We start from the raw sequence: 106,100 nt of genomic DNA, 5'->3' as shown, positions 1-106,100 counted from the left end.
GGTATGTTTCTTTTTCAGAACTGGGAAAACACGAGCATGACAGCATTAAAACCTGTAATCTTCAGATCCGAATTCCGACGCCTTATCCATTAGGCCACACGGTCACTGAGGACCAACTATAACATGTATACGACTCATCTCTAAACGCTCACACCCCTGAGGATTTGTGTTTTCGTTCTACACAGCCGTTGCCCCTTGCTCTTTCCCACCCATTCGTTACATTCAACCTCTTACGAGACCGACCAAATATAGACTGAGAAACAAGACCACACACTATGTGCATTCGGAATCGAAAAAATGGCCTCCCTCGCCGCATTTGCTACGATGGCCATTTGCTACTTCTGCAGAAGCGGCGGCGGCGGCGGAGACGACGACGACAGGGAGAGGCTCTGAGATATGTGAGAAATACATCTATAAAATGTAATTCAGACTGCCTCGTCCCATATTATGCTGTACCGCTTTGGCAAATGCTTTATCTGCGCCATTCGCCTTAATCACATCTGAGAGTAATTCTTAAAAAAACGCCTGTCGCTAATTGTTCGTCATCACAGATACTGTTTGCTATACGGCCACGACGCGCAACTGATTTCCAAAATCCATCTTTCTCCTGTGAGGATGGAACGTACGACGCCTGGTTTATTAGAGCAGAGCTCTACCACTGAGCTAAAGAGGCGCAGCCTAGCGGTACTCTTGGCTACTTCGTCCTTACGGTCGTCTGCATCATCAGACTTCAGCTGACAACACTTCATATTACCGGCTAATATTTGCAGCTATGGCGACCCATTACTGCTTGGCTACACATCTGACACGTAACCGATGTGCTCTCCAAACAACAACACTTGCATTTCAGAACATGTCTTTCACACATGTCTACAAAATCACCTTCACCTTCAAATACAGTTTCCTTGCGACTGACAGAGACGTAGGCAAAGTTTAAAGTTGCTATTTCCATTACATCTCGTTAATCAGAAAAACGGTACTTTACATCAGCAGCGGAACAAAATTCCGTTCCGCCCAGCGTGTGGCTGGAAGCCACAACCCTGAGATTAAGAGTCTGACGCTCTACCGACTTTTTTTTTTTTTTTTTTTTTTTTTTTTTTTTTTTGTTGTCTTCTTCGCCATGTGAGGATTCTCCTCCGTAGAACTGAAAATTGAAAAATTAAGGCTTCTTGGGAATTAATAAATTGTCACTCTTGCTTCATACTGAAAAAAAATTAAACAAAAATAGAAAGATTGTAACTGAGGAACACGTGCAAGAAGCTTCCACTGCATTGTGTGCAACGAAGCCACCTTCCGATATTTCCGAGATCCTGGAAAATCATCATAGATGAAAGTAGTTGCTGGAGATATGGGGTTCATCCAGCAGTAAGTGTGAAGCCGCAGTGCCGTTTCGGGGTTCTGTCCGAGGCCTTCACGGCTACCGTAGCGGCCCTGGGGCACACGAAGTCCCCACCGTACTTCACCCTCAACAGCGATCCCCTACTTTGGCCTGTGACTACATTTTTCGTAGACGAGGGCTATTAAGATGTTTATCCAATCCCTTGTCTCTGAAACAGAATGTGTAACATGTTACCAAAAGTTTTTTTGTGGTCCCTGCGCGTACATATCTGATAATATTTTGCTCGTTCGTATAATTCGTATTCTAAAACACGGTCATTGCCGTGTTCAGATATAACGTAATGTACATAATTGCCAAACAACCACAACACAGCATTGGTTTTCTGGACAGGGAAGAAAACACCATCGGGGAAGAGTAATTTTTCAACATTGATCTCAGTACTAACAGTTCTGGTTATAAAGGCTACCCGCCGTTGGAGTCCCCTCCATATTTCGGCGTATCCGCCACAGAGAAAGCGGTGGATCAATGTGTCAACTGCGTCACATCGGGTGCACACAATCGTGTCACTAAGACCAATGGAGTGCAACTTTTCGTTAGTGGAAACTACGTTATTAACAACTCGGTACCAGGTTGCCTGAATGTCGGAAGACAGTTCACGATTACTAATATTTTTCCAAATTCTTTTCCAGTCTTTGTCGGGATATCTGCACTCCATTTTGTTGACATGTTCTTTCGTTGTTAAGAGTTCCATTAATTTCCTGCAATTCCTTGATTGTGGATTCGTGACAATACTGTCCATGTAGCTAATCTCTAAAAAGAACTGGCGAATATATTTCAATTTATAATTAATTCCGCCTATATTTATGGGTGGACGTAAATTTTCTGGCTGTAGGAGTCGATACAGCCTGGCTGTAATACTATGTGGATGTTTTTCTATAATTTGTAGGGTCCTCTTTATATATAACGCCGTAGTCTTCCGCCATATATCTGTTAAACCTAGGCCACCTTCAGCGGAAGGTAACGTAACTGTACCGACTGCTACTCTAAAAATATTCCCTGTCCATATAAATCGGCAAATGATACTCATTATACGTTTGGCAATGGGTTTCGAAACTGGCAATATTTGACCTATATATATAGCTTTTGATAAAATGGACCAATTAATTATTCTGATTCGTTGTTTAATGTTCAGATGTCTGGTCTGATTGAGTATTGTGGCTCCTCTGATTGTATCCAGTACTTTCTTCCAATTGTAGGTCATGGTCTGAAGCGGACATCGGTAAAAGGTGACACCCAGAGCGGTGTGACGATCGACGGAGCGTGCCCATTCCAAACGGACATCTTGAAGACCTTTAAGATTTAAAAACGAACTCTTCACCTCGTTAACCCTAGCGCCTGTAGCTTCACAAAAGATCTGAATATTCGTAGTTAATTTCTCTAAATCTTCTTTACTACGAATAACCACTCCAACGTCATCAGCATATGCATTGGTGACGTTGTTAACGCCAGATATCGTGATGCCCTCAAGATCGACATCGAGTCTCCTTAGTAAAGGCTCCAGTGCAACAACATACAGGAGCATTGACAAAGGACTTCCCTGCGGGACGCCGTTGCGAATTTCAATGGGTGGAGTGAAATGCCCATTTACAGACACTTGTGTTTGGATGCCTTCAACAATGTTAATTAAAACTTGCACAAAATGTTGACTAAAACCCACATAGGTCAACGTTCTGAACAAAAATAAGTGGTTGACCCTGTCAAAAGCCTTTGAGAAGTCGATAAAGGCAAGGCCTCCTGGTGAGGATGACGTTGCAAAAATTGCAGAGACATCCCTATATTCACAAACAGTTTTAAAAATATTCCGCCCCGAGAGACAGGTTTGGTGGTCACCTATGATCTTCTCCATTAGAGGTCTCAGTCTTTCCTTCAGTACACGTGCAATTATTTTATAATCCGAGTTCATCAAACATATTGGTCTCAATTGATTGAGATCTTTAACTGTCGCGTTCCTTCCCTTTGGTATTAGCACAGTTACGCTTTCTTTGAACTCGCGTGGAACAGTAACACCTTGCAACACTTCATTTATCACTTCTGTGAATTGATTACCGATGAGAGGCCAAAATGTACAATAAAACTCTACAGGCAAGCCATCAGGCCCTGGGGACTTACGGGTAGGCGAATATTTAAGTATATCAAACACCTCCTCACATGTGATCGCAGTGGTAAGGGACACATTGTCCTCGTCATTGATAACGTTGTCGATACCTGTAGTTCGTAGCAAATCGTTCGCACAGTCTAGATTATACCGGGTATCAGTATATAACGTACGATAAAATCCATAAACTGCATTTAAAATGTCAGAGTGTTCCGTCAGCACCCGGTTATCGCCCACTCTAAGACAAGCAATAAACGCTCGTCTTCTATTTCTTTCATGTTCGAGTAAGTGGTACAGCGATGCGTTTTCGTCCTCCACCGTTGTCGGGACACGAGATTTAATTTTTAAACCCTCCAGCTGTTGTCGCTTGAGACTTATGAGGTGAGCCTTGATCTTCTTTATTTCAATGAAAACCTCATCAGTCATCTGCTGAGCTGATAGTTCCCTTAAGCATGTATAGTAAAATTCAACGGTATTGCGAGACCACATCGCTCGCTCCCTCCCGTAAGCTATTAGGGATGATCTCAATTTCTTTTTAGCACATGAGGTCCACCACGCAAGGCGAGAGCTGTATTTATGGCGCATACGTAGAGCAGCCTGCCATACCTCCGCTACTGTTCTTGATAGGGCACCCTCGAACAACATATGGGTATTCAGCTTCCATAAGGGGCGACCCCAATACGTTCCTTGCTTCTGAAACCGAATGCTGCATTTCACTGCGAGATGGTCCGAAAAGGTAGTGGGAATTACTTCGATACTACTGATTTTATTTTCCAGGTTTGCTGTGACGTATATTCTGTCTATTCTGCTTTGCGAGCGACTACTGATGTACGTAAATTTGACTAACGTGGGGTATTTGCTTTCCCACACGTCTGTCCACTTCATGTTTGTCACCAAAGCCGCCAGTTCCCTGGAGAAGTTAAAATTTGGTCGCTGATCCTTTTTGTGAAGTACACAATTAAAGTCACCACCGATTAAAGCTTCCGCCGGATTCCCCTTAAGTAAATAGACCATATCGTTCTTAAAAAAATTAGCCCTATCATCTCTAGCGTTGTTACCAGAGGGGACATATACATTTAAAACAGTAGTAGTAAAAATTTTACAACTGATGCCCCTCCCATTTTCTAACAGACAGATATCCTTCACATCAATACCATCTTTGACAAGGATCGCAGTCCCACATGTGGCTTCCGGTGCAATATTTAAAATCTCTTGAAAACCTGGGACATAAAAGTTGTGGACATTAAATTCCTGTAGGAGGGCTATATCAGTATCCGACTGGTAAAGGAAATCTTTTAAAGAAGCGACTTTCGTTTCACTGCGAATCCGATTTATATTGATCGTGGTCACATTATATGTCAGTTCCGTTGGCATAGGTGCAGGTAAAAGAAATTGGCTAATGAAGTATACCCCATGCAGAGTCACGTCTGTACCATTCCATTCTGTCTGTCAGAAAGAAAAATAGACATTAAAAAAAAAAAAATTAAATGCCACTAGCATGTGTCAGGTCCATCTCCATTCCGTGGTCGGTGCGATCTTCTTGGGCATCGGCCCAATCAAGTCCTTTGCCTGAGACAGTTCGGTCTAAATCCATAGTAGTGCCGGTCTGCAAACCTGCGACGCCAAGCGGTGCGCGAGGTTGTTGTTGAAGATCATCTGCATCGGCACGACTCATCTCCGCTTCAGTACACTCGTTAACTCGTGCTACTGGGCATTGTTCTCGTAGTCGTTCATTATCCCTTAAATGTTTTAACTTTTCCCGCAATGCAGGAGCTAAACTCTCTGCTGCTTTGTGTGCCAATCTCCTCTTCTTGCCTTTCTTCGAAGATCTCTTCGGCGATCTAGCAGGAGATGAAGTTTGCGACCTGTCAGGAGAAGTACCGGATGATACGTCTGACGGCGCCTGTTCCTTTTTTCGGACAAAATGCCGCGTATCGCATTCCACAACGGCAGAAGGAGGCGCATCTTTTTCCATGGCTCCCACTGGTAGCAACCCAGTCTCCAATTCTACACTATCGCTCGTTGTGGTTTCCTTGACGCAAGTGTCTTCTGTGGGCGCCAACGTGAAACCAATGTCCAGATTGCTATCTTCGTTCATAGTTCCCGGAGAGTGGATGCCTGGAGCGTCCACTCCTCGGAAGCTAGTGGCAATATCCTCACGTTGGTGGGAATCCTGACGACGCAAGGAAACCTCCGTTGCGGGTATTTGGGGATCTTCGGCCGAGTCCGCGGAAGAACGAGCAACCACAGTGGGAGAGTTGGAAAAAGTTGGCGTCGGCATAGATTCGAGGGGCGCGGAGCTGATCGGCAGACCATCCGCAAATCTAGAGCTTGAAGCCGGAGTATCATCGACAACCGCCCGCGAGGCAGCAGGCTCCCCGCGCACAGGCGGCACCGACTCGCCTCGGCTGCGGAAGTCAGCAGCGGCAGCGTATGACAACTTCATACCAACAACAGGGCCGGAACTCGGCATCTCGTCACGCGGTAACTGCGGGACACGCCTCCGTGAACATTCTGCACGAATGTGTTCCGTGGAATTGCATAAAGCGCAAGTCCGCGGTTGCCCATCATAGATAATCAAAGCACGATACCCACAAATATTAAGATAAGAGGGGACATGCTTCTGTAATTCAATCTTAATTTGCCTTACGCCGTTCAAGACAGGAAACATATGAGCTTCAGACCACCTTTCTGCCACATTGGAAATAATTCTGCCATAAGGCCGAAGGGCAACATTAAGTTCTTCGGGCGGAATTTCAAAAGGGAGCTCAAACACTCTGATCGTACGAATCCCGTACCCAGCATGACTAACAGCAACGTCACTCACATTCCCATCAGAATGATTAAACTTCACGCTACCTCCGCAACGATCCACAATGGAACTACATAATTCTGGACTTTTCATCTTCAGATACACAGCATTTGTCACAAACGAGAGATAAACTCCGACAACATCATCACCGTTAATCAATACTTTTTCGATAAACCATGCTTTAATTTCAAATGCTTTAGGTCGAACGAAATTTCGATCGAAAGTAAACTTGATTGTGTCTTTCCTCAAATAATTCGACCTATTCATTCTAGAACTTCATGAATACAAGTGCAACACGAATAGCGGCTTAGCAGCACCACTAACCTCAAACGCAGCGACTCAGCCTGTGTTTACTACAGCCAGACGTCCAGCAACGCCACACGTCCGTCCCGCTCGGCGGCTGACTCGCAACTGACTGAGCTAGCCGGCTCCCTCGGTGAATACCTGCCGGGTAGCACGTCACACAGTACTCGTTTGGGTTGGGTGGTCCCATACAGAATCTCTCCATGCTGCCTAATGTTTTCCTAACGACACACTCGTCACGTACTTCACTTTTATGTCATAATCATTTCTGAGAGGTAAAGAAATTGCATGACAACATGCAGAGCTAGTGGCGTCAAAATTAACACACGTTGTTTTAGATGTGCAAGTGCCAGTCAAAACTCACGGTGTCGGCACTCTGCCGACCATTTCGCTAGTTAACACCGGTCTTGTTGTGTGTGTTTCAAGCTCAAGAGCATCTCCAAGCAAAAAATGGTCAACAGCAACATTCAGACGGGTTCGTACTGCTCAATTGCTACATTAAAACGGTATGTTTCTTTTTCAGAACTGGAAAAACGCGAGCGTGACAGCATTCGAAACTGTAATGTTCAGATCCGAAGTCCGACGCCTTATCCATTAGGCCACACGGTCACTGACGACTAACTATAACATTTATACGACTCATCTCGAAACGCTCACACCCCTGAGGATTTGTGTTTTCCTTCTACACAGCCGCTGCCCCTTGCTCTTTCCCACCCATTCGTTACATTCAACCTCTTACGAGACCGACCAAATATAGACTGAGAAACAAGACCACACACTTTGTGCATTCGGAATCGAAGGCAGGGCGTCCCTCGCCGCATTTGCTACGATGGCCATTTGCTACTTTTGCAGAAGCGGCGGCGGCAACGACGACGACCGCGAGAGGCTCTGAGTTATGTGAGAAATACATCTATAAAATGTAATTCAGACTGCCTCGTCCCACCTTATGATGTACCGCTTTGGCAAATGCTTTATCTGCGCCATTCGCCTTAATCACATCTGGGAGTAAATCTTAAAAAAACCCCTCTTGCTAATTGTTCGTCATCACAGATTCTGTTTGCTATACGGCCACGACGCGCAACTGATTTCCAAAATTCATATTTCTCCTGTGAGGATGGAACTTACCACGCCTGGTTTATTAGAGCAGTGCTCTAACACTGAGCTAAAGAGGCGCGGCCTAGCGGTACTCTTAGGTACATCGTCCTTACGGTCGTCTGCATCATCAGACTTCAGCTGACAACACTTCATATTACCGGCTAATATTTGCAGCTACGGCGACCCATTGCTGCTTGGCTACACATCTGACACGTAACCGATGTGCTCTCCAAACAACAACACTTGCATTTCAGAACATGTCTTTCACACATGTCTACAAAATCACCTTCACCTTCAAATACAGTTTCCTTGCGACTGACAGAGATGTAGGCAAAGTTTCAAGTTGCTATTTCCATTACATCTCGTTAATCAGAAAAACGGTAATTTACATCTGCAGCGGAACAAAGTTACATTCCGCCCAGCGTGTGGCTCGAACCCACGACCCTGAGATTAAGAGTCTGACGCTCTACCGACTGAGCTAGACGGCTACCTCGGTGAATATCTGACGTGTAGCACGTCACACAGTACTCGTTTGGGTTGGGTGGTCCCATACAGAATCTCTCCATGCTGCCTAATGTTTTCCTAACGTCACACTCGTCACGTACTTCAACATTATGTCATAATCATTTCTGAGAGGTAAAGAAATTGCATGACAACATGCAGAGCTAGTGGCGTCAAAATTAACACACATACTTTACGTGACCCAAAAGCCGAACGAGTTACTTTCCGACGTTGTTTTAGATGTGCAAGTGCCAGTCAATACTCGCGGTGTCGGCACTCTGCAGAACATTTCGCTAGTTAACACCGGTCTTGTTGTGTGTGTTTCAAGCTCAAGAGCATCTCCAAGCAAAAAATGGTCAACAGCAACATTCAGACGGTTTCGTACTGCTCAATTGCTACATTAAAACGGTATGTTTCTTTTTCAGAACTGGAAAAACACGAGCGCTGACAGCATTCGAACCTGTAATCTTCAGATCCGAAGTCCGACGCCTTATCCATTAGGCCACACGGTCACTGACGACCAACTATAACATGTATACGACTCATGTCGAAACGCTCACACCCCTGAGGATTTGTGTTTACGTTCTACACAGCCGCTGCCCCTTGCTCTTTCCCACCCATTCGTTACATTCAACCTCTTACGAGACCGACCAAATATAGACTGAGAAACAAGACCACACACTTTGTGCATTCGGAATCGAAGGCAGGGCGTCCCTCGCCGCATTTGCTATGATGTCCATTCGCTACTTCTGCAGAAGCGGCGACGGCGACGGCGACGACGACGACGACGACGACGACGACGACATACTTTACGTGACTCAAAAGCCGAACGAGTTACTTTCCGACGTTGTTTTAGATGTAAAAGTGCCAGTCAAAACTCGCGGTGTCGGCACTCTGCCGACCATTTGGCTAGTTAACACTGGTCTTGTTGTGTGTGTTTCAAGCTCAAGAGCATCTCCAAGCAAAAAATGGTCAAAGCAACATTCAGACGGTTTCGTACTGCTCAATTGCTACATTAAAACGGTATGTTTCTTTTTCAGAACTGGAAAAACGCGAGCGTGACAGCATTCGAATCTGTAATCTTCAGACCCGAAGTCCGACGCCTTATCCATTAGGCCACACGGTCACTGACGACTAACTATAACATGTATACGACTCCTCTCGAAACGCTCACACCCCTGAGGATTTGTGTTTTCCTTCTACACAGCCGCTGCCCCTTGCTCTTTCCCACCCATTCGTTACATTCAACATCTTACGAGACCGACCAAATACAGACTGAGAAACAAGACCACACACTTTGTGCATTCGGAATCGAAGGCAGGGCGTCCCTCGCCGCATTTGCTACGATGGCCATTTGCTACTTCTGCAGAAGCGTCAACGGCAACGACGACGACGACGACGACGACGACGACCGCGAGAGGCTCTGAGTTATGTGAGAAATACATCTATAAAATGTAATTCAGGCTTCCTCGTCCCACTTTATGCTGTACCGCTTTGGCAAAGGCTTTATCTGCGCCATTCGCCTTAATCACATCTGAGAGTAATTCTTAAAAAAACGCCTGTCGCTAATTGTTCGTCATCACAGATACTGTTTGCTATACGGCCACGACGCGCAACTGATTTCCAAAATTCATCTTTCTCCTGTGAGCATGGAACTTCCGATGCCTGGTTTATTAGAGCAGTGCTGTACCACTGAGCTAAAGAGGAGCGGCCTAGTGGCATTCTTGGGTACTTCGTCCTTACGGTCGTCTGCATCATCAGACTTCAGCTGACAACACTTCATATTACCGGCTAATATTTGCAGCTATGGCGACCCTTTACTCCTTGGCTACACATCTGACACGTAACCGATGTGCTCTCCAAACTACAACACTTGCATTTCAGAACATGTCTTCCACACATGTCTACAAAATCACCCTCACATTCAAATACAGTTTCCTTGTGACTGACAGAGACGTAGGCAAAGTTTAAAGTTGCTATTTCCATTACATCTCGTTAATCAGAAAAACGGTAATTTACATCTGCAGCGGAACAAAATTCCGTTCATCCCAGCGTGTGGCTCGAACCCACGACCCTAGGATTAAGAGTCTGACGCTCTACCGACTGAGCTAGCCGGCTACTTCGGTTAGTACCTGCCAGATAGCACGTCACACAGTACTCGTTTGGGTTGGGTGGTCCCATACAGAATCTCTCCATGCTACCTAATGTTTTCCTAACGTCACACTCGTCACGTACTTCACTTTTATGTCATAATCATTTCTGAGAGGTAAAGAAATTGCATGACAGCATGCAGAGCTAGTGGCGTCAAAATTAACACACATTCTTTATGTGACTCAAAAGCCGAACGAGTTACTTTCCGTCGTTGTTTTAGATGTGCAAGTGCCAGTCAAAACTCGCGGTGTCGGCACTCTGCTGACCATTTCGCTAGTTAACACCGGTCTTGTTGTGTGTGTTTCAAGCTCAAGAGCATTTCCAAGCAAAAAATGGTCAACAGCAACATTCAGACCGTTTCGTACTGCTCAATTGCTACATTAAAACGATAAGTTTCTTTTTCAGAACTGGAAAAAAACGAGCGTGACAACATTCGAACCTGTAATCATCAGATCCGAAGTCAGACGCCTTATCCATTACGCCACATGGTCACTGACGACCAACTATGTCATGTATACGACTCACCTCGAAACGCTCACACCCCTGAGGATTTGTGTTTTCGTTCTACACAGCCGCTGCCCCTTGCTCTTTCCCACCCATTCGTTACATTCAACCTCTTACGAGACCGACCAAATATAGACTGAGAAACAAGACCACACACTTTGTGCATTCGGAATCGAAGGCAGGGCGTCCCTCGCCGCATTTGCTACGACAGCCATTTGCTACTTCTGCAGAAGCGGCGGCGACGACGACGACGACGACGACGACGACGACGACGACCGCGAGAGGCTCTGAGATATGTGAGAAATACATCTATAAAATGTAAATCAGACTGCCTGGTCCCACTTTATGCTGTACCGCTTTGGCAAATGCTTTATATGCTCCATTCGCCTTAATCACATCTGAGAGTAATTCTTAAAAAAACGCCTGTCGCTAATTGTTCGTCATCACAGATGCTGTTTGCTATACGGCCACGACGCGCAACTGATTTCCAAAATTCATCTTTCTCCTGTGAGCATGGAACTTCCGATGCCTGGTTTATTAGAGCAGTGCTCTACCACTGAGCAAAGAGGCGCGGCCTAGTGGTACTCTTGGGTACTTCGTCCTTACGGTCGTCTGCATCATCAGACTTCAGCTGACAACACTTCATATTACCGGCTTATATTTGCAGCTATGGCGACCCATTACTGCTTGGCTACACATCTGACACGTAACCGATGTGCTCTCCAAACAACAACACTTGCATTTCAGAACATGTCTTCCACACATGTCTACAAAATCACCTTCACATTCAAATACAATATCCTTGTGACTGACAGAGACGTAGGCAAAGTTTAAAGTTGCTATTTCCATTACATCTCGTTAATCAGAAACACGGTAATTTACATCTGCAGCGGAACAAAATTCCGTTCCGCCCAGTGTGTGGCTCGATCCGACGTCCCTAGGATTAAGAGTCTGACGCTCTACCGACTGAGCTAGCCGGCTACCGCGGTGAGTACCTGCCGGATAGCACGTCACACCGTACTCGTTTGGGTTGGGTGGTCCCATACAGAATCTCTCCATGCTGCCTAATGTTTTCCTAACCTCACACTCGTCACGTACTTCACTTTTATGTCATAATCATTTCTGAGAGGTAAAGAAATTGCATGACAGCATGCAGAGCTAGTGGCGTCAAAATTAACACACATACTTTATGTGACTCAAAAGCCGAACAAGTTACTTTCCGTCGTTGTTTTAGATGTGCAAGTGCCAGTCAAAACTCGCGGTGTCGGCACTCTGCTGACCATTTCGCTAGTTGACACCGGTCTTGTTGTGTGTGTTTCAAGCTCAAGAGCATTTCCAAGCAAAAAATGGTCAACAGCAACATTCAGACCGTTTCGTACTTTCTCAATTGCTACATTAAAACTGTATGTTTCTTTTTCAGAACTGGAAAAAAACGAGGGTGACAATATTCGAATCTGTAATCATCAGATCCGAAGTCCGACGCCTTATCCATTAGGCCACATGGTCACTGACGACCAACTATGTCATATATACGACTCATCTCGAAACGCTCACACCCCTGAGGATTTGTGTTTTCGTTCTACACAGCCGCTGCCCCTTGCTCTTTCCCACCCATTCGTTACATTCATCCTCTTACGAGACCGACCAAATATAGACTGAGAAACAAGACCACACACTTTGTGCATTCGGAATCGAAGGCAGGGCGTCCCTCGCCGCATTTGCTACGATAGCCATTTGCTACTTCTGCAGAAGCGGCGGCGGGGGCGGCGACGACGACGACGACGACGACGACGACGACGACCGCGAGATGCTCTGAGATATGTGAGAAATACATCTATAAAATGTAATTCAGACTGCCTCGTCCCACGTTATGCTGTACCGCTTTGGCAAATGCTTTATCTGCGCCATTCGCCTTAATCACATCTGAGAGTAATTCTCAAAAAAACGCCTGTCGCTAATTGTTCGTCATCACAGATACTGTTTGCTATACGGCCACGACGCGCAACTGATTTCCAAAATTCATCTTTCTCCTGTGAGGATGGAACTTCCGATGCCTGGTTTATTAGAGCAGTGCTCTACCACTGAGCAAAGAGGCGTGACTAGTGGTACTCTTGGGTACTTCGTCCTTACGGTCGTCTGCATCATCAGACTTCAGCTGACAACACTTCATATTACCGGCTAATATTTGCAGCTGTGGCGACCCATTACTGCTTGGCTACACATCTGACACGTAACCGATGTTCTCTCCAAACAACAACACTTGCATTTCAGAACATGTCTTCCACACATGTCTACAAAATCACCTTCACATTCAAATACAGTTTCCTTGTGACTGACAGATACGTAGGCAAAGTTTAAAGTTGCTATTTCCATTACATCTCGTCAATCAGAAAAACGGTAATTTACATCTGCAGCGGAACAAAATTCCGTTCCGCCCAGCGTGTGGCTCGAACCCACGATCCTAGGATTAAGAGTCTGACGCTCTACCGACTGAGCTAGCCGGCTACCTCGTTGAATACCTGCCGGATAGCACGTCACAGAGTACTCGTTTGGTTGGTTGGTCCCATACAGAATCACTCCATGCTGCCTAATGTTTTCCTAACGTCACACTCGTCACGTACTTCACTTTTATGTCATAATCATTTCTGAGAGGTAAAGAAATTGCATGACAGCATGCAGAGCTAGTGGCGTACAAATTAACACATATACTATATGTGACTCAAAAGCCGAACGAGTTACTTTCTCGTCGTTGTTTTAGATGTGCAAGTGCCAGTCAAAACTCGCGGTGTCGGCACTCTGCTGACCATTTCGCTAGTTAACACCGGTCTTGTTGTGTGTTTCAAGCTCAAGAGCATTTCCAAGCAAAAAATGGTCAACAGCAACATTCAGACGGTTTCGTACTGCTCAATTGCTACATTAAAACGGTATGTTTCTTTTTCAGAACTGGAAAAAAACGAGCGTGACAACATTCGAACCTGTAATCATCAGATCCGAAGTCCGACGCCTTATCCGTTAGGCCACATGGTCACTGACTACAAACTATGTCATGTATACGACTCATCTCGAAACGCTCACACCCCTGAGGATTTGTGTTTTCGTTCTACACAGCCGCTGCCCCTTGCTCTTTCCCACCCATTCGTTACATTCAACCTCTTACGAGACCGACCAAATATAGACTGAGAAACAAGACCACACACTTTGTGCATTCGGAATCGAAGGCAGGGCGTCCCTCGCCGCATTTGCTACGATAGCCATTTGCTACTTCTGCAGAAGCGGCGACGACGACGACGACGACGACGACGACGACGACGACGACCGCGAGAGGCTCTGAGATATGTGAGAAATACATCTATAAAATGTAATTCAGACTGCCTCGTCCCCTTTTATGCTACACCGCTTTGGCAAATGCTTTATCTGCGCCATTCGCCTTAATCACATCTGCGAGTATTTCTTAAAAAAACGCCTGTCGCTAATTGTTCGTCATCACAGATACTGTTTGCTATACGGCCACGACGCGCAACTGATTTCCAAAATTCATCTTTCTCCTGTGAGGATGGAACTTCCGATGCCTGGTTTATTAGAGCAGTGCTCTACCACTGAGCTAAAGAGGCGCGGCCTAGTGGTACTTTTGGGTACTTCGTCCTTACGGTCGTCTGCATCATCAGACTTCAGCTGACAACACTTCATATTACCGGCTAATATTTGCAGATATGGCGACCCATTACTGCTTGGCTACACATCTGACACGTAACCGATGTGCTCTCCAAACAACAACACTTGCATTTCAGAACATGTCTTCCACACATGTCTACAAAATCACCTTCACATTCAAATACAGTTTCCTTGTGACTGACAGAGACGTAGGCAAAGTTTAAAGTTGCTATTTCCATTACATCTCGTTAATCAGAAACACGGTAATTTACATCTGCAGCGGAACAAAATTCCGTTCCGCCCAGTGTGTGGCTCGATCCGACGTCCCTAGGATTAAGAGTCTGACGCTCTACCGACAGAGCTAGCCGGCTACCTCGTTGAATACCTGCCGGATAGCACGTCACACAGTACTCGTTTGGGTTGGGTGGTCCCATACAGAATCTCTCCATGCTGCCTAATGTTTTCCTAACGTCACACTCGTCACGTACTTCACTTTTATGTCATAATCATTTCTGAGAGGTGAAGAAATTGCATGACAGCATGCAGAGCTAGTGGCGTCAAAATTAACACACATACTTTATGTGACTCAAAAGCCGAACGAGTTACTTTCTCGTCGTTGTTTTAGATGTGCAAGTGCCAGTCAAAACTCGCGGTGTCGGCACTCTGCTGACCATTTCGCTAGTTAACACCGGTCTTGTTGTGTGTGTTTCAAGCTCAAGAGCATTTCCAAGCAAAAAATGGTCAACAGCAACATTCAGACGGTTTCGTACTGCTCAATTGCTACATTAAAACGGTATGTTTCTTTTTCAGAACTGGAAAAAAAAGGGCCGTGACAACATTGGAACCTGTATTCATCAGATCCGAAGTCCGACGCCTTATCCATTAGGCCACATGGTCACTGACGACCAGCTATGTCATGTATACGACTCATCTCGAAACGCTCACACCCCTGAGGATTTGTGTTTTCGTTCTACACAGCCGCTGCCCCTTGCTCTTTCCCATCCATTCGTTACATTCAACCTCTTACAAGACCGACCAAATATAAACTGAGAAACAAGACCACACACTTTGTGCATTCGGAATCCAAGGCAGGGCGTCCCTCGCCGCATTTGCTACGATGGCCATTTGCTACTTCTGCAGAAGCGGCGGTGGCGACGACGACGACGACGACGACGACGACGACGACGACAACCGCGAGAGGCTCTGAGATATGTGAGAAATACATCTATAAAATGTAATTCAGACTGCCTCGTCCCACTTTATGCTGTACCGCTTTGGCAAATGCTTTATCTGCGCCATTCGCCTTAATCACATCTGAGAGTAATTCTTAAAAAAACGCCTGTCGCTAATTGTTCGTCATCACAGATACTGTTTGCTATACGGCCACGACGCGCAACTGATTTCCAAAATTCATCTTTCTCCTGTGAGGATGGAACTTCCGATGCCTGGTTTATTAGAGCAGTGCTCTACCACTGAGCTAAAGAGGCGCGGCCTAGTGGTACTTTTGGGTACTTCGTCCTTACGGTCGTCTGCATCATCAGACTTCAGCTGACAACACTTCATATTACCGGCTAATATTTGCAGCTATGGCGACCCATTACTGCTTGGCTACACATCTGACGCGTAACCGATGTGCTTTCCAAACAACAACACTTGCATTTCAGAACATGTCTTCCACACATGTCTACAAAATCATCTTCACATTCAAATACAGTTTCCTTGTGACTGACAGAGACGTAGGCAAAGTTTAAAGTTGCTATTTCCATTACATCTCGTTAATCTGAAAAACGGTAATTTACATCTGCAGCGGAACAAAATTCCGTTCGCCCAGCGTGTGGCTCGAACCCACGATCCTAGGATTAAGAGTCTGACGCTCTACCGACTGAGCTAGCCGGCTACCTGGTTGAATACCTGCCGGATAGAACGTCACACAGTACTCGTTTGGTTGGGTGGTCCCATACAGAAACTCTCCATGCTGCCTAATGTTTTCCTAACGTCACACTCGTCACGTACTTCACTTTTATGTCATAATCATTTCTGAGAGGTAAAGAAATTGCATGACAGCATGCAGAGCTAGTGGCGTACAAATTAACACACATACTTTATGTGACTCAAAAGCCGAACGAGTTACTTTCTCGTCGTTGTTTTAGATGTGCAAGTGCCAGTCAAAACTCGCGGTGTCGGCACTCTGCTGACCATTTCGCTAGTTAACACCGGTCTTAATGTGTGTTTCAAGCTCAAGAGCATTTCCAAGCAAAAAATGGTCAACAGCAACATTCAGACGGTTTCGTACTGCTCAATTGCTACATTAAAACTGTATGTTTCTTTTTCAGAACTGGAAAAAAACGAGCGTGACAACATTCGAACCTGTAATCATCAGATCCGAAGTCCGACGCCTTATCCGTTAGGCCACATGGTCACTGACTACAAACTATGTCATGTATACGACTCATCTCGAAACGCTCACACCCCTGAGGATTTGTGTTTTCGTTCTACACAGCCGCTGCCCCTTGCTCTTTCCCACCCATTCGTTACATTCAACCTCTTACGAGACCGACCAAATATAGACTGAGAAACAAGACCACACACTTTGTGCATTCGGAATCCAAGGCAGGGCGTCCCTCGCCGCATTTGCTACGATAGCCATTTGCCACTTCTGCAGAAGCGGCGACGACGACGACGACGACGACGACGACGACCGCGAGAGGCTCTGAGATATGTGAGAAATACATCTATAAAATGTAATTCAGACTGCCTCGTCCCACTTTATGCTGTACCGCTTTGGCAAATGCTTTATCTGCGCCATTCGCCTTAATCACATCTGAGAGTATTTCTTAAAAAAACGCCTGTCGCTAATTGTTCGTCATCACAGATACTGTTTGCTATACGGCCACGACGCGCAACTGATTTCCAAAATTCATCTTTCTCCTGTGAGGATGGAACTTCCGATGCCTGGTTTATTAGAGCAGTGCTCTACCACTGAGCTAAAGAGGCGCGGCCTAGTGGTAGTTTTGGGTACTTCGTCCTTACGGTCGTCTGCATCATCAGACTTCAGCTGACAACACTTCATATTACCGGCTAATATTTGCAGCTATGGCGACCCATTACTGCTTGGCTACACATCTGACACGTAACCGATGTGCTTTCCAAACAACAACACTTGCATTTCAGAACATGTCTTCCACACATGTCTACAAAATCACCTTCACATTCAAATACAGTTTCCTTGTGACTGACAGAGACGTAGGCAAAGTTTAAAGTTGCTATTTCCATTACATCTCGTTAATCTGAAAAACGGTAATTTACATCTGCAGCGGAACAAAATTCCGTTCCGCCCAGGGTGTGGCTCGAACCCACGATCCTAGGATTAAGAGTCTGACGCTCTACCGACTGAGCTAGCCGGCTACCTCGTTGAATACCTGCCGGATAGAACGTCACACAGTACTCGTTTGGTTGGGTGGTCCCATACAGAATCTCTCCATGCTGCCTAATGTTTTCCTAACGTCACACTCGTCACGTACTTCACTTTTATGTCATAATCATTTCTGAGTGGTAAAGAAATTGCATGACAGCATGCAGAGCTAGTGGCGCCAAAATTAACACACATACTTTATGTGACTCAAAAGCCGAACGAGTTACTTTCCGTCGTTGTTTTAGATGTGCAAGTGCCAGTCAAAACTCGCGGTGTCGGCACTCTGCTGACCATTTCGCTAGTTAACACCGGTCTTGTTGTGTGTGTTTCAAGCTCAAGAGCATTTCCAAGCAAAAAATGGTCAACAGCAACATTCAGACGGTTTCGTACTGCTCAATTGCTACATTAAAACGGTATGTTTCTTTTTCAGAACTGGAAAAAAAAGGGCCGTGACAACATTCGAACCTGTAATCATCAGATCCGAAGTCCAACGCCTTATCCATTAGGCCACATGGTCACTGACAACCAACTATGTCATGTATACGACTCATCTCGAAACGCTCACACCCCTGAGGATTTGTGTTTTCGTTCTACACAGCCGCTGCCCCTTGCTCTTTCCCACCCATTCGTTACATTCAACCTCTTACGAGACCGACCAAATATAGACTGAGAAACAAGACCACACTCTTTGTGCATTCGGAATCGAAGGCAGGGCGTCCCTCGCCGCATTTGCTACGATAGCCATTTGCTACTTCTGCAGAAGCGGCGGCGGGGGCGGCGACGACGACGACGACGACGACGACGACGACGACGACGACCGCGAGAGGCTCTGAGATATGTGAGAAATACATCTATAAAATGTAATTCAGACTGCCTCGTCCCACTTTATGCTGTACCGCTTTGGCAAATGCTTTATCTGCGCCATTCGCCTTAATCACATCTGAGAGTAATTCTTAAAAAAACGCCTGTCGCTAATTGTTCGTCATCACAGATACTGTTTGCTATACGGCCACGACGCGCAACTGATTTCCAAAATTCATCTTTCTCCTGTGAGGATGGAACTTCCGATGCCTGGTTTACTAGAGCAGTGCTCTACCACTGAGCTAAAGAGGCGCGGCCTAGGGGTACTCTTGGATACTTCGTCCTTACGGTCGTCTGCATCATCAGACTCCAGCTGACAACACTTCATATTACCGGCTAATATTTGCAGCTATGGCGACCCTTTACTGCTTGGCTACACATCTGACACGTAACCGATGTGCTCTCCAAACAACAACACTTGCATTTCAGAACATGTCTTCCACACATGTCTACAAAATCACCTTCACATTCAAATACAGTTTCCTTGTGACTGACAGAGACGTAGGCAAAGTTTAAAGTTGCTATTTCCATTACATCTCGTTAATCAGAAAAACGGTAATTTACATCTGCAGCGGAACAAAATTACGTTCCGCCCAGCGTGTGGCTCGAACCCACGATCCTAGGATTAAGAGTCTGACGCTCTACCGACTGAGCTAGCCGGCTACCTCGTTGAATACCTGCCGAATAGCACGTCACACAGTACTCGTTTGGTTGGGTGGTCCCATACAGAATCTCTCCATGCTGCCTAATGTTTTCCTAACGTCACACTCGTCACGTACTTCACTTTTATGTCATAATCATTTCTGAGTGGTAAAGAAATTGCATGACAGCATGCAGAGCTAGTGGCGTCAAAATTAACACACATACTTTATGTGACTCAAAAGCCGAACGAGTTACTTTCCGTCGTTGTTTTAGATGTGCAAGTGCCAGTCAAAACTCGCGGTGTCGGCACTCTGCTGACCATTTCGCTAGTTAACACCGGTCTTGTTGTGTGTGTTTCAAGCTCAAGAGCATTTCCAAGCAAAAAATGGTCAACAGCAACATTCAGACGGTTTCGTACTGCTCAATTGCTACATTAAAACGGTATGTTTCTTTTTCAGAACTGGAAAAAAACGAGCGTGACAACATTCGAACCTGTAATCATCAGATCCGAAGTCCAACGCCTTATCCATTAGGCCACATGGTCACTGACAACCAACTATGTCATGTATACGACTCATCTCGAAACGCTCACACCCCTGAGGATTTGTGTTTTCGTTCTACACAGCCGCTGCCCCTTGCTCTTTCCCACCCATTCGTTACATTCAACCTCTTACGAGACCGACCAAATATAGACTGAGAAACAAGACCACACTCTTTGTGCATTCGGACTCGAAGGCAGGGCGTCCCTCGCCGCATTTGCTACGATAGCCATTTGCTACTTCTGCAGAAGCGGCGGCGGGGGCGGCGGCGACGCCGACGACGACGACGACGACGACGACGAGCGCGAGAGGCTCTGAGATATGTGAGAAATACATCTATAAAATGTAATTCAGACTGCCTCGTCCCACTTTATGCTGTACCGCTTTGGCAAATGCTTTATCTGCGCCATTCGCCTTAATCACATCTGAGAGTAATTCTTAAAAAAACGCCTGTCGCTAATTGTTCGTCATCACAGATACTGTTTGCTATACGGCCACGACGCGCAACTGATTTCCAAAATTCATCTATCTCCTGTGAGGATGGAACTTCCGATGCCTGGTTTATTAGAGCAGTGCTCTACCACTGAGCTAAAGAGGCGCGGCCTAGGGGTACTCTTGGATACTTCGTCCTTACGGTCGTCTGCATCATCAGACTCCAGCTGACAACACTTCATATTACCGGCTAATATTTGCAGCTATGGCGACCCTTTACTGCTTGGCTACACATCTGACACGTAACCGATGTGCTCTCCAAACAACAACACTTGCATTTCAGAACATGTCTTCCACACATGTCTACAAAATCACCTTCACATTCAAATACAGTTTCCTTGTGACTGACAGAGACGTAGGCAAAGTTTAAAGTTGCTATTTCCATTACATCTCGTTAATCAGAAAAACGGTAATTTACATCTGCAGCGGAACAAAATTACGTTCCGCCCAGCGTGTGGCTCGAACCCACGATCCTAGGATTAAGAGTCTGACGCTCTACCGACTGAGCTAGCCGGCTACCTCGTTGAATACCTGCCGAATAGCACGTCACACAGTACTCGTTTGGTTGGGTGGTCCCATACAGAATCTCTCCATGCTGCCTAATGTTTTCCTAACGTCACACTCGTCACGTACTTCACTTTTATGTCATAATCATTTCTGAGTGGTAAAGAAATTGCATGACAGCATGCAGAGCTAGTGGCGTCAAAATTAACACACATACTTTATGTGACTCAAAAGCCGAACGAGTTACTTTCCGTCGTTGTTTTAGATGTGCAAGTGCCAGTCAAAACTCGCGGTGTCGGCACTCTGCTGACCATTTCGCTAGTTAACACCGGTCTTGTTGTGTGTGTTTCAAGCTCAAGAGCATTTCCAAGCAAAAAATGGTCAACAGCAACATTCAGACGGTTTCGTACTGCTCAATTGCTACATTAAAACGGTATGTTTCTTTTTCAGAACTGGAAAAAAAAGGGCCGTGACAACATTCGAACCTGTAATCATCAGATCCGAAGTCCAACGCCTTATCCATTAGGCCACATGGTCACTGACAACCAACTATGTCATGTATACGACTCATCTCGAAACGCTCACACCCCTGAGGATTTGTGTTTTCGTTCTACACAGCCGCTGCCCCTTGCTCTTTCCCACCCATTCGTTACATTCAACCTCTTACGAGACCGACCAAATATAGACTGAGAAACAAGACCACACTCTTTGTGCATTCGGAATCGAAGGCAGGGCGTCCCTCGCCGCATTTGCTACGATAGCCATTTGCTACTTCTGCAGAAGCGGCGGCGGGGGCGGCGACGACGACGACGACGACGACGACGACGACCGCGAGAGGCTCTGAGATATGTGAGAAATACATCTATAAAATGTAATTCAGACTGCCTCGTCCCACTTTATGCTGTACCGCTTTGGCAAATGCTTTATCTGCGCCATTCGCCTTAATCACATCTGAGAGTAATTCTTAAAAAAACGCCTGTCGCTAATTGTTCGTCATCACAGATACTGTTTGCTATACGGCCACGACGCGCAACTGATTTCCAAAATTCATCTATCTCCTGTGAGGATGGAACTTCCGATGCCTGGTTTATTAGAGCAGTGCTCTACCACTGAGCTAAAGAGGCGCGGCCTAGGGGTACTCTTGGATACTTCGTCCTTACGGTCGTCTGCATCATCAGACTCCAGCTGACAACACTTCATATTACCGGCTAATATTTGCAGCTATGGCGACCCTTTACTGCTTGGCTACACATCTGACACGTAACCGATGTGCTCTCCAAACAACAACACTTGCATTTCAGAACATGTCTTCCACACATGTCTACAAAATCACCTTCACATTCAAATACAGTTTCCTTGTGACTGACAGAGACGTAGGCAAAGTTTAAAGTTGCTATTTCCATTACATCTCGTTAATCAGAAAAACGGTAATTTACATCTGCAGCGGAACAAAATTACGTTCCGCCCAGCGTGTGGCTCGAACCCACGATCCTAGGATTAAGAGTCTGACGCTCTACCGACTGAGCTAGCCGGCTACCTCGTTGAATACCTGCCGAATAGCACGTCACACAGTACTCGTTTGGTTGGGTGGTCCCATACAGAATCTCTCCATGCTGCCTAATGTTTTCCTAACGTCACACTCGTCACGTACTTCACTTTTATGTCATAATCATTTCTGAGTGGTAAAGAAATTGCATGACAGCATGCAGAGCTAGTGGCGTCAAAATTAACACACATACTTTATGTGACTCAAAAGCCGAACGAGTTACTTTCCGTCGTTGTTTTAGATGTGCAAGTGCCAGTCAAAACTCGCGGTGTCGGCACTCTGCTGACCATTTCGCTAGTTAACACCGGTCTTGTTGTGTGTGTTTCAAGCTCAAGAGCATTTCCAAGCAAAAAATGGTCAACAGCAACATTCAGACGGTTTCGTACTGCTCAATTGCTACATTAAAACGGTATGTTTCTTTTTCAGAACTGGAAAAAAACGAGCGTGACAACATTCGAACCTGTAATCATCAGATCCGAAGTCCAACGCCTTATCCATTAGGCCACATGGTCACTGACAACCAACTATGTCATGTATAAGACTCATCTCGAAACGCTCACACCCCTGAGGATTTGTGTTTTCGTTCTACACAGCCGCTGCCCCTTGCTCTTTCCCACCCATTCGTTACATTCAACCTCTTACGAGACCGACCAAATATAGACTGAGAAACAAGACCACACTCTTTGTGCATTCGGACTCGAAGGCAGGGCGTCCCTCGCCGCATTTGCTACGATAGCCATTTGCTACTTCTGCAGAAGCGGCGGCGGGGGCGGCGGCGACGACGACGACGACGACGACGACGACGACGAGCGCGAGAGGCTCTGAGATATGTGAGAAATACATCTATAAAATGTAATTCAGACTGCCTCGTCCCACTTTATGCTGTACCGCTTTGGCAAATGCTTTATCTGCGCCATTCGCCTTAATCACATCTGAGAGTAATTCTTAAAAAAACGCCTGTCGCTAATTGTTCGTCATCACAGATACTGTTTGCTATACGGCCACGACGCGCAACTGATTTCCAAAATTCATCTATCTCCTGTGAGGATGGAACTTCCGATGCCTGGTTTATTAGAGCAGTGCTCTACCACTGAGCTGAAGAGGCGCGGCCTAGGGGTACTCTTGGATACTTCGTCCTTACGGTCGTCTGCATCATCAGACTCCAGCTGACAACACTTCATATTACCGGCTAATATTTGCAGCTATGGCGACCCTTTACTGCTTGGCTACACATCTGACACGTAACCGATGTGCTCTCCAAACAACAACACTTGCATTTCAGAACATGTCTTCCACACATGTCTACAAAATCACCTTCACATTCAAATACAGTTTCCTTGTGAGTGACAGAGACGTAGGCAAAGTTTAAAGTTGCTATTTCCATTACATCTCGTTAATCAGAAAAACGGTAATTTACATCTGCAGCGGAACAAAATTCCGTTCCGCCCAGGGTGTGGCTCGAACCCACGACCCTAGTATTAATAGTCTGACGGTCTACCGTCTGAGCTAGCCGGCTACCTCGTCGAATACCTGCCGGATAGCACGTCACACAGTAGTCGTTTGGGTTGGGTGGTCCCATACAGAATCTCTCCATGCTGCCTAATGTTTTCCTAACGTCACACTCGTCACGTACTTCACTTTTATGTCATAATCATTTCTGAGAGGTAAAGAAATTGCATGACAGCATGCAGAGCTAGTGGCGTCAAAATTAACACACATACTTTATGTGACTCAAAAGCCGAACGAGTTACTTTCCGACGTTGTTTTAGATGTGCAAGTGCCAGTCAAAACTCGCGGTGTCGGCACTCTGCCGACCATTTCGCTAGTTAACACCGGTCTTGTTGTGTGTGTTTCAAGCTCAAGAGCATTTCCAAGCAAAAAATGGTCAACAGCAACCTTCAGACGGTTTCGTACTGCTCAATTGCTACATTAAAACGGTATGTTTCTTTTTCAGAACTGGAAAAAAAAGGGCCGTGACAACATTTGAACCTGTAATCACCAGATCCGAAGCCCGACGCCTTATCCATTAGGCCACATGGTCACTGACGACCAGCTATGTCATGTATACGACTCATCTCGAAACGCTCACACCCCTGAGGATTTGTGTTTTCGTTCTACACAGCCGCTGCCCATTGCTCTTTCCCACCCATTCGTTACATTCAACCTCTTACGAGACCGACCAAATATAAACTGAGAAACAAGACCACACACTTTGTGCATTCGGAATCCAAGGCAGGGCGTCCCTCGCCGCATTTGCTACGATGGCCATTTGCTTTTTCTGCAGAAGCGGCGGTGGCGACGACGACGACGACGACGACGACGACGACGACGACGACGACGACCGCGAGAGGCTCTGAGATATGTGAGAAATACATCTATAAAATGTAATTCAGACTGCCTCGTCCCACTTTATGCTGTACCGCTTTGGCAAATGCTTTATCTGCGCCATTCGCCTTAATCACATCTGAGAGTAATTCTTAAAAAAACGCCTGTCGCTAATTGTTCGTCATCACAGATACTGTTTGCTATACGGCCACGACGCGCAACTGATTTCCAAAATTCATCTTTCTCCTGTGAAGATGGAACTTCCGATGCCTGGTTTATTAGAGCAGTGCTCTACCACTGAGCTAAAGAGGCGCGGCCTAGTGGTACTTTTGGGTACTTCGTCCTTACGGTCGTCTGCATCATCAGACTTCAGCTGACAACACTTCATATTACCGGCTAATATTTGCAGCTATGGCGACCCATTACTGCTTGGCTACACATCTGACACGTAACCGATGTGCTCTCCAAACAACAACACTTGCATTTCAGAACATGTCTTCCACACATGTCTACAAAATCACCTTCACATTCAAATACAGTTTCCTTGTGACTGACAGAGACGTAGGCAAAGTTTAAAGTTGCTATTTCCATTACATCTCGTTAATCAGAACAACGGTAATTTACATCTGCAGCGGAACAAAATTACGTTCCGCCCAGCGTGTGGCTCGAACCCACGATCCTAGGATTAAGAGTCTGACGCTCTACCGACTGAGCTAGCCGGCTACCTCGTTGAATACCTGCCGGATAGCACGTCACACAGTACTCGTTTGGTTGGGTGGTCCCATACAGAATCTCTCCATGCTGCCTAATGTTTTCCTAACGTCACACTCGTCACGTACTTCACTTTTATGTCATAATCATTTCTGAGTGGTAAAGAAATTGCATGACAGCATGCAGAGCTAGTGGCGTCAAAATTAACACACATACTTTATGTGACTCAAAAGCCGAACGAGTTACTTTCCGTCGTTGTTTTAGATGTGCAAGTGCCAGTCAAAACTCGCGGTGTCGGCACTCTGCTGACCATTTCGCTAGTTAACACCGGTCTTGTTGTGTGTGTTTCAAGCTCAAGAGCATTTCCAAGCAAAAAATGGTCAACAGCAACATTCAGACGGTTTCGTACTGCTCAATTGCTACATTAAAACGGTATGTTTCTTTTTCAGAACTGGAAAAAAACGAGCGTGACAACACTCGAACCTGTAATCATCAGATCCGAAGTCCAACGCCTTATCCATTAGGCCACATAGTCACTGACAACCAACTATGTCATGTATACGACTCATCTCGAAACGCTCACACCCCTGAGGATTTGTGTTTTCGTTCTACACAGCCGCTGCCCCTTGCTCTTTCCCACCCATTCGTTACATTCAACCTCTTACGAGACCGACCAAATATAGACTGAGAAACAAGACCACACTCTTTGTGCATTCGGACTCGAAGGCAGGGCGTCCCTCGCCGCATTTGCTACGATAGCCATTTGCTACTTCTGCAGAAGCGGCGGCGGGGGCGGCGGCGACGACGACGACGACGACGACGACGACGACGAGGACGACGACCGCGAGAGGCTCTGAGATATGTGAGAAATACATCTATAAAATGTAATTCAGACTGCCTCGTCCCACTTTATGCTGTACCGCTTTGGCAAATGCTTTATCTGCGCCATTCGCCTTAATCACATCTGAGAGTAATTCTTAAAAAAACGCCTGTCGCTAATTGTTCGTCATCACAGATACTGTTTGCTATACAGCCACGACGCGCAACTGATTTCCAAAATTCATCTTTCTCCTGTGAGGATGGACCTTCCGATGCCTGGTTTATTAGAGCAGTGCTCTACCACTGAGCTAAAGAGGCGCGGCCTAGTGGTAATTTTGGGTACTTCGTCCTTACGGTCGTCTGCATCATCAGACTTCAGCTGACAACACTTCATATTACCGGCTAATATTTGCAGCAATGGCGACCCATTACTGCTTGGCTACACATCTGACACGTAACCGATGTGCTCTCCAAACAACAACACTTGCATTTCAGAACATGTCTTCCACACATGTCTACAAAATCACCTTCACATTCAAATACAGTTTCCTTGTGACTGACAGAGACGTAGGCAAAGTTTAAAATTGCTATTTCCATTACATCTCGTTAATCAGAAAAACGGTAATTTACATCTGCAGCGGAACAAAATACCGTTCCGCCCAGCGTGTGGCTCGAACCCACGACCCTAGGATTAAGAGCCTGCCGCTCTACCGACTGAGCTAGCCGGCTACCTCGTTGAATACCTGCCGGATAGCACGTCACACAGTACTCGTTTGGTTGGGTGGTCCCATACAGAAACTCTCCATGCTGCCTAATGTTTTCCTAACGTCACATTCGTCACGTACTTCACTTTTATGTCATAATCATTTCTGAGAGGTAAAGAAATTGCATGACAGCATGCAGAGCTAGTGGCGTCAAAATTAACACACATACTTTATGTGACTCAAAAGCCGAACGAGTTACTTTCCGACGTTGTTTTAGATGTGCAAGTGCCAGTCAAAACTCGCGGTGTCGGCACTCTGCCGACCATTTCGCTAGTTAACACCGGTCTTGTTGTGTGTGTTTCAAGCTCAAGAGCATTTCCAAGCAAAAAATGGTCAACAGCAACCTTCAGACGGTTTCGTACTGCTCAATTGCTACATTAAAACGGTATGTTTCTTTTTCAGAACTGGAAAAAAAAGGGCCGTGACAACATTTGAACCTGTAATCAGCAGATCCGAAGTCCGACGCCTTATCCATTAGGCCACATGGTCACTGACGACCAGTTATGTCATGTATACGACTCATCTCGAAACGCTCACACCCCTGAGGATTTGTGTTTTCGTTCTACACAGCCGCTGCCCATTGCTCTTTCCCACCCATTCGTTACATTCAACCTCTTACGAGACCGACCAAATATAAACTGAGAAACAAGACCACACACTTTGTGCATTCGGAATCCAAGGCAGGGCGTCCCTCGCCGCATTTGCTACGATGGCCATTTGCTACTTCTGCAGAAGCGGCGGTGGCGACGACGACGACGACGACGACGACCGCGAGAGGCTCTGAGATATGTGAGAAATACATCTATAAAATGTAATTCAGACTGCCTCATCCCACTTTATGCTGTACCGCTTTGGCAAATGCTTTATCTGCGCCATTCGCCTTAATCACATCTGAGAGTAATTCTTAAAAAAACGCCTGTCGCTAATTGTTCGTCATCACAGATACTGTTTGCTATACGGCCACGACGCGCAACTGATTTCCAAAATTCATCTTTCTCCTGTGAGGATGGAACTTCCGATGCCTGGTTTATTAGAGCAGTGCTCTACCACTGAGCTAAAGAGGCGCGGCCTAGCGGTACTCTTGGATACTTCGTCCTTACGGTCGTCTGCATCATCAGACTTCAGCTGACAACACTTCATATTACCGGCTAATATTTGCAGCTATGTCGACCCTTTACTGCTTGGTTACACATCTGACACGTAACCGATGTGCTCTCCAAACAACAACACTTGCATTTCAGAACATGTCTTCCACACATGTCTACAAAATCACCTTCACATTCAAATACAGTTTCCTTGTGAGTGACAGAGACGTAGGCAAAGTTTAAAGTTGCTATTTCCATTACATCTCGTTAATCAGAAAAACGGTAATTTACATCTGCAGCGGAACAAAATTACGTTCCGCCCAGCGTGTGGCTCGAACCCACGACCCTAGGATTAAGAGTCTGACGGTCTACCGTCTGAGCTAGCCGGCTACCTCGTCGAATACCTGCCGGATAGCACGTTACACAGTACTCGTTTGGGTTGGGTGGTCCCATACAGAATCTCTCCATGCTGCCTAATGTTTTCCTAACGTCACACTCGTCACGTACTTCACTTTTATGTCATAATCATTTCTGAGAGGTAAAGAAATTGCATGACAGCATGCAGAGCTAGTGGCGTACAAATTAACACACATACTTTATGTGACTCAAAAGCCGAACGAGTTACTTTCCGACGTTGTTTTAGATGTGCAAGTGCCAGTCAAAACTCGCGGTGTCGGCACTCTGCCGACCATTTCGCTAGTTAACACCGGTCTTGTTGTATGTGTTTCAAGCTCAATAGCATTTCCAAGCAAAAAATGGTCAACAGCAACCTTCTGACGGTTTCGTACTGCTCAATTGCTACATTAAAACGGTATGTTTCTTTTTCAGAACTGGAAATAAAAGGGCCGTGATAACATTCGAACCTGTAATCATCAGATCCGAAGTCCGACGCCTTATCCATTAGGCCACATGGTCACTGACGACCAGCAATGTCATGTATGCGACTCATCTCGAAACGCTCACACCCCTGAGGATTTGTGTTTTCGTTCTACACAGCCGCTGCCCCTTGCTCTTTCCCACCCATTCGTTACATTCAACCTCTTACGAGACCGACCAAATATAAACTGAGAAACAAGACCACACACTTTGTGCATTCGGAATCCAAGGCAGGGCGTCCCTCGCCGCATTTGCTACGATGGCCATTTGCTACTTCTGCAGAAGCGGCGGCGGGGGCGGCGGCGACGACGACGACGACGACCGCGAGAGGCTCTGAGATATGTGAGAAATACATCTATAAAATGTAATTCAGACTGCCTCGTCCCACTTTATGCTGTACCGCTTTGGCAAATGCTTTATCTGCGCCATTCGCCTTAATCACATCTGAGAGTAAATCTTAAAAAAACGCCTGTCGCTAATTGTTCGTCATCACAGATACTGTTTGCTATACGGCCACGACGCGCAACTGATTTCCAAAATTCATCTTTCTCCTGTGAGGATGGAACTTCCGATGCCTGGTTTATTAGAGCAGTGCTCTACCACTGAGCTAAAGAGGCGCGGCCTAGTGGTACTTTTGGGTACTTCGTCCTTACGGTCGTCTGCATCATCAGACTTCAGCTGACAACACTTCATATTACCGGCTAATATTTGCAGCTATGGCGACCCATTACTGCTTGGCTACACATCTGACACGTAACCGATGTGCTTTCCAAACAACAACACTTGCATTTCAGAACATGTCTTCCACACATGTCTACAAAATCACCTTCACATTCAAATACAGTTTCCTTGTGACTGACAGAGACGTAGGCAAAGTTTAAAGTTGCTATTTCCATTACATCTCGTTAATCAGAAAAACGGTAATTTACATCTGCAGCGGAACAAAATCCCGTTCCGCCCAGCGTGTGGCTCGAACCCACGACCCTAGTATTAAGAGCCTGACGCTCTACCGACTGAGCTAGCCGGCTACCTCGTTGAATACCTGCCGGATAGCACGTCACACAGTACTCGTTTCTTTGGGTGGTCCCATACAGAAACTCTCCATGCTGCCTAATGTTTTCCTAACGTCACATTCGTCACGTACTTCACTTTTATGTCATAATCATTTCTGAGAGGTAAAGAAATTGCATCACAGCATGCAGAGCTAGTGGCGTACAAATTAACACACATACTTTATGTGACTCAAAAGCCGAACGAGTTACTTTCTCGTCGTTGTTTTAGATGTGCAAGTGCCAGTCAAAACTCGCGGTGTTGGCACTCTGCTGACCATTTCGCTAGTTAACACCGGTCTTATTATGTGTGTTTCAAGCTCAAGAGCATTTCCAAGCAAAAAATGGTCAACAGCAACATTCAGACGGTTTCGTACTGCTCAATTGCTACATTAAAACGGTATGTTTCTTTTTCAGAACTGGAAAAAAAAGGGCCGTGACAACATTCGAACCTGTAATCATCAGATCCGAAGTCCGACGCCTTATCCATTAGGCCACATGGTCACTGACGACCAGCTATGTCATGTATACGACTCATCTCGAAACGCTCACACCCCTGAGGATTTGTGTTTTCGTTCTACACAGCCGCTGCCCCTTGCTCTTTCCCACCCATTCGTTACATTCAACCTCTTACGAGACCGACCAAATATAAACTGAGAAACAAGACCACACACTTTGTGCATTCGGAATCCAAGGCAGGGCGTCCCTCGCCGCATTTGCTACGATGGCCATTTGCTACTTCTGCAGAAGCGGCGGCGGCGACGACGACGACGACGACGACGACGACGACGACCGCGAGAGGCTCTGAGATATGTGGGAAATACATCTATAAAATGTAATTCAGACTGCCTCGTCCCACTTTATGCTGTACCGCTTTGGCAAATGCTTTATCTGCGCCATTCGCCTTAATCACATCTGAGAGTAATTCTTAAAAAAACGCCTGTCGCTAATTGTTCGTCATCACAGATACTGTTTGCTATACGGCCACGACGCGCAACTGATTTACAAAATTCATCTTTCTCCTGTGAGGATGGAACTTCCGATGCCTGGTTTATTAGAGCAGTGCTCTACCACTGAGCTAAAGAGGCGCGGCCTAGTGGTACTTTTGGGTACTTCGTCCTTACGGTCGTCTGCATCATCAAACTTCAGCTGACAACACTTCATATTACCGGCTAATATTTGCAGCTATGGCGACCCATTACTGCTTGGCTACACATCTGACACGTAACCGATGTGCTCTCCAAACAACAACACTTGCATTTCAGAACATGTCTTCCACACATGTCTACAAAATCACCTTCACATTCAAATACAGTTTCCTTGTGACTGACAGAGACGTAGGCAAAGTTTAAAGTTGCTATTTCCATTACATCTCGTTAAGCAGAAAAACGGTAATTTACATCTGCAGCGGAACAAAATTACGTTCCGCCCAGCGTGTGGCTCGAACCCACGACCCTAGGATTAAGAGTCTGACGCTTTACCGACTGAGCTAGCCAGCTACCTCGTTGAATACCTGCCGGATAGCACGTCACACAGTACTCGATTGGTTGGGTGGTCCCATACAGAATCTCTCCATGCTGCCTAATGTTTTCCTAACGTCACACTCGTCACGTACTTCACTTTTATGTCATAATCATTTCTGAGAGGTAAAGAAATTGCATGACAGCATGCAGAGCTAGTGGCGTACAAATTAACACACGTACTTTATGTGACTCAAAAGCCGAACGAGTTACTTTCTCGTCGTTGTTTTAGATGTGCAAGTGCCAGTCAAAATTCGCGGTGTCGGCACTCTGCTGACCATTTCGCTAGTTAACACCGGTCTTGTTGTGTGTGTTTCAAGCTCAAGAGCATTTCCAAGCAAAAAATGGTCAACAGCAACATTCAGACGGTTTCGTACTGCTCAATTGCTACATTAAAACGGTATGTTTCTTTTTCAGAACTGGAAAAAAACGAGCGTGACAACATTCGAACCTGTAATCATCAGATCTAAAGTCCGACGCCTTATCCGTTCGGCCACATGGTCACTGACTACAAACTATGACATGTATACGACTCATCTCGAAACGCTCACAATCCTGAGGATTTGTGTTTTCGTTCTACACAGCCGCTGCCCCTTGCTCTTTCCCACCCATTCGTTACATTCAACCTCTTACGAGACCGACCAAATATAGACTGAGTAACAAGACCACACACTTTGTGCATTCGGAATCGAAGGCAGGGCGTCCCTCGCCGCATTTGCTACGATAGCCATTTGCTACTTCTGCAGAAGCGGCGGCGGCGACGACGACGACGACGACGACGACGACGACGACGAAGACGACGACCGCGAGAGGCTCTGAGATATGTGAGAAATACATCTATAAAATGTAATTCAGACTGTCTCGTCCCACTTTATGCTGTACCGCTTTGGCAAATGCTTTATCTGCGCCATTGGCCTTAATCACATCTGAGAGTAATTCTTAAAAAAACGCCTGTCGCTAATTGTTCGTCATCACAGATACTGTTTGCTATACGGCCACGACGCGCAACTGATTTCCAAAATTCATCTTTCTTCTGTGAGGATGGAACTTCCGATGCCTGGTTTGTTAGAGCAGTGCTCTACCACTGAGCTAAAGAGGCGCGGCTCAGCGGTACCCTTGGATACTTCGTCCTTACGGTCGTCTGCATCATCAGACTTCAGCTGACAACACTTCATATTACCGGCTAATATTTGCAGCTATGGCGACCCATTAATGCTTGGCTACACATCTGACACGTAACCGATGTGCTCTCCAAACAACAACACTTGCATTTCAGAACATGTCTTCCACACATGTCTATAAAATCACCTTCACATTCAAATACAGTTTCCTTGTGACTGACAGAGACGTAGGCAAAGTTTAAAGTTGCTATTTCCTTTACATCTCGTTAATCAGAAAAACGGTAATTTACATCTGCAGCGGAACAAAATTCCGTTCCGCCCAGCGTGTGGCTCGAACCCACGACCCTAGGATTAAGAGTCTGACGCTCTACCGACTGAGCTAGCCGGCTACCTCGTTGAATACCTGCCGGATAGCACGTCACACAGTACTCGTTTGGTTGGGTGGTCCCATACAGAATCTCTCCATGCTGCCTAATGTTTTCCTAACGTCACACTCGTCACGTACTTCACTTTTATGTCATAATCATTTCTGAGAGGTAAAGAAATTGCATGACAGCATGCAGAGCTAGCGGCGTACAAATTAACACACATACTTTATGTGACTCAAAAGCCGAACGAGTTACTTTCTCGTCGTTGTTTTAGATGTGCAAGTGCCAGTCAAAACTCGCGGTGTCGGCACTCTGCTGACCATTTCGCTAGTTAACAACGGTCTTAATGTGTGTTTCAAGCTCAAGAGCATTTCCAAGCAAAAAATGGTCAACAGCAACATTCAGACGGTTTCGTACTGCTCAATTGCTACATTAAAACGGTATGTTTCTTGTTCAGAACTGAAAAAAAACGAGCGTGACAACATTCGAACCTGTAATCATCAGATCCGAAGTCCGACGCCTTATCCGTTAGGCCACATGGTCACTGACTAAAAACTATGTCATGTATACGACTCATCTCGAAACGCTCACACCCCTGAGGATTTGTGTTTTCGTTCTACACAGCCGCTGCCCCTTGCTCTTTCCCACCCATTCGTTACATTCAACCTCTTACGAGACCGACCAAATATAGACTGAGAAACAAGACCACACACTTTGTGCATTCGGAATCGAAGGCAGGGCGTCCCTCGCCGCATTTGCTACGATAGCCATTTGCTACTTCTGCAGAAGCGGCGGCGGGGGCGGCGGCGACGACGACGACGACGACGACGACGACCGCGAGAGGCTCTGAGATATGTGAGAAATACATCTATAAAATGTAATTCAGACTGCCTCGACCCACTTTATGCTGTACCGCTTTGGCAAATGCTTTATCTGCGCCATTCGCCTTAATCACATCTGAGAGTAATTCTTAAAAAAACGCCTGTCGCTAATTGTTCGTCATCACAGATACTGTTTGCTATACAGCCACGACGCGCAACTGATTTCCAAAATTCATCTTTCTCCTGTGAGGATGGAACTTCCGATGCCTGGTTTATTAGAGCAGTGCTCTACCACTGAGCTAAAGAGGCGCGGCCTAGTGGTACCTTTGGGTACTTCGTCCTTACGGTCGTCTGCATCATCAGACTTCAGCTGACAACACTTCATATTACCGGCTAATATTTGCAGCTATGGCGACCCATTACTGCTTGGCTACACATCTGACACGTAACCGATGTGCTCTCCAAACAACAACACTTGCATTTCAGAACATGTCTTCCACACATGTCTACAAAATCACCTTCACATTCAAATACAGTTTCCTTGTGACTGACAGAGACGTAGGCAAAGTTTAAAGTTGCTATTTCCATTACATCTCGTTAATCAGAAAAACGGTAATTTACATCTGCAGCGGAACAAAATCCCGTTCCGCCCAGCGTGTGGCTCGAACCCACGACCCTAGTATTAAGAGCCTGACGCTCTACCGACTGAGCTAGCCGGCTACCTCGTTGAATACCTGCCGGATAGCACGTCACACAGTACTCGTTTCTTTGGGTGGTCCCATACAGAAACTCTCCATGCTGCCTAATGTTTTCCTAACGTCACATTCGTCACGTACTTCACTTTTATGTCATAATCATTTCTGAGAGGTAAAGAAATTGCATCACAGCATGCAGAGCTAGTGGCGTACAGATTAACACACATACTTTATGTGACTCAAAAGCCGAACGAGTTACTTTCTCGTCGTTGTTTTAGATGTGCAAGTGCCAGTCAAAACTCGCGGTGTCGGCACTCTGCTGACCATTTCGCTAGTTAACACCGGTCTTATTATGTGTGTTTCAAGCTCAAGAGCATTTCCAAGCAAAAAATGGTCAACAGCAACATTCAGACGGTTTAGTACTGCTCAATTGCTACATTAAAACGGTATGTTTCTTTTTCAGAACTGGAAAAAAAAGGGCCGTGACAACATTCGAACCTGTAATCATCGGATCCGAAGTCCGACGCCTTATCCATTAGGCCACATGGTCACTGACGACCAGCTATGTCATGTATACGACTCATCTCGAAACGCTCACACCCCTGAGGATTTGTGTTTTCGTTCTACACAGCCGCTGCCCCTTGCTCTTTCCCACCCATTCGTTACATTCAACCTCTTACGAGACCGACCAAATATAAACTGAGAAACAAGACCACACACTTTGTGCATTCGGAATCCAAGGCAGGGCGTCCCTCGCCGCATTTGCTACGATGGCCATTTGCTACTTCTGCAGAAGCGGCGACGACGACGACGACGACGACGACGACGACGACGACGACCGCGAGAGGCTCTGAGATATGTGGGAAATACATCTATAAAATGTAATTCAGACTGCCTCGTCCCACTTTATGCTGTACCGCTTTGGCAAATGCTTTATCTGCGCCATTCGCCTTAATCACATCTGAGAGTAATTCTTAAAAAAACGCCTGTCGCTAATTGTTCGTCATCACAGATACTGTTTGCTATACGGCCACGACGCGCAACTGATTTACAAAATTCATCTTTCTCCTGTGAGGATGGAACTTCCGATGCCTGGTTTATTAGAGCAGTGCTCTACCACTGAGCTAAAGAGGCGCGGCCTAGTGGTACTTTTGGGTACTTCGTCCTTACGGTCGTCTGCATCATCAAACTTCAGCTGACAACACTTCATATTACCGGCTAATATTTGCAGCTATGGCGACCCATTACTGCTTGGCTACACATCTGACACGTAACCGATGTGCTCTCCAAACAACAACACTTGCATTTCAGAACATGTCTTCCACACATGTCTACAAAATCACCTTCACATTCAAATACAGTTTCCTTGTGACTGACAGAGACGTAGGCAAAGTTTAAAGTTGCTATTTCCATTACATCTCGTTAATCAGAAAAACGGTAATTTGCATCTGCAGCGGAACAAAATCCCGTTCCGCCCAGCCTGTGGCTCGAACCCACGACCCTAGGATTAAGAGCCTGCGCTCTACCGACTGAGCTAGCCGGCTACCTCGCTGAATACCTGCCGGATAGCACGTCACACAGTACTCGTTTGGTTGGGTGGTCCCATACAGAATCTCTCCATGCTGCCTAATGTTTTCCTAACGTCACACTCGTCACGTACTTCACTTTTATGTCATAATCATTTCTGAGAGGTAAAGAAATTGCATGACAGCATGCAGAGCTAGTGGCGTACAAATTAACACACATACTTTATGTGACTCAAAAGCCGAACGAGTTACTTTCTCGTCGTTGTTTTAGATGTGCAAGTGCCAGTCAAAACTCGCGGTGTCGGCACTCTGCTGACCATTTCGCTAGTTAACACCGGTCTTGTTGTGTGTTTCAAGCTCAAGAGCATTTCCAAGCAAAAAATGGTCAACAGCAACATTCAGACGGTTTCGTACTGCTCAATTGCTACATTAAAACGGTATGTTTCTTTTTCAGAACTGGAAAAAAAAACGGCCGTGACAACATTCGAACCTGTAATCATCAGATCCGAAGTCCGACGCCTTATCCATTAGGCCACATTGTCACTGACGACCAGCTATGTCATGTATACGACTCATCTCGAAACGCTCACACCCATGAGGATTTGTGTTTTCGTTCTACACAGCCGCTGCCCCTTGCTCTTTCCCATCCATTCGTTACATTCAACCTCTTACGAGACCGACCAAATATAAACTGAGAAACAAGACCACACACTTTTTGCATTCTGAATCGAAGGCAGGGCGTCCCTCGCCGCATTTGCTACGATAGCCATTTGCTACTTCTGCAGAAGCGGCGGCGGCGGCGACGACGACGTCGACGACGACCGCGAGATTCTCTGAGATATGTGAGAAATACATCTATAAAATGTAATTCAGACTGCCTCGTCCCACTTTATGCTGTACCCCTTGGGCAAATGCTTTATCTGCGCCATTCGCCTTAATCACATCTGAGAGTAATTCTTAAAAAAACGCCTGTCGCTAATTGTTCGTCATCACAGATACTGTTTGCTATACGGCCACGACGCGCAACTGATTTCCAAAATTCATCTCTCTCCTGTGAGGATGGAACTTCCGATGCCTGGTTTATTAGAGCAGTGCTCTACCACTGAGCTAAAGAGGCGCGGCCTAGTGGTACTTTTGGGTACTTCGTCCTTACGGTCGTCTGCATCATCAGACTTCAGCTGACACCACTTCATATTACCGGCTAATATTTGCAGCTATGGCGACCCATTACTGCTTGGCTACACATCTGACACGTAACCGATGTGCTTTCCAAACAACAACACTTGCATTTCAGAACATGTCTTCCACACATGTCTACAAAATCACCTTCACATTCAAATACAGTTTCCTTGTGACTGACAGAGACGTAGGCAAAGTTTAAAGTTGCTATTTCCATTACATCTCGTTAATCTGAAAAACGGTAATTTACATCTGCAGCGGAACAAAATTCCATTCCGCCCGGCGTGTCGCTCGAACCCACGACCCTAGGATTAAGAGTCTGACGCTCTTCCGACTGAGCTAGCCAGCTACCTCGTTGAATACCTGCCGGATAGCAGGTCACACAGTACTCGTTTGGTTGGGTGGTCCCATACAGAAACTCTCCATGCTGCCTAATGTTTTCCTAACGTCACACTCGTCACGTACTTCACTTTTATGTCATAATCATTTCTGAGAGGTAAAGAAATTGCATGACAGCATGCAGAGCTAGTGGCGTACAAATTAACACACATACTTTATGTGACTCAAAAGCCGAACGAGTTACTTTCTCGTCGTTGTTTTAGATGTGCAAGTGCCAGTCAAAACTCGCGGTGTCGGCACTCTGCTGACCATTTCGCTAGTTAACACCGGCCTTGTTGTGTGTGTTTCAAGCTCAAGAGCATTTCGAAGCAAAAAATGGTCAACAGCAACATTCAGACGGTTTCGTACTGCTCAATTGCTACATTAAAACGGTATGTTTCTTTTTCAGAACTGGAAAAAAAAGGACCGTGACAACATTCGAACCTATAATCATCAGATCCGAAGTCCGACGCCTTATCCATTAGGCCACATGGTCACTGACGACCAGCTATGTCAGGTATACGACTCATCTCGAAACGCTCACACCCCTGAGGATTTGTGTTTTCGTTCTACACAGCCGCTGCCCCTTGCTCTTTCCCACCCATTCGTTACATTCAACCTCTTACGAGACCGACCAAATATAGACTAAGAAACAAGACCACACACTTTGTGCATTCGGAATCCAAGGCAGGGCGTCCCTCGCCGCATTTGCTACGATGGCCATTTGCTACTTCTGCAGAAGCGGCGGCGGCGACGACGACGACGACGACGACGACGACCGCGAGATTCTCTGAGATATGCGAGAAATGCATCTATAAAATGTAATTCAGACTGCCTCGTCCCACTTTATGCTGTACCGCTTTGGCAAATGCTTTATCTGTGCCATTCGCCTTAATCACATCTGAGAGTAATTCTCAAAAAAACGCCTGTCGCTAATTGTTCGTCATCACAGATACTGTTTGCTATACGGCCACGACGCGCAACTGATTTCCAAAATTCATCATTCTTCTGTGAGGATGGAACTTCCGATGCCTGGTTTATTAGAGCAGTGCTCTACCACTGAGCTAAGGAGGCGCGGCCTAGCGGTACTCTTGGATACTTCGTCCTTACGGTCGTCTGCATCATCAGACTTCAGCTGACAACACTTCATATTACCGGCTAATATTTGCAGCTATGGCGACCCATTACTGCTTGGCTACACATCTGACACGTAACCGATGTGCTCTCCAAACAACAACACTTGCATTTCAGAACATGTCTTCCACACATGTCTACAAAATCACCTTCACATTCAAATACAGTTTCCTTGTGACTGACAGAGACGTAGGCAAAGTTTAAAGTTGCTATTTCCATTACATCTCGTTAATCTGAAAAACGGTAATTTACATCTGCAGCGGAACAAAATTCCATTCCGCCCAGCGTGTCGCTCGAACCCACGACCCTAGGATTAAGAGTCTGACGCTCTTCCGACTTTTTTTTTTTTTTTTTTTTTTTTTTTTTATTAAAGTATTTTTGGTTGAAGTCTTCAGTAGGTAGAAACAGAAGTTATGTTCAGTTTGTTTCCTTCTTCATCGCTGTTTTTTGTTGTCACACTTAAAGCAAATAGGCTTCCTTGACAAAGAAACGTCAGAGGGCATTCCGAAACTGCCTCTTCTCTCTAAAAATGCTTAAAAAAAACCATATTCGGTGAGAAGCAACTATTTATAATGGCTTCTTGAAAAATAAATTAATAAACGTTGAACTCAAAGAACGGCAATTCCGGTAAAAATTAAATTTTTTTTTTTTTTTTTTTTTTTTTTTTTTTTTTTTTTTTTTCCCACGATTGTAAAGTAAGTTAGTAGTGGTGAACACTCTCTTACGTTTGTCTTCTGTGTCCGCAGATATTTCTTGTTAATTCTTTTACATCAAGGTCTTGATTAAAAAATTTGCGTATGTTTCTTTATATTTACTAGTCTTCAGTAACATGTGATGCTCAGTTAGCAGATAGATCCAAAAATCCTCTTGGCTTTTCTCTTCCTTCGTGAAGAGGTAATGTACCGTTGCCGCTTTCAGCCAATTGACTGCGTTTCGTTTCGTTTTAGGAAAGGGTACATCATCCGGTGTCAAAAAGTCCGCAGGCGTTATAGCGTTAGGTGACGTTCGAAGGATGAGTGCCAGCTTTCGTCGGACATTCAGCCAGATATCTTTAACCTTGTCACACACGAAACGATGTTCTTCGTTATCAATTAAACTACACGTTGCACACAAAGGCGAATCCGCTAAGTGGATCGTATGAAGTTTCGAGTTTGTTGCAACTTTCCTATTTACAACAAAGTACCATGTTGCTTTTAGATGAGTAGCTAAGTTACGGTTATGAATATTTCCCCATATCACTTTCCAGTTAGAACATGGATAGTTTTGTTCTATTTTGTTGTTCTTCTTTTCTCCCATCAATTTGCCATATATTTCTTTTACGTTTGTCATGTCTTTTTCCGGAATTCTTGAATGTAGGTAGCTATATTCTATTAAAAACCATCGTAAATGGTAAAGTCCGCTCGGTATGTGCTGCACATTAATGGGCGGAGAGAGGTCATCTGGAGCTATTTCAGATAGCAAGTGCGCGGCGATACAGCTGCCGGATTGTCTCCATTGTTGAAACGTATTGGAGATGTACAGAGCCTGCGACTTTGTAGTAACAGTCGTTAAGTTTAAGCCGCCATTATTAGTGGCGAGCGTCAGAGTGTCATACTGGATTTTAAATATGTGGCCACGGCTCACAAAATAGCCTATTGCTGACATAATTTGTTTGGCGATGCCGGCGGGTATTGGCAGTATCTGGGCGACATAATTGACTTTGGAAGTAATAGAGACGTTCGCTAAAGACACTCTCTGAATTTCATTTAACTGTCGAATACTATGTGTCCGTACACTAGCTCGTATGGTAGTTAGTATTTGTCTATAGTTGGCCGCAATAGTTTGACGTATATTTTTTCGGAAATCAATGCCGAGACACTTCAAGGCTGTTAGCTCACGTAACTGACCGTGTGTGCGCATGCCAATGCCACGTCCGATATTGAATATGCCGGACTTGGTTTTGTTTAACCTCGCGGCTGACGCTCGTTCGTATTTTTCTATTATGTGCATTGCCGTCTCGACTTCCGCTACATTCATAACGAGAAACCCAACATCGTCCGCATAAGCTTTACATATTATTTTGTTTCCTCGTATTTGCAATCCTTGTAACCGCTGAGTCAAGGTAGCGAGCAAAGGTTCGATGGCCATGGCAAAAAGTGCCATGGACAACGGACAACCTTGCCTGACGGAACATGCGATCTCGACTGGCCGGCTAGGCTGTCCATTTATGATGATTCTGGAGGAGTTATTCGTTACCAAACGTCGTATGAGGTCAACGAATCTCGGCGGAAAACCCATTGCGCCTATCGTTTTCAGGAGGTAGGAGTGGCTGATCCTGTCGAAGGCTTTATCGAAATCTAACGACACGATGGCACATTTTAGTCGACATACTTCTGCTATTGAAATTATGTCGCGGTAGTCGGACAGCGTCTGCTGAATTTTCCTACCCTTGCCCACGCTAGACTGATATGGGCCGGTGACGCTGGCCATTACATTTTTAAGTCTGTGGGCTAAGAGCCGCGAAAAAATTTTATAGTCACTGTTCAGCAGAGTGATTGGTCTCAAATTTCCAATCTTCTTGCCAGCCGATTTTTTTGCGATTAACACTATCATACCTTCGCGAAAATCTTTCGGTATCTCCTTATTGAGGTTCAGAAGTTCATTACAGATGCATGTTATTCTATGTTTTATATGTTCCCAGAAGACTTGATAAAATTCTGCTGGTATGCCGTCAGATCCAGGGGATTTATTTTTTGCACTTTGATAGACAGCATAGTGTACATCGTCTTCGGTCGCCTCCGCTATTAGAGCTTCCGCGTACGCGTTACCAACGCGTCCTTGCAGGTGGGTCAGTAAATCGTCCTGTGCTTTTTCGTCTACCTCTTTATGTGAAAACAAGTTGTCGAAATGGGTTAGTATTTCTGCTTTTATGTCGTTGTGCATTGTCAAGGTGGTTCCATTATCAGTTTTAAGCTCCGTCAGTATTTTGCGTAATCCTCGTTTAGTTTCACGAATCACATGATATACCGAAGTGGCTTCTTTTTGCGCCACAGTCTCTGCTCTTGACCTTATTTGGTATCCTTCAAGCTGTTGTCGCCTTAATGTCAGTATTTTTGCCTGGATTTTTTTAATTCTCCCATGGTTCCCAATAGCTGTAGCACCTTGCAGGTAGAGTTCTCGGAGACAATGAAAGTAAAATTCTATCGTTCTTTTCCGCCAAAAGCTCTTCTCCCGGGAGTAGTTGATGAAACATCTCCGGATCTGAGGTTTGGCGCATTTGAGCCACCAATCCAAAGTCGAGTGGTAAGAGACGAGTTTGGTCTCGCAGGCTCTCCAAATGGTGAGAAAGGCTTCTCGACAGGCAGGATCTTTTAAGTGTGAAACATTAAGTTTCCATGGCCCTTTATATCGACAGGTTCCTTGTCGTTCCAAATTTAATGTGCATATATATGCAGCGTGGTCCGAAAAAACGGTTGGCCAAACTTCAGACTGCAGGATGCGGTGTTTCAGATTGGGCGAGACATATATTCGATCCAACCGGCTCGCTGAATGATTAGTGAGGTGGGTAAAGCCGGGTGCCGCGCCGTGCGTTTGCTCCCACGAATCAGTTAAACGGAGGTCGGTGACGATACGTTCCAGGTCCGGCGACTTGTTGTAGTTCGGAGTTTGGTCTTTGGCATGTATGATACTGTTAAAGTCGCCTCCAAGGATGGTATGGGTGCAGTGTACACCAAACAAAGGAACAATTCCCTCCTTAAAAAACTGTGCTCGTTGGCACCGATTGGTAGAACCAGATGGGGCATAGACATTAATAATCCTGGTGTTATAAAGCGTGCCGGCAATGCCTCTGCCGTTAGGCAGTTTTGTTACGTCTGTAATGACGACGCCCTCTTTGAAAAGAAATGCGGTACCCAAATCACATCCAATTCCAGGATTGACTATAGCATTATACCCCTGTATGAAGTCAAGTTCGATGTTTGTTACTTCTTGTAAAAACAAAATGTCCACATCAGCTGCATACAGGAAATCTTTTAAATTTTGTAAATTAACTGGGCTACAAATTTTATTGATGTTCAGCGTAGCGATCTTATAGGCCTGCAACGGAACTACGTTAGCCAAGACGGGAGTGTAATTAGGAAAAACTCTGGCAACATATCATTTCGAAAAAACATTAAGAAATCTGACACGAGAGACATGTGGACACAAGTCAGTAAAACCGTTCAGACTAGAAATATTCATGACTTGGGAAGGGATCAGTCGGCTTCTCCGTGTCTGGGACAGTATCCGTCGCGGCGATGACATTCAAGACGACGTCATCTCGTGGTGTGGCCATCGTGGTGACTGTAACGGTTCCTGTGGTGTCCATAATTTCGTCCTCCTTTGTAGTGTCGTCGACATCGTCCGCCCACGGATTCGACAGCCCTGTCATCGGTTCGTCATTAAGTGGTGCACTATATTCAGGTGTTTGCTGGTGATTTTTATCTTCGGTTCGGGTAATTGCTACGTCATCGGAGGGCAAACTGGCAGAACCTGAGGTACTATCCAAGGACACAGGGTCTTCGTTAGATGACTGCTGATTGCACTGCAAGTTCTCAGATGCAGATTGACGTATTTTGCCCCCTATTTGCTTCGCCTGTTCACGCAGTTGTGGTGCAGTCTGCTCTGCACCTTGACGCGCGATCCTCCGTTTTTTAGATTTCTTGGGAGATGCGTCTCGTGGTGGACTTTGGACGGTACCTGAAGAAGCCTCAGGTTGCAAAGTAGCACTACTCGAAGTGATTGACGCCTGGTCTGATTTCAGTGCACTTGACGGGCTGTGGTCAGTGCCTAAGGCAGCTGCAGGATTCGGAGGAGCACCACTAGAAACGGCTGGTGGCGAGTCCGTTTTCTGTGCACCTGATACGCTTTTGATACCTCCTAAAGAAGCTCCTGAATGCAGAGGAGCATTACCCGAAGCGACTGAGGTCGCGTCCGTATCCATTGCCTCATTGGGCGATTCCACGGCGACAAGGGCAGGAGCAGATATGTCTTCGCAGGAGGGTTGAGTGTCTACAGATGCTACACCTGAGTCGGTCGGTTGGTCGGTCGCTTGTGGGTCGGTATTCGTAGTAACTTCGGGGGGCGCAGTGGCACTTGCAAAACCGCGCGCTACGGCGACATATGTCACGGGCAGCGTTGACATAGCAGGGGGTCTGACGGCATCGCCGGCAGGCAGTTGCGCCACTCGCCTTTGAACACATTCTGCACGAACGTGGCCTGGTAAATTGCAGACAGCACACGTTTTCGGTTGGTCATCGTACATCACAACAGCTCTATATCCGCAGACGTTTATAAACGACGGAATGTGCTTCTGCAATTCGACTTTTAATTGGCGCACACCATTCAAAACAGGGAATTTGTGTGCAGCAGACCACCGTTCGGCAATATTACTCAAAACTTTCCCGTATGGAGCAATAACAGCATTTATCTGGTCACTTGTAATTTCAAAGGGAAGTTCAAAGACTCGCACGGTCCGAATACCTAGACCAGCATGGGCAACGGTAACCTCCCCAACATTTCCGTCAGCATGTTTAAATTTCAGAATGCCACCACAAGATCGAACTATCCTTTCACACAATTCTGGACTGGCAAGTTTCACGAAAACCACACTGTTCATAATCGAGAAATGTATGCCGATAATATCATCAAGTCCTATTTTAACATCATCCTCTAACCACTGTTCAACATCAAATGACCTCGGTCGGACAAAGTTGCGATCAAACGTGAATTTCAAAGTATCTTTTCGTTGCGGTTGCGACATCTCTTAATTCTTTTTCATGTCTACACAAATACTATAGACAGCGACGCGTTGCAGCAAGAGCAGAGACTTACCACGCGGAGTTAACGCAGCACAGCACACATCACGGCACGTCCGACCTCCAGCGCAGCCGCTGGCTTGACTGAGCTAGCCAGCTACCTCGTTGAATACCTGCCGGATAGCACGTCACACAGTACTCGTTTGGTTGGGTGGTCCCATACAGAAACTCTCCATGCTGCCTAATGTTTTCCTAACGTCACACTCGTCACGTACTTCACTTTTATGTCATAATCATTTCTGAGAGGTAAAGAAATTGCATGACAGCATGCAGAGCTAGTGGCGTACAAATTAACACACATACTTTATGTGACTCAAAAGCCGAACGAGTTACTTTCTCGTCGTTGTTTTAGATGTGCAAGTGCCAGTCAAAACTCGCGGTGTCGGCACTCTGCTGACCATTTCGCTAGTTAACAACGGTCTTGTTGTGTGTGTTTCAAGCTCAAGAGCATTTCGAAGCAAAAAATGGTCAACAGCAACATTCAGACGGTTTCGTACTGCTCAATTGCTACATTAAAACGGTATGTTTCTTTTTCAGAACTGGAAAAAAAAGGACCGTGACAACATTCGAACCTATAATCATCAGATCCGAAGTCCGACGCCTTATCCATTAGGCCACATGGTCACTGACGACCAGCTATGTCAGGTATACGACTCATCTCGAAACGCTCACACCCCTGAGGATTTGTGTTTTCGTTCTACACAGCCGCTGCCCCTTGCTCTTTCCCACCCATTCGTTACATTCAACCTCTTACGAGACCGACCAAATATAGACTAAGAAACAAGACCACACACTTTGTGCATTCGGAATCCAAGGCAGGGCGTCCCTCGCCGCATTTGCTACGATGGCCATTTGCTACTTCTGCAGAAGCGGCGGCGGCGACGACGACGACGACGACGACGACGACCGCGAGATTCTCTGAGATATGCGAGAAATACATCTATAAAATGTAATTCAGACTGCCTCGTCCCACTTTATGCTGTACCGCTTTGGCAAATGCTTTATCTGTGCCATTCGCCTTAATCACATCTGAGAGTAATTCTCAAAAAAACGCCTGTCGCTAATTGTTCGTCATCACAGATACTGTTTGCTATACGGCCACGACGCGCAACTGATTTCCAAAATTCATCATTCTCCTGTGAGGATGGAACTTCCGATGCCTGGTTTATTAGAGCAGTGCTCTACCACTGAGCTAAGGAGGCGCGGCCTAGCGGTACTCTTGGATACTTCGTCCTTACGGTCGTCTGCATCATCAGACTTCAGCTGACAACACTTCATATTACCGGCTAATATTTGCAGCTATGGCGACCCATTACTGCTTGGCTACACATCTGACACGTAACCGATGTGCTCTCCAAACAACAACACTTGCATTTCAGAACATGTCTTCCACACATGTCTACAAAATCACCTTCACATTCAAATACAGTTTCCTTGTGACTGACAGAGACGTAGGCAAAGTTTAAAGTTGCTATTTCCATTACATCTCGTTAAGCAGAAAAACGGTAATTTACATCTGCAGCGGAACAAAATTCCGTTCCGCCCAGCGTGTGGCTCGAACCCACGACCCTAGGATTAAGAGTCTGACGCTCTACCGACTGAGCTAGCCAGCTACCTCGTTGAATACCTGCCGGATAGCACGTCACACAGTACTCGATTGGTTGGGTGGTCCCATACAGAATCTCTCCATGCTGCCTAATGTTTTCCTAACGTCACACTCGTCACGTACTTCACTTTTATGTCATAATCATTTCTGAGAGGTAAAGAAATTGCATGACAGCATGCAGAGCTAGTGGCGTACAAATTAACACACGTACTTTATGTGACTCAAAAGCCGAACGAGTTACTTTCTCGTCGTTGTTTTAGATGTGCAAGTGCCAGTCAAAACTCGCGGTGTCGGCACTCTGCTGACCATTTCGCTAGTTAACACCGGTCTTGTTGTGTGTGTTTCAAGCTCAAGAGCATTTCCAAGCAAAAAATGGTCAACAGCAACATTCAGACGGTTTCGTACTGCTCAATTGCTACATTAAAACGGTATGTTTCTTTTTCAGAACTGGAAAAAAACGAGCGTGACAACATTCGAACCTGTAATCATCAGATCCAAAGTCCGACGCCTTATCCGTTCGGCCACATGGTCACTGACTACAAACTATGTCATGTATACGACTCATCTCGAAACGCTCACACCCCTGAGGATTTGTGTTTTCGTTCTACACAGCCGCTGCCCCTTGCTCTTTCCCAACCATTCGTTACATTCAACCTCTTACGAGACCGACCAAATATAGACTGAGAAACAAGACCACACACTTTGTGCATTCGGAATCGAAGGCAGGGCGTCCCTCGCCGCATTTGCTACGATGGCCATTTGCTACTTCTGCAGAAGCGGCGGCGGCGACGACGACGACGACGACGACGACGACGACGACGACGACGACCGCGAGAGGCTCTGAGATATGTGAGAAATACATCTATAAAATGTAATTCAGACTGCCTCGTCCCACTTTATGCTGTACCGCTTTGGCAAATGCTTTATCTGCGCCATTCGCCTTAATCACATCTGAGAGTAATTCTTAAAAAAACGCCTGTCGCTAATTGTTCGTCATCACAGATACTGTTTGCTATACGGCCACGACGCGCAACTGATTTCCAAAATTCATCTTTCTCCTGTGAGGATGGAACTTCCGATGCCTGGTTTATTAGAGCAGTGCTCTACCACTGAGCTAAAGAGGCGCGGCCTAGTGGTACTTTTGGGTACTTCGTCCTTACGGTCGTCTGCATCATCAGACTTCAGCTGACAACACTTCATATTACCGGCTAATATTTGCAGCTATGGCGACCCATTACTGCTTGGCTACACATCTGACACGTAACCGATGTGCTCTCCAAACAACAACACTTGCATTTCAGAACATGTCTTCCACACATGTCTACAAAATCACCTTCACATTCAAATACAGTTTCCTTGTGAGTGACAGAGACGTAGGCAAAGTTTAAAGTTGCTATTTCCATTACATCTCGTTAATCAGAAAAACGGTAATTTACATCTGCAGCGGAACAAAATTCCGTTCCGTTCCGCCCAGCGTGTGGCTCGAACCCACGACCCGAGGATTAAGAGTCTGACGCTCTACCGACTGAGCTAGCCAGCTACCTCGTTGAATACCTGCCGGATAGCACGTCACACAGTACTCGTTTGGTTGGGTGGTCCCATACAGAATCTCTCCATGCTGCCTAATGTTTTCCTAACGTCACACTCGTCACGTACTTCACTTTTATGTCATAATCATTTCTGAGAGGTAAAGAAATTGCATGACAGCATGCAGAGCTAGTGGCGTCAAAATTAACACACATACTTTATGTGACTCAAAAGCCGAACGAGTTACTTTCTCGTCGTTGTTTTAGATGTGCAAGTGCCAGTCAAAACTCGCGGTGTCGGCACTCTGCTGACCATTTCGCTAGTTAACACCGGTCTTGTTGTGTGTGTTTCAAGCTCAAGAGCATTTCCAAGCAAAAAATGGTCAACAGCAACATTCAGACGGTTTCGTACTGCTCAATTGCTACATTAAAACGGTATGTTTCTTTTTCAGAACTGGAAAAAAAAGGGCCGTGACAACATTCGAACCTGTAATCATCAGATCCGAAGTCCGACGCCTTATCAATTAGGCCACATGGTCACTGACGACCAGCTATGTCATGTATACGACTCATCTCGAAACGCTCACACCCCTGAGGATTTGTGTTTCGTTCAACACAGCCGCTGCCCCTTGCTCTTTCCCACCCATTCGTTACATTCAACCTCTTACGAGACCGACCAAATATAGACTGAGAAACAAGACCACACACTTTGTGCATTCGGAATCCAAGGCAGGGCGTCCCTCGCCGCATTTGCTACGATGGCCATTTGCTACTTCTGCAGAAGCGGCGGCGGCGACGACGACGACGACGACGAAGACGACGACGACGACGACGACGACGACGACCGCGAGAGGCTCTGACATATGTGAGAAATACATCTATAAAATGTAATTCAGACTGCCTCGTCCCATTTTATGCTGTACCGCTTTGGCAAATGCTTTATCTGCGCCATTCGCCTTAATCACATCTGAGAGTAATTCTTAAAAAAACGCCTGTCGCTAATTGTTCGTCATCACAGATACTGTTTGCTATACGGCCACGACGCGCAACTGATTTCCAAAATTCATCTTTCTCCTGTGAGGATGGAACCTCCGATGCCTGGTTTATTAGAGCAGTGCTCTATCACTGATCTAAAGAGGCGCGGCCTAGTGGTACTTTTGGGTACTTCGTCCTTACGGTCGTCTGCATCATCAGACTTCAGCTGACAACACTTCATATTACCGGCTAATATTTGCAGCTATGGCGACCCATTACTGCTTGGCTACACATCTGACACGTAACCGATGTGCTCTCCAAACAACAACACTTGCATTTCAGAACATGTCTTCCACACATGTCTACAAAATCACCTTCACATTCAAATACAGTTTCCTTGTGACTGACAGAGACGTAGGCAAAGTTTAAAGTTGCTATTTCCATTACATCTCGTTAATCTGAAAAACGGTAATTTACATCTGCAGCGGAACAAAATTCCGTTCCGCCCAGCGTGTGGCTCGAACCCACGACCTTAGGAATAAGAGTCTGACGCTCTACCGACTGAGCTAGCCGGCTACCTCGTTGAATACCAGCCGGATAGCACGTCACACAGTACTCGTTTGGTTGGGTGGTCCCATACAGAATCTCTCCATGCTGCCTAATGTTTTCCTAACGTCACACTCGTCACGTACTTCACTTTTATGTCATAATCATTTCTGAGAGGTAAAGAAATTGCATGACAGCATGCAGAGCTAGTGGCGTACAAATTAACACACATACTTTATGTGACTCAAAAGCCGAACGAGTTACTTTCTCGTCGTTGTTTTAGATGTGCAAGTGCCAGTCAAAACTCGCGGTGTCGGCACTCTGCTGACCATTTCGCTAGTTAACACCGGTCTTGTTGTGTGTTTCAAGCTCAAGAGCATTTCCAAGCAAAAAATGGTCAACAGCAACATTCAGACGGTTTCGTACTGCTCAATTGCTACATTAAAACAGTATGTTTCTTTTTCAGAACTGGAAAAAAACGAGCGTGACAACATTCGAACCTGTAATCATCAGATCCGAAGTCCGACGCCTTATCCATTAGGCCACATGGTCACTGACGACCAGCTATGTCAGGTATACGACTCATCTCGAAACGCTCACACCCCTGAGGATTTGTGTTTTCGTTCTACACAGCCGCTGCCCCTTGCTCTTTCCCACCCATTCGTTACATTCAACCTCTTACGAGACCGAACAAATATAGACTAAGAAACAAGACCACACACTTTGTGCATTCGGAATCCAAGGCAGGGCGTCCCTCGCCGCATTTGCTACGATGGCCATTTGCTACTTCTGCAGAAGCGGCGGCGGCGACGACGACGACGACGACGACGACGACGACGACGACGGCGACGACCGCGAGAGGCTCTGAGATATGTGAGAAATACATCTATAAAATGTAATTCAGACTGCCTCGTCCCACTTTATGCTGTACCGCTTTGGCAAATGCTTTATCTGTGCCATTCGCCTTAATCACATCTGAGAGTAATTCTCAAAAAAACGCCTGTCGCTAATTGTTCGTCATCACAGATACTGTTTGCTATACGGCCATGACGCGCAACTGATTTCCAAAATTCATCATTCTCCTGTGAGGATGGAACTTCCGATGCCTGGTTTATTAGAGCAGTGGTCTACCACTGAGCTAAGGAGGCGCGGCCTAGCGGTACTCTTGGATACTTCGTCCTTACGGTCGTCTGCATCATCAGACTTCAGCTGACAACACTTCATATTACCGGCTAATATTTGCAGCTATGGCGACCCATTACTGCTTGGCTACACATCTGACACGTAACCGATGTGCTCTCCAAACAACAACACTTGCATTTCAGAACATGTCTTCCACACATGTCTACAAAATCACCTTCACATTCAAATACAGTTTCCTTGTGACTGACAGAGACGTAGGCAAAGTTTAAAGTTGCTATTTCCATTACATCTCGTTAAGCAGAAAAACGGTAATTTACATCTGCAGCGGAACAAAATTCCGTTCCGCCCAGCGTGTGGCTCGAACCCACGACCCTAGGATTAAGAGTCTGACGCTCTACCGACTGAACTAGCCAGCTACCTCGTTGAATACTTGCCGGATAGCACGTCACACAGTACTCGATTGGTTGGGTGGTCCCATACAGAATCTCTCCATGCTGCCTAATGTTTTCCTAACGTCACACTCGTCACGTACTTCACTTTTATGTCATAATCATTTCTGAGAGGTAAAGAAATTGCATGACAGCATGCAGAGCTAGTGGCGTACAAATTAACACACGTACTTTATGTGACTCAAAAGCCGAACGAGTTACTTTCTCGTCGTTGTTTTAGATGTGCAAGTGCCAGTCAAAACTCGCGGTGTCGGCACTCTGCTGACCATTTCGCTAGTTAACACCGGTCTTGTTGTGTGTGTTTCAAGCTCAAGAGCATTTCCAAGCAAAAAATGGTCAACAGCAACATTCAGACGGTTTCGTACTGCTCAATTGCTACATTAAAACGGTATGTTTCTTTTTCAGAACTGGAAAAAAACGAGCGTGACAACATTCGAACCTGTAATCATCAGATCCATAGTCCGACGCCTTATCCGTTCGGCCACATGGTCACTGACTACAAACTATGTCATGTATACGACTCATCTCGAAACGCTCACAATCCTGAGGATTTGTGTTTTCGTTCTACACAGCCGCTGCCCCTTGCTCTTTCCCACCCATTCGTTACATTCAACCTCTTACGAGACCGACCAAATATAGACTGAGTAACAAGACCACACACTTTGTGCATTCGGAATCGAAGGCAGGGCGTCCCTCGCCGCATTTGCTACGATAGCCATTTGCTACTTCTGCAGAAGCGGCGGCGGCGACGACGACGACGACGACGACGACGACGACGAAGACGACGACCGCGAGAGGCTCTGAGATATGTGAGAAATGCATCTATAAAATGTAATTCAGACTGTCTCGTCCCACTTTATGCTGTACCGCTTTGGCAAATGCTTTATCTGCGCCATTCGCCTTAATCACATCTGAGAGTAATTCTTAAAAAAACGCCTGTCGCTAATTGTTCGTCATCACAGATACTGTTTGCTATACGGCCACGACGCGCAACTGATTTCCAAAATTCATCTTTCTTCTGTGAGGATGGAACTTCCGATGCCTGGTTTGTTAGAGCAGTGCTCTACCACTGAGCTAAAGAGGCGCGGCTCGGCGGTACCCTTGGATACTTCGTCCTTACGGTCGTCTGCATCATCAGACTTCAGCTGACAACACTTCATATTACCGGCTAATATTTGCAGCTATGGCGACCCATTAATGCTTGGCTACACATCTGACACGTAACCGATGTGCTCTCCAAACAACAACACTTGCATTTCAGAACATGTCTTCCACACATGTCTACAAAATCACCTTCACATTCAAATACAGTTTCCTTGTGAGTGACAGAGACGTAGGCAAAGTTTAAAGTTGCTATTTCCATTACATCTCGTTAATCAGAAAAACGGTAATTTACATCTGCAGCGGAACAAAATTCCGTTCCGTTCCGCCCAGCGTGTGGCTCGAACCCACGACCCGAGGATTAAGAGTCTGACGTTCTACCGACTGAGCTAGCCAGCTACCTCGTTGAATACCTGCCGGATAGCACGTCACACAGTACTCGTTTGGTTGGGTGGTCCCATACAGAATCTCTCCATGCTGCCTAATGTTTTCCTAACGTCACACTCGTCACGTACTTCACTTTTATGTCATAATCATTTCTGAGAGGTAAAGAAATTGCATGACAGCATGCAGAGCTAGTGGCGTCAAAATTAACACACATACTTTATGTGACTCAAAAGCCGAACGAGTTACTTTCTCGTCGTTGTTTTAGATGTGCAAGTGCCAGTCAAAACTCGCGGTGTCGGCACTCTGCTGACCATTTCGCTAGTTAACACCGGTCTTGTTGTGTGTGTTTCAAGCTCAAGAGCATTTCCAAGCAAAAAATGGTCAACAGCAACATTCAGACGGTTTCGTACTGCTCAATTGCTACATTAAAACGGTATGTTTCTTTTTCAGAACTGGAAAAAAAAGGGCCGTGACAACATTCGAACCTGTAATCATCAGATCCGAAGTCCGACGCCTTATCAATTAGGCCACATGGTCACTGACGACCAACTATGTCATGTATACGACTCATCTCGAAACGCTCACACCCCTGAGGATTTGTGTTTTCGTTCAACACAGCCGCTGCCCCTTGCTCTTTCCCACCCATTCGTTACATTCAACCTCTTACGAGACCGACCAAATATAGACTGAGAAACAAGACCACACACTTTGTGCATTCGGAATCCAAGGCAGGGCGTCCCTCGCCGCATTTGCTACGATGGCCATTTGCTACTTCTGCAGAAGCGGTGGCGGCGACGACGACGACGACGACGACGACGACCGCGAGAGGCTCTGAGATATGTGAGAAATACATCTATAAAATGTAATTCAGACTGCCTCGTCCCATTTTATGCTGTACCGCTTTGGCAAATGCTTTATCTGCGCCATTCGCCTTAATCACATCTGAGAGTAATTCTTAAAAAAACGCCTGTCGCTAATTGTTCGTCATCACAGATACTGTTTGCTATACGGCCACGACGCGCAACTGATTTCCAAAATTCATCTTTCTCCTGTGAGGATGGAACCTCCGATGCCTGGTTTATTAGAGCAGTGCTCTACCACTGATCTAAAGAGGCGCGGCCTAGTGGTACTTTTGGGTACTTCGTCCTTACGGTCGTCTGCATCATCAGACTTCAGCTGACAACACTTCATATTACCGGCTAATATTTGCAGCTATGGCGACCCATTACTGCTTGGCTACACATCTGACACGTAACCGATGTGCTCTCCAAACAACAACACTTGCATTTCAGAACATGTCTTCCACACATGTCTACAAAATCACCTTCACATTCAAATACAGTTTCCTTGTGACTGACAGAGACGTAGGCAAAGTTTAAAGTTGCTATTTCCATTACATCTCGTTAATCTGAAAAACGGTAATTTACATCTGCAGCGGAACAAAATTCCGTTCCGCCCAGCGTGTGGCTCGAACCCACGATCCTAGGATTAAGAGTCTGACGCTCTACCGACTGAGCTAGCCGGCTACCTCGTTGAATACCTGCCGGATAGCACGTCACACAGTACTCGTTTGGTTGGGTGGTCCCATACAGAATCTCTCCATGCTGCCTAATGTTTTCCTAACGTCACACTCGTCACGTACTTCACTTTTATGTCATAATCATTTCTGAGAGGTAAAGAAATTGCATGACAGCATGCAGAGCTAGTGGCGTACAAATTAACACACATACTTTATGTGACTCAAAAGCCGAACGAGTTACTTTCTCGTCGTTGTTTTAGATGTGCAAGTGCCAGTCAAAACTCGCGGTGTCGGCACTCTGCTGACCATTTCGCTAGTTAACACCGGTCTTGTTGTGTGTTTCAAGCTCAAGAGCATTTCCAAGCAAAAAATGGTCAACAGCAACATTCAGACGGTTTCGTACTGCTCAATTGCTACATTAAAACGGTATGTTTCTTTTTCAGAAGTGAAAAAAAACGAGCGTGACAACATTCGAACCTGTAATCATCAGATCCATAGTCCGACGCCTTATCCGTTCGGCCACATGGTCACTGACTACAAACTATGTCATGTATACGACTCATCTCGAAACGCTCACAATCCTGAGGATTTGTGTTTTCGTTCTACACAGCCGCTGCCCCTTGCTCTTTCCCACCCATTCGTTACATTCAACCTCTTACGAGACCGACCAAATATAGACTGAGTAACAAGACCACACACTTTGTGCATTCGGAATCGAAGGCAGGGCGTCCCTCGCCGCATTTGCTACGATAGCCATTTGCTACTTCTGCAGAAGCGGCGGCGGCGACGACGACGACGACGACGACGACGACGACGACGAAGACGACGACCGCGAGAGGCTCTGAGATATGTGAGAAATGCATCTATAAAATGTAATTCAGACTGTCTCGTCCCACTTTATGCTGTACCGCTTTGGCAAATGCTTTATCTGCGCCATTCGCCTTAATCACATCTGAGAGTAATTCTTAAAAAAACGCCTGTCGCTAATTGTTCGTCATCACAGATACTGTTTGCTATACGGCCACGACGCGCAACTGATTTCCAAAATTCATCTTTCTTCTGTGAGGATGGAACTTCCGATGCCTGGTTTGTTAGAGCAGTGCTCTACCACTTTTTTTTTTTTTTTTTTTTTTTAAAATCTGATTTTCTTCATTTTATCGGTTCTAGGCGGACAGACACCTGTTCCTGTTCATCGTTGATCCATTAACTCATCTTTTTTTTTAATTACAGGGATCAGCTGGCCCTCTTCTTTTTCCTCTTTATTTTTTTTCTCATTTTGTTCGATATTGTTCGTTAGTTTCGGTCTGGGCGGACGTCACAAGACATGCGTTGAAGTTGATCGTTGATTCTTTGACTCAGTTTTTTTTATTGCAGAGAGCACGCAGCTCTCTGACCGAACACGCTGAGCTACCGTGCCGGCCACTGAGCTAAAGAGGCGCGGCTCGGCGGTACCCTTGGATACTTCGTCCTTACGGTCGTCTGCATCATCAGACTTCAGCTGACAACACTTCATATTACCGGCTAATATTTGCAGCTATGGCGACCCATTAATGCTTGGCTACACATCTGACACGTAACCGATGTGCTCTCCAAACAACAACACTTGCATTTCAGAACATGTCTTCCACACATGTCTACAAAATCACCTTCACATTCAAATACAGTTTCCTTGTGACTGACAGAGACGTAGGCAAAGTTTAAAGTTGCTATTTCCTTTACATCTCGTTAAGCAGAAAAACGGTAATTTACATCTGCAGCGGAACAAAATTCCGTTCCGCCCAACGTGTGGCTCGAACCCACGACCCTAGGATTAAGAGTCTGACGCTCTACCGACTGAGCTAGCCGGCTACCTCGTTGAATACCTGCCGGATAGCACGTCACACAGTACTCGTTTGGTTGGGTGGTCCCATACAGAATCTCTCCATGCTGCCTAATGTTTTCCTAACGTCACACTCGTCACGTACTTCACTTTTATGTCATAATCATTTCTGAGAGGTAAAGAAATTGCATGACAGCATGCAGAGCTAGTGGCGTACAAATTAACACACATACTTTATGTGACTCAAAAGCCGAACGAGTTACTTTCTCGTCGTTGTTTTAGATGTGCAAGTGCCAGTCAAAACTCGCGGTGTCGGCACTCTGCTGACCATTTAGCTAGTTAACACCGGTCTTGTTGTGTGTGTTTCAAGCTCAAGAGCATTTCCAAGCAAAAAATGGTCAACAGCAACCTTCTGACGGTTTCGTACTGCTCAATTGCTACATTAAAACGGTATGTTTCTTTTTCAGAACTGGAAAAAAAAGGGCCGTGACAACATTCGAACCTGTAATCATCAGATCCGAAGTCCGACGCCTTATCTGTTAGGCCACATGGTCACTGACTACAAACTATATCATGTATACGACTCATCTCGAAACGCTCACACCCCTGAGGATTTGTGTTTTCGTTCTACACAGCCGCTGCCCCTTGCTCTTTCCCACCCATTCGTTACATTCAACCTCTTACGAGACCGACCAAATATAGACTGAGAAACAAGACCACACACTTTGTGCATTCGGAATCGAAGGCAGGGCGTCCCTCGCCGCATATGCTACGATGGCCATTTGCTACTTCTGCAGAAGCGGCGGCGGCGACGACGACGACGACGACGACGACGACGACGACGACGACCGCGAGAGGCTCTGAGATATGTGAGAAATACATCTATAAAATGTAATTCAGACTGCCTCGTCCCACTTCATGCTGTACCGCTTCCGCAAATGCTTTATCTGCGCCATTCGCCTTAATCACATCTGAGAGTAATTCTTAAAAAAACGCCTGTCGCTAATTGTTCGTCATCACAGATACTGTTTGCTATACGGCCACGACGCGCAACTGATTTCCAAAATTCATCTTTCTCCTGTGAGGATGGAACTTCCGATGCCTGGTTTATTAGAGCAGTGCTCTACCACTGAGCTAAAGAGGCGCGGCCTAGTGGTACTTTTGGGTACTTCGTCCTTACGGTCGTCTGCATCATCAGACTTCAGCTGACAACACTTCATATTACCGGCTAATATTTGCAGCTATGGCGACACATTACTGCTTGGCTACACATCTGACACGTAACCGATGTGCTCTCCAAACAACAACACTTGCATTTCAGAACATGTCTTCCACACATGTCTACAAAATCACCTTCACATTCAAATACAGTTTCCTTGTGAGTGACAGAGACGTAGGCAAAGTTTAAAGTTGCTATTTCCATTACATCTCGTTAATCAGAAAAACGGTAATTTACATCTGCAGCGGAACAAAATTCCGTTCCGTTCCGCCCAGCGTGTGGCTCGAACCCACGACCCGAGGATTAAGAGTCTGACGTTCTACCGACTGAGCTAGCCAGCTACCTCATTGAATACCTGCCGGATAGCACGTCACACAGTACTCGTTTGGTTGGGTGGTCCCATACAGAATCTCTCCATGCTGCCTAATGTTTTCCTAACGTCACACTCGTCACGTACTTCACTTTTATGTCATAATCATTTCTGAGAGGTAAAGAAATTGCATGACAGCATGCAGAGCTAGTGGCGTCAAAATTAACACACATACTTTATGTGACTCAAAAGCCGAACGAGTTACTTTCTCGTCGTTGTTTTAGATGTGCAAGTGCCAGTCAAAACTCGCGGTGTCGGCACTCTGCTGACCATTTCGCTAGTTAACACCGGTCTTGTTGTGTGTGTTTCAAGCTCAAGAGCATTTCCAAGCAAAAAATGGTCAACAGCAACATTCAGACGGTTTCGTACTGCTCAATTGCTACATTAAAACGGTATGTTTCTTTTTCAGAACTGGAAAAAAAAGGGCCGTGACAACATTCGAACCTGTAATCATCAGATCCGAAGTCCGACGCCTTATCAATTAGGCCACATGGTCACTGACGACCAACTATGTCATGTATACGACTCATCTCGAAACGCTCACACCCCTGAGGATTTGTGTTTTCGTTCAACACAGCCGCTGCCCCTTGCTCTTTCCCACCCATTCGTTACATTCAACCTCTTACGAGACCGACCAAATATAGACTGAGAAACAAGACCACACACTTTGTGCATTCGGAATCCAAGGCAGGGCGTCCCTCGCCGCATTTGCTACGATGGCCATTTGCTACTTCTGCAGAAGCGGTGGCGGCGACGACGACGACGACGACGACGACGACCGCGAGAGGCTCTGAGATATGTGAGAAATACATCTATAAAATGTAATTCAGACTGCCTCGTCCCATTTTATGCTGTACCGCTTTGGCAAATGCTTTATCTGCGCCATTCGCCTTAATCACATCTGAGAGTAATTCTTAAAAAAACGCCTGTCGCTAATTGTTCGTCATCACAGATACTGTTTGCTATACGGCCACGACGCGCAACTGATTTCCAAAATTCATCTTTCTCCTGTGAGGATGGAACCTCCGATGCCTGGTTTATTAGAGCAGTGCTCTACCACTGATCTAAAGAGGCGCGGCCTAGTGGTACTTTTGGGTACTTCGTCCTTACGGTCGTCTGCATCATCAGACTTCAGCTGACAACACTTCATATTACCGGCTAATATTTGCAGCTATGGCGACCCATTACTGCTTGGCTACACATCTGACACGTAACCGATGTGCTCTCCAAACAACAACACTTGCATTTCAGAACATGTCTTCCACACATGTCTACAAAATCACCTTCACATTCAAATACAGTTTCCTTGTGACTGACAGAGACGTAGGCAAAGTTTAAAGTTGCTATTTCCATTACATCTCGTTAATCTGAAAATCGGTAATTTACATCTGCAGCGGAACAAAATTCCGTTCCGCCCAGCGTGTGGCTCGAACCCACGATCCTAGGATTAAGAGTCTGACGCTCTACCGACTGAGCTAGCCGGCTACCTCGTTGAATACCTGCCGGATAGCACGTCACACAGTACTCGTTTGGTTGGGTGGTCCCATACAGAATCTCTCCATGCTGCCTAATGTTTTCCTAACGTCACACTCGTCACGTACTTCACTTTTATGTCATAATCATTTCTGAGAGGTAAAGAAATTGCATGACAGCATGCAGAGCTAGTGGCGTACAAATTAACACACATACTTTATGTGACTCAAAAGCCGAACGAGTTACTTTCTCGTCGTTGTTTTAGATGTGCAAGTGCCAGTCAAAACTCGCGGTGTCGGCACTCTGCTGACCATTTCGCTAGTTAACACCGGTCTTGTTGTGTGTTTCAAGCTCAAGAGCATTTCCAAGCAAAAAATGGTCAACAGCAACATTCAGACGGTTTCGTACTGCTCAATTGCTACATTAAAACGGTATGTTTCTTTTTCAGAAGTGAAAAAAAACGAGCGTGACAACATTCGAACCTGTAATCATCAGATCCGAAGTCCGACGCCTTATCCGTTAGGCCACATGGTCACTTACTACAAGCTATGTCATGTATACGATTCATCTCGAAACGCTCACACCCCTGAGGATTTGTGTTTTCGTTCTACACAGCCGCTGCCCCTTGCTCTTTCCCACCAATTCGTTACATTCAACCTCTTACGAGACCGACCAAATATAGACTGAGAAACAAGACCACACACTTTGTGCATTCGGAATCGAAGGCAGGGCGTCCCTCGCCGCATTTGCTACGATAGCCATTTGCTACTTCTGCAGAAGCGGCGGCGGCGACGACGACGACGACGACCGCGAGAGGCTCTGAGATATGTGAGAAATACATCTATAAAATGTAATTCAGACTGCCTCGTCCCACTTTATGCTGTACCGCTTGTCAAATGCTTTATCTGCGCCATTCGCCTTAATCACATCTGAGAGTAATTCTTAAAAAAACGCCTGTCGCTAATTGTTCGTCATCACAGATACTGTTTGCTATACGGCCACGACGCGCAACTGATTTCCAAAATTCATCTTTCTCCTGTGAGGATGGAACTTCCGATGCCTGGTTTATTAGAGCAGTGCTCTACCACTGAGCTAAAGAGGCGCGGCCTAGTGGTACTTTTGGGTACTTCGTCCTTACGGTCGTCTGCATCATCAGACTTCAGCTGACAACACTTCATATTACCGGCTAATATTTGCAGCTATGGCGACCCATTACTGCTTGGCTACACATCTGACACGTAACCGATGTGCTCTCCAAACAACAACACTTGCATTTCAGAACATGTCTTCCACACATGTCTACAAAATCACCTTCACATTCAAATACAGTTTCCTTGTGACTGACAGAGACGTAGGCAAAGTTTAAAGTTGCTATTTCCATTACATCTCGTTAATCTGAAAAACGGTAATTTACATCTGCAGCGGAACAAAATTCCGTTCCGCCCAGCGTGTGGCTCGAACCCAAAACCCTAGGATTGAGAGTCTGACGCTCTACCGACTGAGCTAGCCGGCTACCTCGTTGAATACCTGCCGGATAGCACGTCACACAGTACTCGTTTGGTTGGGTGGTCCCATACAGAATCTCTCCATGCTGCCTAATGTTTTCCTAACGTCACACTCGTCACGTACTTCACTTTTATGTCATAATCATTTCTGAGAGGTAAAGAAATTGCATGACAGCATGCAGAGCTAGTGGCGTACAAATTAACACACATACTTTATGTGACTCAAAAGCCGAACGAGTTACTTTCTCGTCGTTGTTTTAGATGTGCAAGTGCCAGTCAAAACTCGCGGTGTCGGCACTCTGCTGACCATTTCGCTAGTTAACACCGGTCTTGTTGTGTGTTTCAAGCTCAAGAGCATTTCCAAGCAAAAAATGGTCAACAGCAACATTCAGACCGTTTCGTACTGCTCGATTGCTACATTAAAACGGTATGTTTCTTTTTCAGAACTGGAAAAAAAACGAGCGTGACAACATTCGAAACTGTAATCATCAGATCCGAAGTCCGACGCCTTATCCATTTTTTTTTTTTTCTTTTGGGCCTCCCATCACCCCTTTTAGCCCATCCTTGCGCTCTCCATAATTCGCCTTCATCGGCGTCGGCTTCTCACGCCATGTACATTACCATAAACTGATGAGACGAAGTTAATCCCTTTATCGTGGAGAAACTAATGTACCCCTTCTTTGGGCTTATTGATAATGTGAAAAAAGAATGAAGTCTTCAGTAGGTAGAAACAGAAGTTATGTTCAGTTTGTTTCCTTCTTCATCGCTGTTTTTTGTTGTCACACTTAAAGCAAATAGTCTTCCTTGACAAAGAAACGTCAGAGGGCATTTCGAAACTGCTTCTTCTCTCTGAAAATGCTTAAAAAACAAACCATATTCGGTGAGAAGCAACTATTTATAATGGCTTCTTGAAAAATAAATTAATAACCGTTGAACTCAAAGAACGGCAATTCCGGTAAAAACTAAAATTTTTTTTTTTTTTTTTTTTTCACGATTGTTAAGTAAGTTAGTAGTGGTGAACACTCTCTTACGTTTGTCTTCTGTGTCCGCAGATATTTCTTGTTAATTCTTTTACATCAAGGTCTTGATTAAAAAATTTGCGTATGTTTCTTTATATTTACTAGTCTTCAGTAACATGTGATGCTCAGTTAGCAGAGAGATACAAAAATCCTCTTGGCTTTTCTCTTCCTTCGTGAAGAGGTAATGGACCGTTGCCGCTTTCAGCCAATTGACTGCGTTGCGTTTCGTGTTAGGAAAGGGTACATCATCCGGTGTCAAAAAGTCCGCAGGCGTTATAGCGTTAGGTGACGTTCGAAGGATGAGTGCCAGCTTTCGTCGGACATTCAGCCAGATATCTTTAACCTTGTCGCACACGAAACGATGTTCTTCGTTATCAATTAAACTACACGTTGCACACAAAGGCGAATCCGCTAAGTGGATCGAATGAAGTTTCGAGTTTGTTGCAACTTTCCTATTTACAACAAAGTACCATGTTGCTTTCAGATGAGTAGCTAAGTTACGGTTATGAATATTTGCCCATATCACTTTCCAGTTAGAACATGGATAGTTTTGTTCTATTTTGTTGTTCTTCTTTTCTCCCATCAATTTGCCATATATTTCTTTTACGTTTGTCATGTCTTTTTCCGGAATTCTTGAACGTAGGTAGCTATATTCTATTAAAAACCATCGTAAATGGTAAAGTCCGCTCGGTATGTGCTGCACATTAATGGGTGGAGAGAGGTCATCTGGAGCTATTTCAGATAGCAAGTGCGCGGCGATACAGCTGCCGGATTGTCTCCATTGTTGAAATGTATTGGAGATGTACAGAGCCTGTGAAGCAAAGCAAGCGCTGTATCATGTGTAAGATACAGGGGCGAGCGAGTGCACGGGACTTACCCTAGTTCACTGCTAGTAGCGTCACGTCATCGTAACGCGCCTGCATATAGTATTGCACCACATTTAACATAAAAGTAAAAATTAAGATTTGTGTGTAAAACTTTGTTAATGTATAGTTCTATGTAATAATGTTTCAGGTAACAAATCTTAATGTTATAAAATTAGTAGTTTACGTAAAATTCACGTTTTGAAAGAAAAATAGGAGGCGCTAAATAATGACGCTAGGAAGCCAAAATTTGGTGAGAAGGTGCAGTAAGAAGTCATTAATGAGTGGTGCTGGTTTCCAAAACCATAAAACTAAAATTGACTCCAGAATCCGCGTTTTTCGGAAAAATCAGAGGCGCGAAATAATAGAGCTACAATATTGAAAATTGGTAGGATGCTTCAGTTCACCCTAATAATAATAATGGAAATACTTTGTTAATGTATAGTTCTATGTAATAATGTTTCAGGTAACAAATCTTAATGTTATAAAATTAGTAGTTTACGTAAAATTCACGTTTTGAAAGAAAAATAGGAGGCGCTAAATAATGACGCTAGGAAGCCAAAATTTGGTGAGAAGGTGCAGTAAGAAGTCGTTAATGAGTGGTGCTGGTTTCCAAAACCATAAAACTAAAATTGACTGCAGAATCCGCGTTTTTCGGAAAAATCAGAGGCGCGAAATAATAGAGCGACAATATTGAAAATTGGTAGGATGCTTCAGTTCACCCTAATAATAATAATGGAAATACCACAATCAGTTACCTCTTCTAGTTTTTTAGTAATTTAGTAAAAACTACTTTTGTGAGTAAAATGTACATAAGCATTATAGATTAAGTACTTTAAATTTTAATGATAAAACAAATTCTTTAAGACCAATGATCAGATAGGACAATTAACAAAGCTACACCAAGTTTTAGTCTTGTAGCATAATTAACAGCTGATACAAGTCTTGATAAAGCTATGGTTCAGAGGTAACAATCTACCGTTAGTTCCATTGTAAAAATTCTAGAGAGTAAAGTTTTAATTTTAGCGGGCTGAGATTTTCTACGTGCTTCTGTACTGCTCAGATGTATGTATACAAAAATTGAGAAGTTTGTAAAGCTATTATTAAATGTGATATTTAAGATTATGTGCCTGAGATAGCGGTCATTTGGAGGCCGCAGGCATCTGCATATGAACGGAAAGAACAGATGCTCTCTTGGCGGTACGCGCCGGAGCTATTAGACCAACGCCTAGTCCACGCGAGCTTAACGTCCGATCGCGCCTCGCCTCGGGTGACGTCATCGCGGGCTGTGACATGCGCGTACTTAGCAATGTAAACGGACATTGAAAATCGCGAGGACTGTACACCGTCCTGGATCGTTTAGACTTCGGTAACAAACTGTTATTGTGCCGTCCGTGTGAAGTATAATTCCGCGTGGCAAGTGGTGACTAACTCCACTTTTAAGGCGAGCATTAATTTTTTTTTAACATTATTGCGAACTATTAATAGAGCACCGTTAGTTAGAGTAATGAACTATTCGGGAGGAACTTGCTGTAGAAGTCGCCTCTGAACTATTAAACGATTGGCTGAATTAACAATATTTAATGTCTTTAGCATTTTCAGAAGTTTCGAGTAATTTGTGTGAGCCTTTAAGATAATAAAATCTTGTTTGGAACTTTAAATTTTATTGAAGCAGCCCTAATCCCGTGGAGAACTATGGATATTTTTCGTTTAGCAGGGCTGTACAGGAATGTGGCCGTGCAGACTGGGAACTAAGGTCAGTAAGTTTCCCTTCGCTTTCTGACTGGCCACCAAATTAGTTGCCAGGCTCGCGTGATTTAAGGTGGCAATGTTCAACTTTCATTCAACATTAAACAACGACTTCTTCGCCGTCCCACATATGTTGCATCGGCAATAGTCTGTTACGTGAAATGAACATTCAAACAACTCATTCGACGACTTCTTCGCCGCCCCACATATGGTGCATCGGCCGGGAAAACTGAATTAAAAGCAAATAAAAGTGCTCGATGTGTGAAAGCGATTGGTATAAATTAACGAACTCGGTAGGCAATAACAGGACACTGAATTGAACTAGTGTGGGAACAGTGTTACCAGTAAAGGCAGGTGTAGTGTATAAACAATAAGTGTCTACCGCTGTACGTTGGTTAGTGACGATGGTGAGGAAGGCGACGATGCTGGATCGCGGCTGCCGACGGCGCTGAGACTAAAGGAAGACGGTGCGTCATCGCGGAGCTGCGCTGATCTGCGAGACAGCTGCCGGCTGCGCCGAGCGGTCAACGGTGCCTTGCTGCCCCCCCCCCCCCCCCCCCCTGGAGCTATTGCAGTAGGCGATTCCTGTGGCGGTACAGCTGCTGCTGCTGCCTTCAATACGTCGCGACGCGTCGCATCACGATTGCTGGTACACCGCGACGACATCATTCGTCGAAATCAAGCATTTAAGTTAAGTCAAAGACTTTTAAAATATTTATTAACTGCTGCTAACAAACTAAAAGATATGGAAAGTAGTGTACATTTCAGAAGGGAACCGGTCTCTGACCAAGAATCCTCAGGATCAGGAATTGAGTTTAATGAGGATGGTTCCATTAATCCCTCAAATATTGAACTAGAACGTAATTTGTCACCAGTAAATTATGACTTTAATTTAAATGAGAGTGCAGGGATGCAATCAATAAGTGAAATAGAAGTCAAAAGGGAGACAGTAGAGTTGCTAACTTTGTCAGGTAGTGAAACTGAGCTCAATATATCTCCAGCTCAGTCAAGTCAAGAGATACAAAGTATCAAGGTAGAAGCTCCGGATTGGATGCAAATACTGTTTGCCAAACTCGAATCAAACCAAAATAAAATTGAGGCTAAAATTGAAAATAGTAATAAAGAGTTGGAAAATAAAATTGAAAATAGTAATAAAAAGTTGGAGAATAAAATTGAGGTTAGTAATAAAGAACTAAAAGAAGAACTGCAATCAAAATGGAATAGTTTGAATTATAAGATAGATGCTATTCATCATGACATTCAAGTAAAAGTAGGGCAACAGTTAACTAAAATGCATAGTACTTTCAAATGTGAAATAGAGCAAATTCAAAAAAATTATCAAGAGGCAGATGAACTTTTGGAAGTGAGGTTGTCCGAAAGATTGAGCAACGAGTCCAAACTTTGCTCTGACAAAGTTAAAGAGGTACAAATTAAAGTAGATACTTGTCAGAAAAACATTGAGAAAGTAAAAGAAACCTGTACCGAAATTCGTGGTGCAGTGGAACAAAGATGTTCTGCCAGGATAGAAGCAGTAGAGTCACAAGTAGAGGAATTAAATACTAACATTGCTAACCTAGAAAATAGAGTAACCTCTGTTAATTCTAGTCATTCTACTGTACAGCATGTGACTTCAGTTGACGCCGCTTTTATAGGGTGTCGACAGTTTTTGCGCTTTGATCCTGATAAGTACATTCACCCTCTTGAATTTTGGAATGACTTTGAGGATGTTCTCCCCAACACTTGGTCAGAAAGAGAAAAAATTTCATTTATAAGAAGTCATTTGTCAGGTGATGCTTTGCGATGGTCAGCGGATGTAATAATCAAATGTAAAACTTTATCTGAATTTAAGTCTGCATTTCTCAACGAATACTGGTCACATAACAAACAAAATGATGTGTTAAGGGAATTCTGGAGTGGTAAGAAGTTTTTCCCAGGGCGTGAATCAGTAAAGGATTTCGCTAGGAAGTGGGTTTCAAGACTGTCACATTTGACAGAAAAGATGAAGCCAGATATGATCATTATGGGTTTAGAAGGTAAGTTGCCGTGGTACTGGCAGAAGAGGATCATTTCCGCCCCTAGAGATAATATAGACAAATTTATTGAATATCTGGAAAGAGTGGAAAGAGTAGCTGCTGCTGAGGAGCAGGTGCAGCAGAATAACAAATCTTCTAACAATCACGTACAAAAAAATGGAAACGTGAACATTAGAAATATGAAAGTTAGGCACACCAAAACAAACTATCGAAACCAAAGCCGTGGCAGAGGAAGAGGGGGTAGATACTCACCACGCTTTCGTAACAACTACTATGACGAAAGTGGAGAAGTAAATCCTATGCCATTAAGACAAGAAGGGAGTCATGATGCTACTATATCTAGTGGTGTCACAGATGAACACAACAGGCCGCGTGTGGGAAACTAAATCCCGTCTATGAGGAAACTGGCGCTCACCAGGCGGTAACAGTAACACAGCCAGTAACGGAAACACAGACAATCAGCCAACATACACAGACAGACAACATGGATGACGAAATAAATACAGATAATACCAGTGATGTGTTAAGCCACTCTCACAAAATAGTGGATAGTATTTTGGATACACTAGAAAAATGGGTCAAGGAAGAACAGGAACTCAAGGTAGATAATGGGGAAGAAATAGATAATGGGTTTGAGTCTGATGGGAATAATGATGAAGTAAAAGCTTACATCTTCGATGAAAATGGCAATCTAAAAGCTGAAGTAGAAGTAGCAGAAGTAGAATCAGTACTGCAAAACTTTAGAGAGGAGGAAATGATGAATGAAGGGGGTAGAAATAGTAACGAGGTGAAAGAATCTAGTAGCTGTGTAAACGTGCCACAAATGGTTGAAGGTGACGACATTCTTATGAACAGCAATATTGCGCAGGGACGCAGTTGCTCAGAGGTAGAGGATAGTTTGGCTGATGTGCAGCAAACAAAAGTAGAAAAAGTCGTCAGATGCTTCGATTTAAAGTTAGTGGACAGATTAGAGAAAGCAGCTAAGATTATAGAGCATGATGAGCCCCAGGATGTAAATGTAAATGTAATTGCAACTGATCAGAATTACTTTAGCTGGAAGAACATAGAACGAGATTTATTAGACGAGGTGTGTGAGCAACCTGTTCAATGTAAAATAACTCACCCTGTTATCAAAGTAAACATATCAGGAGTCACTGTGCGTTGTCTGCTTGACAGTGGCAGTGAAGCAAGTGCTTTATCACAAACATTTTTTGACACCATACCCAATAAAGAGAAGTTAACAGTTATGAAAGTAAGTGGCTTAAAGATTATAGGTGCTACTGGAAAAGTCTCTAGACCAGTTCAACACGAAGCTTTGATACCCATTGGTATAAATGACGTAGTAATAGATCATCCTTGTTTGATTGTGCTAGGCTTAAGTGTTGATATGTTGATTGGTACTGATTTCTTATCAAAGTACCAGGGAAAGATCAATTTTGATCAGAACAACTTAATTTTAACTTTACCTGACTCTAAAGTGATAAGAGAGTCTTTTATAGGAAGTCATATAGGCGGTAGCAATGAAACTTGGGAACTGCCTATTAGAGTAATAAAGAATAAAGGATACTTGCAAGAAAAATCAAAGAAAATTTCTGCAGAAACTAAAAAGTTTATGCATGTATATCATGGACCATTTAGAATAGTAAGTAAACTTCATGCAAATGCCTATCGTTTGGAATATCCAAAGAGTAAGAGAGAACTAGGTCTAAGAAATATTGTGGATCTAAAGGAATTTAAAATTAACAGTAATTAATTACTGTAGGGAGTCTGCCACTCTTTGGCGGATACACGGTTTGGCGTACCGTGCAGTCCCAGCTGGGTGAAACTTTATTTCCTTTTCAAGTTTCATTCCCTTCTTCTGGTCTATCATAACAGGTAAGAATCACATATGTCTTCATGTTGTATATATGCTATTAGGTTTTAAGTATTCTTAGTAAGGATCTACCTAGTGAATGGCAAAACAAAAGTCTGAGTACCAATAAGAGGCAAACATGGCTAAAATAAATAAAGTAAAATATTTCATGTAATTGTAAAGGGTTAGAAACTACAATTAAGAGAGACACTTTGCAGTATACGAAGTACGGTATGAATATGAATAATCCATGAGATTATGCAGAAGGTAGTATGTTGCTAGAAATAAGGTTGTCTGAAGGAAAACAGCGTAAGAAGGTAATGCTCATAGAGGCAAGCAATGGCGTTTTAGAATTAAATAAATGGAGATGTGTGGAAGTGGTGTGAGGATCGCACCAAATATATAGAAACAGGACGTCAATAGGCTGACAAAAGGAAAAGGGAGAAAGAAGTGGAGAAATGAAGTATTTTGAATCTGGAAGAAAAGGGAGAAAATGAATAAGGTGAAGAAGTGAAGTAAGTAAATTGAAGTAAATGATGTAGGATTAAAGAATAATTCCCTCACGTCTCGTGAAATGGTGAAAAACGCTAAATCTTGCTTGAGGCAAATAAATAGTTAAACAGACAACAGAAACACACAAATATTGGAAAATGCAGAAATTTGGAATCGGTATACTGAAAATAACTAATTTCTTTAGTAATTCATACAATAAAGCAAAGTGCTGGTCAGCAAATGACTTCTTTGATGAACTAATCCATACGATAATTAAGCCAGAGTACATTAAAACTAAAAGGTTACTCAATTTTCTAAGTTGAAGCAAGATCTTAATATATTAATTTGCTAAAAGAATTTTCACTATTTAGGAACCTAAAAGATTATTTATGAAAGAAGAAAGTAGGAGCTATTGTATCAGGTACGACTTAGAGCTAAATGTCTTTCTGACAACTTCACAATTAGTAAAATAGTGCCAGAATATAAACTATAAAATGTACTTTGTCCTACCTTAGATATAAGTTGAAAACAGAAACTTAGACTGTATTGTCTGTTTCTCAGGGACATGCAGGCTGCATGAATGACTGACAACAAGCGGTAGGGAGATTGGAAGTAGAGACGCAAACCACAGTGAATACAATTTCCTCCCACAATTTTGTCAATCAGTGAAATTAAATGAGTGTTACAATAGGACACCCACCACAGTGCCGAGTATTATAGTAAAAGAAAAATGTGAGTGCGTTGCAGTGATAAAAGTCGTGTGTATTTTCTTTTTCAGGAAGAGACTGATTTTAAAGAAAAAAAAATAACTATTTTGTAACCATTGAAAAATTTATATTTCCATGTAAATGTATGTAAATAATTTGTGAATGTCTTCTGTACTAGGTTTTCTATGTGTATATGAGTATGGTTATTTTGTGTATGTAGTAATAAGGAATTTCCTAAGAAGAAGCAACTTAAGTTGAAAGAGGTATACTAAAGTAATCCATCGCTTGTTTGTTCTTTTAGAAATTTAATTTTGTTCAAAAATAGATTTTCACGAAAATTAAAAAGGGGGTGATGAAGCAAAGCAAGCGCTGTATCATGTATAAGATACAGAGGCGAGCGAGTGCACGGGACTTACCCTAGTTCACTGCTAGTAGCGTCACGTCATCGAAACGCGCCTGCATATAGTATTGCACCACATTTAACATAAAAGTAAAAATTAAGATTTGTGTGTAAAACTTTGTTAATGTATAGTTCTATGTAATAATGTTTCAGGTAACAAATCTTAATGTTATAAAATTAGTAGTTTACGTAAAATTCACGTTTTGAAAGAAAAATAGGAGGCGCTAAATAATGACGCTAGGAAGCCAAAATTTGGTGAGAAGGTGCAGTAAGAAGTCGTTAATGAGTGGTGCTGGTTTCCAAAACCATAAAACTAAAATTGACTCCAGAATCCGCGTTTTTCGGAAAAATCAGAGGCGCGAAATAATAGAGCGACAATATTGAAAATTGGTAGGATGCTTCAGTTCACCCTAATAATAATAATGGAAATACCACAATCAGTTACCTCTTCTAGTTTTTTAGTAATTTAGTAAAAACTACTTTTGTGAGTAAAATGTACATAAGCATTATAGATTAAGTACTTTAAATTTTAATGATAAAACAAATTCTTTAAGACCAATGATCAGATAGGACAATTAACAAAGCTACACCAAGTTTTAGTCTTGTAGCATAATTAACAGCTGATACAAGTCTTGATAAAGCTATGGTTCAGAGGTAACAATCTACCGTTAGTTCCATTGTAAAAATTCTAGAGAGTAAAGTTTTAATTTTAGCGGGCTGAGATTTTCTACGTGCTTCTGTACTGCTCAGATGTATGTATACAAAAATTGAGAAGTTTGTAAAGCTATTATTAAATGTGATATTTAAGATTATGTGCCTGAGATAGCGGTCATTTGGAGGCCGCAGGCATCTGCAAATGAACGGAAAGAACAGATGCTCTCTTGGCGGTACGCGCCGGAGCTATATAAAAAAGAGCGGCAGAGGCAGTAGGAAGCTCACTCCGCATTAGACCAACGCCTAGTCCACGCGAGCTTAACGTCCGATCGCGCCTCGCCTCGGGTGACGTCATCGCGGGCTGTGACATGCGCGTACTTAGCAATGTAAACGGACATTGAAAATCGCGAGGACTGTACACCGTCCTGGATCGTTTAGACTTCGGTAACAAACTGTTATTGTGCCGTCCGTGTGAAGTATAATTCCGCGTGGCAAGTGGTGACTAACTCCACTTTTAAGGCGAGCATTAATTTTTTTTTTAACATTATTGCGAACTATTAATAGAGCACCGTTAGTTAGAGTAATGAACTATTCGGGAGGAACTTGCTGTAGAAGTCGCCTCTGAACTATTAAACGATTGGCTGAATTAACAATATTTAATGTCTTTAGCATTTTCAGAAGTTTCGAGTAATTTGTGTGAGCCTTTAAGATAATAAAATCTTGTTTGGAACTTTAAATTTTATTGAAGCAGCCCTAATCCCGTGGAGAACTATGGATATTTTTCGTTTAGCTGGGCTGTACAGGAATGTGGCCGTGCAGACTGGGAACTAAGGTCAGTAAGTTTCCCTTCGCTTTCTGACTGGCCACCAAATTAGTTGCCAGGCTCGCGTGATTTAAGGTGGCAATGTTCAACTTTCATTCAACATTAAACAACGACTTCTTCGCCGTCCCACATATGTTGCATCGGCAATAGTCTGTTACGTGAAATGAACATTCAAACAACTCATTCGACGACTTCTTCGCCGCCCCACACCTGCGACTTTGTAGTAACAGTCGTTAAGTTTAAGCCGCCATTATTAGTGGCGAGCGTCAGAGTGTCATACTGGATTTTAAATATGTGGCCACGGCTCACAAAATAGCCTATTGCTGACATAATTTGTTTGGCGATGCCGGCGGGTATTGGCAGTATCTGGGCGACATAACTGACTTTGGAAGTAATAGAGACGTTCGCTAAAGACACTCTCTGAATTTCATTTAATTGTCGAATACTATGTGTCCGTACGCTAGCTCGTATGGTAGTTAGTACTTGTCTATAGTTGGCCGCAATAGTTTGACGTATATTTTTTCGGAAATCAATGCCGAGACACTTCAAGGCTGTTAGCTCACGTAACTGACCGTGTGTGCGCATGCCAATGCCACATCCGATATTGAATATGCCGGACTTGGTTTTGTTTAACCTCGCGGCTGACGCTCGTTCGTATTTTTCTATTATGTGCATTGCCGTCTCGACTTCCGCTACATTCATAACGAGAAACCCAACATCGTCCGCATAAGCTTTACATATTATTTTGTTTCCTCGTATTTGCAATCCTTGTAACCGCTGAGTCTAGGTAGCGAGCAAAGGTTCGATGGCCATGGCAAAAAGTGCCATGGACAACGGACAACCTTGCCTGACGGAACATGCGATCTCGACTGGCCGGCTAGGCTGTCCATTTATGATGATTCTGGAGGAGTTATTCGTTACCAAACGTCGTATGAGGTCGACGAATCTCGGCGGAAAACCCATTGCGCCCATCGTTTTCAGGAGGTAGGAGTGGCTGATCCTGTCGAAGGCTTTATCGAAATCTAACGACACGATGGCACATTTTAGTCGACATACTTCTGCTATTGAAATTATGTCGCGGTAGTCGGACAGCGTCTGCTGAATTTTCCTATCTTTGCCGCGCCGTGCTTTTGCTCCCACGAATCAGTTAAACGGAGGTCGGTGACGATACGTTCCAGGTCCGGCGATTTGTTGTAGTTCGGAGTTTGGTCTTTGGCATGTATGACACTGTTAAAGTCGCCTCCAAGGATGGTATGGGTGCAGTGTACACCAAACAAAGGAACAATTCCCTCCTTAAAAAACTGTGCTCGTTGGCACCGATTGGTAGAACCAGATGGGGCATAGACATTAATAATCCTGGTGTTATAAAGCGTGCCGGCAATGCCTCTGCCGTTAGGCAGTTTTGTTACGTCTGTAATGACGACGCCCTCTTTGAAAAGAAATGCGGTACCCAAATCACATCCAATTCCAGGATTGACTATAGCATTATACCCCTGTATGAAGTCAAGTTCGATGTTTGTTACTTCTTGTAAAAACAAAATGTCCACATCAGCTGCATACAGGAAATCTTTTAAATTTTGTAAATTAAATGGGCTACAAATTTTATTGATGTTCAGCGTAGCGATCTTATAGGCCAAGACGGGAGTGTAATTAGGAAAAACTCTGGCAACATATCATTTCGAAAAAACATTAAGAAATCTGACCCGAGAGACATGTGGACACAAGTCAGTAAAACCGTTCAGACTAGAAATATTCATGACTTGGGAAGGGATCAGTCGGCTTCTCCGTGTCTGGGACAGTATCCGTCGCGGCGATGACATTCAAGACGACGTCATCGCGTGGTGTGGCCATCGTGGTGACTGTAACGGTTCCTGTGGTGTCCATAATTTCGTCCTCCTTTGTAGTGTCGTCGACATCGTCTGCCCACGGATTCGACAGCCCTGTCATCGGTTCGTCATTAAGTGGTGCACTATATTCAGGTGTTTGCTGGTGATTTTTATCTTCGGTTCGGGTAATTGCTACGTCATCGGAGAGCAAACTGGCAGAACCGGAGGTACTATCCAAGGACACCGGGTCTTCGTTAGATGACTGCTGATTGCACTGCAAGTTCTCAGATGCAGATTGACGTATTTTGCCCCCTATTTGCTTCGCCTGTTCACGCAGTTGTGGTGCAGTCTGCTCTGCACCTTGACGCGCGATCCTCCGTTTTTTAGATTTCTTGGGAGATGCGTCTCGTGGTGGACTTTGGACGGTACCTGAAGAAGCCTCAGGTTGCAAAGTAGCACTACTCGAAGTGACTGACGCCAGGTCTGATTTCATTGCACTTGACGGGCTGTGGTCAGTGCCTAAGGCAGCTGCAGGATTCGGAAGAGCACCACTAGAAACGGCTGGTTGCGAGTCCGTTTTCTGTGCACCTGATACGCTTTTGATACCTCCTAAAGAAGCTCCAGGATGCAGAGGAGCACTACCCGAAGCGACTGAGGTCGCGTCCGTATCCATTGCCTCATTGGGCGATTCCACGGCGACAAGGGCAGGAGCAGATATGTCTTCGCAGGAGGGTTGAGTGTCTACAGATGCTACACCTGAGTCGGTCGGTTGGTCGGTCGCTTGTGGGTCGGTATTCGTAGTAACTTCGGGGGCGCAGTGGCACTTGCAAAACCGCGCGCTACGGCGACATATGTCACGGGCAGCGTTGACATAGCAGGGGGCCTGACGGCATCGCCGGCAGGCAGTTGCGCCACTCGCCTTTGAACACAGTCTGCACGAACGTGGCCTGGTAAATTGCAGACAGCACACGTTTTCGGTTGGTCATCGTACATCACAACAGCTCTATATCCGCAGACGTTTATAAACGACGGAATGTGCTTCTGCAATTCGACTTTTAATTGGCGCACACCATTCAAAACAGGGAATTTGTGTGCAGCAGACCACCGTTCGGCAATATTACTCAAAACTTTCCCGTATGGAGCAATAACAGCATTTATCTGGTCACTTGTAATTTCAAAGGGAAGTTCAAAGACTCGCACGGTCCGAATACCTAGACCAGCATGGGCAACGGTAACCTTCCCAACATTTCCGTCAGCATGTTTAAATTTCAGAATGCCACCACAAGATCGAACTATCCTTTCACACAATTCTGGACTGGCAAGTTTCACGAAAACCACACTGTTCATAATCGAGAAATGTATGCCGATAATATCATCAAGTCCTATTTTAACATCATCCTCTAACCACTGTTCAACATCAAATGACCTCGGTCGGACAAAGTTGCGATCAAACGTGAATTTCAAAGTATCTTTTCGTTGCGGTTGCGACATCTCTTAATTCTTTTTCATGTCTACACAAATACTATAGACAGCGACGCGTTGCAGCAAGAGCAGAGACTTACCACGCGGAGCTAACGCAGCACAGCACACAGCACGGCACGTCCGACCTCCAGCGCAGCCGCTGGCTGACTGTCCAGTAGGCCACATGGTCACTGACGACCAACTATGTCATGTATACGACTCATCTCGAAACGCTCACACCCCTGAGGATTTGTGTTTTCGTTCTACACAGCCGCTGCCCCTTGCTCTTTCCCACCCATTCGTTACATTCAACCTCTTACGAGACCGACCAAATATAGACTGAGAAACAAGACCACACACTTTGTGCATTCGGAATCGAAGGCAGGGCGTCCCTCGCCGCATTTGCTACGATGGCCATTTGCTACTTCTGCAGAAGCGGCGGCGGCGACGACGACGACGACGACGACGACGACGACGACGACGACGACGACGACGACCGCGAGAGGCTCTGAGATATGTGAGAAATACATCTATAAAATGTAATTCAGACTGCCTCGTCCCACTTTATGCTGTACCGCTTTGGCAAATGCTTTATCTGCGCCATTCGCCTTAATCACATCTGAGTGTAATTCTTAAAAAAACGCCTGTCGCTAATTGTTCGTCATCACAGATACTGTTTGCTATACGGCCACGACGCGCAACTGATTTCCAAAATTCATCTTTCTCCTGTGAGGATGGAACTTCCGATGCCTGGTTTATTAGAGCAGTGCTCTACCACTGAGCTAAAGAGGCGCGGCCTAGCGGTACTCTTGGATACTTCGTCCTTACGGTCGTCTGCATCATCAGACTTCAGCTGACAACACTTCATATTACCGGCTAATATTTGCAGCTGTGGCGACCCATTACTGCTTGGCTACACATCTGACACGTAACCGATGTGCTCTCCAAAACACAACACTTGCATTTCAGAACATGTCTTCCACACATGTCTACAAAATCACCTTCACATTCAAATACAGTTTCCTTGTGAGTGACAGAGACGTAGGCAAAGTTTAAAGTTGCTATTTCCATTACATCTCGTTAATCAGAAAAACGGTAATTTACATCTGCAGCGGAACAAAATTCCGTTCCGCCCAGCGTGTGGCTCGAACCCAAGACCCTAGGATTAAGAGTCTGATGCTCTACCGACTGAGCTAGCCGGCTACCTCGTTCAATACCTGCCGGATAGCACGTCACACAGTACTCGTTTGGGTTGGGTGGTCCCATACAGAATCTCTCCATGCTGCCTAATGTTTTCCTAACGTCACACTCGTCACGTACTTCACTTTTATGTCATAATCATTTCTGAGAGGTAAAGAAATTGCATGACAGCATGCAGAGCTACTGGCATACAAATTAACACACATACTTTATGTGACTCAAAAGCCGAACGAGTTACTTTCTCGTCGTTGTTTTAGATGTGCAAGTGCCAGTCAAAACTCGCGGTGTCGGCACTCTGCTGACCATTTCGCTAGTTAACACCGGTCTTGTTGTGTGTTTCAAGCTCAAGAGCATTTCCAAGCAAAAAATGGTCAACAGCAACATTCAGACCGTTTCGTACTGCTCAATTGCTACATTAAAACAGTATGTTTCTTTTTCAGAACTGGAAAAAAAAACGAGCGTGACAACATTCGAAAATGTAATCATCAGATCCGAAGTCCGACGCCTTATCCATTAGGCCACATGGTCACTGACGACCAACTATGTCATGTATACGACTCATCTCGAAACGCTCACACCCCTGAGGATTTGTGTTTTCGTTCTACACAGCCGCTGCCCCTTGCTCTTTCCCACCCATTCGTTACATTCAACCTCTTACGAGACCGACCAAATATAGACTGAGAAACAAGACCACACACTTTGTGCATTCGGAATCGAAGGCAGGGCGTCCCTCGCCGCATTTGCTACGATAGCCATTTGCTACTTCTGCAGAAGCGGCGGCGGCGGCGGCGGCGACGACGACGACGACGACGACCGCGAGAGGCTCTGAGATATGTGAGAAATACATCTATAAAATGTAATTCAGACTGCCTCGTCCCACTTTATGCTGTACCGCTTTGGCAAATGCTTTATCTGCGCCATTCGCCTTAATCACATCTGAGTGTAATTCTTAAAAAAACGCCTGTCGCTAATTGTTCGTCATCACAGATACTGTTTGCTATACGGCCACGACGCGCAACTGATTTCCAAAACTCATCTTTCTCCTGTGAAGATGGAACTTCCGATGCCTGGTTTATTAGAGCAGTGCTCTACCACTGAGCTAAAGAGGCGCGGCCTAGCGGTACTCTTGGATACTTCGTCCTTACGGTCGTCTGCATCATCAGACTTCAGCTGACAACACTTCATATTACTGGCTAATATTTGCAGCTATGGTGACCCATTACTGCTTGGCTACACATCTGACACGTAACCGATGTGCTCTCCAAACAACAACACTTGCATTTCAGAACATGTCTTCCACACATGTCTACAAAATCACCTTCACATTCAAATAGTTTCCTTGTGAGTGACAGAGACGTAGGCAAAGTTTAAAGTTGCTATTTCCATTACATCTCGTTAATCAGAAAAACGGTAATTTACATCTGCAGCGGAACAAAATTCCGTTCCGCCCAGCGTGTGGCTCGAACCCACGACCCTAGGATTAAGAGTCTGACGCTCTACCGACTGAGCTAGCCGGCTACCTCGTTGAATACCTGCCGGATAGCACGTCACACAGTACTCGTTTGGTTGGGTGGTACCGTACAGAATCTCTCCATGCTGCCTAATGTTTTCCTAACGTCACACTCGTCACGTACTTCACTTTTATGTCATAATCATTTCTGAGAGGTAAAGAAATTGCATGAGAGCATGCAGAGCTAGTGGCGTACAAATTAACACACATACTTTATGTGACTCAAAAGCCGAACGAGTTACTTTCTCGTCGTTGTTTTAGATGTGCAAGTGCCAGTCAAAACTCGCGGTGTCGGCACTCTGCCGACCATTTCGCTAGTTAACACCGGTCTTGTTGTGTGTGTTTCAAGCTCAAGAGCATTTCCAAGCAAAAAATGGTCAACAGCAACATTCAGACGGTTTCGTACTGCTCAATTGCTACATTTAAACGGTATGTTTCCTTTTCAGAACTGGAAAAAAAAAGGCCGTGACAACATTCGAACCTGTAATCATCAGATCCGAAGTCCGACGCATTATCCATTAGGACACATAGTCACTGACGACCAACTATGTCATGTATACGACTCATCTCGAAACGCTCACACCCCTGAGGATTTGTGTTTTCGTTCTACACAGCCGCTGCCCCTTGCTCTTTCCCACCCATTCGTTACATTCAACCTCTTACGAGACCGACCAAATATAGACTGAGAAACAAGACCACACACTTTGTGCATTCGGAATCGAAGGCAGGGCGTCCCTCGCCGCATTTGCTACGATGGCCATTTGCTAATTCAGCAGAAGCGGCGGCGGCGGCGACGACGACGACGACGACGACGACGACGACGACGACGACCGCGAGAGGCTCTGAGATATGTGAGAAATACATCTATAAAATGTAATTCAGACTGCCTCGTCCCACTTTATGCTGTACCGCTTTGACCAATGCTTTATCTGTCTGGCGTGAGGTCGGTCACTCGACGGCGCGTTCGGCGCGGGCCCGCCCGTAGCCGGCGCGCCGTAAGGCACGGAGGCTTGCACTGGGGCGTATCGCTTCCAGACGGGCGTGCCGCGGCAGTCCTCACAGGGGAAGTGATGCGTCTCTTATAGCCTCTCCTTCCCAAGTGTCTCTTTCCGCCTTCCCGTGGTGCCAGACGTTAAGCTTGGCATTTTGCCTTGCGACAAAAGGTAGAGCTGCGACCCAACCCGATGCGAAAGCGAAGGGTGCATGGCACAGGGGGAGCTGTGTCGAGGGACCGTACATCAGTCCCTTCTTTTCGCAGGGCACAGAACAACAGGTGCTCTGCATGCCGGCGATCTCGTTTGTCGGCGTGGGATCGCGGCGCGTGTCGGCAAGGGTGCTTCGCCGCGCCCCTGGGTATCCGGGGCGTGTTCTGCCAAACCCAGGTGGTGATAACATCGCCTGGGCCAGGTTAGATGGGTCCAGACCGCCGAACGCCTGGGGGACCGGCCCGCCACCTGAGTAGGAGTGGGTCCCTGGCCGAGAGGTGGAAACTCGGGCAAGTAGGCGGCGAAGGGCGAGAGGTGCATCCGCCTCTCCGGAGTGCGGGGTGCAGTTGCCGGGGTGCGTCGCGTGAAATCGCCGATGACGGAGTCACCGAGGGGGACCAGTGCGCTGAAAACGGCGCGCTGAACCCAGCAGCTCTGGAGTGCTCTTGACCTAGGGGCGAAGTCGGTGAGCGAGCTGCAGAAGTCCCCCCCCATGCCAGAAGAGCCGGTCCGGGGCAAGAGACGGGCTCCCACCCCTTTTTTATCACTCGTTCATCATGGCTACACCAGAAACGAGTGATTCGAGTGCGCCAACGCGAGCTTCCGTGATGTCTGAACCCGCTCCTCAGGACGAGTCGTGACAGGCAATTGAGGAAAATGTCCTACAAAGACACACGAGAATATCATTGCTCCTCGAGCAACATATCAAAAATGGTAAAATTAGTCAAGCGGCTTTGACTATAATCAAAAATGAACTGGCGGCGTGGGCTATCGCAAACGCCAAGCTTGAGGGCCGTGTAGAAGAAGTTAAAAAAGAAAATGAGAGATTAATGAAACAACCCGGAAAGACCTGGGCGGCGGTGGTCGCACAAGCGCCACCAAAACCGCAGACTACAAAGGATGCCATTGCAAAAGTCACTAAAAGATCAGACACAACGGTATTCCTAAGGACCCTGCCTGGTCAGGACACCAGCGTAAAAAGAATCCAGGAATTGCTTACGACAACTATCAATCCAGCAAAAGACAAAATTAAAATAAATAAGGTAAAACCCAGCAGAAACTCTGTTATTGTTGAAGTAGCTTCAGAAGAGGACAAAGAGAAACTGTTAAGTAATGCAAAACTAAACTCGGTGGTCAAATGCGAGCCACCAAGGAAAAGGAACCCATTGGTCATCTATTATGATGTACCAACAATCATGACGAATGAAGAACTGCAAAAATCTATAAAGGCTCAGAATTTCGAAGATATGACAGAAGAAGAATTTAAAGCAAATTTCAATTTGAGATTCAAAACTGGGCCTCGGGACCGTGATGTGGTCCATCACGTTGCCGAGGTCTCCGCTCACATGTGGAAAAAAATTACAGCAATGGGCAGACTATACGTCGGCTTTCACGCCATTAATACACGCGACTTTCTGGTCGTACCGCGTTGCCACAATTGTGGAGATCTCGACCACGTTTTGAGGCACTGTACCAGGGGGGCGGCCTGCTCGAAATGTGGCGAGGATGGCCACGTCAGGAAGGACTGTAGGGCTGCGGCGGTTTGTATCCCCTGCAAGAGACGGGGTAAAAAGCCCTGTGGTACCATGGGACGTAGCTGCCCCACCTACAGACTTCTGGAACAAAGGCTTATTTCAAGAATAGACTATGGCTGATCAAACCAAAGCCAACAGGATGCCCAAAAGAAAATCCCCTAGCAAAAGGAGGAGGGATGCCATGAGGGCGAGTGCCTTCAAGCTTTTCTTGAGGTTGCACATGGGCACCATAACCAGAACCGTAGACAAAGGCACTCAAACCGACTCTACCACTACGGATAGAGGGACACAAACGAGGCCTCTGGCAGTCACGCTCCCCTCCTCCCCAAGCAGGGAAACAAGGCCGACTAAAGACCTACGGCAACGGCATCCTGTACCAGAGACGGAGGCAGTCTCAGCAGAATTAAATATAACAACAAAACAACCAGTTCAAGAAAATAAAATAACTAGTTCAAGTGAACCAGCTGCAACAAAAGATCCTGTAGTGAGACTGCCACCTGTCGATCCAGTTAGAGTCTATCCAAACCTTGAACTAACCATGCAACTGGCGAGGCTGGAGCAGCCGACTACCCTGACCACTGCCTTGAGACATGTGGTTCGGGTGGGACATGAATATGGACAGAGATTCACCTTCTCGGTAATGGAGGCTGTGGACAGAATTCAACTCAAGTCAGTGAATCTCCCCACTGACTTCGGAGCCCTGCGTGACCTACTAAAGAAAGTCTTTGACAGACGTGGTGAAAAATTCGACCTGAATGAAATTTATCGACAAGCAGTTCTGGCAAATGGACGTATCACATTTGACTGGAACAAAACATGGCCTCATGACAGAATTCACACATACACTCCATAGACAACTACATGACGGAAATCACCATTGGCCAACTCAACACTCATAACAGCAGACTTGTCATGCAGGAGTTACGAAGGGAAGTGGAGGAGAGGAGACTGGATGTGGTCTGTCTGCAAGAGCCGTACTCCCTAAACGGGAAGATAGCTTTCACAGCTGCGACCTGGCAAGTCGTCTGCAGAGGAGAAGACCCAAAAGCGGCAATTATTATTACAAACAAACTGATAAGGGTTACAGTCCTAACGCAGTTCACAACCAGCCACTGCAACGTCGTGGAGCTGCAGTCTCCAGCAGGAGCTATTATTATGATCAACACATACTTCCAATATGGTGATGATATTGAAAGACACCTAGCTCATCTCACCACAGCTATCACGGCGTTGCGGGGGCGGAAAACATTTGTGACTGCCGATATGAATGCCAAATCCCCCCTATGGTACAGCGGCACCAGGGAACCCAATGGAGAGAAGGCAGAAGAGGCCATCATGGCCTTGCAGCTTGTAGTGGCTAACAAGCCAGGCAACCCTCCGACCTATGCGGCGGGAGGGGGCCAAGGCACAAACATCGACGTGACCCTGGCTACGCCAAACGCAGCATACCTAATCCAGCAATGGAAAATAGTTCAGAATGCCACTACAAGTGACCACAATCTCATTACTTTCAACATAGGAGATGGCGAGAGCCACTGGGCCATGGGGTGGGAAATACAATACAATTACAATAAAGCCGACTGGGAGAGACTTGCTGGGGAGTGCGACATTCCTCCGTTATCAGAGGGTGACGACCACAGAGACCTTGACGTTGACAACAGAGCCGAAGAACTGGTCTCAGTAATAACTCGAGCAGTCCAAGCAGCCGTACCTACTAGGAGGAGGGCCATGGCGGCCTCTCCATCACCATGGTCTGCTGAACTAGAGGAGATGCGCCGGTCGGTCAGAAGGCTCAGGAGGCACTACCAGCGCAGTGTCGTCTGGCAAGAAAGACAAAGATGGCTGCAGCTTTACCGGGAAGCCAAATATAACTTCCAAAAACAGCTACGGGAAGTTAGGACAAAGAGTTGGGAACACTTTGTTCTGAACCAATTAGCATTAGACCCATGGGGAGTTCCCTACAGGCTTGTCCGGGAAAAGATCCGTTCTCCGATGGAGCTTTCAACCACCAGGCATGGGGACCGGATGACGGGGTCTTGGCAGGAAACTGCTGAGGTCCTTCTCCACTCCCTGTTGCCTGATGATACTGCGGATGAGACAGACGAACAACGGCAGCTGTGGGAGAATAACAACAATGCGTATGAAAATGATATGGCAGTCTACCCATTCTCAGAAGAAGAGGTAGCTGCCCATATAAATTCCCTGAAGAGAGGAAAAGCTCCTGGGCCAGACGGTATTGTGGCGGAAGTGGTGCAATTCCTGGCCCCCCAGATAGTCGCCCCTCTAACTCATTTATATAACGAATGCCTCAGGCAGAAAAAGTTCCCTCGAATATGGAAGAGGGCAAATGTGGTAATTATAAAGAAAGGGGCTGACAAAGACCCAGCAGAAACTAAATCTTATAGACCTATCTGCCTGCTTGATCTGCTTGGGAAGATTCTGGAGAGACTTCTGGCTGATAGACTGGCTGCACACCGAGTGCTGTGCGGAATGAGCAACAGGCAGTTTGGCTTCAGGCCTGGACGATCGGCATCTGATGCAATCGCCCTGGCGGCCGAGGTCTGCGGCTCTACCCCGTACAAGTACGTTGTTGCCATCATGGTGGATATAAGTGGCGCCTTCGACAACCTGTGGTGGCCTTCGCTCTTCTCCTGCTTAAGGGAGAAGGAGTGTCCAGGGCCGCTATATGGCTGTCTGAGGAGCTATTGTGAAGATCGGGATGTCTGGCTATCATCTGCTAGCACAAGAGTAAGGAAAACTATCACCAAGGGATGTCCCCAGGGTTCCGTACTGGGTCTGCTGTTCTGGGACATCCACATGGAACCCTTACTAGACACATTACAACAAAGTGATGAAGTGCTGGAGGTGATAGCCTACGCAGATGATCTCCTCCTACTGGTCGGCGGCCGTAGCCGAGAAGACATAGAGCCTAAGATCGAGAGAACAATAAACACACTTCAACTGTGGTGCCGCAAGACTAAAATGACAATTTCACCGGCCAAGTCTACGTACCTTCTTCTAAAGGGACAATTAGCTCGTAACCCAACTGTTAGGATAGATGGATCACCAGTTCTCCGGCGACGTGAGACACGCTACCTTGGTATCATCATTGATGAAAGGTGGACTTTTGGTAGACACATCGAAACCGTAACTCAAAGAGCTTTACAGGTACTCAACAACCTCATCTCCATTGGGCACAAGCGGTTTCATCTTCCACCACATCTCATCAAACTTTATCATAACAGTATACTAACATCCATAGTGGGTTACGGATCCGGAGTCTGGGCACACAGGCTCACGAGGGTGGTGCCCGCCATGACAGTGAGGAGAGTGCAGAGAAATATGATTCTGAGATCAGTGGGGGCATACAGAACTACACTGGGAGGAGCCCTGTTAGTTTTAATGGGGCTTTGCCCCCTGGATATCAAAATTCGGGAGCAGGCCGCTTGGTACTGGACTAAAAAGGTGAATTTGGAAAAAACCAAGGAAATTCTGGGCAGCAGGACTGAAAATAAAGTAGAGATTAGGAAAAAAGGGGAGCTGCTATGGCAACTTTCGTGGGAAACCGAAGAAACAGGGCGTCGAACCTTTGACCTCCTACCAGATGTCAGGGAAAGGATGGGAATGTCACATTTCAATCCATCCCGGGGACTCATCCACTTCCTCACTGGACATGGACCGTACTCGACATATCTATGTCGATTTGGTAAAAAGGCGACACCTGCGTGTGACTGTGGTGTTCCGGAGGGTACTCCTGACCATGTAGTCTACGACTGCCCCCTTTTCAATGATGTGGCCTCAGTGCTGCGGGACCAACTACCACACAACGACACATATAGACTAATCAGACATCGCGACACTTTCGATATCATCGATATCATCGATATCTCAGAGAGTCATAAAGGACTACCTGAAAGAACTATAGTAGTACAAGAAAGAGATAAACCAGGACACAGATAGAGTTTGATACCCTACTCCCAAACCGCCTGGGCGCGGAAAGGCCGACTTCCTCAGTCTGAATCCGCCGCGCCACAGGATTCTGGGGGGGGGGGGGGGGTGCAGCCTTACCGAACCAGACAACGCACCGGACTTGACATTAGGATAAGTTAGTTAAGTTGTAGGACTTAGTTTTTAGACATTATTATTAGTAACCTGCAGCGATTACCATCTTGGCCTGCCCAGTGTCAGGGGCACGCTCATTGGGATTAGCTCAATGAGCAAGGCTCTATAGTAGGTTTATATAAATTAGCTGACACAACTATAACGCTGTAGGATTAGTAACTAGTCTTAAGATTAAATGTTTGTAGTAGACTAACACTAATGTTGCCCATTGCTTACTGATCACTTATATACTAACTAGTTACTACATAGGACTTAGAATTAGCTGCCAATTATCCTTGTATAACTAACTTGGCCCACTAATCAAATAAGGCAGTGGACTAGATGTAAAATTAACATTCTTTTATGGAAATAAAGAATTTAAAAAAAAAAATGCTTTATCTGCGCCATTCGCCTTAATCACATCTGAGAGTAATTCTTAAAAAACGCCTGTCGCTAATTGTTCGTCATCACAGATACTGTTTGCTATACGGCCACGACGCGCAACTGATTTCCAAAATTCATCTTTTTCCTGTGAGGATGGAACTTCCGATGCCTGGTTTATTAGAGCAGTGCTCTACCACTGAGCTAAAGAGGCGCGGCCTAGCGGTACTCTTGGGTACTTCGTCCTTACGGTCGTCTGCATCATCAGACTTCAGCTGACAACACTTCATATTACCGGCTAATATTTGTAGCTATGGCGACCCATTACTGCTTGGCTACACATCTGACACGTAACCGATGTGCTCTCCAAACAACAACACTTGCATTTCAGAACATGTCTTCCACACATGTCTACAAAATCACCTCACATTCAAATACAGTTTCCTTGTGACTGGCAGAGACGTAGGCAAAGTTTAAAGTTGCTATTTCCATTACATCTCGTTAATCAGAAAAACGGTAATTTACATCTGCAGCGGAACAAAATTCCGTTCCGCCCAGCGTGTGGCTCGAACCCACGACCCTAGGATTAAGAGTCCGACGGTCTACCGGATGAGCTAGCCGGCTACCTCGTTGAATACCTGCCGGATAGCACGTCACACAGTACTCGTTTGGTTGGGTGGTCCCATACAGAATCTCTCCATGCTGCCTAATGTTTTCCTAACGTCACACTCGTCACGTACTTCAATTTTATGTCATAATCATTTCTGAGAGGTAAAGAAATTGCATGACAACATGCAGAGCTAGTGGCGTCAAAATTAACACACGTTGTTTTAGATGTGCAAGTGCCAGTCAAAACTCACGGTGTCGGCACTCTGCCGACCATTTCGCTAGTTAACACCGGTCTTGTTGTGTGTGTTTCAAGCTCAAGAGCATCTCCAAGCAAAAAATGGTCAACAGCAACATTCAGACGGTTTCGTACTGCTCAATTGCTACATTAAAACGGTATGTTTCTTTTTCAGAACTGGAAAAACACGAGCGTGACAGCATTCGAAACTGTAATCTTCAGATCCGAAGTCCGACGCCTTATCCATTAGGCCACACGGTCACTGACGACTAACTATAACATTTATACCACTCATCTCGAAACGCTCACACCCCTGAGGATTTGTGTTTTCCTTCTACACAGCCGCTGCCCCTTGCTCTTTCCCACCCATTCGTTACATTCAACCTCTTACGAGACCGACCAAATATAGACTGAGAAACAAGACCACACACTTTGTGCATTCGGAATCGAAGGCAGGGCGTCCCTCGCCGCATTTGCTACGATGGCCATTTGCTACTTTTGCAGAAGCGGCGGCGGCAACGACGACGACCGCGAGAGGCTCTGAGTTATGTGAGAAATACATCTATAAAATGTAATTCAGACTGCCTCGTCCCACCTTATGATGTACCGCTTTGGCAAATGCTTTATCTGCGCCATTCGCCTTAATCACATCTGGGAGTAAATCTTAAAAAAACCCCTCTTGCTAATTGTTCGTCATCACAGATTCTGTTTGCTATACGGCCACGACGCGCAACTGATTTCCAAAATTCATCTTTCTCCTGTGAGGATGGAACTTACCACGCCTGGTTTATTAGAGCAGTGCTCTAACACTGAGCTAAAGAGGCGCGGCCTAGCGGTACTCTTAGGTACTTCGTCATTACGGTCGTCTGCATCATCAGACTTCAGCTGACAACACTTCATATTACCGGCTAATATTTGCAGCTACGGCGACCCATTGCTGCTTGGCTACACATCTGACACGTAACCGATGTGCTCTCCAAACAACAACACTTGCATTTCAGAACATGTCTTTCACACATGTCTACAAAATCACCTTCACCTTCAAATACAGTTTCCTTGCGACAGACAGAGATGTAGGCAAAGTTTAAAGTTGCTATTTCCATTACATCTCGTTAATCAGAAAAACGGTAATTTACATCTGCACCGGAACAAAGTTACATTCCGCCCAGCGTGTGGCTCGAACCCACGACCCTGAGATTAAGAGTCTGACGCTCTACCGACTGAGCTAGACGGCTACCTCGGTGAATATCTGCCGTGTAGCACGTCACACAGTACTCGTTTGGGTTGGGTGGTCCCATACAGAATCTCTCCATGATGCCTAATGTTTTCCTAACGTCACACTCGTCACGTACTTCAACATTATGTCATAATCATTTCTGAGAGGTAAAGAAATTGCATGACAACATGCAGAGCTAGTGGCGTCAAAATTAACACACATACTTTACGTGACCCAAAAGCCGAACGAGTTACTTTCCGACGATGTTTTAGATGTGCAAGTGCCAGTCAATACTCGCGGTGTCGGCACTCTGCAGAACATTTCGCTAGTTAACACCGGTCTTGTTGTGTGTGTTTCAAGCTCAAGAGCATCTCCAAGCAAAAAATGGTCAACAGCAACATTTAGACGGTTTCGTACTGCTCAATTGCTACATTAAAACGGTATGTTTCTTTTTCAGAACTGGAAAAACACGAGCGCTGACAGCATTCGAACCTGTAATCTTCAGATCCGAAGTCCGACGCCTTATCCATTAGGCCACACGGTCACTGACGACCAACTGTAACATGTATACGACTCATGTCGAAACGCTCACACCCCTGAGGATTTGTGTTTACGTTCTACACAGCCGCTGCCCCTTGCTCTTTCCCACCCATTCGTTACATTCAACCTCTTACGAGACCGACCAAATATAGACTGAGAAACAAGACCACACACTTTGTGCATTCGGAATCGAAGGCAGGGCGTCCCTCGCCGCATTTGCTATGATGTCCATTTGCTACTTCTGCAGAAGCGGCGACGGCGACGGCGACGACGACAACGACGACGACGACGACGACGACATACTTTACGTGACTCAAAAGCCGAACGAGTTACTTTCCGACGTTGTTTTAGATGTAAAAGTGCCAGTCAAAACTCGCGGTGTCGGCACTCTGCCGACCATTTGGCCAGTTAACACTGGTCTTGTTGTGTGTGTTTCAAGCTCAAGAGCATCTCCAAGCAAAAAATGGTCAACAGCAACATTCAGACGGTTTCGTACTGCTCAATTGCTACATTAAAACGGTATGTTTCTTTTTCAGAACTGGAAAAACGCGAGCGTGACAGCATTCGAAGCTGTAATCTTCAGACCCGAAGTCCGACGCCTTATCCATTAGGCCACACGGTCACTGACGACTAACTATACCATGTATACGACTCCTCTCGAAACGCTCACACCCCTGAGGATTTGTGTTTTCCTTCTACACAGCCGCTGCCCCTTGCTCTTTCCCACCCATTCGTTACATTCAACATCTTACGAGACCGACCAAATACAGACTGAGAAACAAGACCACACACTTTGTGCATTCGGAATCGAAGGCAGGGCGTCCCTCGCCGCATTTGCTACGATGGCCATTTGCTACTTCTGCAGAAGCGTCAACGGCAACGACGACGACGACGACGGCGACGACGACCGCGAGAGGCTCTGAGTTATGTGAGAAATACATCTATAAAATGTAATTCAGGCTTCCTCGTCCCACTTTATGCTGTACCGCTTTGGCAAATGCTTTATCTGCGCCATTCGCCTTAATCACATCTGAGAGTAATTCTTAAAAAAACGCCTGTCGCTAATTGTTCGTCATCACAGATACTGTTTGCTATACGGCCACGACGCGCAACTGATTTCCAAAATTCATCTTTCTCCTGTGAGCATGGAACTTCCGATGCCTGGTTTATTAGAGCAGTGCTCTACCACTGAGCTAAAGAGGCGCGGCCTAGTGGCATTCTTGGGTACTTCGTCCTTACGGTCGTCTGCATCATCAGACTTCAGCTGGCAACACTTCATATTGCCGGCTAATATTTGCAGCTATGGCGACCCTTTACTCCTTGGCTACACATCTGACACGTAACCGATGTGCTCTCCAAACTACAACACTTGCATTTCAGAACATGTCTTCCACACATGTCTACAAAATCACCCTCACATTCAAATACAGTTTCCTTGTGACTGACAGAGACGTAGGCAAAGTTTAAAGTTGCTATTTCCCTTACATCTCGTTAATCAGAAACACGGTAATTTACATCTGCAGCGGAACAAAATTCCGTTCCTCCCAGCGTGTGGCTCGAACCCACGACCCTAGGATTAAGAGTCTGACGCTCTACCGACTGAGCTAGCCGGCTACTTCCGTTAATACCTGCCAGATAGCACGTCACACAGTACTCGTTTGGGTTGGGTGGTCCCATACAGAATCTCTCCATGCTACCTAATGTTTTCCTAACGTCACACTCGTCACGTACTTCACTTTTATGTCATAATCATTTCTGAGAGGTAAAGAAATTGCATGACAGCATGCAGAGCTAGTGGCGTCAAAATTAACACACATACTTTATGTGACTCAAAAGCCGAACGAGTTACTTTCCGTCGTTGTTTTAGATGTGCAAGTGCCAGTCCAAACTCGCGGTGTCGGCACTCTGCTGACCATTTCGCTAGTTAACACCGGTCTTGTTGTGTGTGTTTCAAGCTCAAGAGCATTTCCAAGCAAAAAATGGTCAACAGCAACATTCAGACCGTTTTGTACTGCTCAATTGCTACATTAAAACGATAAGTTTCTTTTTCAGAACTGGAAAAAAACGAGCGTGACAACATTCGAACCTGTAATCATCAGATCCGAAGTCAGACGCCTTATCCATTACGCCACATGGTCACTGACGACCACCTATGTCATGTATACGACTCATCTCGAAACGCTCACACCCCTGAGGAATTGTGTTTTCGTTCTACACAGCCGCTGCCCCTTGCTCTTTCCCACCCATTCGCTACATTCAACCTCTTACGAGACCGACCAAATATAGACTGAGAAACAAGACCACACACTTTGTGCATTCGGAATCGAAGGCAGGGCGTCCCTCGCCGCATTTGCTACGATAGCCATTTGCTACTTCTGCAGAAGCGGCGGCGGCGGCGGCGGCGACGACGACGACGACGACGACGACGACGACGACGACCGCGAGAGGCTCTGAGATATGTGAGAAATACATCTATAAAATGTAATTCAGACTGCCTCGTCCCACGTTATGCTGTACCGCTTTGGCAAATGCTTTATCTGCGCCATTCGCCTTAATCACATCTCAGAGTAATTCTTAAAAAAACGCCTGTCGCTAATTGTTCGTCATCACAGATACTGTTTGCTATTCGGCCACGACGCGCAACTGATTTCCAAAATTCATCTTTCTCCTGTGAGGATGGAACTTCCGATGCCTGGTTTATTAGAGCAGTGCTCTACCACTGAGCTAAAGAGGCGCGGCCTAGCGGTACTCTTGGATACTTCGTCCTTACGGTCGTCTGCATCATCAGACTTCAGCTGACAACACTTCATATTACCGGCTAATATTTGCAGCTATGGCGACCCATTACTGCTTGGCTACACATCTGACACGTAACCGATGTGCTCTCCAAACAACAACACTTGCATTTCAGAACATGTCTTCCACACATGTCTACAAAATCACCTTCACATTCAAATACAGTTTCCTTGTGACTGACAGAGACGTAGGCAAAGTTTAAAGTTGCTATTTCCATTACATCTCGTTAATCAGGAAAACGGTAATTTACATCTGCAGCGGAACAAAATTCCGTTCCGCCCAGCGTGTGGCTCGATCCGACGTCCCTAGGATTAAGAGTCTGACGCTCTACCGACTGAGCTAGCCGGCTACCTCGGTGAATACCTGCCGGATAGCACGTCACACAGTACTCGTTTGGGTTGGGTGGTCCCATACAGAATCTCTCCATGTTACCTAATGTTTTCCTAACGTCACACTCGTCACGTACTTCACTTTTATGTCATAATCATTTCTGAGAGGTAAAGAAATTGCATGACAGCATGCAGAGCTAGTGGCGTCAAAATTAACACACATACTTTATGTGACTCAAAAGCCGAACGAGTTACTTTCCGTCGTTGTTTTAGATGTGCAAGTGCCAGTCAAAACTCGCGGTGTCGGCACTCTGCTGACCATTTCGCTAGTTAACACCGGTCTTGTTGTGTGTGTTTCAAGCTCAAGAGCATTTCCAAGCAAAAAATGGTCAACAGCAACATTCAGACCGTTTTGTACTGCTCAATTGCTACATTAAAACGATAAGTTTCTTTTTCAGAACTGGAAAAAAACGAGCGTGACAACATTCGAACCTGTAATCATCAGATCCGAAGTCAGACGCCTTATCCATTACGCCACATGGTCACTGACGACCAACTATGTCATGTATACGACTCACCTCGAAACGCTCACACCCCTGAGGATTTGTGTTTTCGTTCTACACAGCCGCTGCCCCTTGCTCTTTCCCACCCATTCGTTACATTCAACCTCTTACGAGACCGACCAAATATAGACTGAGAAACAAGACCACACACTTTGTGCATTCGGAATCGAAGGCAGGGCGTCCCTCGCCGCATTTGCTACGACAGCCATTTGCTACTTCTGCAGAAGCGGCGGCGACGACGACGACGACGACGACGACGACGACGACGACCGCGAGAGGCTCTGAGATATGTGAGAAATACATCTATAAAATGTAAATCAGACTGCCTCGTCCCACTTTATGCTGTACCGCTTTGGCAAATGGTTTATATGCTCCATTCGCCTTAATCACATCTGAGAGTAATTCTTAAAAAAACGCCTGTCGCTAATTGTTCGTCATCACAGATACTGTTTGCTATACGGCCACGACGCGCAACTGATTTCCAAAATTCATCTTTCTCCTGTGAGCATGGAACTTCCGATGCCTGGTTTATTAGAGCAGTGCTCTACCACTGAGCAAAGAGGCGCGGCCTAGTGGTACTCTTGGGTACTTCGTCCTTACGGTCGTCTGCATCATCAGACTTCAGCTGACAACACTTCATATTACCGGCTAATATTTGCAGCTATGGCGACCCATTACTGCTTGGCTACACATCTGACACGTAACCGATGTGCTCTCCAAACAACAACACTTGCATTTCAGAACATGTCTTCCACACATGTCTACAAAATCACCTTCACATTCAAATACAATATCCTTGTGACTGACAGAGACGTAGGCAAAGTTTAAAGTTGCTATTTCCATTACATCTCGTTAATCAGAAACACGGTAATTTACATCTGCAGCGGTACAAAATTCCGTTCCGCCCAGCGTGTGGCTCGAACCCACGACCCTAGGATTAAGAGTCTGACGCTCTACCGACTGAGCTAGCCGGCTACCTCGTTGAATACCTGCCGGATAGCACGTCACACAGTACTCGTTTGGTTGGGTGGTCTCATACAGAATCTCTCCATGCTGCCTAATGTTTTCCTAACGTCACATTCGTCACGTACTTCACTTTTATGTCATAATCATTTCTGAGAGGTAAAGAAATTGCATGACAGCATGCAGAGCTAGTGGCGTCAAAATTAACACACATACTTTATGTGACTCAAAAGCCGAACGAGTTACTTTCCGTCGTTGTTTTAGATGTGCAAGTGCCAGTCAAAACTCGCGGTGTCGGCACTCTGCTGACCATTTCGCTAGTTAACACCGGTCTTGTTGTGTGTGTTTCAAGCTCAAGAGCATTTCCAAGCAAAAAATGGTCAACAGCAACATTCAGACCGTTTCGTACTGCTCAATTGCTACATTAAAACGGTATGTTTCTTTTTCAGAACTGGAAAAAAAACGAGCGTGACAACATTCGAACCTGTAATCATCAGATCCGAAGTCCGACGCCTTATCCGTTAGGCCACATGGTCACTGACTACAAACTATGTCATGTATACGACTCATCTCGAAACGCTCACACCCCTGAGGAATTGTGTTTTCGTTCTACACAGCCGCTGCCCATTGTTCTTTCCCACCCATTCGTTACATTCAACCTCTTACGAGACCGACCAAATATAGACTGAGAAACAAGACCACACACTTTGTGCATTCGGAATCGAAGGCAGGGCGTCCCTCGCCGCATTTGCTACGATAGCCATTTGCTACTTCTGCAGAAGCGGCGGCGGCGGCGGCGGCGACGACGACGACGACGACGACGACGACGACGACGACGACCGCGAGAGGCTCTGAGATATGTGAGAAATACATCTATAAAATGTAATTCAGACTGCCTCGTCCCACGTTATGCTGTACCGCTTTGGCAAATGCTTTATCTGCGCCATTCGCCTTAATCACATCTCAGAGTAATTCTTAAAAAAACGCCTGTCGCTAATTGTTCGTCATCACAGATACTGTTTGCTATTCGGCCACGACGCGCAACTGATTTCCAAAATTCATCTTTCTCCTGTGAGGATGGAACTTCCGATGCCTGGTTTATTAGAGCAGTGCTCTACCACTGAGCTAAAGAGGCGCGGCCTAGCGGTACTCTTGGATACTTCGTCCTTACGGTCGTCTGCATCATCAGACTTCAGCTGACAACACTTCATATTACCGGCTAATATTTGCAGCTATGGCGACCCATTACTGCTTGGCTACACATCTGACACGTAACCGATGTGCTCTCCAAACAACAACACTTGCATTTCAGAACATGTCTTCCACACATGTCTACAAAATCACCTTCACATTCAAATACAGTTTCCTTGTGACTGACAGAGACGTAGGCAAAGTTTAAAGTTGCTATTTCCATTACATCTCGTTAATCAGGAAAACGGTAATTTACATCTGCAGCGGAACAAAATTCCGTTCCGCCCAGCGTGTGGCTCGATCCGACGTCCCTAGGATTAAGAGTCTGACGCTCTACCGACTGAGCTAGCCGGCTACCTCGGTGAATACCTGCCGGATAGCACGTCACACAGTACTCGTTTGGGTTGGGTGGTCCCATACAGAATCTCTCCATGCTGCCTAATGTTTTCCTAACGTCACATTCGTCACGTACTTCACTTTTATGTCATAATCATTTCTGAGAGGTAAAGAAATTGCATGACAGCATGCAGAGCTAGTGGCGTCAAAATTAACACACATACTTTATGTGACTCAAAAGCCGAACGAGTTATTTTCCGTCGTTGTTTTAGATGTGCAAGTGCCAGTCAAAACTCGCGGTGTCGGCACTCTGCTGACCATTTCGCTAGTTAACACCGGTCTTGTTGTGTGTGTTTCAAGCTCAAGAGCATTTCCAAGCAAAAAATGGTCAACAGCAACATTCAGACCGTTCCGTACTGCTCAATTGCTACATTAAAACGGTATGTTTCTTTTTCAGAACTGGAAAAAAACGAGCGTGACAACATTCGAACCTGTAATCATCAGATCCGAAGTGCGACGCCTTATCCATTAGGCCACATGGTCACTGACGACCAACTATGTCATGTATACCACTCATCTCGAAACGCTCACACCCCTGAGGATTTGTGTTTTCGTTCTACACAGCCGCTGCCCCTTGCTCCTTCCCACCCATTCGTTACATTCAACCTCTTACGAGACCGACCAAATATAGACTGAGAAACAAGACCACACACTTTGTGCATTCGGAATCGCAGGCAGGGCGTCCCTCGCCGCATTTGCTACGATAGCCATTTGCTACTTCTGCAGAAGCGGCGGCGGCGGCGGCGACGACGAAGACGAAGACGACGACCGCGAGAGGCTCTGAGATATGTGAGAAATACATCTATAAAATGTAATTCAGACTGCCTCGTCCCACTTTATGCTGTACCGCTTTGGCAAATGCTTTATCTGCGCCATTCGCCTTAATCACATCTGAGAGTAATTCTTAAAAAAACGCCTGTCGCTAATTGTTCGTCATCACAGATACTGTTTGCTATACGGCCACGACGCGCAACTGATTTCCAAAATTCACCTTTTTCTTGTGAGGATGGAACTTCCGATGCCTGGTTTATTAGAGCAGTGCTCTACCACTGAGCTAAAGAGGCGCGGCTCGGCGGTACCCTTGGATACTTCGTCCTTACGGTCGTCTGCATCATCAGACTTCAGCTGACAACACTTCATATTACCGGCTAATATTTGCGGCTATGGCGACCCTTTACTGCTTGGCTACACATCTGACACGTAACCGATGTGCTCTCCAAACAACAACACTTGCATTTCAGTACATGTCTTCCACACATGTCTACAAAATCACCTTCACATTCAAATACAGTTTCCTTGTGACTGACAGAGACGTATGCAAAGTTTAAAGTTGCTATTTCCATTACATCTCGTTAATCAGAAAAACGGTAATTTACATCTGCAGCGGAACAAAATTCCGTTCCGCCCAGCGTGTGGCTCGAACCCACGATCCTAGGATTAAGAGTCTGACGCTCTACCGACTGAGCTAGCCGGCTACCTCGTTGAATACCTGCCGGATAGCACGTCACAGAGTACTCGTTTGGTTGGGTGGTCCCATACAGAATCACTCCATGCTGCCTAATGTTTTCCTAACGTCACACTCGTCACGTACTTCACTTTTATGTCATAATCATTTCTGAGAGGTAAAGAAATTGCATGACAGCATGCAGAGCTAGTGGCGTACAAATTAACACATATACTTTATGTGACTCAAAAGCCGAACGAGTTACTTTCTCGTCGTTGTTTTAGATGTGCAAGTGCCAGTCAAAACTCGCGGTGTCGGCACTCTGCTGACCATTTCGCTAGTTAACACCGGTCTTGTTGTGTGTTTCAAGCTCAAGAGCATTTCCAAGCAAAAAATGGTCAACAGCAACATTCAGACGGTTTCGTACTGCTCAATTGCTACATTAAAACGGTATGTTTCTTTTTCAGAACTGGAAAAAAACGAGCGTGACAACATTCGAACCTGTAATCATCAAATCCGAAGTCCGACGCCTTATCCGTTAGGCCACATGGTCACTGACTACAAACTATGTCATGTATACGACTCATCTCGAAACGCTCACACCCCTGAGGATTTGTGTTTTCGTTCTACACAGCCGCTGCCCCTTGCTCTTTCCCACCCATTCGTTACATTCAACCTCTTACGAGACCGACCAAATATAGACTGAGAAACAAGACCACACACTTTGTGCATTCGGAATCGAAGGCAGGGCGTCCCTCGCCGCATTTGCTACGATAGCCATTTGCTACTTCTGCAGAAGCGGCGGCGGCGACGACGACGACGACGACGACGACGACGACGACGACGACGACGACGACCGCGAGAGGCTCTGAGATATGTGAGAAATACATCTATAAAATGTAATTCAGACTGCCTCGTCCCCTTTTATGCTATACCGCTTTGGCAAATGCTTTATCTGCGCCATTCGCCTTAATCACATCTGCGAGTATTTCTTAAAAAAACGCCTGTCGCTAATTGTTCGTCATCAATGATACTGTTTGCTATACGGCCACGACGCGCAACTGATTTCCAAAATTCATCTTTCTCCTGTGAGGATGGAACTTCCGATGCCTGGTTTATTAGAGCAGTGCTCTACCACTGAGCTAAAGAGGCGCGGCCTAGTGGTACTTTTGGGTACTTCGTCCTTACGGTCGTCTGCATCATCAGACTTCAGCTGACAACACTTCATATTACCGGCTAATATTTGCAGCTATGGCGACCCATTACTGCTTGGCTACACATCTGATACGTAACCGATGTGCTCTCCAAACAACAACACTTGCATTTCAGAACATGTCTTTCACACATGTCTACAAAATCACCTTCACATTCAAATACAGTTTCCTTGTGACTGACAGAGACGTAGGCAAAGTTTAAAGTTGCTATTTCCATTACATCTCGTTAATCAGAAAAACGGTAATTTACATCTGCAGCGGAACAAAATTCCGTTCCGCCCAGCGTGTGGCTCGAACCCACGACCGTAGGATTAAGAGTCTGACGCTCTACCGACAGAGCTAGCCGGCTACCTCGTTGAATACCTGCCGGATAGAACGTCCCACCGTACTCGTTTGGGTTGGGTGGTCCCATACAGAATCTCTCCATGCTGCCTAATGTTTTCCTAACGTCACACTCGTCACGTACTTCACTTTTATGTCATAATCATTTCTGAGAGGTAAAGAAATTGCATGACAGCATGCAGAGCTAGTGGCGTCAAAATTAACACACATACTTTATGTGACTCAAAAGCCGAACGAGTTACTTTCTCGTCGTTGTTTTAGATGTGCAAGTGCCAGTCAAAATTCGCGGTGTCGGCACTCTGCTGACCATTTCGCTAGTTAACACCGGTCTTGTTGTGTGTGTTTCAAGCTCAAGAGCATTTCCAAGCAAAAAATGGTCAACAGCAACATTCAGACGGTTTCGTACTGCTCAATTGCTACATTAAAACGGTATGTTTCTTTTTCAGAACTGGAAAAAAACGAGCGTGACAACATTCGAACCTGTAATCATCAGATCCGAAGTCCGACGCCTTATCCGTTAGGCCACATGGTCACTGACGACCAACTATGTCATGTATACGACTCATCTCTAAACGCTCACACCCCTGAGGATTTGTGTTTTCGTTCTACACAGCCGCTGCCCCTTGCTCTTTCCCACCCATTCGTTACATTCAACCTCTTACGAGACCGACCAAATATAGACTGAGAAACAAGACCACATACTTTGTGCATTCGGAATCGAAGGCAGGGCGTCCCTCGCCGCATTTGCTACGATAGCCATTTGCTACTTCTGCAGAAGCGGCGGCGGCGACGACGACGACGACGACGTCGACGACGACCGCGAGAGGCTCTGAGATATATGAGAAATATATCTATAAAATGTAATTCAGACTGCCTCGTCCCACTTTATGCTGTACCGCTTTGGCAAATGCTTTATCTGCGCCATTCGCCTTAATCACATCTGAGAGTATTTCTTAAAAAAACGCCTGTCGCTAATTGTTCGTCATCACAGATACTGTTTGCTATACGGCCACGACGCGCAACTGATTTCCAAAATTCATCTTTCTCCTGTGAGGATGGAACTTCCGATGCCTGGTTTATTAGAGCAGTGCTCTACCACTGAGCTAAAGAGGCGCGGCCTAGTGGTACTTTTGGGTACTTCGTCCTTACGGTCGTCTGCATCATCAGACTTCAGCTGACAACACTTCATATTACCGGCTAATATTTGCAGCTATGGCGACCCATTACTGCTTGGCTACACATCTGACACGAAACCGATGTGCTCTCCAAACAACAACACTTGCATTTCAGAACATGTCTTCCACACATGTCTACAAAATCACCTTCACATTCAAATACAGTTACCTTGTGACTGACAGAGACGTAGGCAAAGTTTAAAGTTGCTATTTCCATTACATCTCGTTAATCTGAAAAACGGTAATTTACATCTGCAGCGGAACAAAATTCCGTTCCGCCCAGCGTGTGGCTCGAACCCACGACCCTAGGATTAAGAGTCTGACGCTCTACCGACAGAGCTAGCCGGCTACCTCGTTGAATACCTGCCGGATAGCACGTCACACAGTACTCGTTTGGGTTGGGTGGTCCCATACAGAATCTCTCCATGCTGCCTAATGTTTTCCTAACGTCACACTCGTCACGTACTTCACTTTTATGTCATAATCATTTCTGAGAGGTAAAGAAATTGCATGACAGCATGCAGAGCTAGTGGCGTCAAAATTAACACACATACTTTATGTGACTCAAAAGCCGAACGAGTTACTTTCTCGTCGTTGTTTTAGATGTGCAAGTGCCAGTCAAAACTCGCGGTGTCGGCACTCTGCTGACCATTTCGCTAGTTAACACCGGTCTTGTTGTGTGTTTCAAGCTCAAGAGCATTTCCAAGCAAAAAATGGTCAACAGCAACATTCAGACCGTTTCGTACTGCTCAATTGCTACATTAAAACGGTATGTTTCTTTTTCAGAACTGGAAAAAAACGAGCGTGACAACATTCGAACCTGTAATCATCAGATCCGAAGTCCGACGCGTTATCCATTAGGCCACATGGTCACTGACGACCAGCTATGTCATGTATACGACTCATCTCGAAACGCTCACACCCCTGAGGATTTGTGTTTTCGTTCTACACAGCCGCTGCCCCTTGCTCTTTCCCACCCATTCGTTACATTCAACCTCTTACGAGACCGACCAAATATAGACTGAGAAACAAGACCACACACTTTGTGCATTCGGAATCGAAGGCAGGGCGTCCCTCGCCGCATTTGCTACGATAGCCATTTGCTACTTCTGCAGAAGCGGCGGCGGCGACGACGACGACGACGACGACGACGACGACGACGACGACGACGACGACCGCGAGAGGCTCTGAGATATGTGAGAAATACATCTATAAAATGTAATTCAGACTGCCTCGTCCCCTTTTATGCTATACCGCTTTGGCAAATGCTTTATCTGCGCCATTCGCCTTAATCACATCTGCGAGTATTTCTTAAAAAAACGCCTGTCGCTAATTGTTCGTCATCAATGATACTGTTTGCTATACGGCCACGACGCGCAACTGATTTCCAAAATTCATCTTTCTCCTGTGAGGATGGAACTTCCGATGCCTGGTTTATTAGAGCAGTGCTCTACCACTGAGCTAAAGAGGCGCGGCCTAGTGGTACTTTTGGGTACTTCGTCCTTACGGTCGTCTGCATCATCAGACTTCAGCTGACAACACTTCATATTACCGGCTAATATTTGCAGCTATGGCGACCCATTACTGCTTGGCTACACATCTGATACGTAACCGATGTGCTCTCCAAACAACAACACTTGCATTTCAGAACATGTCTTTCACACATGTCTACAAAATCACCTTCACATTCAAATACAGTTTCCTTGTGACTGACAGAGACGTAGGCAAAGTTTAAAGTTGCTATTTCCATTACATCTCGTTAATCAGAAAAACGGTAATTTACATCTGCAGCGGAACAAAATTCCGTTCCGCCCAGCGTGTGGCTCGAACCCACGACCGTAGGATTAAGAGTCTGACGCTCTACCGACAGAGCTAGCCGGCTACCTCGTTGAATACCTGCCGGATAGAACGTCCCACCGTACTCGTTTGGGTTGGGTGGTCCCATACAGAATCTCTCCATGCTGCCTAATGTTTTCCTAACGTCACACTCGTCACGTACTTCACTTTTATGTCATAATCATTTCTGAGAGGTAAAGAAATTGCATGACAGCATGCAGAGCTAGTGGCGTCAAAATTAACACACATACTTTATGTGACTCAAAAGCCGAACGAGTTACTTTCTCGTCGTTGTTTTAGATGTGCAAGTGCCAGTCAAAATTCGCGGTGTCGGCACTCTGCTGACCATTTCGCTAGTTAACACCGGTCTTGTTGTGTGTGTTTCAAGCTCAAGAGCATTTCCAAGCAAAAAATGGTCAACAGCAACATTCAGACGGTTTCGTACTGCTCAATTGCTACATTAAAACGGTATGTTTCTTTTTCAGAACTGGAAAAAAACGAGCGTGACAACATTCGAACCTGTAATCATCAGATCCGAAGTCCGACGCCTTATCCGTTAGGCCACATGGTCACTGACGACCAACTATGTCATGTATACGACTCATCTCTAAACGCTCACACCCCTGAGGATTTGTGTTTTCGTTCTACACAGCCGCTGCCCCTTGCTCTTTCCCACCCATTCGTTACATTCAACCTCTTACGAGACCGACCAAATATAGACTGAGAAACAAGACCACATACTTTGTGCATTCGGAATCGAAGGCAGGGCGTCCCTCGCCGCATTTGCTACGATAGCCATTTGCTACTTCTGCAGAAGCGGCGGCGGCGACGACGACGACGACGACGTCGACGACGACCGCGAGAGGCTCTGAGATATATGAGAAATATATCTATAAAATGTAATTCAGACTGCCTCGTCCCACTTTATGCTGTACCGCTTTGGCAAATGCTTTATCTGCGCCATTCGCCTTAATCACATCTGAGAGTATTTCTTAAAAAAACGCCTGTCGCTAATTGTTCGTCATCACAGATACTGTTTGCTATACGGCCACGACGCGCAACTGATTTCCAAAATTCATCTTTCTCCTGTGAGGATGGAACTTCCGATGCCTGGTTTATTAGAGCAGTGCTCTACCACTGAGCTAAAGAGGCGCGGCCTAGTGGTACTTTTGGGTACTTCGTCCTTACGGTCGTCTGCATCATCAGACTTCAGCTGACAACACTTCATATTACCGGCTAATATTTGCAGCTATGGCGACCCATTACTGCTTGGCTACACATCTGACACGAAACCGATGTGCTCTCCAAACAACAACACTTGCATTTCAGAACATGTCTTCCACACATGTCTACAAAATCACCTTCACATTCAAATACAGTTACCTTGTGACTGACAGAGACGTAGGCAAAGTTTAAAGTTGCTATTTCCATTACATCTCGTTAATCTGAAAAACGGTAATTTACATCTGCAGCGGAACAAAATTCCGTTCCGCCCAGCGTGTGGCTCGAACCCACGACCCTAGGATTAAGAGTCTGACGCTCTACCGACAGAGCTAGCCGGCTACCTCGTTGAATACCTGCCGGATAGCACGTCACACAGTACTCGTTTGGGTTGGGTGGTCCCATACAGAATCTCTCCATGCTGCCTAATGTTTTCCTAACGTCACACTCGTCACGTACTTCACTTTTATGTCATAATCATTTCTGAGAGGTAAAGAAATTGCATGACAGCATGCAGAGCTAGTGGCGTCAAAATTAACACACATACTTTATGTGACTCAAAAGCCGAACGAGTTACTTTCTCGTCGTTGTTTTAGATGTGCAAGTGCCAGTCAAAACTCGCGGTGTCGGCACTCTGCTGACCATTTCGCTAGTTAACACCGGTCTTGTTGTGTGTTTCAAGCTCAAGAGCATTTCCAAGCAAAAAATGGTCAACAGCAACATTCAGACCGTTTCGTACTGCTCAATTGCTACATTAAAACGGTATGTTTCTTTTTCAGAACTGGAAAAAAACGAGCGTGACAACATTCGAACCTGTAATCATCAGATCCGAAGTCCGACGCGTTATCCATTAGGCCACATGGTCACTGACGACCAGCTATGTCATGTATACGACTCATCTCGAAACGCTCACACCCCTGAGGATTTGTGTTTTCGTTCTACACAGCCGCTGCCCCTTGCTCTTTCCCACCCATTCGTTACATTCAACCTCTTACGAGACCGAACAAATATAAACTGAGAAACAAGACCACATACTTTGTGCATTCGGAATCCAAGGCAGGGTGTCCCTCGCCGCATTTGCTACGATGGCCATTTGCTGCTTCTGCAGAAGCGGCGGCGGCGGCGACGACGACGACGACGACGACGGCGACGACCGCGAGAGGCTCTGAGATATGTGAGAAATACATCTATAAAATGTAATTCAGACTGCCTCGTCCCACTTTATGCTGTACCGCTTTGGCAAATGCTTTATCTGCGCCATTCGCCTTAATCACATCTGAGAGTAATTCTTAAAAAAACGCCTGTCGCTAATTGTTCGTCATCACAGATACTGTTTGCTATACGGCCACGACGCGCAACTGATTTCCAAAATTCATCTTTCTCCTGTGAGGATGGAACTTCCGATGTCTGGTTTATTAGAGCAGTGCTCTACCACTGAGCTAAAGAGGCGCGGCCTAGTGGTACTCTTGGGTACTTCGTCCTTATGGTCGTCTGCATCATCAGACTTCAGCTGACAACACTTCATATTACCGGCTAATATTTGCAGCTGTGGCGACCCATTACTGCTTGGCTACACATCTGACACGTAACCGATGTGCTCTCCAAACAACAACACTTGCATTTCAGAACATGTCTTCCACACATGTCTACAAAATCACCTTCACATTCAAATACAGTTTCCTTGTGACTGACAGATACGTATGCAAAGTTTAAAGTTGCTATTTCCATTACATCTCGTCAATCAGAAAAACGGTAATTTACATCTGCAGCGGAACAAAATTCCGTTGCGCCCAGCGTGTGGCTCGAACCCACGATCCTAGGATTAAGAGTCTGACGCTCTACCGACTGAGCTAGCCGGCTACCTCGTTGAATACCTGCCGGATAGCACGTCACAGAGTACTCGTTTGGTTGGGTGGTCCCATACAGAATCACTCCATGCTGCCTAATGTTTTCCTAACGTCACACTCGTCACGTACTTCACTTTTATGTCATAATCATTTCTGAGAGGTAAAGAAATTGCATGACAGCATGCAGAGCTAGTGGCGTACAAATTAACACATATACTTTATGTGACTCAAAAGCCGAACGAGTTACTTTCTTGTCGTTGTTTTAGATGTGCAAGTGCCAGTCAAAACTCGCGGTGTCGGCACTCTGCTGACCATTTCGCTAGTTAACACCGGTCTTGTTGTGTGTTTCAAGCTCAAGAGCATTTCCAAGCAAAAAATGGTCAACAGCAACATTCAGACGGTTTCGTACTGCTCAATTGCTACATTAAAACGGTATGTTTCTTTTTCAGAACTGGAAAAAAACGAGCGTGACAACATTCGAACCTGTAATCATCAGATCCGAAGTCCGACGCCTTATCCGTTAGGCCACATAGTCACTGACTACAAACTATGTCATGTATACGACTCATCTCGAAACGCTCACACCCCTGAGGATTTGTGTTTTGGTTCTACACAGCCGCTGCCCCTTGCTCTTTCCCACCCATTCGTTACATTCAACCTCTTACGAGACCGACCAAATATAGACTGAGAAACAAGACCACACACTTTGTGCATTCGGAATCGAAGGCAGGGCGTCCCTCGCCGCATTTGCTACGATAGCCATTTGCTACTTCTGCAGAAGCGGCGGCGGCGACGACGACGACGTCGACGACGACCGCGAGAGGCTCTGAGATATGTGAGAAATATATCTATAAAATGTAATTCAGACTGCCTCGTCCCACTTTATGCTGTACCGCTTTGGCAAATGCTTTATCTGCGCCATTCGCCTTAATCACATCTGAGAGTAATTCTTAAAAAAACGCCTGTCGCTAATTGTTCGTCATCACAGATACTGTTTGCTATACGGCCACGACGCGCAACTGATTTCCAAAATTCATCTTTCTCCTGTGAGCATGGAACTTCCGATGCCTGGTTTATTAGAGCAGTGCTCTACCACTGAGCTAAAGTGGCGCGGCCTAGTGGTACTTTTGGGTACTTCGTCCTTACGGTCGTCTGCATCATCAGACTTCAGCTGACAACACTTCATATTACCGGCTAATATTTGCAGCTATGGCGACCCATTACTGCTTGGCTACACATCTGACACGTAACCGATGTGCTCTCCAAACAACAACACTTGCATTTCAGAACATGTCTTCCACACATGTCTACAAAATCACCTTCACATTCAAATACAGTTTCCTTGTGACTGACAGAGACGTAGGCAAAGTTTAAAGTTGCTATTTCCATTACATCTCGTTAATCTGAAAAACGGTAATTTACATCTGCAGCGGAACAAAATTCCGTTCCGCCCAGCGTGTGGCTCGAACCCACGACCCTAGGATTAAGAGTCTGACGCTCTACCGACAGAGCTAGCCGGCTACCTCGTTGAATACCTGCCGGATAGCACGTCACACAGTACTCGTTTGGGTTGGGTGGTCCCATACAGAATCTCTCCATGCTGCCTAATGTTTTCCTAACGTCACACTCGTCACGTACTTCACTTTTATGTCATAATCATTTCTGAGAGGTAAAGAAATTGCATGACAGCATGCAGAGCTAGTGGCGTCAAAATTAACACACATACTTTATGTGACTCAAAAGCCGAACGAGTTACTTTCTCGTCGTTGTTTTAGATGTGCAAGTGCCAGTCAAAACTCGCGGTGTCGGCACTCTGCTGACCATTTCGCTAGTTAACACCGGTCTTGTTGTGTGTGTTTCAAGCTCAAGAGCATTTCCAAGCAAAAAATGGTCAACAGCAACATTCAGACGGTTTCGTACTGCTCAATTGCTACATTAAAACGGTATGTTTCTTTTTCAGAACTGGAAAAAAAAGGGCCGTGACAACATTCGAACCTGTAATCATCAGATCCGAAGTCCGACGCCTTATCCATTAGCCCACATGGTCACTGACGACCAGCTATGTCATGTATACGACTCATCTCGAAACGCTCACACCCCTGAGGATTTGTGTTTTCGTTCTACACAGCCGCTGCCCCTTGCTCTTTCCCACCCATTCGTTACATTCAACCTCTTACGAGACCGACCAAATATAAACTGAGAAACAAGACCACACACTTTGTGCATTCGGAATCCAAGGCAGGGTGTCCCTCGCCGCATTTGCTACGATGGCCATTTGCTGCTTCTGCAGAAGCGGCGGCGACGACGACGACGACGACGACGACTACGACGACCGCGAGAGGCTCTGAGATATGTGAGAAATACATCTATAAAATGTAATTCAGACTGCCTCGTCCCCCTTTACGCTGTACCGCTTTGGCAAATGCTTTATCTGCGCCATTCGCCTTAATCACATCTGAGAGTAATTCTTTAAAAAACGCCTGTCGCTAATTGTTCGTCATCACAGATACTGTTTGCTATACGGCCACGACGCGCAACTGATTTCCAAAATTCATCTTTCTCCTGTGAGGATGGAACTTCCGATGCCTGGTTTATTAGAGCAGTGCTCTACCACTGAGCTAAAGAGGCGCGGCCTAGTGGTACTTTTGGGTACTTCGTCCTTACGGTCGTCTGCATCATCAGACTACAGCTGACAACACTTCATATTACCGGCTAATATTTGCAGCTATGGCGACCCATTACTGCTTGGCTACACATCTGACACGTAACCGATGTGCTCTCCAAACAACAACACTTGCATTTCAGAACATGTCTTCCACACATGTCTACAAAATCACCTTCACATTCAAATACAGTTTCCTTGTGACTGACAGAGACGTAGGCAAAGTTTAAAGTTGCTATTTCCATTACATCTCGTTAATCAGAAAAACGGTAATTTACATCTGCAGCGGAACAAAATTACGTTCCGCCCAGCGTGTGGCTCGAACCCACGATCCTAGAATTAAGAGTCTGACGCTCTACCGACTGAGCTAGCCGGCTACCTCGTTGAATACCTGCCGGATAGCACGTCACACAGTACTCGTTTGGTTGGGTGGTCCCATACAGAATCTCTCCATGCTGCCTAATGTCACACTCGTCACGTACTTCACTTTTATGTCATAATCATTTCTGAGTGGTAAAGAAATTGCATGACAGCATGCAGAGCTAGTGGCGTCAAAATTAACACACATACTTTATGTGACTCAAAAGCCGAACGAGTTACTTTCCGTCGTTGTTTTAGATGTGCAAGTGCCAGTCAAAACTCGCGGTGTCGGCACTCTGCTGACCATTTCGCTAGTTAACACCGGTCTTGTTGTGTGTGTTTCAAGCTCAAGAGCATTTCCAAGCAAAAAATGGTCAACAGCAACCTTCAGACGGTTTCGTACTGCTCAATTGCTACATTAAAACGGTATGTTTCTTTTTCAGAACTGGAAAAAAAAGGGCCGTGACAACATTCGAACCTGTAATCATCAGATCCGAAGTCCGACGCCTTATCCATTAGGCCACATGGTCACTGACGACCAGCTATGTCATGTATACGACTTATCTCGAAACGCTCACACCCCTGAGGATTTGTGTTTTCGTTCTACACAGCCGCTGCCCCTTGCTCTTTCCCACCCATTCGTTACATTCAACCTCTTACGAGACCGACCAAATATAAACTGAGAAACAAGACCACACACTTTGTGCATTCGGAATCCAAGGCAGGGCGTCCCTCGCCGCATTTGCTACGATGGCCATTTGCTACTTCTGCAGAAGCGGCGGTGGCGACGACGACGACCGCGAGAGGCTCTGAGATATGTGAGAAATACATCTATAAAATGTAATTCAGACTGCCTCGTCCCACTTTATGCTGTACCGCTTTGGCAAATGCTTTATCTGCGCCATTCGCCTTAATCACATCTGAGAGTAATTCTTAAAAAAACGCCTGTCGCTAATTGTTCGTCATCACAGATATTGTTTGCTATACGGCCACGACGCGC

General features: G+C 45.5%; 7 non-coding genes across 7 annotated transcripts; all 7 read right to left on the bottom strand.

Annotated features, from left to right (window-relative positions):
* Positions 1-10,245: 10,245 nt before the first annotated feature.
* Trnak-cuu (transfer RNA lysine (anticodon CUU)) lies at positions 10,246-10,322 on the bottom strand. Its single transcript has one exon. It is a non-coding gene; the product is annotated as a tRNA-Lys (tRNA).
* Positions 10,323-33,093: 22,771 nt separating this feature from the next.
* Positions 33,094-33,166, bottom strand: Trnak-cuu (transfer RNA lysine (anticodon CUU)). Its single transcript has one exon. It is a non-coding gene; the product is annotated as a tRNA-Lys (tRNA).
* Positions 33,167-46,252: 13,086 nt separating this feature from the next.
* Positions 46,253-46,325, bottom strand: Trnak-cuu (transfer RNA lysine (anticodon CUU)). Its single transcript has one exon. It is a non-coding gene; the product is annotated as a tRNA-Lys (tRNA).
* Positions 46,326-49,322: 2,997 nt separating this feature from the next.
* On the bottom strand, positions 49,323-49,395 carry Trnak-cuu (transfer RNA lysine (anticodon CUU)). The gene has a single exon. It is a non-coding gene; the product is annotated as a tRNA-Lys (tRNA).
* A 6,344-nt stretch (positions 49,396-55,739) lies between these two features.
* On the bottom strand, positions 55,740-55,812 carry Trnak-cuu (transfer RNA lysine (anticodon CUU)). The gene has a single exon. It is a non-coding gene; the product is annotated as a tRNA-Lys (tRNA).
* Positions 55,813-76,874: 21,062 nt separating this feature from the next.
* Trnak-cuu (transfer RNA lysine (anticodon CUU)) lies at positions 76,875-76,947 on the bottom strand. Its single transcript has one exon. It is a non-coding gene; the product is annotated as a tRNA-Lys (tRNA).
* Positions 76,948-91,351: 14,404 nt separating this feature from the next.
* Trnak-cuu (transfer RNA lysine (anticodon CUU)) lies at positions 91,352-91,424 on the bottom strand. The gene has a single exon. It is a non-coding gene; the product is annotated as a tRNA-Lys (tRNA).
* Positions 91,425-106,100: the final 14,676 nt, after the last annotated feature.

This window comes from Schistocerca gregaria, unplaced genomic scaffold, assembly GCF_023897955.1.
Source record: "Schistocerca gregaria isolate iqSchGreg1 unplaced genomic scaffold, iqSchGreg1.2 ptg000178l, whole genome shotgun sequence".
NCBI lineage: Eukaryota > Metazoa > Arthropoda > Insecta > Orthoptera > Acrididae > Schistocerca > Schistocerca gregaria.
The sequence above is the reverse complement of the archived record's forward strand: the minus strand, read 5'-3'. Positions and strand labels throughout refer to the sequence as shown.